The sequence below is a fragment of the Lipophrys pholis genome, assembly GCF_963383615.2.
Source record: "Lipophrys pholis genome assembly, chromosome: 13".
Taxonomy (NCBI): domain Eukaryota; kingdom Metazoa; phylum Chordata; class Actinopteri; order Blenniiformes; family Blenniidae; genus Lipophrys; species Lipophrys pholis.
The window spans coordinates 23,107,145-23,251,323 of record NC_137632.1 but is presented as its reverse complement, the minus strand read 5'-3'; the positions used below and the strand labels follow the sequence as shown (position 1 = coordinate 23,251,323).

The window sequence follows — 144,179 nt, the reverse complement described above, 5'->3', positions numbered from 1 at the left end:
TTTACTTCCTTGGGAGTGCGTGAGTGAAAGAAGCCAAAGATGGGCAAGGTTAGAGTTTGTGAGGCACTTTGAATGTTGTCTTGATGCAAATGTGGACGACCTGCAAGCGAAGCGGAGTTTGACTTGCAAAACCAGAAAACCCTTCCGGATGGAGAGGGAAATGTGAGGCGCGACGCGGCTAGATCAGCTCGAGAAGGTTGTTTACAGCTCCAGCTCGTCTCATTGTCAAACACCGCGGCGATGGAGAGGTAGTTTGAGAACACAAGGCATTTCAATCCCCTTTTCAACAGTTCGATTCGAAATCGGCTCTTTTCGCAGCATGCAGCCGGGCCTGTAAATAGGTGGAATTAGCTTTACGCTTGCGGGCTGGGAAATATTAGTTGCTGCTTCCTGTTTCTCCAGCTGTGTGTTGTTCCAGCTGGATCTGGCGTCTGAAAGGAAGCGGCCGGCTGTAGATGTTCTGTGGCCTCGGGCAGAGGCTGCTCTTTGAAACACCATGTGTATCGTGAACGTCGGGAACAAAGCGCTGCGTTCCCCCCTGTCTGAAGGTGGTTTTGATTTTTGTGTTCCGAGAGAGTTAAAGTTCATTCCACTCAGACTTGGGGTGGCACTGAATCTCACACTGCATCACAGCCATGCAGACAGTCTTAATTATGATCCCACAGCTCTCCTTACTTCAGAATAATGAGAACTGCTTGAAAAGCAGAAAGTTTATAAAATGGATTATTCTAGATCGGTTCATTCATCCTCTAAACTCCCAAGTCCCATGAAACCTACTGTGATTAAACTCTGTTTTCATATTGAATCTTTCTATACTTCTATTACGGCCTCACAAAGTTAAATAAATGACATGTCTAGGGGTCGGCCCAGGACTCGCTGGAGAGATTATATATCTCTGGCTTGATCTGGGAGCAGCTCAGGTTCCCCTCAGAAGAGCTGGAGGAAGTTGCGGGGGACAGGGATGCCTGGGCTTCTCTGCTCTATTTACTGCCACCGTGACCCCAAACGATGGATGGATGGATGGATGGACATGGCTAGGCTAAGTGAGAAGGACGCCACTCAAGAGTTTCAGGTTTTGAAAAGAAAACGCTCTTTCAGCAGGTTGGTTTTTCACCACGATGTGGCCGTCGCACTCTGCATTTCCCTCAAACTGAACAAAGAAGAAAAGCTTTAGCCGGTGGCCTCCAACTCAAATCAAAATAACAAACTAAAACAAAGGAATTCTGCAATTTGGGCCAGAGAAAAACAAAGGATTGTTCCTTTAAATTTCAAAGAAAAAGAAGGAAAAAACCCAAACTCAAACAATTGTCTGTCCTTGTCTTATCAGTTCCCCCTCGCCGCTGCCTTCCCTTTATATTCCCCCCCAATTGCCAATTGCCTGCCGGCCTGTGGAGGAGGGTACAAAGTTTGAGGAGGAGGAGGAGCCGGGAGAAGAAAACCCAGGGCAGCAGGCACCGGGCCACACTGAACCACTTCCTGTACACAGCCGGCACTTGCATGTCACTGCTTCTGCTGAACTTCGCGACAAAAACAGTCAATAACCTCACAAATAGTGATTGAAGGTTTAACGTGCTGCTCACATCCTAACTTTACTTAATGCTGACTTCCAAATGTTTTCCACTTTCTTTCTTTCCTTCGTTATTTCAATTTAAACTTTGAACTTGATACAAGGATAAGTGAAATATAAAATAACGTTTCAGTGATATTGAATTTTTGGAAAACTTTATTTTACTGTCGAAAATGTTTACGAACTATTTATTCGAGTAAGTTTTCATTCAACTTTATAAGATATTCTGCTGAGCCTGGGAGCTCCCCGCACCCTTTGTTAGAATTTTAAAAGAAAGATGTCTTTTGTCTAAGAATAAAAAAAAACAAAAACAGTTAAGCATGTTGCAAATCTGATAAGCTGTTTAACAAACATATGCTTAAAGGCATCCAAAGAAAGTTGATTCACTATTTCAATTAAATTGTAGAAAAAGTGCATGCAGGCTGCATCAGATTGATTTTGTGTGGAAATGATATATTTTGAATCACAGGGTTAAAAATGACTTTGAAGCAGCCGAACCAAATGCAAAATACTGAGTAATACTCAAACTCTCCATGAGTCAGTGACTCATCTGAAAGCACTGGGCTGTAAGGCAGTCTGGATAACCAGCCTGACCTACTTCCTCAGGTTCAGAACAATCATGAAGTCGAGCTGATAAAAGAGGCTGATTGGCCAGTTTGAATCAATCTGGTTATTATTTTACAATTTTGTAAAAATGAGGATTTTAATGAAGCAAAAACAAAATTGTATGTGGATTCTGCAAACATCCCTGCACGGTCAGTACTAAATGAATGAAGTCGTCAAAGAGCAGATCACATATGGATTTATTCAGTAAGATATTGCCGTTTCAAACATTTACTGGAATTGTTTTGTTGGTACCATCCAAATGGGCTGTGCACACAGATGAGTCACACCCGGTTCTGTCCCACCTATCAGGACGCTCTCCAGATCTTCTTCAGCTGATACGGATCAGCCAGTGTTGTCAGGCAGAAACGGCTCTGCAGGCTCAGTGGATGATGTGTCATCGTGCACAGTGGGAACTGTGTCATCCACCCGCGGTGCGGCCGGCATATTGTGAGTCTCGTTCGATTAAAAATAACGGGCTCAATCTTTGCCTGCATAGGCGGAACCTTTCGGTCGTCCACTCTTCAATCATCACTTCCTTTCGCTGATTCATAACTCCATGTGAGCTTACTGAGAGCTGCGAGATGTGGCGTCATGGTGAGTCCAAGAGCGAAAAGCGCGGCCGTCGCTGCAAAGGCTCACTGATGCATGTGGACGGACCCTCTCCAAACATCTGGGTACCAGGAACCAATACACACCTGATGAGAAACGTCTGTTTTGGCACATAAAAGACAACTTAATCTTCGAGGACCTGACGTCCATATATGGGGGACATTGTTTTTGGTTTTCTAGACTCTAGACCACAACACTACATTAGTTCAAGAGGTTAAACATTAGACAGGTGATCACACACGAGTGGCTGATCAGTCAATGCTTTCTTTTTTTTTTTCTTTTTTGCTTTCTAGTTTCCTCAAAAGTGTTTTACCTTGTAGCTTTTTTTAGCCATAAACTCAGAATGCAGAAGTGTTTGCCATTAATTTCAATCTGTTAGCCACGACTGAAAAGGACAATGTTCACATGACTTTTTTTTTTTTTTTTTTTTTTCTTAAACTGCACCGTAACATTCTTAAGTGATTCCTTGTAAACATCAACTGACAAGAGAAACAGAACACTGAAGCCGATATTTATGTTGGCTGACATTTGCCTGGGAAGGCTGCCAGCCGGACGCATCAATCAGAGAATCAGGCTGCGCATGAAGGGAGTGGGAAGCAGTTTGAAACCTCGCAGGATGGAACAAAAGAGCAGGAAGTGACATGAAGCCGAGCAATCCGCCGAGGGGAAAGCGTACTTTCGATTAGGCCAGCTCAATATACCGCAATATTATCGTTACTGCGATATCGATATTGGCGATATATATGCATATCAAGAAAGATTGATGATTTCATTATTGGTGCACACAATGCCTGCATTCATTGTTGTGATGCATGTGGGCTTACATTTACTCACCTTCCACTGTGCTTGAAGTGGTAAGAAATGTGGAGAGACTACGCACCGAGAGTCACGACGCACTGGATGCCGCCATTGTTGTTATTGTCCATCCGCTTGCACATGTGCAGAACATAACTGTTTACCGCTGTGGCTGTGGGGCACATGCGCAGGTGCCGCATTTCAGAAAAGTTGCAATTTCCACCGTTTTCCAAAAGTTGTCATTTCAGTGGCTCTGTATACCGTTGTAAATGTTGAACTTAATCCTAATCCAAAGAGCAGACGCTGCTGTAATCCAAACCTGAAGTGAAGGTATGCAACCCAAACGACCTTCACTTCGGAAGTCCTCACTAGTGTGAGAACACTTGATCTTGACAAAAGAGACAAGCCCCCCCTGAATCCTCGTCAGCACTTCATGCATAATTGAACGCATCTCCGCGCCGCTCGCCATTCTCCCACGTATGAAATATTAATGTTGTATTAGGGAGCGGGGCAGGTGATCAGAAAAGGTTAAACTGCACATTTTGAGTCGAGGCGCGTCTCGGCTGAGTTGATCGGGCTGCTTTAATCCACGAGAGCCCCGTAAAGTTCAAGTTCAGACCTAAGTGTCAATCTTTTTTTTTTTTTTTTTACTTACATTGAAAACACGAAGTGCATCATTCAACTATGTGGACACACAAACCCCACCATTGTTTTGATAGACTGTGGATGTAGTGATATATTTAAGTTATGCAATATTGAAAAAATCCTATTATTTTTAGATGGGTTATTTTCAATTTACATTTTTTTGTCACTTTTCTTGTTCCATAGTCACTCATTTGACTTGTTTTTTTTTTCTCACTTAATTTTCTTATTTATGAGCTCTAAAGTGTACTGGCAAGACTACAAGAGCCATTCATTTATTAAAAAAAGTCAATATCAACTGAATTAGTAATGATTTTGTTGGATGTCAGTACTGTCTTTTAATACTCTAATGGTTCTCTTTTGCAAGGTGAAGGTTTAATTAATTCAATTCAACTTTATTTATACAGCACCAAATACAACACAGTCATTTCTAGGTACTTCTTATAGAGAGAAACCCAACAAATCCCCATGAGCAAGCATAAGCGAGGTTGGAAAGGAAAAACTCCCTCTAACATGAAGCAGAACCAGAATCAGAGGTGGCGGCTTTCTGCCCCTCTATCCCCAGAACAGGATAGGACAGGCAGACACAATGGGGTAGGGACAGAGACCCTGGTCCAGGTAGGGGGTAGGGACACAGACCCTGTTGTTTTGCTTGCGTTTCTACACAGTTATATGAAATATATATAATGCATTGTTATATCTGGAATCATTTACTTTATGTAACACGGCAATCGTCCCCCGGTATTTTACTACACTAAATAATGTACTACGTATTGTACTGTACGTATGGGATTTGAATTCGAGTTCAAATCCTCTGGCTGTGCGTGAAACGCCACAGCTGCACAGCCTGAGGTCCAAAAACCCCTGGAGGGCGTTCAGGTTTTTCCTGCTCCGCAAAATGAAAAATGTACCCTGGAGACCATCAGCGGACACTTTCTACAACGTGGAGCAGACCTGCGAGATGCAGTAATGCGTTTCTGTTTCTTCCAGTGTTTGTCTTCATTGAAATGTTTTGACAGATCTGGTGTAGCAGAGAAGCTTCAGTGCTATAAAATAAGCAGAGTACGTTTCCTGTCTGGACTTTGGTTTTGTTCACTGTTTACTTATGAGAGGAAATATGATCAATGGATTTTACTTTTCCACTGATTCAGCAAAGTGCCTTATAAAGTTAGTGACACACACACACACACACACACACACACACACACACACACACACACACACACACACACACACACACACACACACACACACACACACACACACACACACACACACACACACGAGGTGGTCAATCAGTTCACCAGGACCAGGAAAGACAGGATCACCTTAGCCACAATCACCTACCAGTAGCAACAGTAGCAGTAGTAGTAGTAATAGTAATAGTTACAGCAGTAGTAATACTGTAGTAGAAGTAGTTATAGTAGTAATAGCAGTAATAGTCGCAGTAGTAGCAGTAGTAGTAGTAATAGTAACAGAAGCAGTAGTAGTAGTAGTAGTAGTAGTAATAGTAGTACCAGTTGTTATATTAGCAGTAATGTTACCAGTATCAGTAGTGGTAGTAGTAATAGTTGCAGTAGTTGTAATAGTAGTAGCAGCAGTAGTACCAGTAGTAGTAGTAGTAATAGTAACAGCAGTAGTGGTAGCAATAGTAGTACCATTAGTAGAAGTGGTAGTAGTATTAGCAGTGATGTTAGTAGTAGTGGTAGTAGAAGTAATAATAGTCGTGGTTAAATGTATTCAGTTTTTATATTCTATTTGTTGTATTCTCCACTCCTACATTTCAGCAGGTTAATCAAATCACCATTAGATCTAATTTATCTCCCGTCTTGTAGCTCGGGCCCGGTTCTCCTCCTCTTCCTCCTCTTCCTCTTCTTTGAGTCGCAGTCAGTTCCAGCAGGTCACCGTCACTTTAAGCTGCTTTTCCCCACCGTTGTACCTGTAGTATCAGGAGTCTGACATATCCAGACGATTCCTCTCATGCTCAGCTGAAGTGTACCAGCAGTGCCCGGATGGCTTGAAGTCACTGTCCTCCATTGTCTGCCACCCCGCTCCCTATTCAGAGAGTGCCTCCACCACCTGGGCCGGGGTGGCCCACCTCCCGTGTCCTCCCACCCTGACTGGCTTCAAAGCCGACATAAAAGAGTCATTTGTAGCAGGAGAGCTCGAGCAAAACCCAACCAGCTCTGGAAGGAGTCCCTTTCACGGGATAAACTGAGTATTGCTCCCCGTCGCATTACATCTGGACCATAAAATCCTGATGATCTGAATAATACGTTTTGGGGGAAATTGGGTTTTGTTTTCAGAGCGCTTTAGCAGGTGAAACAATTTATTTATTTTTGACTCCCATTTGCTTTTAAAATTCACCGTCCACCTCGGACTGGAGTAGATAGGTAGCGCCGACCATTAAAAGCATCCTGTCCCCTCGTCCCACTGGTAATTAGGGAGTAATGGAGCCCTGGCACAAGGAAATCTGAGACCGCTGAGCAGCAGCCAGAGCCCTCGCCGCGCCAGCGCCAATCTGAGGCGGCTCGTCCCTGCGGTTCGGCCAATCAGAAGCAGCCGTCGGCCGAGGCAGGGCACTCCCATCAGGGCCGGCTGTCTCCGGGGAATGTCTGGCGCATTCGTTCTTGGCTGCTTAGCACTTTGTTGTATTGATTCCGTGTCCACACTACATGTAACGGAGGCTGTACACACACCGTGCAGCTACTCTAGTCGTACACGGCCATTTAAAACGCTCAGCTGTGGGAGCAATGTGTGTGGGGCAACACATTGAATAAACAAAAATCTCTTGTCCGTTCTATGTTCTTACACTTTGAACATCATTCACAGTGAATATGCTGCAACGGGGGACGTCATCGCTGCTCTCCGAGTCACGCTGCGCCATTGTAAAGGAAGGCCTGATTGCGCAATCAGGGGAGCACTATGCGTATGATCATTTAGTTGCAAATGCACGGCTGTCTGTTTTGAGTTTTGTAATCGGGACCAAAACTGTTCGTCTTCAGATGGACTCTTTATAACCTCTCGCAGTCCTCTCCGTGCGTTGCCCTCGACTTTTTGACACTCTTTCTCTCGTCTTTGGCGATAACGAGTTCCATCCACCTTTTTCCTCCAGGTAAAGGTGGAGGAGGAAGATGAGGAGGGATCAGCGGAGGAGCAGGAGGAAGATGAGGAGGAGGCGAAGTGGGAGAAGGCCCTGTCTGTGGAGCGCTTCGGAGACATCATCAGCGAATCTGCCTCGAGCGGGAACGGAGAACGGATGGGCCGACACTACACCGAGAGGGACTTTGAGTGTAAGCGGATGGAGACGCAAGGCAGCTGCGAATTGCCTGTTGTTGTAATGTTAAGTCGTTATACTTAACTAAAATATGAAGATTTGTTCCATAAATAGAATAAGTCATTATATAAACTGATGCACAAGCAAATAACTTAGACGCCTTTCAGCAAAATCTTTATATCGTTATTACCATTCAACACAGCGTGTCAGTATTCTAGAGGCTAAAGTTTGTTTCCCACACGGAGGCAACATGTAGTTTAAAATCACCTTTAGCACCTTGAGTGTACTTAAGGAGACAAAATTTGAAATGTAAAACAAAGGTTTTCTTGCTATAGAGAAAGGGTGTCAAATATAAGGCCCGTGGGTTAAAACAGGTCCACAAGAGGCTCCAATCTGGCCGACAAACCACCAAGCAATTGTTGACAAATGTTTTTAAGAAATATTATATATTTTATTACGTTTTAGTTTTTTTTGACATTTCACGGTATCTTTCACCAGAAGGTTTAATCTAAATTGGTTTATATTGAGATTGTAGTAATTTTCGGTAGTAAATGTCTAGTTTTGTGAAAATAACAACATTTTCATCACATATATACTCTGACCTGCTTTAGAGACCTCATACGTTCATATCTACTCAAGAAAGGCTGGCTTAGGCAAAAAGTCAAAGGTTAAGGCCTTTGGGACCTAAAAAAAAAATATTTTAAATCCACAACTTTTGATGGAAGTTCTTCTGATTTGATCCCACATGAAGTAACATTCACTTATATAAACAGTAACCTTGATCAATATCAGCCTCTCATTTAAACTCATTTAAATTCAGTTAAACTTAACAAGGGTCATTTTAACAAATAACTACTTATTTGTCTATTTACATTTTCTTGCAGTATAAACTGAAAAAGTCCTTTAAAAGATTTTTTTACTGGTACGAAACTGTTGTCTATTTTTAGCAGTTTGACCAACACTGGACGACTCTCATATTCATGTATTTTGCTGTTATATTTGGCCCACCACTTTTCCTGGCAGGATTATTGTCACAATATGGTTTTATTTATGTAATGTGGTCCAGCATTCTGAACTGAGGTCAATACCAATACTAATAGGTAAATGTCAACGTGCCAGCATTAGCATTTAGCTCTGTGACACGCTCAAAATGTGTGTTTGCATCTGGATTATTTTTTCCTATTGACACTGTAATGAAAAAGTAATCCACGAATGTGTTGAAGATGCCGACCTTGTTGATTGAGTTTCCATTAAGAGATCAGATTTCCGGCGGGCCGCCATATTCCGAGGGTGCCTTTGGGCGGATTAGTGTTGCAGAGATTAGCACGCGGATGCTCCGACAGGAGATAATGGAGGCTGAGATTAGATTGAGCTGCTTTCTTTTGATGTTTAATACACGGAGTGTTTCTTCATTATTGCAGGCTAATTAGACTCTAAACCTTTGTTTATGTCGTGTCGTTCAAACGCTTAAAAGGGGAGGAGACGGCGTGTCACATGCGCTATGTACGACTCTTTCTACCATCTATTTGTGCACAGGTTCAATCCCACTTTGTCTTGTGGGAGAAATCAATAATTCCAATAGTAATCCTGACAGGCTCAAGTGGATGAAGTGGCTCAAAATAACAAGCTGCGCCGACGCCGCTGTCATCCTGAAGAAAGGCCGGGACGGTGTATTACAAACTGTTGGAATGGCACAGGCTCACCCGTCAGACCTGAGAGTTTTTCACTCTTCAATCTCACAGATCACCGGCACACATTCCACCACACGCACCACCCTCTGTCCACCCACCTGCCCGTGCCCCAGCGCCTACGCAAGAGGGTGCACAGCGCCGACCGGCGGCGCAAGAAGAAGCGGAAGAAAAAAAAGACCTCGCTGCCCCCGTCCGACGTCACGCCCACCATCCACGAGGTAGACGAGGAGGAGGCGGAGGCGGAGACGGAGGCGGAGGCGCTGGGGGCGGCCGCCACGCCCACCGAGCCCGCCGATGTCCAACTACAGGTAAAATAAGGCTGAAGAGCTTTAGAGTCAACTTAGACCTCTTTCAAAAGACTATTCTTATCATGAAAACGCATCGTTCGTCATAGTTTCTTTTCAGCTTTGCGTTTACGTGGCGATGTTTTGAAAATGATGTGCGTCTTTTTCTCAGAAAATCGTACCATTGAATTGAACCATGGAATTGTTGACTTCCATGATGTCAAACTCAAAACTTACATCTCACAGGGAAAATACCTCTCAATCCACCGTGGCATCTTAAACTGACAGCATGAGCACATAAAAATGGTTTGTTTTGTACTTATTGATGGATTTTCCACCATTGAAATGTCACTTTTCCAAACAGCCCGTCTTTCAGCGGGACTCTGACGACACAGTGAGCGGCTGCAACTCTTCAAGCTGGCTATTCCACTTGAAAACAAACACTGTGAGGATGAGTGAGTCCCAACACGTGGGCGTCTTCCTCCCTTCTCACTGATCTTCCTCTTCCTCTCAGTTTAGTTTGGGGAGCCAAGAGGACTTGGAGGACCCCCGTCCGATCGCCACCGTCCACCTGGAAGACGAAGAGCGCCCGCCGTCGAAGAAGGCGGCGCCCTCGCAGGCGAAAGGAGCTCATAATGGAGAAATCACTGTCATTGGACACAGCGAGGAGGCGGGGGGAGAAGAAGCAGCATGCAACAGGTGGGCCAATCCAGAGCCAGTTAAATGATAAGAGCATGAATATTTCTATAAACCTGGTATTTGCATTGTATAAAGTGTCTTTATGGCTTTACGGATGACACTTATAGTTTTACTGAAAAGAGTATCTATGATTGATAAAACATATCTGATTTCAGTGTGTTTTACATAATATAACAGATTTTATAACTACAAATAAATTCAACTACTTAATATACTTTTCTTTCTTTATTGAAGTTTTGATTCTCTAGTCCATCAATATTCTGTTCTGTGAAGAGCAACGCTGTAGAGAATTGAAGTATTTCTATTGTACTCTTTGAGTTCTTTGAGCATTGAGTTTCCTTTAAGGCCGGCGACACACTGTGCCATTCTAATAATCTGAGAAGTGCACAGCGAGTTACACTGTGCGACGTGAATCTAATAACAAGTTGAATTGCAGTGTACGTTGTTGGTGAGTTGACATGAATGGGCAACAATAAGATGTCATGAACGTGCGCCGTCCATTCGCGGAAAAGAAACTAGTCAAACATAAACAGAGCCGTCGCTCTTGTAGCATTTGTCTGATTAATTGTCTATAAACATGAATATTGAGGCAACACCAAAGTGATATTTTCATATTTCAGTGTATCTTCATCCTGAAGTGTTTCTTGAGGAATTTAAATGTCACATCAGCACGGCTTTCTTCAAGTTTACTATCTTGTAGCCAAATCTGGCATTTAATCAGACCCATCTGGTCTGCTGACACGTAGAACCATCAGAATATGAATTATTTGGTGCCGCTTTGAATTATATATGGAGTGAGACAGTGGGAGGCCGGGGGATCCATGGTGATCCAGGTATTTGTTCAAACCATAGTAACGGCCATCATGCCTGTGCCATGTAATGATGTGCTGCTGTTCCAGTGAACACATGAGGATGAGTCAGAGGCCTGCTGGTGGGCTCTGGAGACCCCTGCTGGCCACATCATGACACTGCAGCCACAATTTATTTTGTGAGGACTAAATTGGAATGTTTACTGAACTGATAATTTCATACAATTAAAAGGTAAGGTGATTAAAAAAAAAAAAAAAAAAGTATTATTCAATAAAATTATTTTGATCATAATCTGAACTAACCTATGATATTTGAGTTCTAGCTACATGTGGCCAAGTGTTTTAAGTCTTTGGAGATGTAAGTTGTGTAATAGAATTCCACTGTGATCTGTAAGTTGCAAAGAACATGGTGAATTGAGGCACAATGTTAAACTTGCAGTTTTTTTCATGTGTTAGAAAAGGATAGTTCATTAAATAATATATTAAAATATTTGCTGCAATAAATCAAAGAGATTTAGAGTTCTGGTTATTCATAGATTATAATGTTATTATTTAAAAAAAAATTTTAGTGTTCCTCCAGGATCAGAAGCTTCGGGCTCCGCCTCGGCCCGGGGGTGGTTCCGCAGGAAGCCCCTCCACCACCGCCTGCAGGGCGCCCAGCGGAGCAACTACGACCTGCGGGAGCGTATCTGCATCGGCAGCATGACGGCGCTGGAGACCGCCGTGTACCAGCAGGTGCCCACCGACGAGGCCGAGGCCCAAATGTTGGCCAGCGCCGACCTGGACGACATGAAAAGTGAGAATGGAGGTTTCTTTTTTTCTTTTCTTCTTATATCACACAATGTATTTAGATGCACAGCATATTCTGGCATAAATAAAAATATTAAAAAAGTAGGAAAATAAAAAAAAAGGTAGTACTATAAACAAAAGATATCAGGGAATTTTAATGCAAAAATGCAAAACATACGATTTTATTCAATATTAAAACAAAAAAGGTTTGAAATTGTTCCGTTCATGTAAAGAAAACAACTAAATATTAGGAAGTTTCATGGTTTTAAATGAGTTGCCTTCAAATAAATTGACAAAAGAGATTGGATGGTATTTTACTGTCACATTGTGGCAGCAGCAAATGGACAGTAAGAAACATTGATAATATATGATTTTTTAAAAACAGCAACAGTAACGATATATATATATATATCGTTACTGTTGTTGTATATATATATATATATAAACAAGTGGAAATATTTTATGTTCTTGCATGATAATGTTGGTACTGATTATGTATATAGCACACAGTACTGGGATTTCTCTCACCTTTTCCTACATTCAAATAAAGATGTTTTAATAACCAGTTTTCCACTGAGAGATCACAAAGCTGATTCACTTTGCCGTCGTACTATCAAACTATATTTATATCAGTTCAGCTGGTTTTGGGAGAAAAATCTGTGAAAACACAAGCGACTTCATTCTACTTCTCCGTTCCTCACCAACGACACAGCAGAGCTGTGTGTGTGTGTGTGTGTGTGTGTGTGTGTGTGTGTGCGTGTGTGTGTGTGGGTGTGTGTGTGTGTGTGTGTGTGTGTATGTGTGTGTGTGGACCAGATCTCCGTCAGACCTCCACCACAGCACCAGACAATGTGGTTGCCAGGATATTAACAATGCGGCTGCCAAGTCGTTGCAGCCGTCATTGTAGTTGCATCAGCGCTGCAATCTGGACACACACGTGAATATGAGCTCAGACTCCTGGCTCTGTGTGTGTGTGTGTGTGTGTGTGTGTGTGTGTACGTACGTGCGCGCGGGGGTGCACTAGAGGAAAACCTACTAATCATTACTGGACACACTTCACTTGATGTCATCATTTATGATATATGGACATACTTAAAGCCTGGTTTGCTTTCATGATCTTAACATGCAGCTTCTATTTGAAATTTCCAGCTGCTGTGCACCCTGAAATAACTTGTTTTGATCAGTTTTCATATGCGTGTCTCATTTCTAGACTCCCTCTACTGGGCATTTAAAAGATGACTACTTGGATGTGTTAATGGCTAACTTGATAAAAAGGACCCTTTTATCCTTTTTGTTTATGGCTTTATAAAGACTTCGTCCAACCACTTAATTCCCATTTAAGATCGAAGAAAAGCCTGGACACAACAGCAGAAACATCACACAGTGATTATATCATAAAGATAAATAAGAAAAAACAATCACACATTTGAAGAAAGCATAAAACACCTTTACAAAAAACATGTGCTCGGTCTACCAGAGGTCGACATAATCTAATTGTTCACTTTTTGAGATGAAACATCACAAAAACTGGATGTAATGTCATGAATTTAAACTGATAAATAAATATATATACAGTATATATTTTTCAATATTAACGTGTTCCACACGTGTCAATGCAAACGCAAAATACAAGCACAAAAAGAAAAAAAAAACATTTACAGTATATATGCGTATATAGCACATATATGTCGTTTAACATGTCTCAAAAATATAAAATAAGCCGTAGTTCAAAATAAAAAGTGTAAAAAAAAAAAAAAATGTGTCACATTTCAGCAAATAATTCAACTTGTCCATGGATAAAAATTTTTTTATCTAAAGCTTATCGCTGGATTTGGTGGCGCGACAGTAAATCTGGGAATAGCTGCCTACAGACCAGAGACTGTTCTTCCTTCCAGCTCCTCAGTGAACGGGTGGGAAGTGTCACACTGACTTTTGTGTCACACAATCTACTTTTTCCACCGCTTGCCATCTGGTGACCGATTTTGACACTTTTAAATGTCAAGATCAGACATTTACAAGTGCAGCGGTGCGTCTCCTGTGAAATATGGTCATTCTGATGAAATCAGCCAGGATCTTGGGGCAAGACATCATGTGTTGCAGTGACGACCACAGCAGATCATCTTCATGCTGCTCCTTCTTCTTTTGGGGCGCTGTTTGGACGAAAATGTTTAATACGAAAACCGACAGTTTTTGCCTTCGACAACATAAAGCACGAGAAGGAAGCTTCCACTCACAGTTTCCTGGACATGATTAGAACTTGAAGGTTGCACCTAAAGTAACGCAGCAGTGTATGAACCTATGTAGCTCGATATTGTTTTGACCTTTGAGACGCTTCTTCAAAACATTCATTTTGAATCTGAGGCCAACTGCAGTTGTTGGTTAGCGTCATTTAAAAAACAAACAAACAAACAAAAAGCTTTCCACCGCCAGTTCAGGACAAAGCTTAACTTGACGCCGGAGTTGTTGATTGGTCGGAGGTGACATATCGAAATCTTTTTGAAAGTTCGGAAAGTCATGAAAACGACCAGATTGAGAGGCGAAAGAAAGCTTGCGAGGCTCCACCTCCTGTGTGTCCAGAGAAAAACAGCATCAAGGGGGCATTAATTAACAGAGAGCGGATTCGATTCCCGTTCAGGAGCGACCCTGCCCCCGGGGGTTTCCTGCTTCACCAGAGCAGAGTGATCATTGACTGTTTACGACCCAAGTGCAAACCGAAAGCAGGACATCCAGAGTCGCTCGCAATGAGCCATCGGGTTTGTTGCATCTAATGCTTCACATCGACAGGCGCCACATACATCACCGGCGAACGCGTCTGTGTTTTCCCCGCAGTAGATGTGCACGTCGACCGCACTTCGTGGTCAAAGGGGAAGTCTTGTTGCTATGGTTGACTGTGACAATGGGGAAGAGGCTCGTTCAGATTTCTTTTGGCTGGATGACGGCTCGTGAAAGATCCATTGTCTGTTCATTTTGTGCAATTATCAGATGAAAGGGTAAAGTTTTCATAGTACGGATGAACGCATTGGTTTTCGTCATTTACTGTTGTTAGGAAACGAGCAGGACGATATCACTAAAAGAACACGTGGTCACTTTGGTTCACCTTTTTTCTCTCCTCGCCCGTCTCGGATTGTCTTCAGCTTAGGTCTCGTTAACACAAGTGAAAAAGGATCATTCTTGAAAGTTTTTACTCTGTAACATAGTTTTGCGTTTACGTGCCGACGTTTTGAAAACGGCGTCGTTTTCATGTCGGGCGCTGTTGTTTGTTTTTGCGATGAAACCACACACGCATGCGCACAGAGAGCAATACGCTGTAAACATTAACAACGGCGAGTGGACGTACCACAGCCATTATTTTCAAAAAGTTGAGTTCAGTACACAGAAACGCAACGGAATTTTTCCATTTGCACTTGGAAATGTTGCGTAAACGAGGCCTCATAGTCGTGATCAACACATGAACATATTCCCAGCTTATCAGTGGCGTCACAGTTTGTCACAGTAAAAGCAATTTCACAGTTAAACACCGAAGTATTTTTGCTTTCTTCTTTCCAGGCACGTTTTTACAACATACCTCTGACATGTTTTGACGGCGTGTCTCCATCGCGATGGTGATTGCAGTATTCTAACCCATCAAGTACCCTTAAACCCTATAACCAGAGTTGTGACTAGTAAGTTAGCGGGTGGCCTTTCCTTGTCTAATGGTGTGACACGAGGTATTGCCAAGGAGATGTCGAATGGACGTCGTCTCAAAACCTTCTTGCCATCGTGTTAACTCATCACTCCCCACAAGACTAAAGTAGAACTGGAACATCGAGTAGAAAAACACAAGCTGTGTTCCTTCTGCATCTTGCTTATTGTGCTTTGCGATGTAATTCAGGGTAAATCATTGGATGGTTCCAAAAAAAAAAAAAAAAAAGTGTGCCGTACTGTCGATATCAACAGGACATTTTGCGAGCCGTCTGGAAATAGTAAAAGAGGCTCGGAGCTTCTCATTTACTCGCTCGGCTCCACGTTGTATGCAAACGCAGACGGTGAGTCACGGACACAATGCTCTCTGCATGTCGAGCACGTTTCACGGAGGGCCTCGTTTGACTCACATCGCCGTCGTACCTGTTGTATCACGAGTCATGCCACAACTCCTCAGGGGACGCGTGGTTTCCATGGAAACGCAGGGACAAGAGCCACACGGCTCCCTCCAAGAATTATCACCACAATATCGCCACTGAGCGCTGCGGCCGGAGCTGATGGGCGCTCCTCTGTCCTTATCGTCGCTCTAATCTGGCCGTGGCGTTTTGTAAATCTCTGGACTTTTTCCACTTCACTTTGCTCCGGATGAAGACGACACCCTTGCGGCGTCAACCTTCACCTTCCCTCGCGTCACACGCTTGGAAAGTTATGACGGCACTGTGGAAACTGAAGCCATCAACTCTTCTGCTCTGATACACTCTTTCTTGCTTTTCCGGCAGCTCCAGAAATCAATCGGCTTCGGACATCATTAAAAAAACAAAAAAAATCCAGGGCGGTGCTAACAGTCAGCTGCTCACACAGTGGACCATGCCTTATTGATGAATTCCTGTAGGGGTTGCAGCTCCAGCAAGTGTTGTTATCGCTGTTGTGTTGCTGGATCCATCGACAATACCATTTGCATTTCGTTTGGGATTAAGCTCTAGAAAACAGGTTTTTGTTCTTCAGAGGATGCTCTGTTTTTCTATGTGTTTTACATTTGTTTGGAAATATTTTTCTCTCTTTGGCGCTTTATGATTGCAGACCGTCATTTTTGTTGCTTGAGTGCCACCTAGTTTTTCTGCTTGGACTTAGGCACTACACCAAAAACAAACAAACAAACAAACAAAACAAAAAAAACTGGTCGACGTACACTCTCCACATCAGTGACCCAGGTAAAGCAACGGCGTTCAAGAGTTGGATGAGCAGTGTGCTCACTTGGAGAGCGGTGGATCGGAGGAGGTACCGACCGTGGAGATGACAGACGTTGAGGGACAGGACAACAATGGACATGGGACCTCTGACGGGATGGCGTGCACCGACCACCATGGACCAGAACGCCGTTGCAGCGTCCAAAAGGACCTCGGCACGCCGCCGCCGCAGCAGCAGCAGCAGCATCAACCCCAGCACCAGCACCACGGTTCACTGTCGAACGCAGAAGGCAGTGAGGACTTTGAAGAGTTTGTTTTGGATTTTGACGATTACGACTTGCTTGAGTCGATCCACACCCAGCTGGGGTCACCAGAGGAGCCCACTCGTAAGTTGCGTATATAATAACATATTTTTTCTTTGGAAACTCACCGTTTCCTCGGTTCACTTTTCATGCGCATTTGACACGTATATCTGTTACATCATATTTCCGTGGCTCTGATGCAACCACAACACATTGGGAGATTCACATGACGAGCACTTTATTCTATTTTTACACGAATAATCAATGAAAGGGAGCTGCGCTTGCCATTGATCAGCTGGCTGCTTGCTGGCTTAATTAATGGCAGTATGGTTCTCATTCATGGCCACACACAGAACAAAGTTGTTCACGCTATTGAGCGAATTGACACAGTGCTCGACTACTGCTCTTTCCTACTGGTCTATTGATCCACTTTCACCCATTTGGCTCTGAGCTAACCGGCCGACGGAGCGGAAAGATATTTCATTGACAAACCGTGTGTGGCTGTGTTTCCTCTTCCTACGCTCCTGTTTGGGCTTAAAAGCATGACGCTTGTGCAAAAGTTCCAGTTCTTAGAAATGAAACTGAGCTGGTCAGCTGGAGGCTCGGCAACATTGCGTTGCTTTTGGTACACCACTGCATGGAATTTAGATTAGATGGGGACAACTATGGCTCCAAGAGGATGAAACTTAACGATGACGATAATCCAATACTTTTGTTCCCACCTTACTGTCTATACATTTTGCTGTATATAGAATGACAGGGTTTATGCATAATCCATCCTCGTGTGTGTTTGACCATCAAATAATGAATCCTAATGGGCATCCACCAACTCTTCTTTTAACAACAATCCAAACCACACCCACCAACATGGTTCCTGGCAACTTTCAAATGACAAATTCATAATCCTGGTGACAATCCTTTAAGTTTAATTTGAATAGCTTTTCTGAAACTTAACAACATCAGAATAAAACCCATTACATGATTTCGTATTAATTTCATATGTAAATCTTGCTTGCCGTTTGTTTGTTTGTTTGTTTGTTTTGGTCGATTCGGCGCTCCATCCAATCAGTCCATTGCAAATCCATCTCATACATGCCTTGATGTGCCAACATGTGGGAACCGAAGTGACGAAGTGAAGTGTAGAACACGGTCCTCAGTGTTAATGTGTTTGAATGAGAGAATAAAAGTGGAAAAGAAGTAGAAAAATGGGCCAAGGTAAGGAGCTATAATGTGATGGCGAGATGAAACTTGCGCATCCTCAAAACTAAACTACAGCTTCCATGGGGGGGGGGGTCCTGAATCAACATATGTTTAAGAAATGAAAAGTAATCAATCAGCATCGGTGTCATTGGCACCAAAGACTTTTCATTCACATGTGGTCTCACCCAACAGACTGATGTAGACCAAAAACCTGCAGAAATTGTTGCTGATTCGGATAGAAAGGTGTCACAATACATCAGTTCGTTGCATATGGGACCGAGAAGCCAGACTCCAGTCAGTGTTCCCATCTTGATCCATGCCCATGCTCTAAAATGTGAACAAATGACACATAAATATTCAAATAAGATCATAAAGCAATAAAAGAAGGTGGGCTGGTGTGAACAATCACATTTTCTTTTATATTGCAGTACCTGTAAATATATGGCACCTTGATGCATTACGGGGAGAGAGCAAACCAGTAAAGGCAGTGTGAAGCTTTTGGGAAGCTGCCCTCCATGATAATGTAACTTTGAAACATACCACCTATCTAAGCACAGTTGCAGATCTGATATTAATGTAAATAGTATTCACATGGTTCAAAAGTGGCTTTTAGGACAAACAAAGCTAGTTTGAGTGAATGACTGGGCCTTTAAATTCCATTGATATCGATCCAATCAAGCATCTGTGGGATGTGCTGGACAAACAAAAGTCAGTTTCATAGAGGATATCGCATTTTCCTGTGATATAAGGTCTTCAGAGGTCCAGTGGATGTTTCGATGATTCAGGGCTTTTTTGGGCGGCAGGAAAGGGCATCAGCACTCTGTTGGGCTTGTTGTTGTTATGGTTGTTGAGTGTATCTGCAATAGTGTGTTTCTACATTTTAAATACCCTTTAGCAGAGAACTTTATCATTTGGTCACCCAATCATCCTTAAACAATCATCCGCACTACAGCACGATAGGGTTCAAATATGTTTTTGTTTTTTCCTTTTATTCCCCCCTATGCCGGTAGTGTCAAACATAAGGCCCATGAGCCAAACCCATCCCAGAGGCTCCAATCCGGCCTGCCAGGCCATCAAGCAAATGGGAAAAATATCAAAGATTGATTCCTTGATCTTTTAACAAATTTCTTAAAATAGCCGACACAACAGAACACTGAGACCCGAGCTGAGATATCGGTGATGCTGCCATGTCTTTCTCTGGAATATATACCTTATAGCCTAATCAGTCATCATCCACACCAAATTACATTTGCAGACCTACAGAGAGAGTCCCAGTATTGTCATTTCCAAAGCACATTGTTATTGACCTTATTATGAGTTTCTTTTTCTTACGAAATGTTTCATCGGGAGTTTAGATGAATTAGTTTAGCTGCTGTCCTCACAATAAATGCAATCCAGGTTGTCTTACCTACACAGTGGAAAAGGGTTTTCATTCCAATTGGTCCCAAAGGAAACTACAAGACACGTTCTTTTTGCAACCGCACAGCCAAAGTGTCACATTTTAGACAGGAAAATTTGTGGATACTCCCAGATTCATGCACTGAATTAGCAGACCTAAATAGTGAAAAAATTTATTATTACTTTTAAAGCAAAACTTAACACTGAAAAAGGCTCATCGTCTTTAACAAAGTCTAAAAGCTAAGAATTGACACACTTGCCCCGCGTTTGCCCCGGCCGGCGGTGAGAACGATCTGCTCATCCACACCGGCCAGGGCAGTTTGGGTGAGGCCAAACCTTCAGCACAGTTCCCCCAGGAGACTGTACAAAATGAAAGCCTATAACTTCATTTCGATTTCCATTCCGCGCTGTTTCCTAGAGGAAGGCATGACATAGCAGACCGGAACGCTTGCGGCGCTTTAAGCACATTTAGTCGTAAACATACAGCCGGCAGCTGTTCATGTAAAAAATTGAAAATGACAGTGTTTATTTTGTGAGAAATTATATTCTGCCATTGGCCTGTTTGGCTGGTCTGCTGCATTGCCACAATCGATCCAAACTGCCCCTTCAAACCTTTACCGCGACCTCGACCAACCCCTGTCTATAATCTAATCATGTGTACCCTTGGCTTTGCTCGTAATAGCGTGTTAATTTAAAATCATGCTCTGCTGAAACAAACATAAATAAACATAAAATGTTTGAAATGGGGAAAATAAAAAGCATTTTAACCCTTTGAAAAAGACCTGGTCTGATTTGCATTGAACTCCTGTTGTCGACAACCGCAATGTTCCCAATTGTTGGCCATACAAGCACTCCACGCAACGGACTTTCAGGCCATTGCCTCCAAGAAAACCTTGTTAGAGTCAGGAGTTGGCAAAACTGAAAACCAATGCAAGAAATGTGATTTGATTCAGGTGTAGAACTGCAAATAAACTATGTGCGATCCACAAGAAGCATAGACGGGAACCATGCAAGAAACAAACAGGCCTTTAAGACTCTGCTGCCGCGGCTTTACGGAGTCATCACAGAGATGCTCTGCACCACATCAGTTTGAAGACGGTCTCTAAATTGAGACTATTGAGGGTCTGTTTACACGTAGCAATAACAATGATGTTTCAGTATGATTGGGTTTTCGGTTTACATGTAAACGAAGCCTTTGATGAAATCTCCACTTTGCAAGTGTAGCAAGTTGCCCCGTTGACTCCCTTTTGTAACAGCTGACGATGTAATAATGACTGATTTAATCATTATAATTTAATAACTTTCCATGAGGCTATTCCAGCCATTTTTGTGCCGATTTTGTCAATAATCTAATAAATTATTACATTAGGAAGTAGCATTAAAATAAATCAATTCAAAGTGTAATTACTGCAGCCAAAATGGTCATAATACATAAATAGAACTGCATTTTTTTTAAATAAAATCTTTTTTTGCAGTTTTTTTGCAGTTTGCTTTCAAAAATACGTATGGCACAGTCGTCATATTCTTTCAACGAGGCTATATTCAATGCAGCACTCTCAATTATGACTGTAAGAATGTTACATTATTGGCTTTATTACATTCAAAGTGGCAAATATATATTACATTATCAGCAGTTAATGCATTATTGGCCCTTATTGTAATATTTTTGGCTGCACACATCAGCATTCCACAACATTTTTTGGAGCTCAGTAGGGAGAACGGCTTTGTCATCCAATCCCAACGCTGGAGATTTGATCCCATATCTTTCCCATCCATGTGTCAAAGACCTCATTTACTCAACGTTGCAAGTGAAAATGCATCGTTTTTGTTTTGGGTTGTTTTGAAATCCATCACCGATCACCATTGCCATGTGGACAGACACTGAAAATGCAAACAAACGTTTTCTGTTCGCACTTAAAAACATGAACCCTAAAGTTTAGAAATTGTGTACCAGGGATGATGGAAGGAATAGCTCTCTGTAAGCTGCAGCTGAGGAGTTGTCATTCCAGTCCTGCTCCCCGACACTGGAAGGACAATTATCTTAAACATGGAGAAGAATCCTCTACAGAATAGATTATTAAGAAGGGCCGCATGAATCCAATAGGAATCCCATGAAATGAACTCCAGGAGCCACGGTTGAAACTACCTCCTGAATATTGTGCAGCTTTGTTTAGAAGCGACGAGCGGAGCTCGACAAAAACTTTAAATTCAGTTTTTACTTCCTTTTACCAGCAACACTATGACTGTATAACCAAGTCATCATGGGAACTTAGACACTTCAAAGGAGTTTGGTGGTAAAATGCATTTTACATTTGCTACTATTTAAGAAAATGAGTAGTCACAGACTCAGATCACCACACTCTAAACACATTAGTCATTAGCCTTGTACTTCTCATTTCCCAGCGTCTTTATTCAAATTCAGTGACCACCCATGGTTCCTCCTTTTTTAGATGGCGAATGGCTGCCAGGTCCCATGAAAAGCCCGACTCATTATCCCAAAAGAATAACATATGATTTGCAGGTCAAGGAAATTGAAAATGAATTCACTTCTTTTTTTTTTTCTTCTTTTTTTTTTTTTTGATGAGGGTAAAAGCAGGTTCTCTGTAAATGTTTCCCATGGCACAACAGCTGTACAATCCCCCCCTTACCCGTGTAACTTTTGCCTCTCTGTCACTAGATGCTCTCAGCTGGAAAACCTGAACAGACACATAAATTTGATTTATTTCTTTCCAACGCAGAGCGCACTTTTATAACTTAGAGAGGATGTTGGATTCACACACGGGCCAAAAAACAAAAACAAAAAGAGCATTTCAGGCCGCTTCTAACAGCACGCATCCCGTCCTTCTTGGCTGGATCTGTCTGTTTGACCTTTGGCTTCTTTTTTCGCCCTGCGGCTCTGCAGGTCACAGGTTCGAGGACAACCCCGGGGTGCGGCGCCACCTGGTGAAGAAGTCGTCGCGATGTCAGATGACCCGGACCAGCAATAGTTCCACGCCACTGTCGAGCCTGAAGAAGAAGAAGAGGGCGGCTGATAAGAAAACTCATGAGGTTTGTTGGCAGATACATTATCACCGATGCACGTTTTTTTTTTCAGGCTATGGAACAGAAAAGATGTAGTTTATTAATTCCAGACGGAAATTATTTGAACCAGTGGATGTGGCTGCCAAATGTAAAGCTCGCTGTCCATCCATTGGGTGAAAAAAGTACTTGTTGAACCTGAAACCTTCTGATTGAAAGACGACCAATCTACCAACTGAGCAACAACCTGTGTTTATATGTTTCAAAAATATTTTTGATAAATATTGAAAATCGTCAAACAAAAATTACATCGATTTACATTTCCACCTAAAATAACTGAGCTTTGGTAACAGCTAGGAACAACTATTTTTTTCAGTATTAACATATTACAGTTGAATATTTCAAGTACTCTCATATACCAAAAACTTCCATACTTCATTAACCATTAAGTTTTTTCCTGAACACCAACGAATAGAATCTAGATTCTGTAGGTCGTGACCACCATTGATTTTTCTATAATTTATTTTCAATACAATAACATGACCTGTGACACAACAAAGATAATAAATGGTAAAATAAATCCAGTAAATTACATTAAAAAAATTGTGTTTCTAATGTATAAGTGTGATATAATAGGATATCAATGATAAAAGGTGCAGCAAACAAAACAAACAAAAAAACTTGAGTCATGCTTGTCTGGACAACTTTAACTACAAGAAATTAAAAGTAGTATTATAAATGGATTAAGCAGTCAGAAATTGTACTTTCTCCTCGTCGTATTAGTGTACTATTAGGTCACTTTCTTTCCAATTTTGAAAGTGAATTTAAAAAAAAAAACTCCAGCTGCCTGAGAAAAGGTGTAGCCACTGGTACTGCCCTTTATCCCAGTGGTTTGAAAAGATCTTTACATTTGTCAACACGCTCTTTGTTTAGTGTTGGCTCCGATGTCAAATCTACAGAAATTAGATGTACACACTTTTTGAAATGGAAGTGTTGAAGTAGATGAAGATGACCTGAAGGGGAGACTCGTCACAAAGTTTCAAAGGGTGTCAAACATAAGGCCTGTGGGCCAAAACCAGCCCACAAGAGGCTCCAGTCTGGTCAAACCACCAAGCAAGTTGTAATTGTTTGGGTGCGTGCTTGGAGCCACTGAATACACACCTTTTTGAAAACACTCCGTCTCCTGCGGAAACGGAGGAAAACGAAACTTTACTGAAACACTGCTGCTGCACACGTGCGCCGCAGCTGTAGTGAACAGTTCTTCTGCACATGCTCAGTAGACTGACAATAAGAACCTTTGTTTCTGTCATGCCCAGAGTGTCATGACTCCCAGTCCAGATTCTCCTGGGACTTGGTAGTTTTAGAGTTAACAGTCACCGTGACAACAATCCAACTTGGTCACACGAATGTCCCTGTACTCACCATTGGTAATGTTTCTAACATTATTATCTGCCCTCATGTGATTTCATTACATAAACAACCAACAGTGCCAACTCGTGGCCTGGCATGCCAACTACAGTTTTCAGTGCTTCTATCGTTTCTGTTTAAACAGACATCCTTTTCAAATTTCTTTTTGAAATGAAAACATAGACATTTTTACCACATATACTCAATAACAAAGAAAATCTATCGTTTAAATTCAAAGGTTAGTGTGGCACTATTTTACCGGTAGAGCCCACTCAGGTTGAAGTTGGGCTGAATGTGGCCCCTCAACTAAATCATGTTTGACACCGTTGGTTTAATGGTTAGTGTGCAGCAAAGGTCTGACTATTTTCTAAGAATATGTATAAAAGTAACACTATATTGAAATGGAAGCCATTGCAAGGTTCTGCAACTACGTAGTACAGGAAATCAAAGCATAATTGACCTTATGAAGTTCACTAAAAAAGACTGGAAAGGTTTGTTTCATGGAGGAAAAAAGAAGAAAGAAAAACAAACATTGAACATGGGATTTGAAGAAGTTGTTTCTCAGACTATGAACAATATGATTGATGTATTATTTTTTGTTGTTGTCGTCATTTCTGAGTAACGGCCCCCCAAACAACCCTCACCTGTTAAAAATATCACAGTCTTGGACGGCGGCGTCCATAATGTGGCGAAAAGCTTGTGTTTTAGTGCTTTAAGCCGGTGTCCTGCCTCGACTGCAGTTGTTTGTGGAGCTGAACGAGCTGATTGTGGAGAAGGACCATGAAATGCGTTGGAAGGAGCAGGCTCGCTGGATCAAGTTCGAAGAGGATGTGGAGGAGGAAACGGACCGCTGGGGGAAACCTCATGTGGCCTCGCTCACCTTCCGCAGCCTGCTGGAGCTTCGACGAACCATCACACAAGGTGAAACGCTGCTGCATGTGCAGATCCTCGCACGGTCGGGGTTTAGATTATTTCAGCTCAAATAACAACTGAATGGAGTTGACCTAAATCTTCCGCTTTTTGTCTTCCACCTGCCCCCTCTAGGGGCCATCCTGTTGGACCTGGAGCAGAATTCTCTGCCGGGCATCGCCCACCTGGTGGTGGAGACCTTGATCATCTCAGATCAGATCAGAGCGGAGGACAGACCCAGCGTTCTTCGGGCTCTGCTTCTCAAACACAGGTGAACGACTACAGAGTTTGAAAGAAGTCTTATCCAATGCACCTTCGATCCCTTCAGGACTTTTTATCAAACATATTTTAGTTAGACCGTTTGCTCAATCAACTTAGATTCTTTTGTATTTTACCGAACACAAATGACTTGATCACACTTTTTTATGTTTAGTCTTAAACAAACATTTGTGTGTACTGTATACGAGTATACTTTTATTCACCATAAGGCATAGCCGTTGTGAATCATTTGCCTATGGAGTGATGATCAAATGATGAATTAGGCTTCATGAAATTGGATAAGTACAAACAAGCCGGTCTGAATACTAGCGAGATCCATAAGCCCCACGCAAGGGAAACCCAAGTCAGTGACCTCTACCCAACAGAGGGTCCCACCCCATAGAGACTGTGTTCGGTTGCCCGACTGGCCTGGCACCGCTCAGGCTTGACAACTTAAGTTGTAGTCCAACTTTGGCCCACTAACTCTTTGGTTGAGCTTTTTTCCTTTTTTAATTTAACGGTCAACCTGTCAGTTACAGACAATGAGGATGTAGCAGTGTTTACATCCTGACCATGGTTTTCTTTTAGCATTTAGTAGCATGAAAAATTAAATCTTAGCCTTCCAACTCATTAATCCTCATAGTGCAGGTAAAAAAAAAAAAAAAAAAAAGGCCAACTTGAAGGGAACTGAGCAGGGAATTTCCAAAAAGTGACATTTAACAAGTCTTGGCTCATCAACTGCTGTACTTCCCTGGGGTTGACTAAATTGTAAATGTCAAGGCTGTTCTGTGGCTACGCTGAGTCTCAAAGCTTTCTCTGTTACGTTAAAGGTTTTTGATGGTTCATTGTGCGAGCCGTCCTTGATCTTTGATCTCGGCCTTTGTCCGGGCCCTTAACATTTAAACTTGGTCTCGTGCCAGGCCCACTTCTGTTTCAGTCTTGTTACACACCGAGAATGAAAAGAACTGCGTAAAAAATGTGACCTGCCTCGCTATAGGCCAGACATAAATCGAGCCCGTAAATCCAGATTATTTAATGCCCACCCGCCCAAAAAAAATGTTTGATGTGGGATGAGATGGACTTTAACGGGTCGCTGATGAAAGGAGACAGAGTAAATGTCAAGCCGTCTGGGTGTCTTCCCTGGAAAGGTCGAGAGTTTCTTACCAACGGGGTCAGCTCTCTCTCTCTTGCCAAGCAGCTTTTTGAGCTTCTGCGTTAACAGCTTGTTCGCAGACGTACACGGTAGCCATGAAGGTCGATGATGCTGCTGGAAATTATCGGGTGTGATGTCAAACCAGAGGAAGTGGACACGAGGAGAGTCCAGGAGGGGGGGGGATGACCGTCGAGACGCAGCAGTTTCCTTTCAGGCGAGCCCTAACCCCCGTTTCGAAACACAGCCGCTCTCATTTCTCCAAATCGGACTTCTCTAAAAGAGTTCACCAACCACCCGAGGCGGTCGTGTCCTTTACTTACTTTGCATGTTCATGTGACTGAAACTCGAGCTCTCGCCGATGTTTCCCGGCTATTGATTGGCACTTGCTTTGACACGCCAGCTAAACTGACCTGACACACATGGCCGATGGAGCAGCGCGCCACAGCCGGGCGCGTTATCGATTTATCAGTTACGTAAGAGAAAGAGGAAAAAAGAAAAGTGACCTGAATGTCAGCTGTCACAACAAATTACCGGAGGACTGACAAACCATTTATGTTACAACTCAAGCAAGTGTTGCCTTTATGCTAACTACATTTCGAGTGTCAGTTTTTTTTTTATCTTTCACAAATCCCAGCAGAGAAATGGAAAAAAAAAAAAAAAAAAAGCCAATGTCAATAAGAAAAAACCCACCAGTTCCCTTCTTTTTGATTATGCTTGAATTAGCTAGTTAACCGTTTATGGGTAACAATGTACGGTGGCTTTTTCTAGTTTCTTTTAGCACTGTTATTAGTGAATAATAAATATTGAAGATATCACTTTAATGATAAAAAAATCAAGTGTTTGCAGGACACTGGTCCCGTGTTTTTTGGGGGGACTGACTTCTACAAATCAACCCTTTACATCCATGTGTTAAAATGTTCTAGTTCTAACTCCCTGTGGACACGTTTTCATGTCTTCAACGGTTTCGGATTTCATAGCAATGTTTTCGAAAACTTTTACGCGGAAATGGAAGAAACATGGAAACTGTAGTTAGCATGTCGGGCCACGAGTTGGCGCTTTAGCTTGTTCTTGTAATGAAACCACACACGTTGCGTTTTCAGTGGCTCCGACCACCCCCGTCATGGAAACGGGGCCTAAATGCTTCAGAGTATTTCCTACAAAGGGTTGAACAAACAACCAACAGACAAAAAGAAACCAATGCTTTATTCTTTCATGTCTCGATTTATCTTTACCGCAATGAAGAACTCCAAAATCAACAAGGTAATCGCCACAAACTTAAAGTTATATCCTTGACACGTTCTGAGGAATTGTTTGATGGAAAGATAAAACTGCAGAGAAGAGCTTACTAAAGTAATCCATAGTGGATAATGAATAAAGAAGGTTTGCTGCCTCTGGTACTTCAGGCAGTGTTTAAAAACAATGATGAAATTGAGAGATTACCAAAACAATCTCGATCGACTATTGTCAGTCCAAGTGAGAAATTTTGGTTTCCGGTGAAGGTCTCGTGGCCAAAGCTCACATCACATTTGGCGGTTCAAAGCAAAAGATGGACTGTTAACAGTATAAAGTGTTCGGGGATGAGTCCTAACCAGTCTGAAAACCTTCTGTCTGAGTCAAGAATATGCCACTGCAGCAGGATTTCATGCAAAATGAAAAGAGATTGAACGGCTCTCTGTGGAATAGCATCAGAACTTAACGGCAGACAGATGCATGAAACCGCCTGATTCCAAACGTTTCCTGGAAGTCGTCGCTTCCAAAGCTTCTGCAACCAAATGTTTATGGGTAAAATAAAACATATCGGGTTGTAACGTTTCAGCCAGTGTCCAAGTACACTCATCGTTTGGAAAACAATGAGCTGGTAACGATACGAGCTGGCACGTACACCCTGTAAACACTTGTCAGTTTGGTAGTTTATACGCTCCGGTAATACAAACAGTTGTGTTTTCCCATTTTGTCTTAACAACACACTTTGTCACCAAAACTTCAAAGTTAGGCCTCGTTTACACGACATGGCTTTCAAGTGAAATCGGAAAACTTTCGCAGATTTTTAAAATCCAGTCTGCATGTTAACGATGAGAAAACACAACTGACTCCATATTCTCCTGGGACTTGGGAGTTATATAGATGAGAGTCACCGGATTAGCAATCCAACTTAGTCGCCTGTCCATACGAACGTCCGTGTAATCGTCATAGCGTAAGGTTGTCTGTGCCCATGTTCGTGTGATTTCATTTGAAAAACAAACAACAGCACCTGCTCGTGGCCAGACATGCTAACTCGATCGATTTTCAGGGTTTCTGCCATTTTTCGTGTAAACGCGAAACTTTTCTGAAATGAAATTGAAAAAAGGGGTTAACATGAAATGTTGTGTGAAGAGGGACCTTAGAAAAATGTGTTCATTTTAGAAATAAGGGAATGTTGCTAACATACATCCAGTCCAATAACTGGAGGGTTGGTTCGAAACCCACTCTATCAAAAAGTCATTGTCCTTGGGCAAGGCACTTTACCCACATTGCCTCGTATCAATGGTGCATGAATGTTGGTGGTGGTCGGAGCAAAATGGCAGCCACGCCTCTGTCAGCATGCCCAAGGCTACAGTGTAGCTGACCGTCACTGATGGGACTGGTGGGAATGAATAATGGTCTCTGTACGCGCTTTGAGTCAGCTTGAACAAAGCGCTATATGAATCCAAGACATATGTATTATTATTGAACATCAGCATTTCCTTAGCTCATACAGCGATATTACAGGTTTACTTTCAACCACTTCAGTAACATATTACATTTATTTAATATTAGCCTTTTCACGGTTTTCGAGCTGGTCACACCCTTGCCCTTGACCTATGAGTTTTTCCAGCTTGTTTAAAAAAAACTTTTACAGCAAAGTTTTAAGAGATTTTTTGTCAACGTGAGCCGAAAAGTTCATATCTTTTATGACGTGATTCGATAAAAAGTTCCAGAACGCCGGCTAAACTTTGGAACGGGATCGTTTCATCGACTACTGTTGCCAAGGTCAAGAATAATTATTTTTTTTCTTATTGACACCTGTTTTAGTTATATTTGACAAGCAACGCGGCGTATCCTTGTTTTACTGCGCGGCGCTCTGCCTCATGCAGCGATCCAGCGTTCCCATCCGTGAAGACAGAATAGTACAACTCGAACTTGGCCAGGAATAGTCGTGTGGTGACATTTCAGAATAAAATGGATTAGATCTGTCGATCAATGCAAGTGATGAGTTACATTTAGTGTCCTTTTTTTTTTTTCTTTTTTTTTTTTTAAACTCTGATTTACATGTTTTTCTTTCCTTGTTCACATACTGACAAAGTGACACAACAGATTCAGAAAGAAGGAGCAGGCGGGGGGGGGGCACTCTCAGCAGCAGGCCATCGAACATTTGTTCCAGCTTTCCACATAAATTCCCAGCATGTCACTGGCTGCTTTGACAGCTGGAAAAAAAAAGGAAAAAAAGAAAAAGCTCAGTCATTACAGTCATCACCTGCATGAGATATCAGATTTATGACGTGGAAATAAACACACCAAAATCCCGCAAAGCTTATTCTCATAGCTTTGTCGCAGCGCTGCACGGTTCCTTTGGAAGCGTCTCCAGTGCGTCTCGCTTCGGAGTCACACCTCGTTCTTTTGTCTTGCTTTCCAGTCGCATCCAGTTTGAGCCTCATTGGGCTGTGTGGGCTTCATGCATGAGCTGATGTCGGTGAACGGTGATGTAATGAGGGCGCGCTGAAACACTTGGCCAGTGTGGGACATTAGATTCTTGCCTTCAAGTGAAGGGGAAATGTGCTTACGGTCACAAAAAAACTCAGAAAATGAGGCTTAACGGATAAGTCTCTGGCTGTTTGAATGCCTTTTCAATACAAATGTCACACTTTGAAAAGTGTCAACACAGACTTTCTCGTCGCTTCACCTTGGACTCGGATGGATTTTCGCTGATGACTTTTCTCAATTAGCGAGTGACATTGCAGCTGCATGAAGCAGTAACGCTCCACACATTGAGAGAATAAAAGGTGGATTTAGGGAATTATAACCACAGCTGTGCAAGTCATTTATACTATCCAAATTGTTCTTACAAAAACACTCAATTAGCCATATTTTGTCAATAAAAAGCTCGATGCTGTCATATTATAATGAGCATTTTCACCATTTATACTCTGGAGGTCTAAAAGAAGCACTGTCCTCGTTCCATTTGCCAATCGGAGTGAGAAAGGTGTAACATGTGGACCTGAATGGTGAAATGTTATGTCTTCTCCATGTAGGGAGTGAGAACCTATTTCACAAATGATGTCAGTATGGATCATGCGACTGGCTGAAGCTTCATTCAAACAGTCAAAGGAATACAATCTCTGTATTACTGTCACAGTAATACAGTCAGACTGTTGTAATGCTGAGGGAGCTGAGCTGTTAGGCTAAGTTCTGTTCACCGGTCGCTCTCCATCCCCATCCTCGGCTGTAGTTATGAATTCTGACCAAAAGAAGACAAGCTGCTCCGTTGCATTGAACCATTACGGGGAGACTCAGATCAGAACTGCTGTTCCAGAGGAGTCAGTTGGAGTTTGTTGGGTCAGCAGGTCTCCACCCGATGGAAGCACTGCTAACTGGGAAGAAGCTTTGAGGACCTTATGGAGAGTCATGTCTCTCGGTTTGTCTGGGAGTGGTGTGGGGTCCCATCAGAAGTGGGCCAGGATATTGTGTGGCCGATGTGCACAAGGATCGGTGCTCATAACTGAGTTTAGAAACAGGAGTATGATCAAAGGAGAGTTGGAAATGGACCGGGTGTGTAGCACCACTTAAGCAAACATCACCTGATCAGTCACAAGGCACCCACACACAATTTTGAGAAGCCTTGGGTTCTGTTTGGATTCCAAACAACAATCGAATTGCAAGACAACTCGGTTTACCAACTGAGCCGAAGTCAACACAATCACAGAAAAAACAACCAACCAGCTGTGGTTTCTTTATTCATCACGTGCCACTGTGAGAACAGGGAAATTCAATCTGCGAAAATATGAAAATTCGGTAACTGCAAAATCTGTGTGAAGTAAAAAAGAATCACAGTTTTCTTTCATATTTAAATATTGTAACTTTGAGTGAGTGCAGAGTGCGTGGAAACATTTATCACTGTACAGTCATAGCGCATCTTTATATCACAACTAAGTTAACAATTTAACTCAAACACTTTTTTTTTTTTTGTCTAAAGTCAAAACCAAAAGTTTAACATACAGTGAAGAAAGGTGCACCGTAAACAAATTACAACACACTGCATTGTACACATAAAATTCATTTGTGCTCTCAGTCTCATGTCTGCACCAAGTTGGCCTCCCCCTGGATTAAAGCTTTCAGAGCAAAACTACTTTTATTTTTTTAATTTCTGTTTAATTTTTTTCCCGTAGCCACCCAAGTGATCTGAAGCATCGTTTTCACCGCCACCATTCAACCAGCAGTCTTCACAGCAGCTTCAATCACAACCACGTCATGGACACCAACCAGCCGCTGGTGTCCGAGGAGCAGGAGGAGCACCTGGAGGGGAAGCAGGGCGTGTACGACCCCAAGCAAGACGTGTTTGTCAGCCTGTTTGTACGTATCCTCTCTTCAACCACGCTTTTTGAAAACTGCTTCAAAGGTATGCTTCAACTCTGTCTCCATGGAAACCAGGGAAAATGCAACTTTTTGAAAAAGCTCCAACTCTGTTGCCTTGGAAACGGAGAAAACCCCACCACAGTAGCAAATAGTTCCTTTATACACGCAAGCAAATGAAAAATAACAACAATGTCAGCCTCCAGAGTGTCACGACTCCCAGTCCTTACTCTCCTGAGACTTGGCAGTTTTATCGTTGACAGTCACCATAATAACAATCCAACTTCATCATCTGTCCATTCGAATGTCTGTTTACTCTCCATTTGTTAATGTTCATAGTTTTGTTATCTGCACACGTAATGCTAAACTCCCGACGTGAAGCCAATTGTTCTCACATTGTCCTTTGAAACACCCGTCATGTAGGTAGCTCTAAAAAGTGGGAGGAAGCCAGTCCCTCATATGTGTCAAATTATACTCTCAGTCAGCCCACAGGTGCTTCCAGTTAAGGCCTCTTGATATGTTAACTGTGAAAACCTAATGTTCCCCCTTGGCTTAAACTGTTGGCAAATTTAAACCAGCCTATTAAAAAAATAGTCCCCGAACATAAAGAACTGGCTGTGTGGCTTGAAATAAATTGCTCAGGGGACATTCAGAATACAGCTGTCCACGTGTCCACTCCAACAAAAGGGTTCCCACAATAATTCCGCACAGTTGCGGTGTCACATCAGGCAGAAACGAGGGTAATCTTTGCTCTGTTCTTTCTCCAAGAAATCTCTCCACCCTCTGCCTGCTGAGAACCTTCCAGCTACAGCCAGATCTCTCAAACTCCTCGCCAAGATCCCCAAAGAGGCTGAAGCCGTCATTGTTTTAGTCGGTAAGCTCGGGCGGGAGGGCACAGAGACCTGTGCGAGGAGTTATGTCCGTTTTCACTCCACGTTTGGAAACCAACTGTTAGATTAAGATAATCACAAACTCCCCGTCAAGCATTATTGAATCAAACCAGAATCACGCCACCGTGATGTTTACTTCTGTGTATTCCCACCAGCTTCTTGACGTGCTGTCTTTCTTTTTCGCTTGAGGCTGCGTTGAATTCCTGGAGCAGCCGGCGATGGCCTTCGTCAGGCTGAGCGAGGCCGTCCTCCTGGAGTCGGTGCTCGAGGTCCCCGTTCCGGTTCGCTTCATTTTCGTCCTGCTCGGCCCGAGTCAGGCCAATGTGGACTATCACGAGATCGGACGCTCCTTCTCGACTCTCATGTCCGACAAGGTAAACACTGCACGAGTTCGGGCAACTGCTGGTTAAAGCTGGCCATCTTCCAATCCCACATTTGGTTTGTTCCATCGTAATTACTTCGTGTTGAAATGTCTTTGGGGGAGAAACTAACACCAAGTGGCTCCAAATGTTGGGCAGCACCTTTTTAATGGCAGCTGCCTGTATTGATATGTGAGCGTGTGTAAATGGGCGAATGAGTAGATTAGAGTGCTATAAACGCCTTAAAGCTAACAGGCAGCCAGTGCAGTGAAGCTGAAACTGTTTGTTTTATGTGTGGGTCCAATCTACAGTATGTCTGCTTCATACTGAAAACATGAATGAATGAAAACATTCAAGCTTTTACCATTTATAGAGAAACCACAATATACTGATTTGGCAAACTTCTAAGGCTGTGACACATCTTATTATTATTTATTTTTATACCACAATTCACTGAGTGAAAAAGACATCCTCTAGGGATTTATACTGTAGAGGTTAAACATGTAGAAGTCGCAGGGTTTGGTTTTTCAAAATCATCCTGATGCTGACTGTCTCGGTTTCATTGCAGAACTTCCATGAGGTGGCCTACTTCGCCGATGACAGACAGGACCTCCTGAACGGTATCAATGAGTTCTTGGACTGCAGCATCGTCATTCCACCCTCCGACGTGGAGGGCAAAGACCTCCTGAAGACAGTGGCCGACTTCCAGAAACAGATGCTGCGCAAGAGGAAGGAGAGAGAGTTCAAGAGACACCAATCGGTGTGCGGGATGGAGCTGGACAACAAAGGTAGTGCCTAGTCTAACCCCGAAGAGACGACTTTCACCGCTAGCACAAAAGATAATGGGAAAAAAAAAAAAAAACGTATTTATGCTGCAGAGGTCAGCCCTGAAGAGGAGGAGGAGGGAGACCAGGAGGTGGACCCATTGAAGCGCTCAGGGATCCCATTCGGAGGCCTGATCCATGACATCCGCCGGCGTTACCCACACTACATCAGCGACCTGAAGGATGCCGTGGACATGCAGTGCATTGCTGCAGTCATCTTCATTTACTTTGCCGCACTCTCACCCACGATCACCTTCGGAGGCCTGCTGGGTAAAGTACCAGTTACAGACTGGAGTCCCGTGCGCTTGCTTTGATTCTTGGAGTCTGACTAAATGTGTTTCTGATACTCAGGAGAGAAGACAGAGGGCATGATGGGAGTGACAGAGCTCATTGTTTCAACCGCAACTCTTGGAATTATATTCTCGCTGCTGGGTGGTCAACCTCTCCTCATCATCGGCTTCTCGGGACCTTTACTAGTGTTTGAAGAAGCTTTCTATAAGGTGCTACAGGGATTCCAGCATACAGCAACTGCTATAGCAGAGTTTAGACTTTTAAAGATGACTAACATGTCTCCCTCACCCAGTTTTGTCAGGCCCACAACTTCGAGTACCTGACGGCTCGAGTGTGGATCGGTTTCTGGCTCATCTTCATCGTGCTGGTGATCGTGGCTGCAGAGGGAAGCTTCCTTGTCCGCTACATCTCGCCCTTCACCCAGGAGATTTTTGCTTTCCTCATCTCGCTCATCTTCATCTATGAGACCTTTTCCAAGCTCATCAAGGTGAATACTCTCTATATCTGATGAGTCAATCCATCCATCCATCCATCCACGACTCAGACCCAGCTCTATCCAAAATAGCCTGTCACTGTGAAGCCAAAGCAAAACAAAGCAGCAAATTAAGTGGTATTTTTTTGCTTCAAGGTCTTTAGGGAACACCCACTGATGGCGATCTACCCCACTGACGCCACCCCGTCGGCCGGGATTCGAGATTTTGACGGTCCTGTATTCAACCAGCCCAACACTGCTCTCCTGTCGCTGGTGCTCATGATGGGCACTTTCTTCGTGGCGTTCTTTCTCAGGAAGTTCAGAAACAGTCGCTTTTTAGGTGGCAAGGTAATTCCTCATTAGGAAGACGCTGCTAATGAGAATTTCCAAGTATTCTGAGAAACGTTGTAAAAGGAGTTATTCAAATCTAGCCTTTCACAGTGTGTACCATTTGTAACCTTGCGAATGTGTTCTATCGATTTCCATTGTTTTAAAGGTTTAAAGGTTTTAAAAACGACATTGTTTAATGTTCCTTCTCGACCTGTCTGGAAATTTTCATGCCTCATTGCACACGGCTGCAGTCAGCCTCTGGGAAGTGTAAAACCATCTGCAGCGATGCAAGTTATGACTTTCTCAGGCATAGGAGATAGAAACAGAGCAAAGACTTTCCAATTCCTCTGAGAAACATTGCCTATGAGCACAGCTAGTGGTCAACAACCCCACAGGGTGCTTTACAATCTGCCGTCAGTCTTGATGATGATGTCGTATTTTATTCATATTGACCATTGAGTTTCTCAATATCTCCAGGCCAGAAGGATTATTGGGGACTTTGGTATCCCCATCTCGATCTTGGTGTCTGTACTGTTGGACTACTCCATCACTGACACTTACACACAGGTACACTCACTGGTAATCATTACAGGAGGTTCATTTTATAAAGGTAGAAATAAGTAAGACTTTCCTAACCAGATATTTTGGTGTTTATTTGTCTTTAGAAATTAAATGTGCCATCTGGTTTTTCCGTCACTTCGCCTGAGAAGAGAGGCTGGTTCATCAGTCCCTTTGGTGACAAGCAGCCTTTTCCTACCTGGATGATGGGAGCGTCTGTTGTCCCCGCACTACTTGTCTTCATCCTCATTTTCATGGAAACCCAAATCACTTCGTATGTGAATCACAATGAATTGTGTGTTGGGATGCACCGATACCACTTTTTTAAAGTACAAGTACTAACCTTTAGCTACTTGTCGATATTGAGTACCGATAGGAGTACTCACTAAATATCATTGGGTCCAATTAGGGTCTACGCAAACCATATGCAAAGGCTATGCGTTCCCGCGAATCTCCTTTGCACAAGCGTTAGTGTCAAGCTCGCTGTGAGCCGCTATAATCATGTTTAGCATGTAGCATCAATCTCCAAACCGGGGACGTCAGTCATCCTCCCTTGTCTACGTAGCTGACCCAGGACATCACATAATACTTGCCGGGTTGTATCAGGGATCTTTTTCCAAGTACGAGTATTTTGTGCCGCATTAGACCCGATGACCGATACTCATATTGGTATCGGTGCATCCTCATTGTTTGTACTTTTTAAAGTGAATGAATTCAATATTTAACCGATTTTTCATGCATTTCTTAGACTGATAGTCAGTAAGAAGGAGCGCCGCCTGGTTAAAGGTTCGGGTTTCCACCTCGACCTCCTCCTCATCGTCATCCTGGGTGCCATCTGCCCGCTGTTCGGCCTGCCGTGGCTGACCGCCGCCACCGTGCGCTCCGTCACCCACGTCAACGCCCTCACCGTCATGAGCAAGGCCACGGCTCCAGGCGAGAAGCCCATGATCCAGGAGGTGAAGGAGCAGAGGCTGACGGGGCTTCTCGTGGCCGTGCTCGTTGGTAAGACGAACGCGGTGGGAGGGATGCCAACTGACAGCTGGTCAAACCCCTTCCCTCAACAGCTATTGTCAGATGATTGCTTAGCAACTGTAGCCAGGCACACGAGCCCGTAAAGCTTTATTTTTGTGCACGTCACAGACTTGTGCAGTTTAACAGTGACAGAAAGGGCCAGCTGGCTCCAGCAAAACCAGAAAACAAGCATCTATTTGTCAGGAAAGAGATCGGTGGTGTTGCGAAGTTAAGCATTTTAAAACAATCTACTCTAGTGACAGCTTATATTGAAAAAAACATATTTGATCAAGCTGCTATTCAGTTTCCATATGCTTTCCGTAGTGTTGATGAATCTTATTTGTGACTGCTCTAAATCACGTTACAAGTTACTGCATGCGATTCATTTGTTTGGAGACTCGTTTTTACAGCACTTTGTGCCATGAGTACTTGCATTGTAAACTTAGAAGGTTTACAAAGGTGTTACACTCAAAACCACATCCTTAGGGCACCGTTTACTTGACAGTGGAAAACTTCTGCTGCGTTTTGGATGTTGTTTACAAACAGCAGTACTCATATACAGATAAAGAAATATACCTTGGAAATGTCAAACCCTAAAGCAAACTGTCTCTATAAAGATTAATGTGTGATGAAGCATAAAAAGGAACTACGGGCCACAGTTGGCCCCTCGACCATAGTTTTGACAACCCTGCTCTCAACAGCTGCCCTCATGACTCTTGTTTTATTTTTACAGTCTTCACTTAATCTCGCTTAATCCTCAGTAAATGTAACTGCATTGTTACTTTCATTATAGGGATTAAATCAAAACACACTTTTATGTAACAATGTTTGTTTTTTGTGAAAATAGACATTTTCATATACATTTTTTTTTCCATTTCATTTATTTTTTTAAAAGGGACAATATACAATTTAAACATAAATTTTGCCATTTGATGCATCGTATCAGATTTAGCAGTCTATACATCAATCATACAATCCATACATAAAGACATTCACAGAACAATGTTTAGCATACAGAGACGCATACCAAGACATGAAACAACACTAAAAAATAAAATGACCCCGACTTATCCCTGCCCACCCCCCACGTCAACCAGACAAGACAACATTAAAAATACCAAAATAAGGCCAGTACTGAATCAAAGAGAAACATGGCATTGATCAGTGAGTGCAGTGCTGGCTACTTTTCAGATGTTCCTTAATCACATGTACTCTGCGCCACAACAAAGAAAAACTTCAAAAGTTGAAAATTAAAGGTTACTATGCCACTATTTTACCATTCAAGATGAAATTGGGCCGTATGTAGCCTCTGAACTAAAATGTGTTTGACACCTCTGATCTGAAGTTAAACACTGCATCATATGAGCGGCCATCTCTTGCATAAATGCGTCTCTCTCTCTCTCTCTCTTTTAAAAAAACTTTTTTATTTTACAAGATTCTCACGTCCCAAAAAAATCATCTAGAACCTTTAAAAAGTGGGCCGGGGGTTTCATGAGGTTTCATCCAACTCACAGATTTAAGAGTTGGCATCGACTTCCCCTGGCTAGACATTCGAGGCGTGCCTCACCTTGTTTACATCTGTGTATGAAACTGAAGCCTCATTGTTTCAGCAGCGGTGGAATGTTAAAAGGTAACTGTGTACGACAGGGGAGGCGACTGTAAATACAGCAGGGAGATGAGACTGAGATAAACGTTTATTGGTGTGATGGAGGTCTTCTTTTTCAACAACTTCGCAGTTTTGTAGCACTTCACACACACACACACACACACACACACACACACACACACACACACACACACACACACACACACACACACACACACACACAGAGTCAGAACCAGGGATTGAACCACCAACCTGGAGACTAAACAGCAGCCCACTCCACCACAGCCACCGCAGTTTGTGTGACTCCAATGTCAAACAAGGTGAAACAATAGATGCAAAACTTGTGCGAAACATTTGAATCCAATGTTTTGAAGCAGTGATTGTCAGCTGCCTGAATGCAAAATACCAAACAGTCGGTGGTGATAATGTCTTTTAATGTGAGCCGGAGATGCGTCACACCAGAAGAAAAGACCAGTTTGCTTAAATGAGTGTGGTGAAATGTAGAGACGATGCAGTATATTAGATATAATTTGTATTATTTAGAGGGCAGAAAACCTTGGTGTTTAGAAATTACATCTGGTTACTTCTTCTAATTTCATGTCTGTTCAAAGAAAACTGAAGAAACTGATGAAAATACAGGTGATTAATCTTAATTAAAATAGCCTTATTATGTTCCCACTTTGATTATTTTTTATTTTATTCCTCTTTCTTTGATTATTTTTTTTAAGTATCTGAGGTTCAGAGTGCATCATATTGGAAAATGTGGTCTGTGTTCTTGTCCTTGAGGGATGATGGTCATGAAGGCAGAGCCACTACTTTGAAAAACAACTTTTCATATATTGAAAGTTTGTAGTTATCGAAAGTTCTCACCATTCATAAAAAACACACCCAAAGATATGGAATAAGAGGAGCTGTACAAACAACAAATACATGAAAATACATAATTTCATCAAATATCCACAAATACATTAAATATTGAAGCCAATCTCACTGGATAAGACTTGATCTTAGACTTGAAAAATGTCAGAAATATCTGTGTGATTAATTACAAGAAAGATGCTGTCTGACCTCCTAAACAATCATATTAAAATCTTTTAGGCTTCCAAGGTGGAGGACTTTTTTTTATTTCACAAGGAAAGTTGAAATTTGGAAACTGTTCTCCCAGTTACTATTACGACTTATTTTCTAATAAAAACCAACAAGAAACTGCATGCTGATGAAGAAATCCTATTTCCAATGATATTTAACAGTTTGATACACAGAAGACAATAATATACAGACAATATTTGACTTTATTTGGTGATATTTGAAAGCCATTTGTTAATCGTTAATAGAGAAAATGTGTGTTCAGACCAACTGGGTCAGAGGCTTTCATGGTTTCCAAAGACTGACATTACAACAGGAGTGTCCACATGCTGCTTACGTTCATCTCAAATGGATCAGAGCAGCACTTGCAGATCTGCAAGTGCTTGTTAGATAAAATGTCTGTAAAGCAATCCTGAACAATGGAAAGTCAGCGCAACGCTCCTAAAATGCATGTGCCACGTCCCGACTTTTCTAGAAGTGGGTCTGGTGGATTAGACGTGGCCTCGGCTGCACACAGCACTTCAGATACGTCAGATACCGACACGAGTATCTGGCACGAGATGGTGGGGAAGAATTTTAACTGCAGTGCAGTTATTAGCTTGTGTTTCGAGGCTGCAGGGTTTGTTTACATATAAATTCATACATATTCTTTTTCCTCACACGGCATTAATCACAGTGTTGGCATTCGGAGGCAAAGTGGAGGTTATTAGAGTCAACCCGGAGCTGCGAGAGTGTCAGGCGTGCAACTCCTGCATGTCTAGACATTGGTGAGGCATGACTCAGCCACAGTTTAAAATTATTTCACATAATGTTTACAAATTGCCTCCAAAACAATCTGGAACAGGCCTTTTTTTTCTTCTTCTTCTTCTTCTTCTTCTTCTTTCTCCCCTCACAAATAAAGAAAAATTCAAAACGTGGCGTCTTATACATGGCGGCGTATTTGACTTGAGATCTCTGGCCAGCCGTACGTCTTGTTTTGATTAAGGTAGTGCTCCCAGAGCGGGTCTGATCCCACCTTGGTTACTCAGTTGTGATGAGTCATCGTAATTGTCAAGCTTTTGTTTGATTGAGAAGGAGTTTGGATTAAGAAGGAGACTCTTTGGATTCGTCCGGGACGGCGTGTCGGCCAGGTCATCTGCACGTTTGGAGTAAACGCTGCTGTTCTCCAGAGCTGCTCCCCTGTCCAATGAATGATTTTCTCCACAGTTGCAAATTATAGTGCGTATGTACAGTGTTTTTTAAAAAAAAAATGTTTTAAATAACATGATGTGAAATCTCTCTCCCATCAGGCATGTCCATGGTGATGACCGATGTGCTCCGCCTCATCCCGCTCGCCGTCCTCTTCGGGATCTTCCTGTACATGGGGGTCACCTCGCTGACTGGCATCCAGCTCTATGAGCGCATCACGCTCATGGTGACGCCCGCCAAGCACCACCCCGACCACATCTACGTCACCAAGGTAAGACGCGGCCTCGCGTCTATTATCAGTGGTGGAGGGCGGCAGCCAAACCCAGCGGAGCGGCAGCTGCAGCCAGAAACCAAACTGCGTCCGTCCGTCCTGAGATTCAACCAGTCGGGACAGAAATAACAAGACGCAGTGACAGAGGAGGAACATAAATAATGACAACTTCTTGTAAAAGTCGTGTGCACAGGCATTCCGGTTTGGCATCGAAACGTCGGTCTGCCTGCTGCCTTCGACAATTTCCATCCCATCATCAAACTGAAGCAGAGTTAATGCATCCTAAACATTACCGAGATCGTTGAAACACTGAATTCGGTTTACTATGTTCACGTAGGTCTTTAATTCTGAGCTCTGAGTTTATCAGGGCAAAACTATGTTTTCTCAACATTCTGGGCTATTTGAGTGACCAGCAGGGTCACTTTTTATTTCATATTGATTTGTTCCAGACATATCGAGATATACGTGTGTGTGTGTGTGTGTGTGTGTGTGTGTGTGTGTGTGTGTGTGTGTGTGTGTGTGTGTGTGTGTGTGTGTGTGTGTGTGTGTGTGTGTGTGTGTGTGTGTGTGTGTGTGTGTGTGTGTTTGTAGTTCATAGTTTAGTATTGTGTTGTAGTATTATTGACTGATAAGCTTGATGATAATGACATAATAATTTGTGACTCTAAAAGTGCTAAAATCAGCAGAAAGAACAATATAAAACACTTAAAACTGCAGTAAAAATCAATAAGAAAAGATGCTTTTTGTCACCTTTTAAAAGTCTCAGCAGTCTGTGGAGTCCTCAGATGATCTGGAAGTGAATTCCATAGCGGGGAGCTATAACCAAAACAACATGACCCAACCTACAGTGTGCTCTCTTTCACTCGGAGCTGTTTTCACTCTGAGTGTTCACCCTGATTGACCCACATGCTGTCGTGTCACAGAAACCTCCTCAAAAGTACGAGGAGAGAGACTTCGTACCGTCAGAATCCGCAGTGTTAAGCACAAGATTCATGGTTGTTATCCTCTAATCCAGGGATCAGGAGGCACACGTGGCTCTTCAGCCCCTCTGTAGCGGCAACATGAAACTTTCCAAACATTCTGACGACATAATTTGTTTGCAGAAATGTTCTAATCTCCTGGTTAAAAACAGATAAAATTGCCCAAATCAATAAAAAACGGTCAAATAAAAGGTTAAATATGCTCAAACTATTCTAACTACCATAAAATGCATTGTGGCTATACAGTAAAGCTAAACTGGTTAAAATAGCCAAGATGCATAAAATGACTCGGATAATTAAAATGGCTAAAGTGGGAAAAATACATGAAAAAGAGAGGGAAAAATTGCCAATATGGGCTTCAAAAAAGGTTGAGGCTGTTTTGACAATGTATGCGTTCACGCAGATTAATCCATAATTATAATCAATTTCATTTAAAAATGTAAATAATCTGCTGCGCAAAATTACTCAAAATCCAAATACACCAATCGCTTGGAGTGGTGGTCAGCTCATTCACAAGCTCATGACAAACTGCGCTGCTGGTTTGAAAATATCTCGCCACTCCAGCAACCATCGTTCCATGTGAGAGACTGTTCTCAGTTGCAGGCAACTTATTGTAAATACGAAGCGGTCAGCTCTCCTCTCGGGCAATGTCAACAATTAATATTAATTTTAGTAGCTCCATGTTTGTTTTGAAAAAGAATAACTTTTTTTGTTAAAGGTGTTTGTTAAACGCGTTAAGTGCATATGTATTCACTTTTTTCTTTAGTCTTGTGCAAAATTAAACATGATTAATAATGATTAAAAATTAATATTTAATCGTGATTAATCCAAATTAATCCACAGCAACCCTGTGATTAATCTGAATTATCAATTTGACTGCTCTAAAATATATCAATATTGTAACTATCATGAATGAAACGTCAGTTTTTAGTATGAAAAGACACTTTTTAGATGTTTACTTTAGAAAGTTCATTTGGTGGAAAATCACGAAAACGGCTCTTTTGGCGAAAAAGGTTGCAGATCTAATCTAATCAGTTTGTTTAGATAGTGTACACCTGAAAACATTGTCTTTCTCTTAAGTTCCCCACTAATGATCAGATGTGGGAGTTTCCACTAGATGGAGCCAGAAACGTGTTATTTTGCTGCACGCCGTCCTCACTGTGAGTTGAAGGTCCTCTGCCTGTTGCTGATTGTCTCTCTGCTGTGGGTCCGACAGGTGAAGACATGGCGCATGAACATGTTCACCATCATCCAGCTGCTGTGCATCGTGGCGCTGTGGGTGGTGAAGTCCACCGTGGCCTCGCTGGCGTTCCCCTTCGTCCTCATCATGACGGTGCCGCTGCGCCGCGTCATCCTCTCCCGGATGTTCACCGACCGCGAGCTGCAAGCGGTAGGTGTAAGAGGCCCGGGGCGTCCCGGGAATGTTTGAAACTTTGCCACCGTCGTCTGGTGCCCGCGTCGCCCCGGGGACGCTTATTTCACGGCAAAACTTAACGTCAGATAGGTGTAGGTTTTGGTTTTATATCTGTCTACTGCCAACACGTCTCAAAGCAGGTCGTAAAATCAACCCCAATCGCCAACGAGCTTCTCCTCTTTCCCAGACAAATCTTTCTCAAATAGCGTCTTTTTTCTTTCTCTCTCTCTCTCTTCCCTCCATTCTGACCAGATAAACGTCCTCACGTTGTCCTGCTCTTTGGTTTCATGTTTTCCTTTTTAAGATCCTCTGAAAACCTTACATGTCATCGCCGTTAGTTAGGAGAAAAAACAACCTAACCACTATACGCACTGTGTTCATCCAAAGGTCTCCAAAAAAACCCACAGCCCTGCAGAATTACCTCAAACAACCTTAAAATGAGGTCAATATTGAAAATTACCACACGACGCTCGTGGGGTTAGCCTCCTCACCCCTCCTGGCCTGCCCTTATATGAACTGTGTGATAAATCTGTCCGTTGACGTTCTTCAAGCCGTCACTTTCTGACCCAAAATTAACATTCATCATCGTAAACGACCGTTCTGGTTCTGGTTTGTCTCAAGTCCACCCGGCCATGAAGTAATACCATTGAACAGGAAACTCAATTATTCAGCATTTTCTTCTTTTTCGATAATAATCTGCGTTCAAGTTCACATGGGAGAAGCAGACTGATGAATTACTGCAAATCACGCATCGCTTCTCTACAGCGGGAGTTCATCTTTTGCTTCTGACTTTGTCCTAAAAATAACCTGAACGGGGAAGAGTCAGACCATAATTGGGTCGGAGAAGAAAACATGGTGTGTTTTTCGACGGCACAGTATAGAAACACTAAGCGACTCAGTTTCGTCATTAGTGTCAAAAGAAATGCTTCCTAAAAGGGGCTCCGGGACGGAACGTTTGTGAAATGTGGAGGTTTTTTTTTCTTGTCATGTTAAGGTTTTAGACGATTGTGGATCTCGACTGGAGTGGTACATATTATGCAGTTAGGTTTTACAGAAACAGTCTCTCTGAGGATCAGGGGCGTCCAGCACATTTTTTGGTTCGGCCCAATTTCATCTCGAGTGGGCCAGCCCGGTAACCCAGCGCCGTAATAGCCTTTGAATTTCAAGTTTTTAGTTTTTCTTTGTTGTGGTGCAGAGACTCCGTGATGAAAATGTCTATATTTTGGTGAAAACCCGAGCAATTACTAGTAAAAGTGAGTAAAATCTCGGCATGAAGCCAATTTTAATGAAACCTACGTTTCCTATAGCTGTTGCATTATGGGTGTTTTTACAAACTCACGCTGACAACATTGCTTTGAGGCTAACGTGAGTTTGCTATCTTTTATGGCAGCATCCCCCAAAATCTCAGGTCTTTGTTTTTTCTCTGCTGAGTGGTCTGGTCGGACAGACGGAATGTCTGACAGCCCTGCTGTAGAGGTTAGCGCTTTCACTGTGAGAAGACCTCAGTTTGCTTTCAGGTTTGAGGTCCAAAAACATATATTTCATCACTCTGATGTTTGCGTAACAGTGTCACGAGCTGCTACCCACTCTTAATCCAAGCACATTCGCATGTGTTTTTATTCTTCACTTGTCCATCACAAGGCTGTGATGTCAGGATCTGACAGAAAGAGATATCTTTCTTCATTTCAAACTAATGAGCGGTCACATACACAGACAGTGGCCATTATATCTGTACTAAATATCCTCACAGTTGTCGCACACAGAGCTGGCACCATATTTGTTTTAGATTTTTTAGATTTGAAACTATTAGAACAATCAACCAACATTAAATTGACATAACCAAGTGTATCATGGATGATTACACATTATAAAGGGTCTAAAATCTGTTTTGAATGAAGTCTGGCTTTCTTTTGTTGTATTTTAATCCGCCAAACGACAGCAAACGTGCCAAAGAGTGAGGACACCTGCTTTGTAAAGGGAATGTAAGATACCGAGCTAATTGGTTTATTTGATGTTACTCCCAAAACACTATTAAGTTTCATTAAGAGATTAGGGCGCACGCCTTTGAACCGTGTGCCTGTTTTTGCATGCAGATTATCTGCAGTTAAAATAACAAAAGAGACACACCCAAATACATCAGAAGCAGCAAAAAAGAAGAAGAGTCTAATGTTGTTCTATTTCTTTTTATATATATAACACATAGATTATTCTTCGTGTGCGCATTTTAACATGCTTCACAAACTTAACTGCTCGCTCAGTTCAAGTAAAAACAGAAAGAAAAAAAAAATCTTTGCTGCATTTTGGAAAACACTCCGGGCTCTGTCTCAACGGAAATGGGAGAAACAAAACTTTTTTTAAAAATGCTCCGAATCCATCTCCATGGAAACGAGAAAAATGCTACTTTTTAAAACGCTGCTACTGCACATGCGCACAACTACTATAGTAAAGAGTGTCCATACGAATGGACCTCACCGTTTTCAAAATGTTGCCATGTGAATGTGAAAGTTTTCCCGAAACTAAAACACTAAAACAATTCATTTTAACGGGTCCTGAATTGCTCCCAGTTGTGTGCAAGCAGCTTACATGGTAGCAGTCGGTGTTGGGGTGTATGCAAAGTCCACTTCAATAATGGAAACATTAGTAGCACTCCACCTAGTGGGGACTAAAAGTACCGCATGCAAAACGTTTCTCAAAGGGTTAAGCATGGTGGAGGGAGCATCATGATTTGTGGCTACCGTAATGGGAGGAATCTGATCGATAACTAGTATTTTTTAAAGTGTCCAGTTGTATTCTCGGGATAATGTGAGGTGAATCTTTACTGTGTGAACGGGGCCTAAATAACCGAGGGAAATCTGTCTCTTTGCAGCTGGATTGCGACGAGGATTCGCCGAACTTCGACGAAGACGGGCGAGACGAGTACAACGAGATCCACATGCTAGTGTAACTCTGACGCGATCGGATCGCCGACATCCTCCTCGAGCTGCGATTGGAATCGGAGCGGGCGAAAGCTTTGTGTCTGCGGGTAACGGGGACAAAATTTGACAGGAGCTACTTTGAAAGTGTTTGTATATTGAACAAAAGCATAGAAGCATATATACCTTTTATTTATTCCCAAAGAAAAAGGAAAAAAAAAAAAACACAGCACACCTCATGGTATATCTTTTTGGTGTTGTGTTTAACCTCCCTGATAGTGTGAGGCCAAACTGAAGTGGACAGATAGAGACTTTTTTTTAACCCCGTGCGTCCCTTTAATTACCCTGCAGGTTCTGGGTTTAAGTGCAATGATGACGGTGACCTCCGGGAGCCACAGCCGGCGTTGGTGCTTAACCACAAGAAAACTCTTATTTTTTTTCCTTGGAAGGCGACAATTCAAATCCCTGAACGTGTAAGCACTGGAGGAACTCCACAGCCGCGGTAGTTCACCATTAAGATTTGTCCTCTCCGGGTGTGTCGGTGTCCACTGACTCCATTATTACCAGTAAATAGCTCACACGCTCCCTATTTTTATACTTGAGTTGTACTGTACTTTCCGGACGAGTGCACCTGAATATAAGCCGTACCACCCACCAAATTTAAAAAGAAAGAAAGAAAGCCCGGAGTTACGTGATGCGCCTGAACGCATCACCCATGTTTTGGCAGCATTAGCCTCGTTGACCCGTAAAAATCCATAAAATTAGCTGCATCATTGTTTAATGAAGCTGCAGAGTTCAAAGTGTGTGAAACAAGAAGTGGCTTATAGTCCGGAAATTATGGTATTTATTAGTTTTGTGAGCTTTTGGACTCTGCGCCAGATTCACGCCGAGCTTCGACTCCAATAAGAGCGTTCAATGAAAAGACTGTCGTGTAGGTTCATCATTCACCCGTCTTTTCATGTGCAGGATTTCCACGGCACTGTTGCATTTATTTTTTATTTATTTTTTTTTCTCACGCGTGTCGTGAATAACATAATTACACACTAGACTGGGCGAAAGCGTAGATGCAAAGCGCACACACACACACAAGCGGCGAGAAACGCACCGGCCGAGCGTCAGCAGGGAGGCATGAATGATGCATTGTACAGAAAAGACTGTGAATTATAATGTACCATCTGTGTGCGGAGTTGTTTGGGAATACGGAGAGCATTAGTTTTCACCTCCCTCCCATAATGCAGTTTTAATCGCGACGCCTCTCGGAAAGCCTCTCGCCGCTGCCACACTGGAACGCGTCTCGTAAGACCTCCTGTACGCCGAGGTGTCAGGAGTGACTTCACCGCTGAGTTTATTTATTTAGTAACAAGGGCGAGGAAATAATGTGATTTCTCTGAGGTCTCTGTGTTGGACTGCGTTCAAGCAGCTCCAACACCCAGAAACTTGGAAGGTCGCTCCGCGAATATTGACCCTTTCAAGCCTGAGGCGAAGCAGAAAAAAAAGCCTTAAATTAAACATTTGGATGTTTCTTTGATGTCATGTCTGCTCTCCGTAACGCGAGGATTAGAATGAGGAGGAGTATTTTGTGTTTGCAAAAACAAGCGAGCGGATGCTTTTTTAATTACGAAAACAAATCTCACTTGTGGGTTTTTACACCTGGTGGCAAAGGTCAGAGCTCTCACACACACACACACACACACACACACACACACACACACACACACACACACACACACACACACACACACACACACACACACACACACACACACACACACACACACACACACGTCCACGCTCTTTGATCAGCGATCAGAATCCAGGTCAGCTGAGATGACGCTCGTCCTCGTTTGTTATTACTTTCCTCTTCGGAGATGTCAAACAGAAGGAGCCCACGCTGTTCCCAAATAACTCTTGAGTTCAGCGTTCAAAGAAGAGACGCTGTAACGAGGCTGTGGAGGTTCGTCCAACACCAGGAAGCCCCCTGAAAGGTCACAGTGCGATTGTTTGAAGGGCAGCTTGTGCAGCAACGATTTGCATTGCCCATAACTGGAGGCTGTGGTCTGATCCAGGCGTCACTGCAGCAGGCCAGTGAGCATTCACTGAGCATTCACTGAGCATTCACTGAGCATTCACTGCACAGCTGCTTCACCGGCTCCTGTCGTCTCTGTGGGTTTGAGTCCTACTTTTGTAATACCGATTATATGCAGAGGCCGTGTGTGCAGTAATGCTTCTCCAGGACCAGTGTGATGGAAGGTGGATTATAAACGACTCAACTCTGCTGATGGGTTACAGAAACACCCCCACATGGTATCCTGGACAGAATTTACTGCGAGGTTTCTTAAAATTGCCATGCGCTGAAGTAACATAATCGAGTGTAACGTAACCAAAGCTTGACTTTTGTTGGATAACACATACTAACCCTGAACATGTACTGTGGATTAAAACCAGTTACATGTTTTCCAAAAGTTTATCAAGAATTACAACACTGAGGCAATACGAAATTGTGGTAACTTATTTCAAGGTAATACAGAACTGATTGATATTGAGCACTTATTATGAGATAAAGCAAAGGGTTAAGTGACGACCACACTTGCTAATCTTTGCGTTTCTTCCATTTTCTTTTTTTTCTAAACCAAGGGTGTCAAACACATTTCAGGGGCGACATGCAGTCCAATTCCATCTCGAGTGGGCCAGACCAGCGAAATAGTGCTGTAATAACCTCCGAATTTAAATTTGAAAGTTATTCTTTGCTGTGGCGCAGAGTATACGTGAGGAAAACACCAAACGATTACTACCAAACAAAACAAAGTGTAACGTAAAGCCAATATCAATAAGACAAAATACAGTGAATTATGCACTATGGATGTTTTTACAAACTCACCCTGACTTCGAGGCTCATGCTAGTTTTTTAATCTTTCATGCCGATATCTCAGCTTGGGTCTCAGTGTTGTGTCGTGTCCATCACTGTGAAGATATTTGTTAAAAATTGAATCTTTTCTAACCGATTTTCACACTTTCCATGGTGGTTTGGCTTGCCGATGGTGGATGTTTGACACAGTTTGAGTCTGTTTTGCAAGACGAGCGACTGCTTTTCTTTTCTCGTTCCTTCAACTGATGAAAGCATTGAGGAAACATCAACTAAACTGAGAGAAATCGTGCCAGTGCATAGCCTTGGACACATGAAACTATTGCAAAACTTCAATAAGTCCTATTTAGGACACTTTTGTCCAAATAATACACAACAAGACAGTCGTATCTAACAACATGTAGCCGACATTTCATGGAAAAACAGTTTGATTTTTATTTGATTTGGACACTTTTTGAGCTAGAAATGACAAAACATGAGATTCTGAACATATTTATTACATCTAAATTACATATGAAGATGTATTACACATTGAAGTATCATTACGTAAGACGGTTCAGCAATGAAACACAAAATAACCAGAAAGTAACCACAATCAAAGTTACTGTTTGATACAATTTTGCCAAATGAATCAGAATTTAATACATTAACATTGCCAGATGAACCAAATCGAAGTAACACATAAAAAAGTGAGCAATATTGCAAATAAAAATAATATTTCTGGAGATACAACAGTTTCCTATAATTATTAAGGAAGGTATGAGGAATAAATAGCATCTGAATCGTATTATGTGCTAACAACAGACGTATTGCCAAGAAGCGCAGAGTTTGTGCAAAGTAAGCCAAAATATACTCCAACGTAACGGAATAATACAAGATCAACTAGGCAGCAAACATGAGAAATGATCCCGTTAACGTTAGTGTGACAAATTAAAAGAAGGGAAATCTACTAAAACGATGACGGTCAGGTGCACCGTGTTGATCGTGAGCTAAGAAAGTAGTTCATGTCTTTTAACCGTGTCCTACATTATGAGCCATGCAAAGATTCTGTCTCAGGAGGGGGAAAAAAAAAGAAAAAAAAAACCCCGACCTTCGATCTGTAAATATTGCTCTGAGTTTGTTACCTCTGCAGTGTGTACATAAAGCGGTCCGGGCAATCCAGCACTCGCGCTCACTTTGAGCTTTCAATGTCTCACAAAAGGAGAGGCCGAGGTCACGGGGAGAAAAGAGGAGCGCTGAAGTGTCGTGGAAGTTTCACTTTAATCCGTTTAAAGCCCGCTGATCGTTCCGCGCGGGCCGCACTTTGATGTGAGGCGTACACCTGCTGGAGTCTGGATTTAATTCTGCCAGAGTTAATGAGTGACACATTGGGCTTCACATCAGCCCCTTCGTAGCAGTTTCATTTGAAATGCCTTTATCAATGGACCTTTTCAACCACGTGTTTGTGTATCAAGAGAGAGATTAGACATTTATTTATCATTTAACCTCTATTTTACACTTTAAAAAGTCGTGTTTATATTAAGATACAATTGAAGTGTGGAGGAAGAACGAGAGAAGGAAAAACCTAAAGTAATTTTTAGATTTGGTGTCTCTGTAATGCATCAACATAACTATATTTTCACTGATTGTGATTAAAGGGCCATAATTTAGAGTTCAGTAATGGCAGTAATGAGGTTTATATAGGAAAACATTAATATTAAATTATTTTTTGGGGTCATTTTCAATAGTTTTATGGTTGCCCTGATACTTTCCAAGAACCATAAATCTTTAAAACTAATAATATATATTGGTAACTAACTTATTAATTTAGCACCTTCATGTTATATCAAGCATGAAAAAAGTCACCCTTTGTTTGATTAAGCACTGTTGAAAGCAAGAGAAGGAAAAAAAGCATGCATCATCACCATATTAAATTCACCTAAATTATGCTAAATTATTCAAATTTTATTATTTGCTGGATTTGCCCATTTATGCTTACAACCTATTAGCTTGGTTTGAAGGTGCAATATGAAATATTCAAAAATAAACTGAAGTATTGAGGATGATGTGAGGAAACCATAATAGAGGCCCAATTTATACGACAATGTTTAAAGAAAATGAAATTTTTCTTTTTTTAAGAACTGTCGTCTGAAATATGCAACTAAAGTGTTCCATTTTCATTTCACCAAGACAATTGCAGAAACGACGTATTGAAATTGCCACCTATGTAACCAGTTTCAAACAGTTCTGCCCCGTAATTCCATTTTGTGCCACAAGATGGTGCATTGAGTGCCAGTCGTTAAGTGTCACATGTATGTTATATTTTTCTGTCCACGTTTTGCTTGGATGGAGCAGAAAAGACATTCTAGATTAAACATTGTCTTACCTCTTTGGTGCCTCTGAGAAATAAAGTCATGACAAGTCGACTACACGCACAAATACTTATAAAGTTACACATTACAAAGCAGGCAGCGCTTTAACATTCCAGTGAGCTGCGAAACTGATGTAACTGTCAACTCTGGCAGTGGCTCTTGTCAGCTACAAGTTAATCTAGAACTATACTCGGTAGAGCGCACCCCTTCGCCGACGCCACATTTGTTTGCGGACCCAAGTTAGCAACACTAGCATGATAGCCGTGACTCATCTCAATGGAAAGTTACCAAGTTGCGGAGCGGCTGCAAGGCTTTCTGGGAGATGTATTAGTGCTATTAATACTAAAAACATTAAAAGGAAATTTAGTCTGCTGAGATGAAAGGAGATAAATGGGACATTTCTTGCCCTTTTTTGAGGATTTATTCAGAAACGGTTAGCCGGTAACGTCACAAAAATCTAATTATTTAGTCCTTGGATGACGACAAATCATCCCTGAAAATTTCATGCAATTCCGGTGAGGAGTTTTTGTGAAAAAGTAGTCAAATACATACAAACATATATATATATATACAGTATATATATATATATATATATATATATATATATAAGTAAATAAATACATGCAGACAAACACATAACCTTCTCAGCCAACTTCTTTGGTCGCCCACTTTTATTGGCGAAGGTAAAAAAAAAACTCTTCATAGTCGGTCTGGGAACAAATTTCTACACTAATCAGAGTCACCATAAAAGTGGCAAAATTGACATATTGTACCTTGAAGCTTCAAATAATTTGGTTTTGATCAGCAATTCAGTTGTAATTGAACTTCCATGCATAACAAAGACACACTAATAGATTGTCCCAAGCTGAACGGAGTCATCGATGGGCATTTGCCACCTCAATTCAGTATAGTCTTGTACTTGCCCCGCTAGATGAGCCACAAGGGGTAAAATATCCACCGAGGTTTAGCCTTTTAGTCTGATAGCGCGCCCCACACATCCACGCGCTGGTGTTTTGATAAGGGCTGGTGTGTCTGAACGGGCCGGAGCCAAGACCGTGCCGGCCAACGTACCCTTAGCAAAACATCCTCTCGGCATTTACTCAAGAGTAAATGTGGAATTGCGGCTATTATTTGAGATAATAAAAGGTGTGTCGTTGCCACTAGCTGCTGTCTGGGCGTTAATAGTTAAAGCCGCGCGAGATGAAAAGAAAAATAGTCAGTTTGACCATAGAAACGCTCTGCACTGTCAATGTACGGAGTTCCCAGCGTTCTGTCGCCCTGTACCTCCGTGGTAGCCGTGCAGACCACCCACCCAAGTCCAAGACGTCGGCTCTGTTGTTTTTGAACCCAGTCTAATTCAACATCGTTGCTTTGAGTCAAGAAGTCTGGACGTCCCGGAGTGTTAGCATATGGGATAGCGTGTTGGGTTCGGCCATTATATAACTGTAAATCAGACGTATGAAACAAGATCAACGACAACAGGGGAGGGGAAGGTCAGCCTGCTGTTTTCTTAACAGCAGCAGAATTATAGTGCATGGAATCTTTTGGCTCGCACAGAATGCCATTCATTTTTCTTTAATTGCTCCACATACCAAAGGATCGGATTCCTAATTTTGGTCATCGGTGTTGCATACTGATCTGTGTTGTACATTGATTCCTTTCCCTTTGAATTTACCTCGTTTCTGTGCATATTTATTTTCTATTCAATGAAATGCTGTATTTAACACATTAATGTTAAATTCTGTATTGAGACAAATAAGTTCAGCTATGAACATAAAGCCATCTTTAACTAGAATTTCAGTGTTTTCCTCACTGTTAAAGCTACATTGAGCATCTTCTTATTTATTTTTTTCTTAACACCACTGAACCACAGAAAGATAACCTGAGCACAGGTTAACAATGAATTGGTAACACGATTGTTTTACGTTCATTGATTCAGTGTTGAAATTCAATCCACTGCCTAATGGAGCTTTACGTTGTTTTGTTGTTTTCTTCTTGAGGTCTGCACAAATAATCGTTCTCTGTACAGCGATCGCATTATAAACGTTGAGATGCAGCGCGTCTGCATTGGGGACGCAGACTCACACTTAGGCCGTTCAAATACTTGAATAGCAGGTATGTCTTGCTATGGCTGTAAAGAGGTTTTCAAATGACTGTAAAACATTATTTTTTTGTCTGAAATAAATATTTATTATGTGTTTCAAATAAAAATGGAGTCGATTTTTTTTTTTCTTTGTGTTGTCAGCATTATCACACATAACCAATTCCCATTGGGGTTGGGTGAAGCATTACATGGCGACAACGTCCAGCAGGAGTGGTTGAGGTGACTGATAAGCGTTTCACACTGGGGTGGTTGTTTCATGACTTCCCGTGACCCCATAAATCCACACAAGTGATATTTTAAACAGGTTTAATTAGCATTGCTCCCACTCTTTGAGAGCATCTGGGCCCAAACAGTCCCAGCCTTCATGTAAAGGATCATCACTGATGGGAATCAGTGGGTCAACTCTATAAACCAGAATCTGACTCATTCACCACAATCCTGACACCGTCACTGTCACCAGGGTTTCACAATTCCCCACAATTTTCCCACAATCTCTCTCTTTGTCGTGTTCTCTCCTTCTATCTACTGACCACAACAGCAGAACGTCGCTACCTCGGAGTCTGATTCTGCAGGTTTCTTCCTGTTGAAGGGGATTTTTTTCCTTTCCACCTCTATGCCTATACTCAAGTGAAATTGTTGGGTTGTTGTCTGCATCTTGAAATGACCGTTTTGTATTTGGCGCTTTGAATTTAATCGAACTAGTACAGGGGTCTGCAACAAAAAGAGCCATTTTTCTCACTTTCCACCGAATCAAATTTAACTGGAGCCTCAAAGCATGAGGCTAACGCAGCTCTTAATGCTTCCTATATCGTTTGGATATATAATTCTAAACTGCTATGTTACATTTCATTACATTTCCAGCCATTTGTGTAACTGATTGTAGAGGTTTGCACCCTTTTCTTTTTCCAAGCATTTTTTTATTATACAATGTTGACATTCTAGACATATTAGCTGTTTTTACCATTATTTCTTCTTTTTTTTGTGTGTTTTTAAACAGTTTTGTGGTTTTTTGCCTTGTTTTTTTTTTTTTTTATAGCTTTTTTTCTTTTAAAAATCCTAGTCCTTTTAGGTGTTTTGGGGGTGTTTTTTTTAGCTATTTTATTTTTCTCTTTGAAAGCCCCCTTTTTTTTTGCCTTACTTGAAAATGACTGTGTGTAGATTCAGTAAGTATAGGGATTCAGCTAAATGATGCTGCTTCTCGAAACACGGGATTTCTGCAGCCCATTTGGCATGGCGTCGATGTTATTAGCTGGCAATGAGGTATCTAGTGAGGTATTGTGGATCTCTCAGGCATTTGCTCCCATCTGCTGTTCCATTCTAGGTGTCAGTGTTATGTTACCTTCTCTATTCCTAATGAGTCAGTGCGACTCCTGTCCACAAATAGGAAACAGCAGATATTAAGAAATTGAGTTAATGTCTCCTTTGGTGTTCTTGTACTTTGCAACGATCATCCCACGGGCCAGCTTTAACCCTGTTGTGGCCTGTTTCAAGCCCACTGGCCATATGTTTGACGTTATTGCTCTCGAGGCAATCCATCAAAAGTTTTCCAGTTACACCGACATCAAATGAAAACTGCAACTCATTTCTTTTAGGTTCCCTTTCAAGGTTTTATTGTTAATTTCAAAGCAGAATACAGCATCAATCATGAAAGACGTACCATTCGAAAGAATGTCAAATATTTGCACACAACCAAAAATAAATAAAGCTTTCTGAATAACACACAACTCATACATGACACCTGGAGAAAGGACAGTAAGGTAAGCCGGTAATAAAAAGGTGAGAAATAAACACTTTGGTCATTCTTGTGTTTAGTAAATCATGTGTAGTGGATGAACTCTCTTTGAATGTGTTGGGGGGGGGGGGTTAAAGACATTCAAAATCCATCCGTCATATTCAAGGACTTGACAAACAAAACTTTGAAATATTTGCTTTCAAACATCCCGGGAGAGATGAGCATTTTTAGCAACACCGGTAATCAATCATGGGACATTCCTTTGTAAGTGTATATCAGCTGCGTTGTTCATCCCAGCACAGATCGGATGAAATCTGAAATCCTGGTACTGAATAACAATTTCTCTGTTTGCGAGATGAATAAAGGATCATTCATTCATGTATTCAGACACAAGGTTGGAGAATTTTACATTTAAAAGAATGTTTTCAGAGAACTGATCACAGCTCTGTGACAAGAGAAACACACTGAATTGATGCTCTCAATGGTCCATTGCTTTGAAGGTTACCACATGTTGTGATTGTGTCAGTGGTAACACAACATGTACATAATATGCAACAGTGGATTAGACCATGTTGATCTGAATATTTGTGATGAGCCAGAGGTGTACAGTTTTTCGTGCTAGAACAGTCCGCCAAACACTCCAGTAACGTGGTCACAGTGGAATCATATTCTGATTACCTTCATCTGGCCCAATACCCCAGCTTTGTTTTCCTGGCCCACTTTCAGAATGGCGACCACCATTAGGAGAACACTGCGTAAAAATGTCTGTGGTTTTTTGTTCATCGGTTCACCAAGTCAGAGACCCAAAGTGCCGGGCATCTCCGTCTTCCAGGTGGTGAGATGCACACAGAGAAGGGGCAGAAAGAATGTGACTATGATGACTGGAGCAATCAACATGATGAGCGTGAAGAGCGGGGGGTCGTGGACTTGTCCGCACAGAGTGAAGTACATCTGGTGGACCTCCAGGAAGATGTCATCTGCCAGAAAGCCACGCCCCTTACACCATGACGTAGTCGCCCAGTTGTCCACGCAGTATTTGAGTTTGTTGTAGGGCCTGCAGAGAAAGCGAGGAGAGGACGTGAGATGGCTTGAAATGATCCCAGAACTCACAAGGATTTCATCAATTCTGTGAGTGGGTTTTCATCTTGGTAAAACCTTAGTGAGGGTTTTTGATAATGTTCTAATGGTAACAATTGATGGCCATCAACATTTTTATGACTTCATAGGAATTCGGAGCTAGGGGGACAGTGAGGTGCCTAAATTCGATTTAGAACCCCTTGTTGTTAATGCAACTAACCTGAGCTAAGGCACAGTGATTTTAGCATTAAGAGTTAGGGTTAGAAGTTAGAATCCATAAATCACATGGAGGTCCCATTCCAACCAGTCCTTTGAGAAACTAGTGATTGGAAAAGGTTCCTAAGTACGTATTGAACATGCGCACATCAGCATTGGGGGGGATGCATGCGATATCTCTGCTGCAATTTGAATGCAAGCAGTACGTTGCAAATTTGAGACAACAGGCGTCAAAGGGTTAACCCACCAACGCTTTTTCACTGAAAGGTTTGACGTACAAACCAGGCCATGGTCTATGACAACCAAATATTAAGGCCACCTCCCTAATATTAGATAAATCCTATTACATAAACTCATTCCATGGACTCAATGGCATCAAGTCTTCCAATCCATCCATTTTCAAACACTGTGTAATTCAGTAAAAAGCGCTGGAGCTGATCCCCATTACCAATGGCAGGTGCATTAAGACGCGGAAACACAGAGACAAAAGAAACCACATACACTGAAATATACACCTATCAACAGTGTACGGTCAACAAAACCAGCCCATTTGGTTTGTTTTTCCCACCACATACCACAGGTTTGAAGGTAAGAACTGGTAAATGTGGAGACTAAATCAACAACTTATTCTTCTCTCATGTCCTACTAAACACGTCAGCCTGGGTTTACTAAAGCGACAGGTGGAATTCCTTTGCCTTCACCCTGTATAATTGAGATACAGAAGTGTGTTTGGTTTATAATTTGTCAAATTGGTCACACTGACAACTACAATAATGCTAAGACCAAATCTACATTCTTTCAAAGCTGCGACTGTGGGGCCATCTGGGAGTGGACTGATGCTGCCCTGCTTCAACACACCTCACTACCAATCTCCTGTGAAAGCTCAAGAAGGAGCCTCTCGAGAGACACATAAAACACGCAGGACAAGGTTCATCCAGGACCAGGATTAGACTCTCCTGAGCCACAACCGCCCAGTAAAACCCCCAGCTCACAAGACTCTTTTTAGCCCTTGGTACACTTTTTCCTGGTACTAACCACTATATACTAGGAAAAGGCCAAATGTATTGCTGTTTTTTCAGTTGCCGTGACATCCTGAGGTCATCCTGACATTAGAACAGGATATTTTCACCTGAGTTCTCGGCCGAATTTGTCAGTTCTCTAAATTTTCAAGATTTTCAATGACTCACTGGAAACCTGCAGCCAAATATATTCTAACTAGAGTGATGTGCCTGACCAGTGCTGTGCAATTATAAGCTAAAAACAAAACCACAACACAATCCATGAAAGCTAAACCTTTACATTTTCAACGACATATCTCATTTTCGTGACTCTTTTTAATAAAAAAACAGAAATCACTCATTGATGTTTATTAGGCATCTTATGTTTCACAGTTAGAAAATGCCTTTGCATGTCCCGAGGATAAAAAACTCAGCAGCACCTCGCTAAAATATCATAAATCTCACAGCCAGTTGTCACAACAAGCCTTTAGAGTGGAAAACAACCGCCGAAGTCCAATTGAGCACGACAGCTGGAAGCCTGATCAACAGGGCCGGGCTCCTGGTGATGATTGATGCTCCGCCCTAACGCGGCGTTTCAGCTCTACAGGAGCTCAGCCTCAACTCGTGTTAATAGTAAAATATGGATTATTACAGCTATAATTAAAGTCTGCTCTCTGCAGTAGGTGGCATGGCAGAAAACCTAAGTCTCCACAAACAACTTATGTCTGGAAACATGAGCCCAGAAGCAACAGTCTCGCAAGTTTTCATTAAAATGTGACTAATTAGCTGAAACTCTGACCAGCACCCAATGTAGCCAGGAGACAGGAAAGTATCTGACTTTCCCATGACTGAAGGTTATATATCTTTACTGAAAAGGCAATAAAGATGTGTGTAATGTTCCACTTTATCCAGACTTCCTGTGTTTTCACTCGCTGGGCTTGAGCTCATGCAACACATACATACTGAGACGCAAACAGCAACCGCTAAAGCAGACGCATAGATTAGTTCATTTTCGATTATTCACACACAGATCTTGCAAGTGTACTACGTATGTGACTGAATGTCGGAGGAGAACAGTCCTTTACTTCAGGGGAAAGAGAGAAATTACCGTTTCACTGTAGGCCATGGGCATTGGTCCTGATAGCCACTCGACTCCATGCTCTTGTTGAAGTCCGACAGACAGTTTTCGACATTGCGGTCAAACATATTCCGGTCACACTGTGGAACGACAAACTTCACCGCCGATCCTGGAGAAACGAGCACTGCACAGCACAAGAAAGAACAAGGTCATGTCGAGTAAACGCAAACTTATTTCCAAGATTCAGACCTCTTAGCATAGCAGGGCTTCCGCCAACACACATCCCTTCATCAACTGAATGTCAGAGAAAAGGATTTATATTAAGTCACCCAATACGGCCACTAAATGCTATTACGACCAATAAAAAACAGTTCAGCAGCAGGGGAAACAGGGCTTTGTTGATAATTGCACCGCTAAATTAGTTTGCTGTCAAGTGATCCACGTTTGGTTTTGTTCTCAGAAAATGAATGATGGTCATTTATTGATTAATATAGGCATTTTTATGACAATCTGTTGCTTTTTGCATGTCTCACCCAACCCATGGTTTGAATCCGTCCCAGCAGTATGTCTGGCTGCCCCCTCCTTCACTGTGCTTTTATCCCTTAACCCCATCCGGTACAGCAGAAAGTCTCCACTTCTGTGTCTGATTCTGGAGAAAGTCTCCACCTCTGATTTTTTTGAAAGCAAATTTCTTAATAGTAGCAAATGCAGCACACCACTGAGACCAGAGCGGAGATATCAGTGATGCTGCAACCAAAGCTAGTTACCTCGGTGCTATCAAAATAGCTTCAAAGCACTACCGTCGGAGTGCTTTGGTCAGAATACCCATAATGCAACAGTTACAGTGAAATGCCAAAGAAGCTTTTCCTGTATGTTGCACCACAATGTTTCATTAAAATTGGCTTTAGGTTGAGATTGTTGTTATTTCGGTATATATCGATACTAATCACATTGTAGTTCAGAAGCCATACGCAGCTTTATTTCATCCTGAGTGGGCCGGACCAGTAGAATAGTGCCAAAATAACCTTTAAATGTAAACTTTAAAGTTTGTCTTTTCGTGTATATGCGATGAAAATGTCTATAGGAGACATTTCACTGTATTTTGCACATTTAAATGTCATTAAAACTGGCTTTATGTTGAGATTGTAGTCACTTTCTATAGTTTTGCAAAAACATTTTAACTTGTACTCAGTGCCACAACAAAGAAAAATATTTAATGTTCAGTTTATTTATTATTGCACTATTTTACTGGTCCGGCCCCTGAACTAAAATGTGCTTGACAGCCCTGATTTACATTGTTATATTTGACTATAGAGGAACGCTTGGTTATAAATATATAGTAAAATATTCCCACCCTTCCACATCTTCTCAGGACATCCCATCTTTAATTAATCAAACTCTAACCCATGTCAAAATGAGAGATTATGGGAGGGAGGGGGCTGAGATCGAAGGATTTAGGACCACCTCATTCATTGGAAAAATAACAAAAATGCAATCTATTTGTATACAAATGACTTTGCTGTGCAGAACCGATGTCAGAATAGAGTTAAAATAATCTGATAACAGACAGATTAACCCTCCCTCACCTCCAATGGCTAATAAGAGATCTCTTATTGTCACATGTCTTTTTTTTTTTTAAACATCAACAATACCAGTGTTTACTGAGAGTTTACCCTAATACGAAACATTTCACGTTGGATAATGACCAGCCCTGATTTCACTGATTCTCAGTCCTTTTTTTTGTTGCTTTTGTTTTAGTACCTCAATTTTGGCTTACCTGTCCAGATGAATGTGAGTGTCAGCAAGTGAGCAGTCAACATCTAAAAGAAAAGAACGAAAAAAAAAATAAAAAATGAATCATAATGTTAAATCAAAAGAACAAATGATCACAACTTTGTCACAGGACAGATGTTTTCTCTCCCGTTCATTCCAGACCAGCTGCTCCGACAGGAATGCGCATTAACACGAGACCTCTTTTACATGAATACTGTACAGCATGTTCTCACTGATGGGCTGGTGGCTGTGTCACGGCCAGATGAGGTCTCTGCTTCCTCCGCACACATCCACATTCTCCATCGTGTTTGTTGTCTCAGTTTGAGATATCGGTCATGTCCAGGCTAACAAACCTGACACTCAGTCCAGCTGGAAAATCCATCGACTTTCCCCGGCCTCCTCCCCCACACTTAAGCTTTGATGAATGCAACTCACAACAAACATTCATCTCCTCAAATCAAATTCCTCGGTACGAAAAGAGAAGCAGGAATTTATCCTCCACAGAAGGATTTGATTTTTTTTTTATTCGTTTTTAACTCGAAATCAGCTTTGTTCATTAAGAATTAAAAATTAAAAAAGAGCACAGTGATATGTGTAAGAAACAGACGTTGTCCATCTGCTTCCTGGACATTCCCATAAACTAATGAATTTATCTCATGGGAGGCAAACACTGAAAACAGATGTTCCCACAGAATGGAGGAGAGGAATCACTCGCTTTGGTTTGTCATGTTTCTGTTATGCACACATGCCATTTCTGAGCTTATATTAGAATGCAGACGACTTCAATTTGGTATGAAAACGGAACAAAATCAAACCTTAAATCCCGAAAAAACTAACTAGTTCCAGGTCTTGAAGTCAAGAAATGTTTCAGTTCTTCAATCTAAATTCAAGTTAGAAGACTCACATGGATAAATATGGATAAGATATTCTCATTGTACGCACCTTCGATTGGTTTATTCTTCTCGTAGATCCCCAGTCGGTTGAAGATGTTCAGAAGACACCGCGGGATGGTTTACCAACTGCAGCTGGTCGCACACAGTGTGTGTGTGCGCGCGTGTGTGTGTGGTGATCTGGTCGCGTTGCTTATCAGGAGCTCAGAGCTAATTGGATTGCGCAACAGAGATGGACAGGCTGCTTCCTTTCCCAGGCTGAGCAGAACTGTTCCCATACTGCCCAAAAAGCATGTTCCACTCTGAGCCCCCCAGAGACACTTGAACTGGAGCCTCAGAGTCAACAAGCCAGCACGCTGGTATCTCAAATATATATATATATATATATATATATATATATATATATATATATATATATATATATATATATGCCAGTGTTTGTTTGGTGGAGAGAAACTTGTTCTTTTTTTGGGCTGGTACATGGACTTTATAGTTCAAATACGGATGCAAACAGAGGAAAAACAAATCCTCATACATGTAAGGACACATTTAATTTCTCGAGGGAAAAAGCTTTTAAAATAGAATCAGATAAGCAGTCACATTTATTCTGTATTCTAATGGTGGTTCTATTTCACCTACCAAAACAGCTTCTTCTCTATGGAGACATAGCTTTTACTGAAGCTCTGAAGAGGTTTGAAAATGTCGACATTTTCCCAGAACCAAACATAAGCTACGAAAAAATACTTCACTCTCAACACGTTTATGGTGCAACGCTACTCCATGTATCCATGATACTCCATGTATCCATGGTATTTTATGACTTCTTTGTCTTTAGCAGTCTACATTTGTAAAAATAAACCTCATAGGCTCTGAAGAACTCCACCCAAGCAATGGGAGACCATGCAAACTCCATACAGAAAGATAAATTCACAGCACGGCTTTCTGCATTATTTTTTTCTACATTCTGGGTTCCAAAGCCATGTTATGTCCACCCCAGTGAACTTTTCAGTTAATGTCGCCTTCTTTTTTGGCCATGGGCCATATTTGTAACACCTCTGTGTTCATGTAGACAGTACAAGCCAACAGTTTCAACAAGAAGGGAAGTCTCGTGCTATCAGTAACAGACTGTAACAGTAACAAAGCCCGTTATTCACGGAGCCAGCAGCAGTGCCACGCCGCTCATTACATATTGATTAAGATGACCGCCGAGTGCTGGATATAAAGTCAGTGTTGACTCTTCAGGCACAGCCACCGTTTGATGAAATGAAGCTTGGACAGAGTCCTTGTTCTTGCTCCCGGGCTGTTTGGGGGTTCTCTGGAGTAATTACAAGATAATCTGCTCCACAGATCTGCTACTGAGCCTGCTTCCCCCGAGCACACAAAGAGCAGTGCAGATAGACTTTGTAAAAAAAAAAAAAAAAAACTGAAAAATTGTCACACTAGATGTGTGTGGAAACCATTACAGAATGAGTTTTTGTGCTTTTCATTGATGGAAATTTATCTTGAAGTTGTCAGCATAAATATAAACATTGGAATTTTATCAACATCCTGAAAGGTTATGTCAAATTTAGAATCCTGGGATAAAAAAAAAAAAAAAAAAAGAAGTAATATCTGATTAGGCAAGCCAATCAGTCCTATATGTCATGTTTTTTTTATTCTTTAAATCTCCTTCAAACAATAGGCCTGTTTTTTTTTACTCTTTAAAATATACCCATGAGTGATGAAAATGAGTGAATGTGGAAAATATGAGCACCTTTCTGTGGTATTCCATTTGTCTGGACGAAGCGTCTGGTGGAGGGAAGGATCTTTCAGGAGCCGAGTTAAAAGATCTCTCAGCACTGCACTATCAGGTCGTTCCGCCTGAGTGCAAAATTAAACGTTCCAACATTGTTCCGCACGTTGCTCGGCCCTCTGCAGTTGCCCGGCAGCGCGTACACAAAATATAATCAGAGTTGCTTTGGTGAGACGGAGAAAACGCCGTAGGAGTGGTCATAAGAAAACATTTCCATCTGACTGAAAAACCGAGGACATAATCGTGCGCGCCGCAGAGCAAACAGGGAAGATAGACACGGTTTAGTTAAAGTCTGCTGTGCGAGTTCACAAGACAACTCACGTGCTGTTTGGACAGCGTCCGCGCTCTCGGTGACGGAAAAGGTTTTCACAGGTAAAAACACGACTGGAAGGAGAACGAAACGCAGCGTGAATCCTCCTCTTGACTCAGTTTTCACACATTGGCTGTGAGAATGAAGTTTGCAAGTTTTGCTTCATTAAACATGGATATTTTACACACTAAAAATTTACTAGTTCTTAATTTCTCACATGACAAAATATAAAAAGTTTGGTGAACTCTTGGTTAAACGCATCGAAAACCTGATCTGACTATTGTTTTGAAACCACTGCACGAGTGGAAGAACAAACCAGAAAAGAAATTGTGTGTTAACACGATCTGGATTTAAATCCACAAATGGATTCAAGTTAAAGAACGTTATGTAACGAAGAAACCATCTGTAAGCGCAGACTCTTAGTGTCTCAGTTTGTTTTAATAAAGGAGTTTTGCTTCACAAAGACATTCAAACAACCCTGTTCTAGTCTCAGGAAACTTGGGCTCCGTTCACACAGCCACGCTTCAAGTGAAATTGCATCATTTTTTTGTTTTTATTGGAGAAAAGTTTTGTGTTTTCACGGCAACGTTTTGAACTCGATGTGTGTTTTCATGGAAACGGCAGTAAAAGTTGGTTGGTTTTGTAATCAAGTCACACACACATGCAGGCAGAGAACAATTATGCAGTAAACAATGGGAGTACAGGGACATTCGTATGGAAAGAAGACCAAGTTGGATTGTTATAAGCATTTCCGTTGTCATGGAAACAGACAACCAACACGCAACAGACGTTTACCATTTGAAAACATTGTTTTGTAAACGGGGGCCTTAGTGGACTAAAGAAGAACCCGTTCAAAAGCCTGTAGTGTCTCTGCCTATAGAAGACTAATGTATATCAAACACTGAAACAAGTAACAACAAACACTGTTGAACTTAAGTCAACACTGGAGCAACTCTTCCTTACTTGCCTGGAACTCATCTCCAACCTCAGCTGCCCTGCTGGCGAGGGGCTAGAGGTTATCCATACATCACACACAAAGTTTGTATAAGGTGGCAGTATGTGGAGCAAAGAAGCCTTGAGCAATCTGCTCCATTTCTTCAAGATGGGCTTTTAACCATTACCAGGCCGACTGGGAGATAATATCACTCCAGTCGGGCATGGGTCGACCTGAGGGTCCCATCCTGGTACATCTCTAAAGGGAGGAATATAGGATGTCTCCTTATCAGATGTCTTGAATGTACTTTGATCTACTTTTTTCCTGATTGTTTAGTCACGGACGGTGAGTCCACCCAGCCTGCAGAGAATTTTGATCATTCATGGCCTGAAGTCTATGATCATTGGTGACTGTATGATTGTTTAAGATCCATATTATTCCTAACCAACAAACCAAACGCTTCAACTCCTCCACCTGGGGTAAGGTTATATCCCTTACAGAGATCAGTGATGCCCAAACAAGGGGGGGCCTGACCCGCCGTAGGGGGGGGAGCCAAAAATACATGGGGGGGGTCATGAACCTCTCTTGATTTTAAGGGGTTTAACACTTTTTTTTAATGTTTAAATAAAACAGCTGAGTCAGCATTTAATTAATTTGTCACAAAACTACTAAGTTAACGGTATACATTAAGGGTTTATTTAAAAAGATTAAAAAAAAAAAGACAAGCTAAGGAGAAAGATGAATTGGTCAAAAAGAAGAAAGTGGACCAAGACGATTGGATAGAATATGGCTTCATGGACAAATGGACAGAATTAGAGCTGAATGTGAAAAACTGGTGAACCAAAGTTAGAAACATCAAGCTGAAGTGACACCCGGCCACGAAACACCCTGAGACGGAGTGTACACCCAAACAGAAAAGGATGTCATTGTTCCAGAATACAATGTGTATGAGTGTGAGAAAGAATGGAGTTGTGGAGGTAAAGAGATGTCCCCACCAGAACAGCACCAGCAGCTCTGAGTCATGCCCTTCTAAAGCACTCTGATGTTGGCCACACAGCAAAGCCGCAATCCCAGCCAATCAAAAGTGAACTGACTAATTCAAACAGAGAACCTCTATGCAGGTCTGTCTTCCCAGGCTTTAAGTGGGAAATGTCCTGTGATGTGCCAGTTGTTGGAACAAGTGTCTTCCATCGCTGTGCAGCTGCATACGTGGGTGGGGAGGAAACTGCAGGAAAGTGCTTTAAAATGCCAGTGGGGTGGAGCGCTGTGAGCAGAAAGTTGGAAATTTCATTACCGCACACAGTAATGGTTTATAATCGCACGCATTATGTTTGCCATACCGCCGCAAGTGCACTATAGCTAAGAGGTGTCAAAGGAAATGAAAAGCACATCGTGACACACAGAAATACAAAGACAATCAGGGACTCAAGTATTCTACAAGTGTTTAAAAATGTCAATTTGAATTTCTATATTTTCCTTTACTCTCACACCAGATTGTAGAGACATTACACGCCCTCGCATTGGGCAACGGAACACACGATTCAAAGTCAAACAATTAATCTCCTTTTAATAAAGGCCCTCTCTTCGCTGAAGGGTTTTTAGCAAACCCCAGATTTATATCCAACCTCCTCTCTTTCTCTAAAATCATTGAAGCAAGGCATTTACGTGACCAATCGCACTGACCGTTCAGTCTGTGTTTTTCATTTTCTTTGGTGAAGATACTGTTTGGATGGGTTATTCAATTATTCATCCGTCCATCTTCTATACTGCTTTATCATGTTCGGGGTCACGGGGTCGACCGCCGTGCCAGTCCCAGCTTCCATCACAGGACAAACACTCAAACAGAAAACCACACACAACTCGGAGGAATTTCGGGTCACCGATTAACCTCACATGCCTGTTTATGGACCGTTGGAGGAAACCCACTCGCACACTGGGAGAACGTGCAAACTCCACACAGAAAGGCCTTGGCCGGTAGTTCAACACACGACGTTCTCGCCCTGAAGCAACGAGCGAAGCAGTGCAACAATGTGCAGTTTTAGATTTGAAGAGTTCTTCGGAAATCAAAAGGACACTTCCGGGTTAAATGGTATTCGTCACACTGATGTGTCTTTGTGGAGCTCCACAGGGTTCTCTGATGGGACCCATAATGATCTGTCCTCCATGCAATTCAATTTGGAAGTATGGCAGTACATTTTCATCATTACATTTTCATTATTTAGCAGCATCAAATTACACTCCCCTATGTTTACCTTAGCTAGTATCAATTACTATTTAGTGACTTTAATTCAAAAGACCACAAACATAGAAATACATGACATGTGATTTTATATTTTACATATCAAACAAAACAGATGGTTTTTTTTCCCCCTCCAGTCCCGAGACTTTAATGCCCGTGGCTCATTGCAGTCGAGTGAGGATAGATTGTCCTGACAGACATTACTTCATACACTCAGACCAGCAGGGTTGAAGCGAGTCACACAGTGTGCCGCCCTCACTTCACATTAGATCTGCACTCCACGGCTGGAAACCCCAGCACGCATCTGAGGGTCAATCGCCGAGGAGGAAATATCTCGCTCATGTAATGGGTGAGAAGTTTCCTGTTAGTGCAAGAGTCTCCAAGAGGTGCAAACACACGCTTCAACTGTGTGTTAATCCGTCATTACATCATGCGCCACTACGTAACATCGTCCACACACTCGTGCACCTCGTTATTACTGACAGTACAATCCTATAATCCCGGCTTTTCTGAATCAATGAATGGATGAAACATGAAGCATTAAATATTAATCCTTCTTTAAGTTACGATGTATTTCCTTAATAAAACCAGAAGACATCCACCCCGTGTGTATGTGGAAGACCACACCTGTCCAGTTTCTTCAGCCAGTACTGAAAGCCAGAAGTTATTAAATCACATAAAACCTAAATTTACTGTGGTTACTACTAACAGGTCATGCTCATGTAAGAAATGTACATGAAGGTAGTTTTCCCAAACTGGAAAATCTGAAAATAAGTTGTAACCCAGGTTTGGATGATTTCTTTATAGTGAACCTGATGTCACATTTAAACATAATAAGATATGCTGAGATGGAAAAATATTCCATACAACTATTTTGCCTTCTCAACATTTCAAGCTTTTAAAATCACTGTATTTCTGTAAAAGTTCCATAAATGTAATACCACTGTTCTATTAAATAATCTATTCTCTGAAAAGAACCTTAGAGAACCTCATGCCCACCACGACCTTGATGGACGTGCACAGCAGGAGCTCCAGCGTTTTCAAAAAAGTTGCATCTTTTTTTTCCCCCCGTTTATACAGAGACGGAGTCAAACTGTTTTCAAAAAACTCAATGAAACTTTTCCATTTTCACTTGAAACGAGGGCAGATTTTATGACTTTGGTCCTGATGCTACATAGTCACCAACAATGTCTCTGGCTTTCACTGCTGCGTTGATGACAAATTTGTGTTTTCTTTGTAGATTCTCCTGTAAAGTGTTGAAATGACGCGGCGGTGTCAACGGTTTTTGTCTGCATCATTACACCCTCTTTATTTTCTCTTTCTCCAGACCAGAGTCGAGACAGCTGGAGCCTTTGCTTCTCACCAAAACAATACTACTTTGTGACCAAAGCGTCGTCGGAGAACTGAGAAAACCGCTTTGTTGTTGCAAGATCAACAACGTTTAGTGGTTGCTTCACTCGAACAATGCTTCGAACAGCCAATTAGATTCACCTCAATGCTGCAGCGGGGAAACTGTGTAAGTTACAGAAACCCGATCCTTTAATGGAAGACCAACCTCATAAGTTTGCACAAATTTGCTATTGTTGAATATTTGACGTCAGAATTTCTTCAACATTTTAAAACCAGTTTAGCTCCTTGTTGGCTGATTCTCCGTTCCTTCTCTGAACTTTGAGAATCAGTGTTTATAATCACGGATTGTGCATGATATACGGAGATACATCAAAGTGAAGGAAAGAAAGTCACTTGAGCTTTATTTTGTCACACAGTATGATGTTGGCGATGAGATTAGATTCTTCGATTGCAAATTTGCTAGAACGTAAAAATGTAGGCCCTGACCTACTGAAGGTTTGTGGGTAAATAAACCAGCATATTCATGATATAATGTGAACACACACACACACACACACACACACACACACACACACACACACACACACACACACACACACACACACACACACACACACACACACACACACACACACACACACACACACACACACACACACACACACACACACACACACACACACACGTGGAAGCTGGTCTTCTAATGGGACGCACTGAAGGTTGCACGCAACAGATGTTCCAAACACAATATTGAATTAGCACGTTCGCCTCCATGAATATGTAAAAGTCGTGCAAACTAATGCGAAGAGCTTATGATAATAGATTAATGCACCATGTGACTCACTACAATCGGAAAACCGTTTATGACTGGACATATGAATAGAAGGGGGCAGATCAGCTCAGCCTTTAGTAGGGACCCAGCTGTTATGGACTGAGTTATTACCTCAGCTGGTTCTCCACCACTTTTGTTTGCAGACCTTATTCCAAGATTTTTTGTGTCTTGTACTTGCAATATTTGGGCTTCTGACCAATTATCTTGCTATTTTATCAATTATTAATGGGAACTCTTTCCAAAATTTGACTTGTTTCACTCCACCAACACATCCAACTCTGTGTTATCACATTTCATTTTGTGCTTGAAGTGAAAATCTCTGTCCAATCACTCCATGGTGATGGGAAGCAAAAACTTTAAAAGGTACATTTAAAGTAGGGCTGCCAAAATTAACGCATCAGGCCCTTAGGGCCAACTGGAATTTTACATAAATTGCTTTGAGGTTCCTGCGTGACAGTTGGCTGGAATGGATTGAATGATTTCAGTTTTTTTTTTCTTATATTACAGGGAATGGAATCATCCGCATGAATAATCCATATATTTGTGCCCAAAAAAGGAGCCACTGGAGCTGTTTTGAGATTCTATTGAAACAAAATACCTCGCAATCCACTTTCAAAAATCCTATCAACAAACCAAAATCAATAATTCCAGGATGTGTCCACTGGTTCAGAGTCAGCCAGTAATATGAGAGCAAACAGGACCATGTCATCTGAATGTTTGCCCAAACGCCGTCCACCCTCAGTAGATCATTAGGTTCGTGTTGTTGCCTCCCATGGATCATTGCTGTCTTCAGTAGTCGCTACTAAGCTTCGCCTAAGGTATAATGATCATATATTTCACCTATGGGTTGCTGTTTGCATACTTTGCTCTGCCCGGGATCTTACTCGGGGATTTAGCTTTCTGGTGCCCGAGCTGCACCGCCGAGCAACTGGATACGTGTCCCAAAGTCACGGCGCTATGTCCCGAGATAGTGAGGGAGCCGGGCTGCGGCTGCTGTCCGGTGTGCGCCCGGATGGAGGGTGAGCTGTGCGGGGTGTACACGCCGCGCTGCTCCAGCGGCCTCAGGTGCTACCCCAGCATCGACGCAGAGTTTCCCCTGCAGCAGCTCATCCAGGGCTTTGGCCGCTGTGGACAGAAAGTGGACGTAGACGAACCCAATACAGATCATCAAGCAACAAATGGTAAGTTTTTCTTGTTTGTTTTCGAACAAAAAAGATCTGGTGAATTGAAAATAATAGGAGACTTTGTACAGCGTGAAAAATGTCAGGCGGAGAGATGTATTACCCTTTTTTAAAAACATTTTCCCCTCTTCCAGTTCATGTTCTTCCTCTTGCATGGCTTTCCTTTGGTGACCTGAAGCCCCGTTTACGTGACGTTAGCATATTGCGTGTCAGTTTCCATGACAACGGTGCTCAGGGGCACTGAAAAGGCAGCTTTTTGAAAGCGTGGAACATTTTGAAAACACCCCGACTCCCATCTCCATGGAATTGGCAGAAAAGTTTTTGAAAATGCGCCGACTGTTTCCGTGGAAACGAAGGAAAACACAACTTTTCAAAATTGCTCTGAATCTGTCTCCTTGGAAACCGCAGCTTCTTTTAAACACAGTCGGGCTTCACTGTGCATGTGCATCACGGCGGGAGTAAATAGTTCTAGATTAGCTGCAGCACTCTGAACAGGAAAAATCCACCATCGAAGATGGATGGAAATTTTGGGGTTTATTTTTTTTGTCACTCACAATGTCACCAATATAATTGAGGAAACATTATTTCCAGCTACAACAGCCTCATATTTTTAGCTCACAACAACACTCATGTAATAAAGGTACCTATTAGGTGTAGCAGCTAAGTTAGCAGAGCGTATTATAAATAATAAGCCACTCAAATGAATGGAAGGAGAAGTGTCTACTTAATTTAATTCTGCTGTAATAAAATCTTTTTTGACCATAATCAAATTAGACTCTGTGCAAACCAGTCATGCCATCATTTCTCACGCCAAAAATGCTTCCTATTGCAGTTTCCACATTTGAAATGTCTTTTTGAACTCTAAACAAGGGATAACATTTTTGTGGATCGGTCTTTTCAAAAGATCAGTCAATAATAAGCAATGAAAATTGTTGTGGAAACAAAGAAAGGCAGTGCACATACTGGTAGGAATATATCATGCTCACAGGGTTCAATCTGTATTTGTACCAAAGACCACATAAGCCAACAGCAGGCTATGTATTTGTATTGTTTGGTGACAATTGTGCACAGTAATACCTAGATCAGGAATGTGGAACCAGGATGAGCACTTAGTCGTGGCCTCATCTCTGTTTACACGAACTCTTGAACACTAATACTAACCCTAATCTTGTTCAGACCTGGATTTTTCTAAATCGAGATCAAGTTGAAGGTTTTTTTATTGTTGTGGCGCACATACAAATATGGGTGATGAAAGTGTATCTAATGTTGTATAACAAAACAATTGTTAGGGCCGTGCGGTGGTTAGTGCTCCGGCAAAAATGTCATGGGTTTAAATACAGACCGGGTCCTTCCTGTGTGGAGTTTGCATGGTTTCCTCCAGGTACTCTGGTTTCCTCCCACAGTCCAAAAACATGTGAGGTTAATTAGTGACGCTAAAATTCCCCCTTGATGTGAATGTGAGTGTGTGTGTGTGTGTGTGGTCGTTTGTTTTTCCTGTGATGGATCTGGTCACCTTTCCAATGTGTATTCTGGTCAAGTAACTAAAAAAATTTCATTTAAATGGAAAATAACGGGATGATTTTGTCAGTAAATTGCACCACGTGATAAATAAATATTCAATCTTTGTTCATCGTCAACAAACATTTGTGATATCGGAAATAATTCACCTTTTGTGTTTTTTATATTTTATTTAAAACAAGCTGCATTGTGTAATCAAACTAGCATTTAAAGAGGAAAATCCAGATCATATTGTTTTGGGAATTTCCCCCCCAAAAATTAAAAATACATTAAGATGCTGCAAAGAGATAATAAATATCAGGTGTATCTTATGCGATATTCTTACAGTTTTCTGCTGCCTTATACTTTTACGTTAAATGAACCAATGAGTCACTTCAAAACATCACAACTTTTTTTTTTGTTTCTGTTTGAAATCACCTGATACCTGCATCCTTTACTCCAGGGGTGTGTTAGTTCTATACAGGAATTTATTGATTCTGATCAAATCTTATCTCTGTCAGTGTTACTCAAACAGAATATTGACAGAACAGCATGTGTCGGGCCTGTATGAACCCGTTCTGTAGATCGATCCGCTCTGCCAAGTACCTTCCTTACTGTAATTTAACACAAACCTTCCCAGTATTCATCAGGGGGTATATTAATAATTTCTGTTCGTGTGCCAGCATCAGCCTGCCGGCTAGTCGTGACCTGCCGTCATACCGAGGCATGGTGTGTAACACCAGGGTGAGAACATTTCACCAAGAAGCTGAACCAGAGTTCTGCATTTTTTACTGTAGGACTCGTTTCAATGTCAGAAAAAATAGACCAAAAAAAACAAAACAACTTTGACATCAAACACATTTGGTCACAGTAACTACCCAAAACACACACAAGGCAGAAATCCTGCTGGGACACAGAAATGTTAAGCTCTGCTCTCCCACATTACAGTTATTAGGGACAAAGGGTCACTATTGATTCCTGAAAATGAATGTTGACATATGCAATGTGTTTGGCAGGCAGTGGCAGGCCCACATCTGTGAGCGCAAACAGGCACTATCCCTTCGATGAACCCGTAACATGTCTGTAACCTTCCTTATTCTGATGTGAGCTATTGTTAATGGTGCTGGAGCAGGGAGGCGTAACTCATTGCCCTTTATTGGACAGTATTTTACTGCTTATTTTTGGTAACTTGATCATTATCTCCCACATAAACACAAAGTAAAATAAGGTGCTGCTTATGTAGTATTTCTAGAAACAGTGATATTTTTTCCTGATCCTGTCTGATTGATGCTCGAGGCTTTGCACACTTGTTTGGGATGTGTCTATGAAGAACTGGGTTATTTTTATTCAGAGTCTCTGCTGCATCATTTTACGTATGTTGCCGCATAAGCACGGAACATTGCTAATGCAAACACGATGCATCTTTACTTGAGACTTTGTTGTGTGAACAGGGCCTTCAGGGTGCTCCCTACAGTGGCCCAGAAGGGTCAATGCAACTACAAAAGCCACAGCACAACTGCAAAAGTTATTGCAAATCCAGACCGCTGCACTCTTCCGTTATGGCTCTTGCTGTTGCATTGACGCTTCTGGGCCACTGGAGCTCCCCAGTGGAGGTGAAGCCTCATGTCCACGAAAGTGAATAAAAGTTCAACAGCACTTTAGAGTTAAAGATTTCAACTTTAATTTCCATGAGACTATAGTTTAACATGCAGCAGAATAAAGGATGCTCCCGCCGACTCTCAGTTTGCAGCTGCATGGGAATAATTCTTATTGCAACAGGTGAAACCTAATTACTCAAACCGATCCTTTGTGTAATTGCTCGCACATGCCTCATGCAGAAACATTCTCACATAATAAAACACAGAGCAGAAGTGTTTTCTTCATTTCTTGTGCAGGAATCTTTCTTAGATCTTTTATGGACTCCCAAGGTTTTAATAGAAGAGAGTAATAAAAACAAAGCCAACTGAAGCTGCTGAGACTTTATTAAAGCGCTTTTGACTTGTCTGGACTCTCGTGCTGTGATTTGGAATTCAAAGCAGTTAGAACATTTAAAGGATGTTGAAAATGACCATCCTTCGAGCTTGTGGTTTGCACTAAGTTTGCACAACTTTCACATGTCTATCACATGTCTGCTTGTTGGAGTTTTTTTGGTGTGTGACCCTCAGTGCAATTATATTTCATTACAGCTGAGTGGATAGCCCTGTATGCCCCGCAAACGTCTGACCTGATGACCGCTATTGGCCCCTGATCCTTTACACGTGTCACAAATTTGCAAATGTTCACATTATAAATGTTACAGAAAACAAGGACATGTGTATTTAATATCGGCTTGAGCTCTTTTATTAAAGAAAATGTAGTTGACCAATGGCACATTATAGTACAAAGATTTCAGTAAATAGGAGCTATATTATCTGAATAAAACCCAAACATTCCTATCCATCCATGCATTGGTGCATCCAACCAACCAACTCCTCCTTTATTCTCCATCCATCCATCCGCCCAACCCACTCCTCATTTATTCCTTGTCCATCCATCCATTTTTATTCATTCATCCACTTGCCAGCCCGTTTGTTAATCCATCCGCCCATCTCTTCATTTGTACTTTCTACCTGCTTCTCTTTTAGACTTGGTCCACTGGGGGCTGGTAAGCCATTTATATTTTGGAAGCATTCTGAACTTTTGTCCCATTCGAACCTTTGACACTGAAGCCAGTGTGAGTGTGTTATTACGAGGCTCTGCTCAAGGTGAAGGTGTGGCTCTCTAAGTATTTGATGGGTGCACAGGGAGTCAGATCTTTGTGCAGGAGACAGGAGTTCGCATCTCCTCCCAGCCCTGCAATTAACGTTGACCTCCTTGTGAACTGCAACTGCCACTTTTCCCCAGCCTTAAATTTACCATTGTTTCTCCGTTTAACCCGAACCACATGTCGGCAGCCACGTATGGATACCGTAAGAAAACTGAGGATCATCCAAGCGAATACAAATCCTCAACGTCGGCTCTGCACCGTGCACTCTTTTTTGGTGTTTTTCAGTCAATTTTTTTTCTCACCTTCTCTTCATCCCTGTATTGTCGGTGGTCTGTGGAGCCCTGCAGTGCCCCGGAGGTGAGCCTCTGTTGAGACATGCCTTCTCTTGCTCCCTCATGCTCTCAGCTCTTTAATTATATTAAATGTAGATTTGTTCTGCTCCCAGTACGTGTGAAAAGGTGAAACTATGAGGGACCATGATGGGTGGGCGTTGGCATGTGGGCGCCTGCATTTCTGCGAGGACTCATTCCGAGATGTAAATAGCCCTCCTTCCTTCTCCCGAATCTTAAAAGAGTTGAGGAGTTACATCTTGCATAATACTGCAGCCTCAGGAGTGAATATTGTTTTATGGTTTGTTACCGTCGAGCCAACAGTGTTGGCAGTAACACATCAGGAACTGACTACTTTTATGATTTTAGTAGCGCTGCTAAAATCCCTGAAGTTTTAGGCATTTGGAGGCACAGCCGAGCTGCTCTCTGTCTTTGGTATCAATATGATCTGAAGCTTCATTCATATCTTCGAAAACTCTTTATGGGTGGATGACTATTATTTTTTCAGTGATTGCACATAGTGTGTCTCTGAGCATGCACTCTCTTATTTTGGGCAATATGATTAGATAAGGAATCTGTTTTTACATACTGCTGATAGAGCATCTTCCGGGGCCTGAGTCACACAGACAGCTTTTTTGTATTTGTCAAGGAGGCAAAAGTACAAAAGTTACTCTCCTATTTAATTATTTTCATGTGTCCTTCCAGTAACACTACTAACTCAACCAACTTACAGAACATTCATCACATCAATAATAGTGACTCGTAATTTATTCCTTATTTGAAGTGTGTGTCGTTTTAACGAGCAAATCACATCGTGCTTAAAATTAAAAACTTCATAGTTCTCTCTTGCAGCTCAGTTCTGAAAAGATTCAGGATGTAATCAGTTAGACTGATCATGTCCTATTATTTCATTCACAACTGGACGAAGAAAAACACATCAAACGTTTGAAATGACACACTTGAATATGAGCTCATGTGTAATCTCATCCAGTCTCTCTGGACATTTTGAAGGATTAAAGCTGAATCGTGGTTACGACATGACAAATCTGCAGCAAGTTAACAGTACATGCTAATTCGCTCCACAGATTGACTCATCTATCCTGTTTTGGTCTCCACCAATGAAGTCATGGGACCTTATTAGCACATCTATGTATTCAGCGCTATATATTGATATATTTCAAAAGACCATGTCCATATATACATTCTTCAGTATCAAAAAAAAACGTTACTCCACCCAAAGAACAGCCTCTTTGTTATTCGAATTATGTTTCTAAGAGTCAGCCAAGGGAAGGACCACTGGCTCATGTGTCCTTACAAGCAGCTCTTCTCCGCAGACTGGTGCCGTCTTACCCGCCCACCAGGCAGAGAGCGCTGCCCCGAAAGGTCACGATCAGGGACAAAAAAGAGCCTGTTCACATGTGACAAGAGAGACTGCAGTGTGATTGACTGCAGCCTCGCAGTCGAAGGTGCACAGTGATACATATTTGTGGCTATTTCTGTGAAATCTACGGTAGACCACCCTGCCCAGAGGTGGGTGTAGGTTGTAAACCTATCACCACCGCTGCGTGATGCTGCCGGAGAATGGTCGGCCTGCACTCGTATATCATTCTGCTATGAAGAAGAAGAAGAAGAAAAAAACGGTCATAGCTTGTTTTCATTTCTTTAAACCATCGTCTTGTGTGGTGCTAAGCACACCCTGCTGCGATTGCAATTTAAGTGTCTGGGAGAATTAGTTTTGATAGAGCATTTACATGTGGGAGTTTAATGCCTTCCTTTGAGAAAAGCTAAATGTCTGCCCCTCCAAAAGAATTTGCCATGTTTGTTCTGGAATGACTTTTACTGGTTGAGACAAATGTGTAGGTTGCTGGATTGTGCTCTTTCGAAAAGTGGTATTATAAAAAAAAAAAAAAAAAATGCAATTCAGTTCAATTCAGTCACTATATTTGAGTAGTTGTTCCGCAGGGGAAACTCAAGACGCATAGAAACAAACAAGCATGAAAAACTTATATATGTAAATGTAAAAGTATGTATGAAGAAAAAGGAAGTCCTTCAAATATATATTTCCTCTAGGGATCAACTACTCAAATATAGTGATTGAATTGAACTGGATTGTGTATTTAAGACCCGTTTTCGAAAAGAAAAAAAACAAAAAAACAATCCAGCATCTGCCATCGGAGGGAGGACGCTCTAAAACAGGGAACAGGATGTGTACTGCTGCTCACAGAACGTGGATAAAAATCTGACAGACACGTCATACGATTCCCGTCCAACATGGCGGCCCACTGAAACCAGCAGGTCAAAGGAAAGGTTATCGCATTCTCAATCAGAGTAAGTGAACTAAACCGCAGAAGAATGGGTTCATTTACATTGGATCGGTGAGCTTTCAATTTCTTTAGACTGTTTCGACAGGTATAAAGACTGCTTAGTATGTGATATGCTGTTTATGTAAAGTTTGTGTTTCTGGGATTTGATGGAGATCTCAGCTGACAATGGGCGAAAAGCAGAGAACAACTTGGAAAGGTTGGCTACAGTCGACCACGGGGCGAACGCAGTGAAAACGATGAAACAAACCGGAAGAAAATCAAACGTGGGGCTCTGTTGAGTTTACTGTTACAAGAAGGAGCAGAAGGCTTGGGTTCAACATTTCACTGTTCATTCTTGTGCTTCAGACATACGCAGAAGTGACAACCGCATCTCCCCACCTATGGTAATGATTGTTCCAGCCAGAACTTTTCCTTTTCAATCATGATGAGGAAGATGTTTGAACTTCCAAAGAGCTGGGTCGCAGACAGAACGAGAGTCAACCTGAGGGCAACCAAAAAATATTAGAAAAAATACTGTACGGGTAAGAGCAAAGGACTGGAAGTTTAAATGAGATGTTAGACAAACACAAAATCTCTCTCTCACACACACAGATAGAACATGCAAACTAAACATGGAAGAAGCTGCACAGCCAATCTAAAAGTGTCTTTTTGCTGTAAGGTTACAGTTATCAGAGGATCATCATGGAGTTCAGGTTGTACTTCTGTTAATGTCAGGGATGGCAAACTTAAGAATTAAGGTTGTTGTTTTTTTAAATTTTGCACAAGGTTTCATCAAAATTTATGTCGAGATTGTAGTCATTTTTTGTAGTAAATGTTTGGTTTAGTGTAAATATAGACCGTTTCATCCGTTTATACTCTGAAGCACAACAAAGAAAAACTTTAAAGTGTGGCACTATTTTACCAGTGTGGCCCACTCAAGATGAAATTGGGCTGCATGTGGCCCCTGAACTGAAATATGTTTGACACCCCTGGTCTATGGGCATTTGCATGCATTTTGTAAAAAAAAGAAAAAGTCCATTTGACTACAAAGGCAGCTTGACTGGCTGAGATGAGACACACACACAGACACACACACACACACACACACACAGACGCAGAGCAAGATCAGGAGTTGAAAGAGCGAGCTAACCGTAAAAGGTCTGAAGGGGATCTTCATTATTCTGTCGCTTTTTGTGCATTCGCCAGCCGTACAACCTTTGAAGTGGTCGAAGCCTTAAGAGGAACCATCTCCCCAGACAATGGCTGAAAGCACTGCAAGGTCACTCTCTGGGCCACCAAAGACCAGTTGAGTCTGAGAGACACAGCTCCACTGTATACGATAACAAGGCAAATACATTAATGCTAAGCAACTCTGGAAAGACATTACTCACTCTGTGCAATGAGAGAACTGTGAAAGCATTGCTTAAAGGCAATACCCAAAGCCAACACTCCCAACAGCTCGAGACAGGTAGTTTCTATGGCACTGAGACAGAATCAACAACACAGTTTTTAGATGACAGCTGTTGGCTAAAGTCTTGTGTTTTCCTTTTTTTTTTTCCCCCTCGTTGGAAAATGCTGTCATGAGTTCCTATAAGTGTCTATAGAAAGCAGGGACTTAAACACAACCATTGAAGACCTTTACAGCATGTCTATACTGTAGTTCGCTTGACCACGATGTGGCATTCCTGCTTCATTTTATATTGCAAAACGATTCAACACTTCGGATGGGGGGGGAGTGAAAACCCCTATCAGTTTCCACTGTGCCGTGTGTATTTCTGACAGCAGCTATGTGAATAAAAGTTCAAACAAAAATAAATCTGGCTCTTTCTTGGTGTGTTCCCCCAAAAAGCGTCCCACGTGAGGGATTCTTGCACTCATAGCGTACATCGTAACACAACTTGGAAACAAAAGTCGGACCTTGGGTGTTCAGCTGGAGGTTGGATTTTGTGACTTCTAGCCATCGCTGACATTCTGCGGTGAACATAACTTGACTTCATGAAACTTAGGGTTTTATTCGTGGCCACACTGTCTGCAAGTGCAAAGATGCACGCTGCCAATCGGATAAACGAGGAACGGACTCTATCTGATTGGAAGGATTCTGCTGCGCGTCGCAAAATGCCAAGAACGTCTTCGCCTGAATTTGAACCAAAAAGGATGTGAAGATCGGGCCAATCGGGCTGTAAACCACCTCTCCAACATGTCGCATCTTACTGGTTATTGGACACAAACACACATGTACTTGATTAATTGACGCAGCATTTCAAACCAATCACAGGCGTGTGGCCAAATTCATCGCTAACCATCAAGCCAACAAACAAAAATCCAGAATTCATGGGATTCTCTTGAATTCATGGAAACTGACAAAAGTATTTGGCGTCAACCATTTTTTCCCCCCTCTTCTTTGAAAGAACGGACAGTTAGCTTTTGAAACGGGCACACACATCAATCGTGCAACCTTGTCTTTTGCAGTACACAATTTTGAGGCTATTCATCCCAATCAAGCTCTATTTGTAGCTCTTCAGGAAACTTCTACATTTTCTAACTGGTAGTTTGGCTTTCAATTTGTGGCTCCAAATTCTCTTTAATTTGATGGCTGCAACTGAGGGAATGCTTTCCGATCCTGAACAGAGATGGATTATGGGACAATTGGCCCCGAGGCCTCCCAAACTCCCCTGACCCTCCAGTGTCTGGGTTGGTTTACTTGTAAGATGGCAGCTCACAGATAATACGTACCACTACATTAAGATTCATGGTTGAACTAATACTAACTTCAAGGTGTCTGACCACTCAATGGCGTCACTCCTTTGAGAAAAAACAAATGGGTTGGAGCTTTCCAAGTGACTAGAACATGGCAAGACTGCAGGACATATTGTCAGAGATTACTGAAGAAACAAAAGGTCAAGGGAGTAAAAATCCAAAACAAAGCAAGAGTCCAGAAAAACAGAACACGCACACACAGACAACACTGAGGAGCAGGGAACGGGGAAAACACAAAATAAACTGACAAAGACAAGCGAGGGAGAGGGGTTTAAATACACAGGGGAGGAAGAGGAACAACAGGTGGAGCGCATGAACTGACAAGGTGAAGACAATTGGATAATTGGAAATGTGAGGTGAGACACACAGGGGCAGACAGCGATCTGACAGTACCTGGCTTTAACATGCGTTTCAGCTGTGCGGAAACAAGCCCTTGGTCCTCAGTCAAACAAAAAGAATGCATAAAGGAAATTCTATCAACATTGACTGCAGTGACACCAAATTTTGCTTGTAAAAACTTCATTTACTAAGTTCATACAGCTGGCTGGCACACGCACACACACACACACACACACACACACACACACACACACACACACACACACACACACACACACACACACACACTCACACACACTCAGACGGTGCCATTGCTTGTGTAAGGAGCTCTGAAGATCGTTGAGGAGGGGGCGGGCTTTCCCCCAGGTGTGATTTACAGCCTCAGAATTCTGCCTCAGCACTAATTACAGACACGCACACACACACACACACACACCCACACATTCACACACACACACAGCCTCTGGCGCGTTGGTTAGGTACCCGAAAGAACCCTGACTCAGCACGAAGAACTCTTCATCAGCTGTTCGTCCTCACGAGTCCAGACTCACCTGCGGTGACAGGCAGTCGTGCTCGACTCCCATAAATCACTGCTTCCCTCTCAGATATCCTGGTTAAGTGTGTCACGGCCGGTGACTACCAGGTTGATAAATGTCGACGCAGATTTTAACCCCTGCAATGTGTTTTCGATACACTTTCGTTATCGGGCTGTTTATGATCCTGCTGTGTGCCTGTTCTACATTACCTCACTCGCTCGCCGTTGTGTTTTGCCTACCTCCAAATGACAAACACACTTTGGTACGACAAATGGAAACACACTTGCTCGATGACCCCGGCGCTCAGAAGAGAGCTGGTTTGATGTCACGCAACAGCAAAAAAAAAAAAAAAGATCCTCGCGTGGACAAGTCGCGCTGTCGCCATAGTAATTACAGCCATTGCAACGCCTGACCGTCCAGCATAGAATTAGTTACATGAGGTATGAAAGACACAGGATGCCCCGAGGACACGAAACAACTTTGTCTTCGAATTCCAGGATTAAGACGACTTGTAAACGGGCCTGTTATTAGAAAACTGCTAGCTGTCTGCTAATGTCTGCCCTATAATGGCAGCTTGTGATTAAAGAATAGATAAATGGAGCGAATGTGAGAGTGAGTGTAAAAAGCAGACAGCGTGAGGGAGCTTTTGTGTGCCTGTCTATTAAGTACATACCTAAAAGCAGGGCAAGAGATTGTTTTCATGCTCCAACAACTCTCTCTTGGTAAAAAGAAAGGATTTCTAGGAACATGTCGAGCGTTGAACGTTCCACTCAGATCAGAACCAGAAAGCTTGAATGAGCTTTGGATGTCTTTCTTTGGAACCTGAAGTCTGTTTTCAAGCTGGAATATGTTTAGGACACATGCTGTGGATTAGTTGCGTGTCTAAATTGGTTTGCATGCTTCATAATAAAAAAAAAATATATATATATATATATGTGTGTGTGTGTGTGTGTGTGTGTGTGTGTGTGTGTGTGTGTGTGTGTGTTGCAGAGGTGCATGGAACCGAGAGTCCATTCACCAGGAGACCTGCCATGGACACATGGATTTGGCAGGAGTCCGCCAAAAAACAATACCACAACGACCGCAAAACCAAGATGAAGCTGAACCAGCCGGAGGAACCACGAACCCAGAAAGTCCTTCAGGTGAGGTCTAGTATTTGAATTTTTTTTTAAGCTATTATGAAATGATGTCTTCAACGTTGGTGCAATCTTGCCAAACCCTGTTGACTTAAGAGTAAGCCTTCCTCAACAGTTTTCTGTGAAAATGATTCCCAACCTTTTTCTTGAGGGACCGAGGCGACCCCCCCACCGCACCCTGTACAATTACATGAAAAATGAAGGAAGCTCACTACACACTATAGGGTATTGCTACTTTTAAAGCGCCAAATTAGTAATGAAAGATTTTTTCCAGTGTCTTCCTCACGTCATATGACGTGTCGTTTTATCAGTTGACCACGCCCCCGCCTCTTCCTCAGGTGAGGAAGAGGGCGTAGGCCCCCCTCGTCCTGGTCCGTGGAGTCTCTTCCTGATCTCTATGGCTTCCTTGCTCCGATGTTCTGATTCGCCCCATGATATAGTGATTCCTCTTGCAGTGGTCTGTGATGGCTGATTTTTGAGTTTTCATTTTGAGCTTTGTCGTTTTGTGTTCATGTGGGGGCGTCTTGCTCGAAATGAAACGATATCCTTAAGTTACGAAACGACCAAATGAACATATTTCCGTCAGAACACACTGTATGTGAAATACACTTATATTATCGGTAACGATGAATTCCTCTCCTCTGAGGATAAACTCTTTGGGTTTATACATCTTCTCGGGGTGTTTCGTGGTCTGGTGTCGCTTCAGCTTGCAAAGTTTCGGACATGAGCCAGATTTTCACCTCAAAAAGGTGAAATTGTCCATTTGCTTCAATGGAGCCACAGTTGATGTACCTCTCTCAGTATTCCCTGTTATTTTTTCTTTTTGACGGATTCACCTTTCTTTTTTGCCCGACACTTTGTCATTTCTTTTCCCTGTATACTGCGGACAGGAGTTTTATGTTCAAAACGACCATATCCTTGCGACATTGTAAACTTTTAAATTGGTCTTTTTTAAGATAAATAATCGACTTGTAGTCTACTCTTAAACTTAATAGTTTTAGTATTTAGTATTTTCACATGAATGAATTAAATTCCGAGTGTTACGGCTGCCGCACTGAGAGAAATGTTATGCATTTGAATGAAGTGGAGCTCTTCGCCGTGCATTTCTTCCACATCAATCAAAGGCCAACATACAGTGTTGTGACAGGGTCATTTATCTGTTGCAGGAGATAATGAACTCTGGTAAAGTGGTGCCCTCCTCTGGGCACTGTTTCACACAAACAAACACACACTGGTGCAGAAATACACAGAATCCTTGGAAAATTCTCTGTTCCCATCAAAATAATCGTTTTTGTGACTTTCCAGCCAATCAATTTGTTCTGCAGCCACAAAACCTGTTTAATCTGAAAAGATCACAGTGTATAAAGTTATTTATGTGGTTACATGTCTTCAGTTTAGAATTTTTTTAATTGTTTTGTAGCCATTTTTAGCGATTTTAACCTTTTTAACTGATTCAGTGTGGTAATTTGAGACATTTTGACTTTTGACCAATTTTGTCGAGTCATGTTTGCCATTTTAGCCATTTGATGTGTTTTTGCTCCATTCTTGGCAGTTTAAAACTTTTTGTTCTGGTTTTTAGCAATTTTAGCAGTTTGTTGACTTAGTTTGATCCTTTTTAACCATTTTAGCATGGGGAGTCTTTTTGAAAAGAAGGTATGCAAATATATATTTTAAAATAGAAACTAATAAGATGAAAATTGCTTATTAATTTGATATAACTTTCAGAAAGAGTCTGAGCCACTGCAGAGGAACTAAAGAGCCACATATGGCTCTGGACCTGCAGGTTGCAGACCCCTGGTCTAGACTCTCTGCAGTCGCTCCTTGAAGGCTTCCACAAAAGAAAACTGTGCTTTTCACTTTCAGTTTTGTTGTTTCAAAAGGATTTCTGTTTTGACAGTTTGCGGTGACAAATGTGACACTTAAGTAAAATAATATTTCATCACTGTGTCGTTTAAAATATGCATTACGTACAACCTGTCACCAGCTGATTTATGATTGTGACGCCAACCCTCCATACGCTCACCACAGTTACAACCAAAAAAGGAAAGGAGGTTTTCTTCAATGGAAAGACTCATTTGTCATCAACGCTAACTCTGATTGCCCACCTGTATGTTAGATGTATGGAGAGGATTTAGTAAGTGCAGCAGCTATATACAGTAATGCAATGTCAAAGCGATTAACAATATTAATTCATATTTGTAAAATAACATGCATATTTAGTTTCTATAGCAAATCTGGATCCTGTATAAAGGCTCACAAGCTGTGTCATGAACGAATAAATACGGTTTATGGCTCCAGATTAACTTTGGTAGGTGGAAGATGGGACAATAAACTTTTATGACTCACAGCACCCTTTTAAGTGCTGTCATGCACAACTGTTAGGTCAGGTACGTAAAACGCAAAAAAGATGATATGAGACAATATAATGCGACTAGAGTCACGATCTGCAACACAATAAAAATAGCTGGCTTTGTACACTGACTGTCTGCCTGATGTACAGATCCCACATTTGCTGCTGAAATAAACCTGATCCGTGAAGTTAAGGACTAACTCAGGGGTTTCAAACTTAAGGCCCATGGGACAAAGCAAGAGGATCAAGCAAATGGTAAAAGATTTCAAAGAAAACATGCAGAATTGCTAACATTAAAAACTTCAAACTCTGACAACTAAGACTCTGGCGTACATGCATTGACTTGATTTGATTTTCACTAAGTGACTCTGCCTCTTAGTCTCATCACTGTGAGAAAATTGATGTTTAAATTGGCTTTCATGCCACAATTCGCACCACAACATGATGGATGCAGTGTTGACCCGGAATTAGATCTGTTTCTGATCCATGTTCAGAGGGTTTATCATGCCTAATTTGTCTTAGAATTTAAGTCATTTAATCGGAATCATTTAAACGGGAGGTTTTGCAGGAGTTGACGTTATACGTAAGCTCAAGATCAGAGGTGTCAAACATAAGGCCCATGGGCCAGAACTGACTCCAATCTGGCCAAACCACCAAGAAAATTGTAAAAATTTCAAAGATAACATGTACTTTTTTTTTTTTAAACAAATGTCACAAACATTGATTCTCAGGACAAATTGCTGCTCACTTGCTGGTTGATAAATCCCCCACAGTGACAGATGACATGATGAGGAGATGTTGTTTACTTTTGCCATGGTTTGTGTCCTCACTTGTGCTTTTGTCTTGATGCAGAGTAAGCGTGGATGAAAAAAAACGTCAGTTGCGCAGGCCTCATAATGTGCTTCTTTATTATGTACAGCAATATTGTTTGTATTTCCCCATGTGGAATGCGTTTTGGTGATTTGATGCAATCTATAGCTTACAAATGCCTCTGCCCCTTGTCTTCTTCTCTTTACGACTCGCTCAATACATAACAGTCCCAAACACAGTCCTGCCAAAAAAACAATTCCTGGAAAACCCTCAATGTAGCAGCAGCACACAAGCTCAGATAATCTGTTTTATGCAAATGAGGTAGGGCCCCGGGGGGCTGTGCATGTGGAGGCCCTTATATATGTTTCCATTAACGCAAACAATGATTCGCTTTGCTCATTTTCTCCCTCACTTAACTCTCGCCGGCAGGAAAACTAAAACAAAATCAAGCAAACAAGAAGAAGGAATGCGGGGCGGGGGTGATACAATTGTCAACATCATTAGAAACAACAAAAGAGGGAATGCAGTAAAAGGAGTCGTGCAGCTGGTCAGGGGGAGGGCCTTCACGGCTGCTGTCCAGCTTGGGCGCGCTGCGTTGTGGGTGGTCATGTGAGGTCAGATATATGTGGGACCAAATACAGCATTTATAGCGATCATGCTACCGACCAATCATCCAGCAGAAGTCCAATGCAACCGAAGAGAAGATCATTTCGGTTCCTATTGGTTTCACAGACACCACACCTGATCCAGAATTGCGCCTTTGGGAAGCATTTGAGTTTTGGATTTGCTGCATGAATGTGCAGCTGACAAGAAGGCTACAGTAATGATGTAATGTAATACTTTCAACGTGGAACGTAATCTCCAAGGAGTTCTAAAATCTTGTTGGGAAAGCCTATTGCAAACAAAATATTTTGTTTTCAAATCAAAGCGTGGTCGTATCTTTGGCTGCCGTGACTCGGTTTGCCAGAGTGGGTGTTCAAATAGTCACAGATTGGTGGATCACCGTCCAAATACATTGTCCCAAGGCATAGGAGTAGGCTCTGATGACAGGGTAGTCATGTGCAGGGAAACTAGGTTTTAATTGTTGTGTGAAACAAATTGGAAGGATGTTAAAAACTAACAAACATGTTTGAAAGTTTTGACAAACCCTGGTGGTTTGTTCAATTTAGAGCAAGCAATGAAGGTAGCGGATGCTCAAGACCGGAAGTAATTGTGTATTTCTATCACAGACCAACTATGTAAGATAAACTTGCTCCCATCAGCATATGTATGGGTCTTATTATGAAGTCTGGTGCAGAGTGCATCTTGCTATCTCACGGCAACATCAAGGAACCAAGTTTTAGTTGTTATTGTAAGGAAACTCAATAGGAGTGTGAAACATAAGGCTCTAATCTAGTCCCCCCGAATAGAATAGAATAGAATAGAATAGAATAGAATAGAATAGAATAGAATAGGATAGGATAGGATAGGATAGAATAGATATATTATATTCTTAATACTTCTTGAACCAATGGACGTGGCTCCCACATGCAATCATTCCGATCAAAGGAGACCGCTCTGCCAACCGAGGCTTGTTCTTCGCACTGAAGCTCTCCGAAACAGTAGGAGTGTTGAGCGGCCATTACGGCGCTCACAGTGCAATGAGATGACCCGATGGGGGATGACCCTGTGGGAATCGAACCAGATCCCAAGTTCACTCCTCTGACCTCTAAGCCACCGCTGGGTCATATATGCATTTCCATCAAATATGCTTGCACCTACCACAAAGAAAAACTTTAAAGTTCAAATTTATCGGTCTGGTCCATCAAGATGGAAATGGCCCGAATGTGGCCCCTGAACTAAAATGTGTTTGATTCCCCTGATTTACGGTGTTTTGACATGTTTAAGTAGAAAGAATATGAAAACCTCTGAATTTGCTTTGAAGAAACTTTAATGTGGGAGTAAAGAGGCAGCATTCAAACCACGAGTTCAATACACTGAACTGTGTGTCTTTATTATACAACGGTCTGGAGCAGTAAAGTGATATAAGAGAGGGTTTGAAAGAAAGAAGTAAGAGAAAGCGTACTGTTCATCCATATGTTCAGATGTCTGATAAGGTTCATGGCACGACTGTGCCTCCTCCTGCACCTCTCTCTCATCCCCAGCCAACTAATCATAAGACCGGACCCCTTTGATCCCACAGGCACACTGATACCCTCTGTGTGTGTGTGTGTGTGTGTGTGTGTGTGTGTGTGTGTGTGTGTGTGTGTGTGTGTGTGTGTGTGTGTGTGTGTGTGTGTGTGTGTGTGTGTGTGTGTGTGTGTGTGTGTGTGTGTGTGTGTGTGTGTTCGTTACTGTGCACACATGACGACAGCGTCGGTGTGTGTTCCCAGTGCAACAGCACATACAGGATTACAATATTTGGTATTTTACATGCGCCTGCACAGATACACGTGTGTGGCCACGGCCACCATGCGGGTTCAGACGTCCAGCCACTCATGTTCCACTCAGCAGGACTCACATCAATAACACTGGCAGGACATGCTGCTCGCCTAACATCGCCTCGTAAAAATCTTGGCTATAAATGTGTATATTTGTGACACTTTTACAAGATATGCACCAGTATTTCATTTCGCCATTCTTTTTCTTGGACAGAACACGTTCCTCGGCCTCCAGCTTCCAGTCAAACTTAACCCGACTCTCCTTCTGCTCTCCTCACGAGCCAGTCGAAAGTGGTTTATTCTGATAAATAAACTCTGACAACAACTAATTCAACTGTTTTTTTATCTGTCTGCTTCAATGAGGGCTGAGGAGCCGGTGCCGATATTAATACTTTTCCCCCGTCATCATTTCAGACCGCCTGTCAGCAGGAACTGGACAAGGTCTTAGAGGAGATCTCCAAAATGACTTCTGAGGATAACAGAGGCCCGCTGGAGAACCTGTACGGGCTCAAATTTCCAAACTGTGACAGACATAGACTGTACAACCTCAAACAGGTGAGCCACTGAATGACACATGAGCGAGAACATTGCCGAAAGGTGAATTTACCCAGGATTTTGTTCTCTGATTCACCCTTTACTGCTGAAAACACAGGAAATGGAAGTAATCTTTATTGTGCTGCGTTTGAAATTGCTTTTTGACGCCAAAGTTGTTCATACGACCTACAACGTCTCTCCTAGTTTTATGTATTCTTTATCCACCAGCATAAACACAATCAATGAATGAAACCTCATTCATTCAAAACTCATTCAACGCCACTATGTTGCATGTGGGAATGATGCACTGCAAAGACTTTGGAAACCCAGTCACAAGTCAAGACTGCTGCTGCTGCTGCTTTGGTTTATAAATTGGTTGTAAAGAGAATCTACAACACAAAATATGGTAGCAAACTATCAGATGGACAAAAAGGTAAGGCTGCACCGAGATGGCTTCGCCACACAGCGGTGGTTGTTTACTCAGCGACGGGAGTTAAATGAAAATGTTATCACAGCCAGCTATGAATTGGCTGACCTGACAATGTCTCTTGGAGCCACTGAAAACGTAACTTTTTGAAAATACATTTTCCATCTATGTTTATGGTAACGCTCAGTAATGCCACTTTTGATTTAGCCGATGAAAGCGCTTGGATTTGCACTACAAGGTGAGGTCGCAAAGTTCTCGGACAGTATCTGCTGTCCATCAATGTGGCTCAGCCGAGCACATGTTTCACCAGCGCGCTTCATGACAAAATGCGGTCAGCATTGAGGCATGCATTTCAAGCCCAACATGGACAGTTGTAGCCTAATGCAGGGATTATGCAGGACGGTGTCTTGAGTCTGCAAACCGACGTACCCTTCCCTCTGAGGGACATCACCGGTGGGGAGAGGTCAGTCGCTCCAGAGCGGGGCTGTTTAAACGCAAAACTTTTCCAAAACAAAAAAAACGCGAAAATGGTGACCCGACACATTGTTGTCCAAATGTGGCCTCAGATGATAAGACTACAGGAACGCTGCTGCAATGATCGACCTTATCATTACATAATCCATATCAGGGATGTTTGATTGAAAAGGCGTCATTAGGTCATTTGACAGTTCTCTTGTACAATACTACCCCATCAGGTCTTATTTGGAAGCAGCAGAAGACCTGCTTTTCAAATGGCGTCCATCGGCTTGTTTGGTACTTTCCAAGGTTTGGTTGGCAACATTCACAGGGTCGGTGTCTAACACAGGAAGTGAAACCACCAACCTGGAGACGAGAGGAAAACAGACGCACCGACCTGACTCACATGTGCCTCAAGCACTTTTTAGTTCATCAATGGTTTGTACTACAGTGAGTCATATCGCCAGGTTAGTACAGTACTTTGCCGGCAGTAAGACTTGTGAGGAACAGACACAATAAAAGCACCTTATTTCCAGGCAAAACACTTCCTCCGATTGAGCTCAGGAACACGGCAACTTGGTTGAAATGAACAATATTTGAAACCCCATTGAAATCAGTTATAACAATCATTGTTCAAATCCACAGAACTGGACTTCCCCAAAGTTTCTTGAGATACCTAAATACAGTATGTCATGCGCAATTCTAGGAGTGTTTATGAAATGACGCACATCAAAAAAAAAAAAAAAATTCCATAAACAGTTCCTGGGATAATAGAGTGTTGTTTGACTGAGTTTGGCATCACTTTGTGTAGCTTATGTCCCTGGAAAAATACCTCTATTCATTACACGCATTGATTCAAATTCCGTTGTTGAGATGATGGATCATTTGTATCACATCTCACTATAAACTGGTTTTGTCTGAGTCACGGGGCAGCGAGAATCTGTGGGTGGAAACTTTCTGAAATGTCACAATGAGGGCCTCGTCCCCATCAGTTGCGTCACAGCAGGTGCTTTCCAGTCGCTGTCAAATGGGCAAAACACCTGCTGTGAGATCACTCATTAGGTCCTGACCATGATTGGGATATGTTTGAAAGATTTTGGGCGTGTGGAGAACGGCGGTGGCTGCAGTTTTCTGCCCTGTGGGATTCGCCGGGTGACTCGCTGCATCATGCTGGTCACGGAGGGACTCAAGTGGTTGCAGATGTCATCGGGGTTTTGAAGCTGCGCCGGTAGCTATAGCGAGTAGTGACCACTGACTTTGATGATGTAAAACAGCCCCCACTGTGATCGGTATCAATGGAGATCGCTGCGCCGGCATGTGCAACGCATTTCGGTTCAGGCAACTTGATCTTTGATGTTTCCTGTTTTGGGTGTTCACCTTTTGCCTGTCAGATTTTTAAACCCCTCTTTTTTTTTTTTTTCCTACTCTTGACAGGAACATGACATGTCATTTTGAGAAGTTGGAGTTCCCCTGTTTTCTTTCATACTCACATGACTCACACACAACTCTTCTATCAGCCTGGCAAAATCAGCCTGGCGAGCACATATAACCTCCCACTCACTTCTGCCACCTGCCACCCTTCTCCACAACCCTCCCCCCCCCCCCCCCCCCCCATTCTCCTCGTCTGTTTTTTCTTACCAACACTTCCACAACCTCCTGCTCTTACTCTGTGCTTGAACACACATATGCGCCCACACACACACATACACACACACACACACATACATACACGTACACGCCAATGCGCGGGGAGATGTTGTCATCATGAACGAGGCAACAAGCTCCTGAGCTTGAGGTTACAAGGCACTTAAAGTGTTTGGCGGACTTCATGGGAAGAGCTCTTTTTGTTAAGCCGAGGAACGAGCTGTGCTTCCGACCGGGGGCTTGAACTCTGCTCATCCATAGAAATCAGACGGGGGAGGACAAACAAGGTCACATATCCAGTGTTTTCTTGCGAGGATAGTGGAGCAGAAAAGAAGGATTTGAATAGGCGCCACAGTTTCCTAAAGCAGGGCTCTCAACCACTCAGCCAATTTTCATCACTGGTCACAAACAACAGCATTGTTTTGGACTGGAGTCCTCGGTTCCCAGGGAGGAACACTGTACCTCCTCAACACTCGGCTCCTTTTTGGAGTTGTCCCTCCTTGTCGCGCGGTAATTACTGTAACTGTCACTCTTTTTGTTCTTTCTCATCGAAGGAAGAAAATGGAAAGTCCTTTCTTCCCCCCCCCCCAGCCCTGCTTTCTTTTAGTCCGTCCCCTCCTCGGCTGCCCCGCGTGCGCGGCGTAAACTGTGTCCACTTCAATTACGACCTCATTTCTGAGTAGGGCTCTGCGGGGGGGCTGGTCTACTGGCATGTGTGTGTGTGTGTGTGTGTGTGTGTGTGTGTGTGTGTGTGTGTGTGTGTGTGTGTGTGTGTGTGTGTGTGTGTGTGTGTGTTTGTGTGTGTGTGTGTGTGTGCGTGTGTGCGTGCGTGTGTGTGTGCGTGTGTGTGTGTGTGATGACATGTGAGGCTGTGCAGGGCCTGCGGGGTTGTGTGTAGGGGGCATGACCCGGGAACGGGCTGTTATTGGGTGAGGGTTGTCCCACCCGAACCAAAGCCCACGCTCTCGTCCAATCGCCCCCCGGCATTAGAAGATACACACTCACACAAACGCACACACACACATATACACACACACACACACACACACACACACACACACACACACACACACACACACGCATCTCAAGCCACCGTACGCCATGCTTCATTAACGCATCCGCTGCTTCCCACTGTGCATCCTTGCCGCCCCCTCCTCTTTTCATCCAGTGTTTTCCAACTTGTCTAGTTTGTGTTTTTCTTCTCTCTTCCCAGTGCAACATGTCCACCCATGGCCAGCGAGGCGAGTGTTGGTGTGTTAACCCCTTAACGGGGGTCCAGATTCCGTCCACGCCGAGAGTCAGAGGGGATCCCAACTGTAACCAGTTTCAGGAGCTGTTGAGAGCGATGCCCACTGCAGCACCATCTCGCTAGGACACCTCGACTCTCATCACGGAGGGGCTGAGGGTCCTTTGGAATCCAGACTAATGGGGGTGGGGGGGGTTATTTTATTTTGTCCCCATCTTTAAAGACTCTTTTTAATTGACACTTTGCTCCAGTTCACTGTTCAAAGTTCAATGACCATAACAAAGTAAGTAATAAAGGCAGCATGGTGAAAGAAACCTAATTCAAGACCAAAACAATGCAATGGGATGTCTCCTTCGCCATTCATGAAACTAAGATCGTCTACTTTATACAAGATAAAAGTAGTTTCATTCACTCAACAGCTGGAGGCACTTTTTTCATGCCAACTTTAGTTAAATTGAATAATAAAACGGGTTTGTCAGACGTTCCGGTTAAAAACAACATGGCATTAGTTCTTAAATAATGGAAACCATTTTCTGCTGAAGGATGATTGTTGGAAGCCTCTACTCATTGTCGCTGAGTTATATTAAAGCTGTATTACCTAAATATTTGCCACTAGAGGGCAGCATCACAAACAGTGGACACAACCTCACTTGTTGATTTACTCTAAATATAGAATTCATGAGCACAGGGCAAACTTGCTCTCTTAGTTTCATGTTGGACATCTTTACAAATCTTTCAAGTTCAAACAATAGAAGGCAGTAGACGTTTTAGGTGAGAAATACAATTTTTGTCACTGAAGTATGTTAGCATACTGATACTTGCTTTGCTGTAGATCTGCCAAAAGCATTCAGATTTTTACATAGAAGTAAAGACACTAGAGATTCAATTTGTATCGTAGTCAATGAGTCATAAACAACATTTCAAGTGAAAATGCATCATTTGTCATTTTCATTTCAGAAAAGTTTCACATTTACAAAGCAACGTTTTGAAAACAAAGTCAGTTTCCACGGAAACAGCAGAGACATTGCAAAGAATGTAGTTTGCACGGGTACAACTAAAACTGACTTGACTTTATTTAAAAAACTATGATTTCCATTGAAAAGTTCTATTATGGGGGATGTCTTGGTATTCAGCAAGTATCATTGTAACCTGATTGTGCTTTCATTTTTGTAACTTCTGCAGCTTCATTGCTGACACCTTTCATTTTAACTGCCATCTGTTACGTGGCATAATGTAGAGGTTAAAACAATTACAAGCCTTTTGAAGAATACAAAGTACAGGCGTGTAGCGAGTACGAGTAAAAAGTCCTAGGAAAAATGAATACTCTAGCATAGTAACAAAATACAAATACTTTGTTACTCGCTATTTCTGATTGAGGTAATAGTAAGGTAAGTTCTAACCTGTCCAGGGTGTACTCTGCCTTTCAACCAACTCCTGCTTTAAAAGTCTTCAATCAATCTAAGAATTTTTTTTACAGTTGTTTTTTCATTGAAATCAAAAAATGTTTACCACAAAACCTAAAGAAATGATTCTGAAGCCTTATGGGGGTCAAGAATAGTAGGTCATCTGTCATCTGTCCTCCACATGTAAAGACATTTGCCCGCACATCATTCTGAATTTCATCCAACCAGCGAGACCAGGTTCTCTTTCAAAACTGGCAACGACGGCAGGGGGTGGGGGGGTGGTCTATGTCAGGGGTCGGCAATCTTTTGCGCTGGTGCCACAGTTGGCACGCCCCGGCATAATCATTGGCACACTCAGGAAGGCCCTCTCAGTATGCATATTGTTTAAAATCAGTCATTATTGTGGAAAAAATCCCTGCCAAAATGTGCAAACAAATGAAATCCACGTGTACGGACGTAAAGGAGCCATAAAGGAGCCGCACGCAACACAGCCCGCCACGCGTCTTTTACATCTGCGTGCATGGATCTCATTTGTACCCATTTTGGCAGGGATTTGCCACCACGGCCGTTTGTCACAAACCAAACCATGTGAAAGTTGTAAATGCCGTGAGTTCTGATTATTTTAATGGTTTAAGGACCTCCTTCACCAGTAGAAGTGCCAGGTCTGGAGACAGTCAACTAAGTTTTCTACTGATAGACTATGTCTATGTTTGTCTGCTACATCAGTATGTCAAAGACTTTACAGGTGCAATCAGATTTGTGATGGATTAAAATGCAATATTTTTTCCAGCGATTTAGTATTTTTAATCAACGTGTTAAAGTCCAAGCTATAGGTTTTTTCATATAGTTTCATTTTGTTTAAATTGGACGGCGATTATTGCTCACTCATTGACAAGACAATATCAAACGAGCTCGGGAATCACGACGGCAGAAACCGCTGGTGGAGCAGAAACCCATTTTATTCTAACATGAAAAAAAAACTAAAAACCAAACAACCAAAATCCTCAGGAGATAACAAAGAGGCAGTGGAAAGTCCAAACGTGTAGAACACAGACTGAGAGACTGGCGAGTTACCAACATGGAAACGCAGACAAACCAACAGCCAGAGCACACAGATGACGCCCGGCATCCACCTCAGCCACAAGGTGAAGGCAATCACACACTCGGGTATGGGTGAAACACATCAGCCAGCAATCAGACACAGGAGGCGAAGAGACAGAGTGAAGCATGCATGACACATTCAGATATCTCTGTTCAACAATCTCCAATTCCTCTTTGACAGGTTCAGGGGTTCTGGGAAGTGGAACTGATCCAAGCTAACGGTGGATGAAGGCAGGGAACATCGGACAAACACAGGGAGACACAAACACACTGACACTTTTTCAAAGACAATGAACAAAAAGGGCAGGAAATCTTGGGTTTCATCATAATAAAACAGATGTTGTGTGCATGCTCTAATACCACTTTTTTAAGCTTTAGCTACTTGCCAATTCAGAGTACCGGTCCCCGTACTTATTACATAGCTGCCTTCTGCTGATGTTACTGATGGATGACATCATGTAATAGTTGTCTGGTTGTATCTAGCTTTCACATGTACGACTGCCAGCACTTCGTGAAGGATCAGACCCGATACCCGATAGTGTTATTGGTGCATCTCTCATATTAAGTTGTATGTTTAATTTTTGTTTCCATGTATATGAAACACCCCCAAAATAAGCTTTTTTTTTTATGTTTGTGAATCAGACCTTTCGTCTGAAGTAGACAAACATACATCACTCGAAGGTGACAATGAAACATTTGGTGCTATAGCTTACAGCTTCTTGGTTCTCTCTACTTTTATGTTCAATAATCTGTGTTGCTACTGTTATTTTAGCCCGAATAAAACATGATACGCATCCGTTTTCTGCTCCTGCTTCATCCAGCATGGGGTCACGGGGAGGCTTGAGCCGGTCCCAGGTGCTATCTGGCCAAAGACAGGGTACACACTGGACAGGTCACCAGTCTAACATCTGACCTGCTTTTTGATACGACATTAATACATGAATAAGTTGGCAGGATCCGCACAACATTCAGTCACACCATGTGCCTGGACGGCCTCCAGCCATGGTCAGATCTGCGCCTGCCAGGCACCATGCCAAGCCAGTGAAGGATCTGAGAGACTTGATCACAGTTTGGACTTGAAGCACTAAAGCCTGTTTCTCTTCAAGTTGAGGTGACAATCCTAAACTATATCTGCGCCAGTTTGATCAGAAACACTTGTTTTCATTGTATTCTGTAAACAGATCGTAATACGTTTGGTCCAAGTATTTCTTCCAGACTTCAAAAAATAAATAAATAAAAGTTTCCCTGCAAAGTTTTCACGAACTTTTGCTTCTTTCCAGTGATTGCAGTAAATGAATTAAATGCTGCAACGTAAACTGAAGTTTTTGTTTATTGTATTTTTTGTAGCATTCTGCAGAAAAAAAGAAATCATATTAATTTAGCTCTGAATGTCCACCTTCATCCAAGTGAACCCACACCCATCATCCTGATACGCTGCAGAAAGCTGTTGTGGTTCTTCGTCAAGCACTTTCAACAAATCCAAAGAAGTGTCACTCGAGAAAAAAAACATACTCATAGTAATCATGCTGGAAACTGCTGTGTGGCATCACTGCTCTATCACTGCCGCGGGTGCTGACATTAACGTAAGTGCATACTGTGTGTGTGTGTGTGTGTGTGTGTGTGTGTGTGTGTGTGTGTGTGTGTGTGTGTGTGTGTGTGTGTGTGTGTGTGTGTGTGTGTGTGTGTGTGTGTGTGTGTGTGTGTGTGTGTGTGTGTGTACCCATGTGTTGCTGGGGTTACTAATGAAGTGTTGACACAAGGAGGGATTAGGATGGGGGGCTGACATTGACAAATGTGATACTAAGTGGGTAAAGGTGTCTATGAATAAACCAACCCCCGGCACACAAATACACACAGCGGCAGACACACACTCGCACGCATATACATATTTGTGCAGCAGATCAAGGCCTACAGACAGCAGAGCAGCGGCTGGTCTTAGCGGGAGGTTATAAGGGGATGTTCCTAATGATCGTGACATAAGGTGGGCTTTAGGGATCCCCTTGCTTCTGCAGGCTGTGCAGTAAGTAACACTTCAGCCAGGGAGTTTCTCATCACGCAGAAGGATGGAAGACATTATAAACATCAGTCTGTGGCATATCATTAAAAGTCTTATTAAATCAAGTGTATGTAGCCTGATTATAACTTTCCATTGTGCACTGTATATTATTTCTGTGTTTTGTGTTTATTTCTACTGATTCTTGGAACAACGTTTTAAGTGAAAACCCATCATTTTTGTTTTGTCATCAGTTTTGGTTTGAGAAAAGATTGACTTTGTATATGATATCCATTTACACAGAAAGGGCAGAAACCCTGAAAACAATGTAGATTTCATGCAGAGCCACTAGTGGGTGCTGTTGATTGTCTTTGCAATGAAACCACAGGCAAATTAGTGCAGAGAACAGTGGGAGTACACAGATATTCCCAAGGACAGACAAAAATACAACCCGTAAACTACCCCAGTCGCAGGAGAATATGGACTGGCAGTCATGACACTGGAGACAAACGTTTGCTTTTCTGAAAAGAAAAACCCAAAATGATGCATCTTTACTTGAAACGTTGTCAAGTAAAAGGGGCCTAAGACATGCATCGCATTCACAAATGTCCCCAAACAACTAAAGGTAATGATAAAAGGCCAAAACTGCTTAAACTGCAAAAATGGCTTGTTAATTACCATGATAAAAGTTAATTTCATAATTTTAACAAAAGGTATTTTTATACTTTAGATCAAATAATATATAAAATAATAAATACGTATTAATAAATACATAATTAGAAGCTTCTCTGGGCCCCTGGAAATATCCCACGTTCCCACTGGTATGGTCCCAGTTTGACAAACTTCAGATTTTTTATTTTTTTTTATGTCTTTTTTTTCCAGTGGGAATGGGAACTTTTCCCACATCCTAGTCACAGAAAAATGCACCATATTATCAGAGGCCATTGTCATCTGTTGCATGGGCTACAGTGCAGTATGTGCCCGTGTTTACTGTGATAACATACAGATTTGCATCTGTAATATTTCTGCCTAATGGCCTGTTGGTTTTATCTCAGTGTTTGATGTCGACACTTTCTGTTGTCCATCATTACTTGGTAACTCTGGTGGACTGATGTGAATTTTAGAGACAGATCAGGATGTGAGCACGCCATCATATGGAAGGGTCACCCTCATATAAAAACATAGAAACTGATTGAAAAGCCAGGAACACTGAAAATTCATACTTACTCGACATACAGTGCATAATGCAAACGGTCACTGGGTTTATCTATACTTTGTGTTGCTGCTTTTGTGTTTGTGTGTGATTCGAGTTAACAGAAACAGGAGTTAAGGAGTCAATTCAATTTCATTTCATTTTTATCTCTATCGTGCCAAACACAACACAGTTATTTTGAGGCACTTTTGCAGTGCAACAAAAATCAACAATCGCACATGAGCAAGAATAAGTGACTGTGGGAAGGAAAAACTCCCTTTTCACAGGAAGAAACCTGCAGTACCAGACTCAGAGGTGGAGACTTTGAGCAGAAGCAGAGTGAGCGGGGGAGACCTTCTGCTGATTGGGAAGTTTGATTGGTCTACACCAGTGAAAAAACATGGTTGACATGGTTTCATGTGTGTAGGAGGGAAGATTGCTATGTAGGAAAAGGATGCTGAGGATGGAGCTGCCACCGCGTTATAAAATGATACCTGACGTCATCCAGTCGGAGCTCAATGTCCACACTCTGAGCAGCTTGGATCACTGAATCCACAGTGCTTGATGTTCGCCTGCGGCAGATTCTCTTAGCAGAAGGAGCGGCACAAACACAGAACCGACTTAGAACCCAGTATAACAACAACTGTCAAAAGTCATTTTAAAATCGATGCCCACCAGAGTCCAGAACCACTTTGAAAACTTGCCCTGTTCAAAATCTTCCTGAACCCCTACCTCAGTATCACTAAATCTATAACATGGCATCAGAAATGTAGCTTCAACATTCTTCACCAATAACCGTACAGGTTCCACCTTGAACAGCCAATAGCAAATCCAAAACCGTCCTTTTCTCCAAGGCTCTTACTCTGAGTTGGAATTTCTCGAAGCTGTAAGCTCCAGGGAATCTATTTCATTTGGGCTAACTTTGGGCCCGAGAGTTTACAGAAACAAGGTTCACAGATTGGAGTCCCACTGCTGACAAGCTACCACCGTTACCCCCCCAACCCCCCCGCAGCTTCCCATGCACTGCCCTGTGGGAGCTCACTGCCATTAGTATGTGCAGTTAAAATTAACTATGAACAGGATGGGTTAAATGCAGAGAAGCCATTTTCCCAAGGGAATCAATAAAGTATGCTTTCTTTTCAAGTACGTGGAGGCGTGTGCGTGTGGATTTTGTCTCACCAAACATGAAACATTGATGTAATCTTATTTGTCGAGCAGCTTCAAAAAGGGTTTAAATGGCAGAAACGGACATATGTCCCACATAAAAGTCACCGGGAACTCAAAATGATTCAAGACTTGGGTGTAAAGAGAGACTTCTTTGTACTCCTGGCCAGGTCATATGTATCACATGAAAGAGCTCCTGACTGGCTTTGGCCTTGTAACCTTATACATGTGCCAGTGTGCCAGCTCGCTGAGTGCCAGTCCGGTGCTGCATTGCGAATGCTGCTCTGTAAAATATGGATGCTGCTTTGCTCAGTGTTGGTTACAGGTTAGGATGTTTTCAGCCCATTTGTTTTTATTAACCCAACAAAAAAAAAAAAAAATCTATTATTTGCTTTCTTTTCTAGAGGATCTGCAGTATGTCTGACAGCTTGGCTTGGTGTCACACCTGGATCTCGGCCATCCTGGGGTTGTTCAGCACATTTGAGTTCGAGGCTGGCCTTTTCCTGAAAACAAATCAAAACAAGTCTCTTTTGTTTTGGGTTTAATAGATCAGGCACAATGGGCCGAGGAGGGTAGTTAAGCAGTGGGGGTGAGAGTGGGGGCGAGTATCTGTGTGTGTGTGTGTGTGTGAGTGTGTGTGTGCGTGTGTTTTTGCATGCGTGTGTGTGTGTGTGCGTGCGTGTGTGTGCATGCGTGTGAACTCTGATCTGAAAATTTGGAGACGACCAGATTTGTGGGGTCAAAATTACTTAGTTTTACTCATATTAGAGGTTGTGACTGTCTCAGTGAATCTACAGTGCCAGGCGCTAGGATGCGCTACACTGTGCGTGAAACGTGTAAGTGATGTACAAACTTCAGTGTGTGCGTGTGTGTGCGTGTGTGTGTGTGTGTGTGTGTGTGTGTGTGTGTGTGTGTGTGTGTGTGTGTGTGTGTGTGTGTGTGGTTTTCCCAGTTTCGTCCACTGTGTGGATTTCAAAACCTAACATGATGCCACGTGTGTGGGTCCAAATTGCTCATTTGCACAGAAATAATAAGCTGAACTCTTTTATATATTTAGATTTTAGGTAATCAGATCAGGGTTATTGTTCTATTGTAAAGGTTAAGCATACAAAGGGAGTGTAATATACAAACTTTGTGCGTGTGTGTGTGTGTGTGTGTGTGGGTGTGTGTGTTAGGACAGAGAGTCCAAGATCCGCCCTACTTTCGGGCTACTTTTCCTTTTGTTAGCATTCAACAACTCCCCTTGATATGTTGATGGTGGGTCTGTTTCTAAGACTCGTGGAAGCTGGTACTTGTTGAATGTTAACAAAATAATTGTTGTTTTTATCTTAGTTGAAATGACAAGGTGCTCCGATGCTAACAGGAAGTACAGATAGTTATCTGTGTAAGAAAAAAAAAAAAAAGGCCTAAAAGGACAATTATCATGTTTTATCACATGAGAGTAGAGGAGGCGGTGGTGGTAATCCGTGTGTTAATGCAGTGGACAAGGTATGGCCTGAATAAAGAAGTATATATATATGTTCATAAAGTCTCATTAAAGGATATCCACTCATTTGTTGCAAAAAGACATGATCATTGGAGAGGCTGTACATTTGTTATCATTGTGGTCACATAACATGATGAAGTGTCAATTACACTCAACGGTCAAAGAACACAGGCACTGGGTCAAATGTGTCTTTCCACAAATAACTCCCTCAAGTACTGAACACTTCTTAATCTATACAACAAACTGTCTATCTATCTAGCAAAGGGGTTGGCAACGGAAGCCCCATTTACGTGATCACATTCCAAGTGAAAACGCATCGTCTTTGCGCTATCGTTTCAGAAAAGTTTCACGTTTACACAGCAACGGTTTTAAAATGATGTCCATTTCCACAGAAATGGTAGAAACAGTGAAAACTATGCAGTTTTCATGTTGGGCCATTAGTGGGTGCTGTTGTATGTTTTGTAATGAATCCGCGCACGTGCGCAGAAAACAATGCGCTATAAACATCAACAGTGGGAGAACACCGATGTATGGACAGACGACTAAATTGGATTGTTGCATGCACAATAGCAGTGTTTTCAAAAAGTCAAATTTTCCTCGGGGAAAAAAAAAAAAGTTGTGTTTTCTGTGGCTCCGAGCACCATTGTCATGTAAATGTAACAAAAGTTTCACATTGCCACTGTAACTTATGGGAAATATGGTTACCTTTTAAAGAAAAGAACTGACGTTGTGTTTTTAACTTTAATGAACGGGGTCCAATTTGTCCTACAAATCATTAGTTGACCATGTCGACTAGATCCATCCATCATCAATCCATCTCCTGTGCTGCTTCGTCGTGATTCGCTGGAGCCGATCTTCGCTTTCTATGGGCGAGCCAGACACAGGACTAACACAGAGACAACCACACACTCACATTCACCCCTAGGAGCAATTTAAGGTCACCAATTAACCTCACGTACGTGTTTGTTTACTGTGAGAGCAAACAAGTTCCTGGAGGAAATCTATGCACACCCTGGGAGAACGCCGTGAGGCGAGAGTGCGAAACCACTGCTCCACCATGCAACCCCCTTTACCAGATTTAGGTTCGCCAGATTTGTTAGGGATTAAAGTTGTCGTCCGATTGATAAATATTAATGTTTATGACAGATTACAAAAACATTTTTATGCTTGTTTTGGAGTGGGGAGCAGGTCTGCGTTTACATGTTCTCCCTGTGGTTTTTCTCACTTTGCTCTGCTTTCACAACTGTGTCACTCACAACTGAGCTCTGGCAATCACAGCAGCAGCAATATAAAATTGAAGACAAAAAAAAGAAAAAAAGAAGCTGATTTAATGGCTTGTAGGACGTTGAATCTTAATCTCAGCATTAGTCTATGTAACTCGCAGTTGTGGTTCTCACAGTCACATCCGATCCACTCCAAAGAACCCTCCATTACGGATTCCAGCTCTAAGTCCATCAGTGATGAAAGGGCTCGGATGAAAACTAGCAGACACTTGTCTACTCTCCTCTACCGCCGGCATCGGAGGATTCCACCGCTAAGTCATGTGATTTACTCTCGACCGACGTACATTCTTTCAAATCTCCTTTCATCTCCGTCTCAGTGATGACAAGAGCCACCATTACCTCTGAGGAGACGGCATTAAATGAGAGCGCACAAGCGGTGATTTGCACAGATCTCAATTATGCAGCGTAAACATCTGCATGCCATTTGTACGTTTATGTCTGTAAGTGTCCTAACTTTTTTTTTTTTTTTTTTTTACTTGTTCTTGAAGTTTAATGATCTGAGCAACGGGCGGATTGATGCTCGACACAGCTCCAAGCAACGACCGCGTCAGATTGAAACGTAGAATGATGGTGGAACGAACCGGCAGGACTTGAAGCACCGTGCAGATCGACTTGGTTTGAGGGCGCGCGTCGATGCCCTGCGCGGACGTCCAACGCCATTGGCCTAATCATGTAAGAAAAAGGAACATAAATGCTTTGAAGTCCTAAGTGCAGTTGTCAGTTTCTTTGAAGGCAAATAGTAATTGTCATGTTCAGTGCCTCACAAATCAAATCTTCTACACATGTTTCCTCCTCCCTGAAGACAAAGTCTGCACCACGTGCAAACACACACACACACACACACACACACACACACACACACACACACACACACACACACACACACACACACACACACACACACACACACACACACACACACACACACACACACACACACACACACACGGAAACATACCACAACAACCTTTACGGCAGCCTTGATCTGCGAGCTGTACAGGACCTGCTGGGCCCTGCGCCCTTTCATGCCCTGCCTCAGCCACCCACATCTGGAGCTGGTCAAAGTCCCAACGATCCCCGGGGAATGATTTTTGGTGGCCCCCCAAAAAGAAAACGTCCCCTTCTGTCACTTCCTGAAAACCCGCCGAGGGATAAAGATGACCAGACACCCATCTGCAGAGCTCATATACTCGGATCCTTTCAGCATTTTATCATTCACATTTTCTGTACACACTGTAAAAAAAAACTGAGTGTAATTCACTGTAAAATACTGGCAGATGTGGATGCCAGAACTCCATTGTGAAATCAAGTGAAGAAAAAAAAAAAAAGAAGAAGTAGCATGCTGTTTTAGTGTGAATTCCACAGTGGACCGCTTTTTGTTTGTGATTAACAACAAGCAAAAGGAAAATAAAGAGAACAGAATGTCGACCACATTCACCAGTTAACCCATCTATAAAAACAGCTATGCAAAAAATTTGTTGGACCATTCAAAATAATAGATATACTTGAAACCAAATTATGGTTCAGTGGCGAAGAAAATAGGACAAAAAGAAGCTTAAGTGACTCGAAGTTCACTGCAATGAATTACAGTACAAAGAGTCCGGTTGGTTGGTGTGTTTTCAGAGGAAAACAGATTGAAATAGACCACACTGCAGCAACGGTCAGCTGGGAACGACACAACTCTTTAGCAGGGGTGTCAAACATATTTTAGTTCAGGGACCACATACAGTTCCGCTTCAGCATGAGTGGGACAAACTGGTAAAATAGTGTCATGATAACCTTTAAATTTATACTTTACAGTTTTCTGTATTGTGGCAAATTTTCAAAATTTTAAAGAAACCGTTGATTTTCAAGCACATTTCCTAAGAGTGGAGGACACAACAGAACACCGAGACCCCAGCTGAGATACGGATGAAGCTGACTACGTCAAGCATTAGCCTCAAAGACATGCTGTCAGGGTGAGTTTCTAAAAAACATGCAACAGCAATAAGAGACCTTTTTTTTTGACATTTCACTGTGTTTTGCTTTAAGTTGAGATTGTAGTCATTTTAAATTTAAACATTAAAGTTTGTCTTTGTTGTGGCGCGGAGTATACGCGATGACAACGTCAAAATTTTCGCAACATTAAACTAATGCTATGGGAAATTTCCGACAATCTCAACATAAAGACAATTTTAATGAAACCTTCTGTTGCAACATACAGGGAAATGTGCAAAAAAACTTTTCCTATAGATGTTGCGTTATGCATGAAGTGGATTGGAGTCTTTTGCAGGCCAGGTTGGCCCACAGGCCTTATGTTCGGCACCCGTCCTTTCTGGAGTACTTGGTTATTCAGGACAATTTAATATACGACGGGAGATTGATCAGGGATATTTGACACTTTCCCAAATTTCTTAAGAGTAGATGACACAACACAGATATCAGTGATGCTGCCATTAACGCTAGGTACCTCGTTGCTATCAAACTATCCTCAGAGTCACGCTGCCAGGGTGAGTTTGTAAAAATCGACATAACGCAACAACTATAGGAGACGTTTTCTTGTCATTTCACCGTCTTTTTGCACCAGAGGGTTTAATAAAAAATGGCTTTACATTGTGTTTATTGTCATATTTTGCAGTAATTGTCTGTTTTTTGTCAAAATATAGACATTTTCATCACGTATACTTTGCACCACCACAACAAAGGTTATTATGGAACTATTTTACAAATCCTGCCCACTCAAGATAAAATTGCGCTACATGTGGCCCCTGAACTAGAATTAGTCTTATACTCTGCTCTATGTCAACAGACCTTTTCTTCCTCTTGTTTTCTATTATATCTTGCGTCTGCTTGTGCTTAGCTGCTTAAGTCTTTGTGTTTATGTCTTACTGGAGCCCATTCTGCCTTCAGTGCTAATAATGACAGCTTTTTCCACAACCTGACAAAGTCTTCCCTTCAGGCTATAAATCCTCTTCATCCCAGTCAGCTCAATACCGACCTGGTCCCAGTAGATGTAATTCCCCCCCCCCCCCCTGAAGTTCAAAACTCAGGTTAAATGACTTCCTTGTTCCTGTGCAATCTCTCAGACTACAGTGTTGAAAACCAGGTGACTTGCCCTGAGGCGAGGCTTTATACAGTCACATCCTGCATGCTGCATTAGATCCTTGTGGGCTCGCCTGGGTGTCTCAGACTTATGTCTAAGAGGTTTATCAGCTCGTGCCTCGGAGATTACTCAGTGCTTACTATCAGGGTGATTCCGCTTCAAATCCACAATGTTTCCAGCCAGCCAATTCGGCAGCCGCTCGTTCCTCCGAGATAACCCCAGCGCGAGAAAAGAAAACTTGGGCAGAGTGCTTAAATGAATACATAACTTTATTTAAATAAATGCTTTGTCATAACAAAAAAAAAAAAAAGACAAAGGTTAAAAGAGTACATAAATTACAAGTTGAATAAATATTACACAGTGATATTCACTTTAATAGTTTGAGATTTTTTTTCTTTTTTTTTTTCTTATTTGTCTTATGTAGCTCCAAATACTGACCTTTTTTTTTTTTTTTTCTTTTTTTAAAATTCCCGCTATCCTCCAGCCACCGATGGGTGTATTTCACAAGCCAGTGAACACCAATTTATGAAAACCAATTGAGTTTGTCTCGTTACATCCCAAAAAAAAGTGTTATGTATTCAGAAAAAAGCTGCAACTGTAGTTACTGTGCTACTGAAGTAGGAAATGTGAATATGAGATCAGACCAAGTGGGAGATGAGAAACCTGAGGACGCTGCTGCAAGCCAACGGAACGGTGCGACGCTCGTCTCGCGATCCCAAATCCAGAACGGAATAATCGTGGATTTCGGTTAGATTTCACTCATTTCTTCCAGGTATCAGAAACGTCTTTATTTCAGCTCAAGTCGAGCCTGAACTCGGAGTGTTCCTGTTTGCCGGGTTGCGTTCCCCAGATCTCCATGGCTCCCGGTAACTGTCTTGCTAACTGTATCTAAAGTCATGCAATTGGTGACCCCACATCGGGGGAGTGGCTAGGCCCTGATAATGACCACTGCCCATGGCGCTCTTTCTCTTTCCTCTCCGTCTTCCACCTCTCTCTATCATCTCTGTGCAATAGGCCATGAGAACACCTCTAGCTGAGTGTCTTTTTTTTTCATTTATTTTTATTTTTTTTTTCATGTTTTCCCACCTATCGTAGTCCCTAAAGGATGCTGCTGCCACATTGGAGGTCCCGGGCGTGGGCTTCGACAGCCCCTGTCGACAAATTTTTGCTACCTCAAAACAAGAAGCACCACCTTGAAAAGGTAAGCACAAGACGACGCGACATTTAGCTTTGCTTTTGTTGTTCCACTAACTTCATGATACCACATCTCAGGATGTCGTTGCGTCAATATCAATAGTGAGTAACTGAAAAGAAGAAGTGCAAGCTGCTTTTTTTTTTTTTTTTTTTTTTTTTGTTTTTTACTTTTTTTCTTTTCGAAAGTGGTCGTGGGGATTTTGGTGTTGGAAGTTGGGGCAAAGGAGCCTTGATAAGATATTCACAATCGGAAGCCATTAAGGATGCACTTATCATTACTGTCGGGAAAACTAAACAAAACAAAACAAAACAAAAACAAAAAACAGAAAAAAAAAACTGCTTGATTTACCTCGCTAACATCCTTTGGCTTCCCCTCTCTGGCAATCATATACATTGGCATTCACATGGAAAAAAAAAAGCGAGAATCTTAGCTTATTGGTTGTCAAAGAAAGAGAAGAAGGAGGTTTAACTGAGTACGGTAACACAGCGGTTCCTCACACGTCATTCTCGTCCAGAATTACCCCGAGGTAAAGGCAGAGGTGTACGAAAGTGACGGTCCGGACACCATTGACAGAAACCTGCCACATTCAGAACTGATCCTAGACCTCTTGTATCAAATGACCAGCCCCGGCGGGGGCCAACTGCCCCGTTGTGATATCCGTGTCACTTTCACGTCAGCATTTTAAATGTATTTGCATGTAGGAAGGCACTGTGACTTGCACACAGAGAGAGAACAACTCGTATTTTAAGACCCTGTCATAACCTGTAACCTTTTCGATTCCGTCACGTCTCGCTTGGATGCAGATAGGTAACCTCCGCATGGACGCGTGTTGCCGAGGGTTAGCTTCTTTGACCACCCTGCAGTCAAATGACGCCGGGGTCATCCTCCCAACAGGCTTCAAGGAATTATTCAAATTCTTTACAGGTGAAAAAATCCTATTTTCCCCCCAAGCACAATTACATTATTGACATATTTTGTTTCTACAGGAAAAACAACATTCAGTAACTATATTTAAAAGTAATGTAATACACCATGGTTACACTGTAGTAGCAGTACTGAGGGGAAAACCACTTGATAAAGGAACATGGCTCAAAAGTGGGCGGTCTGTACTTCACTGAAGGCAAAGAAAACAGCACAAACAAAACCATACAAAACTACACTTCACACAAACAAATCAGAGAAGCGACCCAACTGGCAAGTTCGATTTGCAACTCGGAAAAGTCGAACTTGAGTCCCGTCGCTGGAGTTGTAAAAAAAAAAAAAAAAGAAAACAAAAGAAAAAAAAAAAAAGCCTTTGTTCGACCAGTGGAGTCGGCGCTTTCTAAGCTCTGTGTCGCCCTGCATGGCAGTGTCTGTTCAAATAGGCACAGTTGGCATATCAGGCTAGCTACATTGTCGAAGAGCCACTTACAATAGGTTCATCCGTGACGACCCGCTCGCTCTTTCGCTTCTGAACGCTCTGTGTCCCAAGACGTACTTTACACTTTACATTAAAAAGAGAAGGCCAGCCCCAAGACCACCTCAAGCGCTAGCAAATACTTGTGACAAAGTCAAAACAAAAGAGAAAGACAACAACAAAAAAAAAAGGACATTCTTGTTTTAGTTTTTTTTCTGTAATAGGCTCACTCCGTCACACGCCGACATAGGCTCATACGTACCACGCATTCGAACTGTACACACACGCACGCACGCATCCACGCATGCATCGATTTGTGAAGTCACACATATCTACGCAGGTTCCCCTATTCATAAGTGCTCTGACAGAACCGCGAACCCGGATAGAGTCAACTGTTACAGCATACCCCTGTCTCATGTTTCATTTTTTTTTTCTTTTGGAAAAACAGATAAACACAAATGACTCTGCCAATCATCAGTTCCACAGCGACCTCACTTCCCCACGGCCTACAACTGATTTGTTTTCGATCAATGCGCCTGATGGGTTGTTTTAAGTTTTTTTTTTTTAATTTCTTCACAATGGTTTTGTGTTAATTTTGCATCATACAAAGTGTTGTATCGAAACCCCCATAGCTTCTATAAAAATATATCCATTGTTGTGCATATATTTTCATGGACCTGCAGCCAGGATCACCTGTGGATGACCCAGCTCGGGCAGGAAGGGGTGGGGGTGGGGTGAAGGGGTCAACAGTCGGGGGATCTGGTACATCTTCTGAGACTTTTCCCCTCACTCGGAGAAAAGTTCTTGGTCAACAAACGAAAAAAGAAAGAAAAAAAAAAAAATACAAGTGTCTTTATTCAGCCTTTTGTTTGGGGTTTTTTTTTGTCGCTGTTGAAGTGAACGGAGGGCGGAGGAGCACACAGGTGTGATTCGGAGTGGAGGCGTGGGCCCTGGGTCACGTGGTGGTTAGGGGGAGTGTCGGGGGTTGGGGGGTGGGGTGTGTGGGGGGGTTAGGGGAAAGTCCAGGCTGGTTTTTCTGCCCCCGGCTTCACTCGTTGTTGTTGTTGCTGCTCTCCAGGTCCTTACATTGAATGTCCCCACCGCTGTAGTCCGTGCCCGGGAGCTGCACGCCGTACTTGTCCACGCACCAGCAGATGCCTCGCTTACGGCCGCGGGACGGTTTGCACTGCGGACGAGAGACGGGTACGTGGCATTGATTGAAATGTCTTCAGAAGACGTGTGTACAACTTACAGCTGAAAGGGCTATAATGCTAAAACGTGACGTCTGCAACCTTGATGAACCAAACAGCTAAAAGTTTATTTGGAGCTCGAAAAAAATCTTTCAAAACTAAGACAACACAACTTGTAAACCGAAATATTGTTTTTCTATATTTACCAAAACTGTAGTTTAAGTTGCATTTATAAGATTCTGAATCAAAAATGGCCGATGTTTTTGTCAATTCAGCAGTTGTTACAGCTTTTTGTTAAGCGCGAATGTAGCTAATTTTGGCTTTTTAAGCAGTTTATTTAATTCTAGTCAACAGTTTCAGCTATATTAACTGTTTGTGTCATGTTTGCTAATTTAGACATTTAGCTTGTACTCATTGGCTGTTTTAGCTGTTTAGCGCTTTCACCATTAGCATTTGTTGCTACTGAACCATCAAATTTGTCACCTTAACTTAACCGCGATATACTAAAAGAGAGCGACATTAAGAATTGAATAAATATTTTTATTTACACGTAGTTTTGTGAAAGCTACAGGGAGCCACAACGGAGGGATTGAAGAGTTTCATGGAAGATCTGCAGACCCCTGCTAACAGCCGAATGAACAATCTCGGCACCCACTAGTGGCCCAACATGAAAACGACATCATTTTCTGCGTGTCGTGTCAATGTTAAAACGTTCCTGAAACGTAAATACAAAAACGAGGCGTTTTCACTTGAAACGTTGACGCGTAAACGAGGCCTCAGCGACAGCTTCAAGCGTTACGAGGCAAAGCTAACAGCTAGCTGAATGGGCTCGGTGCCTCAGCCACAGATTGGTGTAACGAACCTAAAATTGCATCAGAAGCTAAACCCACCTGTTTGCGCTTGAAGAATCCTTTTCTGTCACAGTTGGGAAGGTACAAAGAGAGAGCCATCACACGAGACGTGTCCTTCATCCCTTGAATGATGCCGTCCAGTTTTCTCCTGCACGGACCCTGGAGACAGAACAAAGCACAGCAGCCACCACTACGATCAGCAGGTTATTCCATCGAGGAAATATGTCGGTTACTCTACTGCTGTAATCTAAAGTGAAACTTTACAACAGAAATTGCATCTAAATATTGATTTTTCTGACATAAAGTCACTTTTTGAATTGAAAATGGGGCATTTTACTGACGGTAAGAGGTGCAAAAGCCACAGAGGTTCCTAAGACAGTACTTACAAATTCGGGCTCGTGCTTGTCGATGGGTAGCGGGGAGTAATCCATGGGGGATCCCACGGAGCGCTGCTTGCCCTGCTTCCTCTTCTGCTCCTTGCGCACTGCATGGACTTTTTTACTGTTCACAATGTCTTTGGGGAGGAGTGGCACCTTAGCTGGCTGCAGCTCCTCTGTAATCTCTGTGGTCATGGTGTCCTCATGTTCTCGAGACTCTCGATCTGTACCAGAACAACAACAGAAAAGACTGGTCAGTTAACATCTTTTTACATTTTTTTTCTTACCAAGTTAAGTATAGCAGGTTTGCATAATACTGCATAAGTTAAGTTTTTTACACAAGCGTCAATTTCAGGTTTTTGTCTGTGCTTCTCACATGTACGAGCAACACCAGGTGAGTCCTTCTCCCAAGAAGGAGGAGCTATTGTGTGGAGTGAGACGCAAGTGAAAGAGCCCGCCTTGTTATCTACTCATCACAACAAAAATGACCTCAAAACAGACATGCAACCACAAGAATGAGCAAGACCCCAAATGCCGAGATATTTGTTCAGAAGCCTCCAAACAATGCTGTTGTAACTAGTAACTGTAGCTACTTGAACAAAAGTGATGCATCTGTAAGCTCGCACACCTCCACGTCTTCAGAAAACTGCATCTCATGCAGCGTGATCTCTCTCAAGTCTTGCCTGGAAAATGTGCTAAAACATTATCTGGGCTGCTGAACTGCAAGCAGGCAGTGAGGCTCCGGAGTGTCGTAACTTTATAGCGACGTGTCCCACATTAAACTGATTCAAATGTCAGGCTGAGGAAAATCCGGTTGGCTCTGTGGACTCATATAAATGCTTGTACATTTGTGTCACATTTTATGCACTTCTGAGGTGTAATTTCAGCTCCCCCCAGGGGGCACTGCAGACTCAGAGAACTGGAAGTCCGTCTTGATTGGATATTTACAGGTTCAGGTCCATTATCCTTAACCTAGCCCCCCCCCCCCCATTTCCCTATCTCTGGGGCTCAGCCTCTTAAGCCTGGACCCCCAGCCAGAGGTTCTTTGAGGCCACAGAAAGAAGCCTCCGTGCCCCCACCTCACCCACCCACCCGTCCACACACCTTTGGCTTAGTAGGACAGAGTTATTGTAGGGACTTTGCCAGGCCCCGACTTGCTACAGCAATGGTGCCAGTGGATGACCCGGGTTATATTTATCTGACAAGGAAACCCGCCGTGGCGCACAGGGGCCAGACGCACTGAACCGGAGAGGAATGTTGTCTGCGGCCTCTGAGCCAACTGCTTCCGAAAGACCGAACCAACTTCCACCGAAACCCGTCGGAGGACACCGTCCGACAGGCAACCTCTGCGGCGACTTGGCCTGATGACGCGGCGGCCCGGCCGAGACACGGCGAGGACACGAGCTCCGAGAAAACTGATGTTCAAAGAGCCTGACACAGCATGAGCGTCTGGGAGGCTTCAGGAGGGGAGGGAGGGAGAGGAAGGGAGATGGGGTCGGCGGCATAAAGTAGGAGGGAGGGAGGTGGGGGTGTTTGGGGAAGGGAAGAAGGGGAGGGGTGAGGGTGATTACCAGAATTGGGTCTTTGGCTTCTGCGCTGCATTGCCGTCTCTTTGAAATTAATCTCACAACTCATGACTTGGCAGGCCTTGGTTTGTGTTTAGATATGTCCTTGTGTCTCCCCGCTCAGACTGCGAGCCTATTCCTCGCTATAAATAAATACGTCAAACAAGCATTCCTGTGCACACCACGCATGTGACCACGGTGGAAAGAAATCTCCTTATTTCTGCTCTGCAGTCCAATAATTTTCTCTCAGGACACTTGATTAAAATGCCACATATTTGGCAATGAAATATGCTGCTCAACGTGTGTTTTTAACATGCATTCTTGCTTCGTGTGTAATTTCATTTGAGCGTATAAAAGGCCAGACTAAAACAACGCGACCAGTGGCACATCCATTATATCCATCTCAGTAGTCACTCAGCTATAGGAAAAAATAAATAAAAAAAGCTAGCAGCACTAGTGGGGGGAGGGGGGGACAATGGTGTCTGACTTCTTTTCTCCTCCAGTCACAGAATCACCAATTGCATCTTTTCTGATGTGGGCCCTTCAGTTAGGCCGCAAAAACTCAGTTTTTCCATGCTAAGGGTACCAGCTTGTAAAAGGAGGCTTAGAGGGTCTGTGTTTAACTTCTGAAACTCAGCCAAGGTGCTGGACGCCAGCCAACTGAGCCAAGTCATGTGCAGCTCGTCCATTCAGCCAAGCCCAAAGCCGTGCTGCTATCTCTCTCTCTCTCTCTCGCTCTCGCTCTCTCTCTCTCTCGGCTGAGCCTAAAGATTTCATTAGGACGAGAGGAGCGGAGTAGCCAAAGGAGGTGCACCTGATACTTCACTGTTTAAAAATTAACATCTGCACACAATTATGCTTCATGAATATCCCAAGTTTCTTGCAGGCAGCAGTCCAAGCATGAAAGATAAGCTACCTCTTCTTTGGATTTGTCTCTCCACTGGATCTTTAAGACTTTAATAACACAATTTAGATGGTTACAGAAAAAAAAGAGAGAGCGAAAAGAAGTACAAGATAATGGTTTGTGCCACCTTTTATTAGATTCCCCTCCATTAGCGGGAGGTTCGCCTTTGATTGAGTCGGTCCCCGTGCCGCATCTGAAATTACATCTTCACAAGATGTAAGAGAGTGGTGAATGGAGGTGCTGTTTAATCTCATCTGGGGGTAGGACAAGATAATTGGGAGGGGATAAATGAACGCCGTATAAAGTTAGTAAACTATCTTCGCCGCCACACTTCCTCCGCTGCTTAATATTTGAACGGCAGGCCATGGCCTGGTAACCCTGCAGTTTCTCGAGCCGAAAGGAAGGTGTGAACAAACCTGGGAAGGATGTGTGTGTGTGTGTGTGTGTGTGTGTGTGTGTGTGTGTGTGTGTGTGTGTGTGTGTGTTGTTAGAGTTAGCAGAGTTTGAAGTCTATGTGACATAAATGGAAGTAAATTCTTAGACTGTGAGAAAACATAATGTGTGTCCTTGATTTCCCACGCTGGATAAGGAATGTCCAATGCGTTTTAGGCCAAAGTTAAAAGTTTGGCTGAGTTTGAAGTATGTACAAATTGTAAATCAACGTATTGTTCGCCGTATCACATAGAAACATTAAATACTTTGCTTTGTTACAGTGGAGGATCCATGTCAATTACACATCAATGGTTGCACACCTGCTATTCAAGGTACTCAACCTCCATATATAGGGAGCAACTTGGGGATCTCTGTTTTGCCCACAGACTTTTCAAAGAGATTGGGAAATGGACCGCTAGCTTTGGTACCGAAAGATGACCCACTCTCTACCAACTGAGCCAAAGCCTCATCACGTGTGTACATGTGCACGCATTTGTGTGCACGGCAGCACAAAAAGCAAAGTCATGATGACAGAAAGAAACATCAGAGAAGCTTTTCAGAAGTATGCCAAAGGTACCAGAGCTGATACTTTCAGGTGGCAAATGGTTTTTCCAGAAAAATGGGCATGTTAACCTCCAACACCAGCATGAATAGCCATTTAGCCTGCGGTATTTTTCATTAAAGGATTGTGGTTTGGAGCCCAACAGCCAATAAGAAACATCATCTGCACATGACATGACACTGCAGGACTGCAATGGCTACATGAAGGTTTGGACAAAGTATCTGCTTCAAAACAGCTAGAACTGTAAGATATCGCTTTAGTTTCATGTTCTGTTGTTTCAGAGGAATTTCTGCTGTCGGGCCGGCGTGGCTCTTTATCGGCTTCTGAATATGCAGGAAGTAACTCTTCCCATGGTATTGTGCACGCTGAATATGTTCATTGCAATCAAAACGTTTCCTGCTTTTCTGTTTGCTCAGTATAAATAGCATCAAGAACAATTCAAGGATTATAAAGCGCTAAACAGGACTCGTGAGAGGATGCAAATTCTTCTCCAGGAGGAAAGCGCCGCTGCTGCTATAGGTGGGCAAACTTTCTGACCCGTTTGCAGCTCCCCACCAAACGTTCTCAGGTCTGTGCGGCGAAGCCATGCGAAGAGTAAATTATCAGAGCGAGGCGCATGGCTGCGCCGCTGTACATTGCTAATTTTGGTCTGAGGTCTTTCACCACATCTGAGTTTGGGTTTGCAACAAGCCGTGCGGGTGGACGCAACCTCTTTTTGGTTCGCCCATCGCCACCAGACAATTGCTGGGTGTGACGGGTGTTCTGGCTCCCCAGTGGCAGGAGCAGCTATTTTGGCGCAAGTCAAGCGCTCCAGTTTTACTGCACAAAGATCATCTATTATTACATAAGCACAAAGTAAACACAAGGAGCACATCACGAGATGAGGAAGTTGCGACATGACCAACTTGCGGTTCACACTTTTCTGGACTTTACAGTGTTGAGGAGGGATTCATTGCCGGTACCGGTTTTAGCACCTTTGACGCAACATTGGACATAAACCATTGGCTCTATTTGCGTCAAGATGCACCAAGCCCGGGATCCAGGGAGGCGATAGCTCCACTTTTAAGGAAGCAATTACGATCCAGTACAATTGAGTGACGATGACAAGACAGGAAGCAATTAAAGGTTGACCTGTGTCACGATCAGAGCAACAATAACACTTCTAAGAAGTCACTGGGACTTCTATTGTTCCGAGGTTCTTAGAAACTGAAGATTTCAGTATCCCGCTAACGAGTGGGAAGTACTGAAAACCACTCAGTGCAGACAATATGATGATTTGGACTCTTTCTTTTTTTCTTGCACCATGCAAGTGTATAACCAGATGTAGAGGTTGAGATTACAGCACACGAGTCAAACTGAAAGCCATCATGCTACCAAGTCTTGATTTCTTTCGCAGCTGTTGCCACCGTCAGGCTAGGTGTCAGTGACCAGCAAGCTGCACAAATGCCACTTTAAACTTTTATAGGGAGAATCAAGCAAGTGTGCCAGAAGGGCTGCGTGCATGCCGACAACCATGCAATTGCTTGTCGACCACATGCACACCACTTCACTATCATAAAGACACTATTAGCAAAGATCAATCAATTTCCCATCCTAGAAATGCCCCCCCCCCCCCCAACCTTTCGATGATTTTACCTGAGAAATTTCGGGCTCTTTTTTAACGTGGACCTCACGCGATATCTTGCCAAAATGACCTTTCCAACAACTCACCCCAGCACCTGCAAGGGATCAGTTGCAGCACGCTAAGCTTTCACTGCACTCAGTGTCTCAGATGTTCAAGGTGAGACGGACGGAAAGCTGCGGTACAGTCTTTCCTTTCGCACGGGCCCCGTCATGAAGCCGTCGGGGCAGCTGGGACCACATGTGACTGGGGCTATATCTAACTTGGCATGTCCGTATGAGCACGCAACGTACGCTAAGGTCCGGAGTGCGGCTGGCTGGTTGTCATTAGTCCAAGCGGCATACGGTCAGAGAAAATCTCACTTTGGTCTCTCAGCTGCGACCCCGTGGCCAGCTGTGCCGGTGATGAGGCGAGCATGAAAAAAGCAGATGGTAATACTCAGGGCCGATTAGCCCCCTAAAAGTATGTGATGACAAGTCATTCTATATGGTGCTTAGAAGTGAGGAGGCAACAAGCGGTAATATGCTAGGCTCTCTGGCAAATATTAAACATCAGAAGCCTGCGAGTCGCTGCGCTGACCGATGACTGTAAGTATCAATGACAAAGACATGCGACATGTGAAAATGCTTTCAGAGCATCACTGCGGCTGAAACTGCATCGGCACACACGCAAAGAGCAGAAACAAATGTGAAGTATTAAAGCTGTCAGTAAAGGGCAAGAAGTTTCCTGTTGCTATGCTAATAAGGACCATCGTATTTCTGTCCATGTGCGAGCGGAGTATGCTGAACTTGGAACCACTCCCTCGTCATCTTTTGTTTCTTGGCAGAGAGCAATCTGTTAAAACATAAGGCCCTTTCAGAAGCCCAGAGAACCAGAGGCCTGCTGCCATGAAGTCATATCTGTTGGCAAGCTTTCCTGGGTCTGTAAGGGGGAGGTGAGGGCGGGGGGGGGGCTGCCAAAGTCTGAGTGCCCACGGTGCACATACCACCTCCTGCGCCGTACAATCCAGGCAACTCCTGGGATCACAGCGCAAGGAGCAAAACATAAATTAATGCACTGCTGAGACGTGAACCCAGACGCAGAGGGATGGCCAGGATTCCTTTTCTTACAAAGGGAGGGAGGGGAGGGGAGACTGTCGGACAGCAAAGATTATTCTCTGCTATTGTTTGGCTGTCCCAGTCAATATTGAGTAGGCTGCGGCTCTCATAGCCTCACGAGTATCACAGACATTCGAGCTCCTCCTCCTCCTCCTCCCCCTTGTGTTCAGCCTTTCTCAGCTGGTACGGCACACAAGACAGCTGCAATCCCACACGACAGGAAACCAGAGGCTCACCTCACCAGCTCCCCCATCAACGGAGCTGTTTGACAGAAGGCCCTTCAGAAGACAGAGAGAAAAAGAGAGAGAGAGAGAGAGAGAGAAAGAGAGAGAGCCTGAGGCATTCTGCTGAATCACTGCGTTGTGACTGAGCGCCCATGCAATGAAAGCACCGCCAGAGGCAGGAAAAGATGCTCCGATTACTTCTGTGGGCCAACAAAGAAGCCAGGTCTTGTGCGTGTGTGGCTACAAGTGTGTGTGTGTGTGCGTGTGTGTGTGTGTGTGTGTGTGTGTGTGTGTGTGTGTACGCAAACCTAGAGTGAGACGAAAACTGCCTGAGGTGTCATCACTAACAGCAATCACCCACACAATGCACACCCAGACACCCACACAGCCCCGCCCAGGTATACCTGCGAACAAACACACACACACACACACACACACACACACACACACACACACACACACACACACACACACACACACACACACACACACACACACACACACACACACACACACACACACACACACACACACACACACACACACACACACACAGAGGCAACACTGACACTGAAACCTGTCTCCACATTATCTCTGAGAGTGAACAATGCCTTGCAAAACATGGGGCTTGCAGGGTATTTTTAGAACAATTAGGTGCAGATACAAACTGTGGATCAGTGCCAAGAGGAGGAATGAGGTGGTGATAGTGAGCGCAGCCTGATGTCTCCCTCAAAAGTCAAAATAAGCCCATTTTATAGAAGCAGGGTTCTTAGTGAGAACCTTTTTGGTCGTTACCACCTATTTATCTAGTTGTTGACAAGCTGCTAGAGCTCTGAGTGACAGTGAACCTGCCTGACGCACCAAGAAATGCTTTAAATCATGCAATACTCTTGGCTTGGGTCTCCCTCTCCCTCTGTCTCCCTCCCTGTCTTCCTCTCTTTTCTCTCACGCATACAGATTTAGTGGTAATCCGACTCTAAACACCACCCTTGGGGTAGCCTGCAGACCTAAATCTGTCTAAATTCTGCTTTAACAAGAGCCAAAGTTTGCGGAGCGGCACCTCATTTCTTTCCATAGAGTAGCCAGATGCGTTCTCCTTCTGAGCGGATTGATTTCACATCTCATTTAGCTCGGAGTGATATTGAAAAGGCTGAAAGCGGCACAGCGCGCTCCTGCGTGAGGATGGAAAATCTTTGACTTTGACAATCACTTGTTACATTACTGGATGTTCAACGTTAGTAAGCTATTATCAGTAAAAGCTCCACTTCAGGTGGGATTTATTTCATAGACATTTATTCAGCCAGGAGTTTTCGGCAAAGTTCTTCGAAAGCCGAAAATGAAAAAAAGAAAAAAAAAGAAAAAGAAAAAGCGACGATAGCACAGCAAACTCTTGAAAAAGAATAAGTTCAAAATGAAAATACTTGAAAGCGAAGACTCCTTAGATCCTACACAACCGCCCTAATGTCTGGTTAAACCGCAGTTTGACAGCCTCTGCCCCGCACCGAGGGCGCAACCCAGCCGGGGACACGCCAAGTGCGCGAAACGGGGAGGGGGGGGCGCAAAGGCGCCCCGCAACACACACACACACACACACACACACACACACACACACACACACACACACACACACACACACACACACACACACACACACACACACACACACGCACACATACACACACACACTTTTATCATTTTAAGTATTAAAGATGAACCCATATCAACTTTTTTCTCCCCCTAACAACAGCTGGGTGCTGCCACTGCCAAGGTGCATATCTGCCCGTGCAGAGACGCGACAGAGCCGGAATAAGCTCCTGTGGCCAGTTTATTCAAGGCAGTGGATAAAAGTTCAAACCATCTGTCAAACAAACGGTCCGTCAGAGAGCAGTGGTACCGGCTGCTCACGTTTCAACACTGAGTCTCCGAGTTAACTGAAGGGAACCACATACTCACAAAAAGAGGGGGGGGGGACAGAACATAGTCGTAATTCCTCAGTGAAATAAACACATTAAGGCTGTAAAGTATTATACTCTATCTGTGTATCTACTCCTTTAAGACTGGAGAGTAGCTCTGCACGCAGCAGCGCACAGGGAATCCAAACAAGTCACAAGATGCCATCAAACTGATCCAAAGAGAAGAAGAAAAAGGGAGACTTTTCATGCAAGTCTAACTCGTTGTTGTTTTGTTGTTGTTGTTGTTTTTTTTTTTTTTTATGTGCACAGCACCATGCATGCACGCAGTGAGTCCGCCAGCCGGGAAGCCAGTGCGCGTCTTACCTACGGGCGGGTGGGCAGGTTTGTATCCTTTCTCGTTGGTGCACACTCCCCTGCCGTGGAGGAGAGCGTGCAGGGGCTTCTCCTCCCCGCTCCTCGGCAGGCAGCGGAGGCCCTGGGTGCACGTCCCGGTGTAAACGCCGCACGCCTGCCCCTCGGACAGGGCGCACGTTAGGCAGCAGCCGCAGCCGGGCTCCTTGACCAGCTGGCAGCCGACCGGCACCGGAGGACACATGGACATCGCCTTCTGGTCGCAGGGCTCGCACGGCACGTACGAGCCCAGGCACCCGGACAGCCCCAAGATAAATGTCACCAGGAGGCACACGCTCAGAAACATTGTTGGCGTTCTCTCTTCGGTTAGAGCATACACCTCAAATGCGAAGAGGAGGGGAGGGAAAAAAAAGTAGCCTGGTCTAATGAACACAATGCCTCAGTCAGATAATCCGATTTTTACAGTTAAAGCCAAGAGTCTTTATCCAAGAGTGTTGCTATCTATAAAGGCATCAATGACAGGTTTTTGTTTTAGCCGTGCAACGTGCAAAATGAGTTTAAAATGGCCAATTTAAAAATAAGCTACATGTGCTGTTTTCTTTTTCTTTTTTCTCTTCCCCCGAAATATTGTCCTCTGCTGGCGCAAAGCAACTCTTTGCACAAAATCTCAACTCCTCTCCCCTCTTTCAGTTTGGACTCCAGTACTTTCTCCAGCAGAAGTTTCCTGTGCAGACTGATCAACTTGAGAGCTGCCTTGCCTTTTTAAAAAGGAGCCGAGCCCAAACCCCTAACTATGAATACGCTAAACAGCAGGGAGGGGAGGCGCACTTGTTCCACTGCCTGGCAAGCGGCCAAACATTTTTTTTTTTTTTTCAGCAGCAGGCGGATCGCTCTTTCACCCTGAAGGCTGCACTGATGCCGAGGTGCAAGAGGCAAGAGCAGAAAGCAACACAAACCCTTCATCAAAACATTTCAACCGAGCACCCGTCAAAACCTGCAGACCTTTCCCGTTTCAGGATCTGCGGCATTAAAATGCTTCCCGGAGATATTTAAACGAGTCAACGCTCGGGAAAACAGTAATTTACAACCACGTTAACAAATAAAATGTATGTATTCTAAACAAAGTTAAAAAAAAAGGAAAAAAAAAAGATTTTTTTTTATCATTTCTAATTTTGCCGCCGAAGTGAAAAATGGTGCATAAAATGCGCGTAAATGGCACAGATCAGGACTGTTTCGAAGCACTACGTTAGAACTGGTAGTCAGGGTGGGAACTTTTTTTTATTATTCTTCCTGACACACATACACACGCGCGCGCGCGCACACACTAGCACATACACGCACACACGGACTAAACACATTTCTTACATGACATCATGATTCTTCTGTGGCCATAAAACACGAAATCATCGGTAACCTCCTATTTGAGTCATCATCATCACGAGATAAGTGGAATATGTTAAGTGTGTAAAACACACACACACACACACACACACACACACACACACACACACACACACACACACACACACACACACACACACACACACACACACACACACGCACACAAAAGTAGATTCAACCCTCAAGTGCGGCTTTACAGCTTTACCTTCACAGTCGGAAATGGAAAAGTTGCGCGGGGGATAATTACACTCACACTTATGTAAGGATTAGAGCAGGAAAGGTGGAATTTTCCTTTTTTTTAAAAAAAAGTGTATTTGCAGCTTTTCCGCGTTCTCTGCTTCTTGTTTAGATAACACTAACATGAATACCTGCTGCGTTCAATAAGTCAGCCCTTAATGCTGCACCTGTTGCTTCCACTGGACACCATTTGTGTTACAAATGTAGCCAGGAGGGAAATCCACCAATGTGCGCTCTCTCTCTCTCTCTCTCTCTTTCTCTGTGCAGAGAGAACCGGGGGGGGGGGGGGGGGGGGGGGGGGGGGGGGGGGGGGTTGGTGTCACTAACTGAAGATTTGAGGCAACAAGACTGTCAACTTAAGTGCAACCGGGCTCTATTATTTTATAGCCCGTGCGCAGAATAAGGTCTGATTGCGTCAGCGTGTGTGTGTGTGTGCGCGCGCACGCACATGCACATGTGCGCTCTGGATCAGCCTCCTGTTGGAGATGGTCGAGGTGTCGGGGTGCTGTTATTTCCATCACTGTATATTTTCTCCTCCTTTGGTTTACCAGCACAGTGTCAGGAGGAGGCTGCAGCGGCTCCCTTCACTTCGCTTGACAAAGTGCCACAGTCAATCTTTTCTTTTTTTTCCCTCTTTTCTTTTTTTTTTTTTTCAGACGTGGGAGAATCATAGAGAAATGATTTATCACGCCCGTTCATCAGCTGGCCACTAGAAGGCGCTGTTAACAATGATAAAGAGAACATCTCATGCACTCCATGTCGGCTGCACCTATAAAGTCACAGAAATGAGCATTTTCTTTGCTCTTAACTCTAATACCTTTGTGATTGTATACGGCCCTGCGTCAAGTGCCATAGAGTATACATAGTTAAGGGATTAGTGTGCGTCTAAAAATAGAGGGCAACAGAAGTATTTCTTCATCGACTCAGTAATTCCATGAAGAATTAGTGCCTGGATAATTACATAATCTGGCTCCTATGAAACTGAATTCACATGGGGTATTTCCAATTTTTCTTCGGAATAGCTCGGAGAGATTCGATGGTTTTTCACCACAAGCATTTGTGTGGTACATGTTTAGTGTTTTCTCCGCTTCACTTCAGCCATGATTGTTTAAAACTGGGTTTACAGAAGACGCTGAAAGCATCCATAACCACTGTTTACATATCCAGGCTGATTTTTTTTTTTTTTTTGTCGTTCCTTCCCCCCATGTCTTTTCCTCTGGTTTTCCCTTACACGCCTCCATCAGTGCTATCACATCCCATCTTCTGCCTGAAGCTGCTGAGTCTAAAGACTCAAAGTTCAACACGAAGGGACACTTTCTGACATTTAAATGAAAGAAAGAAAAAAAAAAAAAGTGGTTACGAATCAATCCGGCCAGAGCGAGCTGTGATTGGCTGAAACTGAAGAGCTGCGGTGAGTCAGAGTTCCCTCCAAAACTAACAGGAGGGGCAAAAAAAAAAAAACCCCTCCGGGCATAAATCTGGGCTACTTTGGCCCAACCAGTGTAGCGATAATGAATGGGATTAAGACAGTAAAGCAGTGTGGATTATTGATGCAGCCACCATATCTCAGCTGGGCATGAGACGATGGACAGAGTGAGGATGACGAATTAAAAAGAAAACACGCTCCCATCAGATGCTGCCGTGAAAGGACGTACACTCCGCATGTTAGAGCCACTAACCTAGACAAAATGTTCTTCTCACCCGCTTCGTCTTCCCCTTCCTTCCTCTACTCTCTGCCACAATGTAAATCCTAAATCCCCGCAGATCTGTTCATGCATCAATCCATCTGTTCATCCCGCTGTCCCACCCGCCTCCCATCCGCCTCCCATCCATGCATTATACAGACTTAAAGGAACAATAACAACATCATTTTCTTTTCTTTCTTTCTTTCTCTCCACTGCATTAAAGCAGAAACCCGGGACTGGATATTTTCTTTGGGTGGTGTTATGAATTGAAGCCAAAGAGGGCTCATCACCAAACGCTGCAATTTCCCAGGCTGCATCTACCAGACTCAACTGCTGCCATTTTCTAAAGTTCAGTGGATCAAAGAGAGAATTATTTAGCACAGAGGTTCCCAACCTTTTTTTTTTTTTTTTCCCCCTGTGGAGCCCTCCCAGATTGTCTCTAATGAAGGCTGTTATTGGATCCCTGTTTAATCTCAACATTGTTGTGAAGCCAAACCTAGCAAACACACACAAACATGCAAAAGCAGCATGCTTGAATATTAAAGCATTGGGAAGAGTTACAGGTCCATTTTAGTCTAGTCAAGGAGTTCTTCAATTGTCTTATATCATGCCCTCACAACTGAGTTAGACCCCATTTACGTCATGTTTTCCGGTGAAAGACGAAGCACTTTTGTCACGTTTTGGGTGTTTGTTTATACAACAACGGTGCTCAGATTCACTAAAAATGCAATTTCTAAAAGAAAAAAACAGCTTCAAATGTGGAACTTTTTGAAAACACTATGACTCCGCCTCCATGGAAAACGGAGGGAAACATGCATGCACTCCGCCGTCGTAATGAACAGTTTCCTCTGCACATGTGTGAGTAGATGGACGATTAGAACAATGTTTTCCTCCAGAGTGTCACGACTCCCCGTCCATATTCTCCTGGGCCTTGGTTTTATAGTCACCTGGATAGTTGGGTTTTGAACTGAACATCGGGGCAAAGGTCATTAATTTGATTGGGACAGTGTCTTCCATCCATGTTTTTTTTTTTTTTTTGCATTGTTCACGCCACGATAGTAATCTAGTTTGTGCTCTGGTGAGTTGACTCATCACTGATGGGTGTGGATGTGAGTGCACCAGCACTAATCCTACAGGAGTCTCCCAGACAAAAGCGTGTGGCTTTTATTGGATCAATGCGTTTGACAACATAGTCCGTTAACTTGTGCCTTGCGACTCCGCCAAGAAGCGCCGTCTGAAGAGAGCATCAGATAGTCTGTGTTGACAATGAGCGGGAATTTGAAAGACGCCAACTGACCTCATTTTACCTCCGACTGATGAAGTTTCACAGTTGGATTCTGAGAAGTTGGTGGCAAAGCGTGAAGAGAAAACAGATGAGATGTTTTACAATTCTCACCAACCTGCTCATCATTCTGTGAAGTCCTGTGTCTTTAATAATGGAGATTTCTTCTTACAATGCTTCATATTTGCTCCATAGCCACACAGACATGCTGATATATGTGGTATAACATGATTTATTAATCTATTATGTCCTTCATAGAAAAAGACACTGGCTCGTTGGTAGCAGATGTTATTTGTTTGATGCTGCTGGCTTCTGAACCGTGCACTGAAAACAAACCATAATATCTCTCTGCCTATTATCTATACATCACATAACGCGCCTCAAAACAACCCCATCCTGCCTGCTCTGTGAGCTTTGAGTCTCAAGTCACTAATACTGACCTGTGCATAAGAGACTACCGTTATTATGTAGGTAAATTGTTCAACGCTTTATTTTCTATAATTGACTTTATTCCCATCCTTACCATTGGCTCTCCCTCTCTAAAATGCTCATTTGACACAATTCAACTCACCAGTCGGTCTTTTCTGATCTGTGTATTTGTTTTCTAGCTGTTTCTTGCTGGCTGAAAACCACAATCACCCCAAACATCAAAAAGAGCAAAGCACTCTACACCAACAGTTACATGTGAAGGTCTTTGATCCAGCCGGTGAGTCCTCAGATGAGAGGTGTCACAGTATAGTATCTCATAACATCCAATCAACAGTGGAAAAGGAAGAATAGTCCCAAAAAATCCAGCTCAATGAGTGCAGTTGAATTTGAAATGTTTGTAGTCAAGTTCTCTTGATGAAATGAAACTTAATCAAATAAGTCAAACGCTGCCCTGAATGGCTAACAGTTTGAATGGAGACTCAGGTGTGCCACACTACTGCTGCTTAAGCCCGTTGGAGTTAAAAACTACACACTACTCCTACACATTTTCAGTCCCGGTCCTCAGCACCAAATGAAGCTGACCAAGGTGACGTCATGTGAGATATTTTACCAGGCTTTTAAACGGCTTTGGAGCTACAAACATGTTTTGAGAGGCAAAAAAAAAAGTCATAAACTTAAAGTTTGTCAGCCCTTGGGTGCCTCCTAGTGAAGCCCCAAGCAGCTGCCTTCCTTCCCTTTTTACAAGCTCCGCCTCTAGAAGTTAGATCGATATTATGGGTCAACTGTGCAGTCCAGAAAAGTTGGTATTTCTTCCGTTTCTATGGAGACGGGGCAGAGCTTTTTTGAAACGAGATAGAGTGTAGTGTTTTTTTGTTTTTTAAAAGTTCCACCTTGGGAACCGTTTTCAAAAAGTTGCGTTTTCAGTAGCTCCAAGCAACGTTTTCATGGAAACAGCAGATTCTTCCGTTTTCATCTCTGCCTAAAGCATCTCTTAGCTGTCGTCCTTCATCGTTCCATCTTGGTATCTGCTGTATGTAGGAAACGTGTCTCGGGTCGTTAAGGTGATGGTGCAGTAAATGCGTACATTGTTAAACAGTGAGCAGCACAAACATGACTCGGCAAGACTCGGCAAGCCGCCATTGTTAATGTAACAGTCGACTGAAGTCGTACTGCACATGTTTCAGAAAAGTTTACATGATTGAAATGTGGCAATCTGGAAGCTGTTTTAAAAAAAGTCATTGTCTAAATGCACTACAAGTTTACAATTTTCATTAAAAAATAAGATTGATGGCTGGTGTCAATGTAGCATGCCGACGTCCCACCGTCACCTCTGGCAGCACGTGACCTTAACTTATAGCAGAGAGCAGGATGAACGGATTTATGTGAGATGAGCCAACTTGAGCTGGAAAATGTGGAGGAGAGCTTTAACTGAAGCAAAGTTATTGCACATATAATGTCTTTCACACACCATGTGTCAGCCGACAAGAAGATGTGACTCGGTTCTAAACATAGAAGAAGTAACTTCAGTTGCTGTCATTTCTTTAATGAAGGAGACCAGCGTCAACTCATTTTAGTTCAGGGGCCACATACAGTCCAATTTCATCTTGAGTCGAATGAACCGGTAAAATAGTGCCATAATAACCTTTGGTTTTAAACTTTAAAATTTGTCTTTATTGTGGCGCAGAGTATACGTGATGAAAATGTCTCTATTTTAACAAAAAGTAAGGAAAAGTTGTGAGGACACAGCTGTGGTAGAGTTTCAGTTTCGCGCAAGTGCTGTAAGTGGCGAAGCGCCATAGGTGGAGGAGTTTCTGGCCTTGTTGTGATGGCACTGGATGTCCGGGTCTGCAACCCCCCTCACTGCAGAAGATAGGTGTGGGTGCGCTGGTTTTATATTCTCCATTTTCATTGGCTTCCTCTCACAATCCAAAGTCAGGTAGATAGCTGTCAGTGATCGTAAGTAACTATGTCTTATGATGTGCTGTTGACCTGCCCAGAGCACCGTGCCAGCCTGCCAATGTGCTTTAGTGCATCAGCTCTATGTGACCAAAAATTCCATAACTAAAGTATTGGTTGTTTTTCTGTAAAAAAGTTCCCTAAGATATTGCACTTGGTGCATATATACTGACTTTTATGCATGATTATTTTATCCAGTGATTAAATGCACTCAGTAGTAAAAAAAAAAAAAAAACAGTAAAAGTGAGGGGAAGAGAATTCTTTTTTCTTTGTTTTCTCAGTTGGGTAGATAGTAAACTTAAGAGCATAATGCCCACAGTCTGCATTGTTTGGCAATGCTCTGTTTGTCATTTAACTAAATACCAACCACTTTGTTGACCATAGACATTCGCTGCTGACGTCCTTATATCAGAGTCAGCAAAATCTGCATAATGTGCAGCGCTCTCACTGTGCAGACGTTCGAAGTATGTGTGGGGTGTACGTTTACTTGCTCAGTGCATATAGATGTGTTTAAGTTCAAACTTGTGTGTGTGTGTGTGTGTGTGTTATGTGTGTGGGCAGGTGTATTTGTGTTGTATGTCCTTGCATTCCTCCCCCTTAGATGGAAAACAAGACGCACCAGCGAAAGCCGTCTCGTAATTTTTCCTGCTCCACTTCATCAAGTCGTCACTTTACATATACAAAAGAGCGGCGCGTGATACACAAACACTCCCAGGCTTACAAACAGTCCCATTTCCAAGGACATACAGAAAAAGGTGTTGTTGTGTATATCTGTTGAGGCCAGACAGCGCGGCTCCAGCTACGAACCTGTTAGCATTGTTGGCATTTCACGAGCCGCATCTGCGCTGTGTCATCGAAAGTGCAGAGTCAAAACTGCAGAGTCAAAAATGTGACAAAGTGTGCCAGAAATCAGATGTGACACGACGTGAGTAGGTATAGATGTCAGAGAGAGAGAGAGAGAGAGAGTGTACAAAAAAATAAGAGATGCAGTTCCACATGTTAATGGTCTCATAAGGAGATTTGATTTACAGAAATAATGGACCGGGTTGGCTTTCATATTTGTGAAGCAGAAGCCACTAAATCTGAAATTATTTTATATGGGCTTCAGGTCGGGGGAGCTTCAATATCATATTACAGTAGAAATTGAGCTTCTGGGTATTCTCTTTGCTGTTGAGAGTAAAAATATTGATGTTCTGGCCCGTGACCATGGTCAAATTGTAATGAATCGTTTTGAATGCCTGTGCAAAATATGAGCTATCGACAGCTCCAATACAAAAACAAGCGATATTGGTATCGGCCTTGAAACATTTGAAATTCACATTAATCTATGAAAACTCATTTAGAAAATGACTATGAAGAAAAGTCGGTGGTTTCAGCTGTATATGTGCGTTGGCTCAACCAAAGAACACACAGGTCACTTCTGAAAAGAAAGAAATAAATCTTACAAATGTCTTAACTGGACGTGTCCAAAAAAAAAAAAAATAATAAAATAAAAAATCACCAAATAGTGAGAAAAATTCAGGTCGTTCCCACTTGGACCGTGGCTCCTCGGAGCTGACCGTGTTGCCATGGCGACACAGTCAACAGCGCAGTGAGGAGCTCTCTGGTGACGAGCGAGCGCCGTGCGGGTTTCCATTAGCGTGGAAGCGCCTCGATGTGACCGCGAGGAGACCTGCATGGTCTTGTAACGTGAGTCGGTGCGAAGGCTTATCTGGGCGCTGCGGTGGAAACTTTGCAGATCGAGATAAGCTGGCAGCGTAAAAAACCTTCCACGAGTGGCAGTCTTCTTATAGTCTATTAATGTATGGTTGGCCTAAAGCATTTCTACAACAAAGCTCATTCAAACGCATGCGAGGGATGTCAAAGAGGGTCCGGGGGCGAGGTTGCGTACCAGTGCCTGCGGGAATGGTTCTGCTTTGTGGCCTGGTCCCCGGCCAAGCATTTAGCTTCAAATAGCTAACGCTGGGTTTTGTTAAAAGGTAATGTATTTGTGGTTTCTCCTCCCTGCTGCTATTCTACTTCACCCCCGAGGTGGATTTGCCTCAGGCTATATTTCTATTTACCACCTGTGTGGCTCCCCGTCCCCCTGTCCCCAATCTGATGAACTCAACGTGACAAAAGACACGAGTGTTTTTTGTTAAATGTGTGTGTACGTGAAAAGCAGCAAAAAGGGTGAAAAGGGACTTATACTTGCAAATGTTTGGATTCTTGCATCAAGTGCTCCTCAGGCATTCTTTAAACACTTCCAAACAATGTCTTCAGTATTTAGCTAATGCTCTAATCCTGAATGTCTTGCACTAAGATCAACATCAAGATTCCTTGGCTATAAATGAAATTCTTTCCCTGGCAACATTTCAAGATAGAGTTAAAAAAAAAAGAAGAAAAAAAAAGAAGAAAACTCACATTAGCTTGAAGCTTGAATTCAGTAAAAAACTGACTGACGTTATAATTGCTGCCATGTATATTTAACAGGAACGATTGAAATTAAACATTAGAATACAGAAAGAGTACTAACAATTGCATTCACATTAAATTCCCGCCTTACTAATGTAAAATCAGCAGTTGAGAGGAAAAAGAAAACTTTCCCAGGCGAGGTGTTTGTGGTGCTTTCATCTAAGGCTATGCTAACATGTTCTTCTCATGGTACATAAACAGCTCTGAGTGGAGGACTTGATACCGGACAGCTGAGGGACACATCAATATATAGTATGCCACGCATCCCCAGGAACAGGTTGGGGTGGGAGTTTGTGCATGTTGACGGAGGCTGACTGGCGCAACATAGGTCCTAGAAGAAACATTAGCATGCTTAGCCGGGCTACAACTGTGATTCGTGATAAGCTAAAGCAATTGCAATAACATTTTTATCAATCAAACCGTGCTCGTGGCTCTGTGGGGTTGCAGGTCGCTGTGCGTTCAGCTAAATACTGTGGTAGGTTGCTCATCAGGACAGCTTGATGATGTCAATATGCTGATGATTAGCAGGTATGCCCTTTTTTTTTTAAACATTTACTACCTTTCCCATGGCAACGCTAGCTAATTTGCACATAACACAAAACATAGCTTTGGTCTGAAAGTCAGTGTTTGGTCATGACCTTAGCGTTTGGAAAGTTTTCTGGATATCATCAAAGCAGTAAATACCTTCATAACATGTGGCTACCCAAGTTGAGATATTTCAGCCTGGACATGAAACGTGTGGACTGAGCAACACTTCTTTATGTCTCTGATTTATAGCGATGAACGATTCCTCGGTTGGAGATTGTGGTCCAAAAAGATTTACTCAAATTCAAGGACACATTTTATGACTTGCTATTTTCAATTTGTCAATTTTGGCTGGATCTTGCCACTTTGAAGCTCTGTGCTCACTATTCTCATTTGCGACCTTGGTTTTAACACTATGGCAACTGTCACTAATGCTTGCGGGCACTGTGGTATTTAGAGCCTTCTTGCTGAAATGACCCAAGAACTGCCACTTCTCAGAAAACAACGTTGAAATAACTAAAACAGGTGGTTAAACTGTAAGCCTGTAGGAATGTCAGATTATCCAGAGTAACCCTGTGTTCCTGTGACAAGCAAACCGCAAGCACTGTTAAAAGACTCAGGTTAAAATAGGAACACAGGCTGTTTTCAGAACCGTACCGACGGCCTTTAGCATGATGGTGTCGTGTCACTGACTCTATGAACTGTTGACCTTAACAATTGTGTTGATAACAGTCGATTGAAGTCGAATTATGTTACGTTTCAGGGATTAGCTGCTAAATGCCATGTATACCATTGGCTATAGCGTGTTTTTATATTCCAAAGTACTGTACATTAAGTCATTGCACGCAGCGCAATAATGTCAAATATAAAACAGTTGACAGTGAAACAGTACTGTAAAATACACCACTGCTGATTTTGTCACTGTCAAAAATACTCCTGTATATACCATGATACTGTCAAAAACAATACAGTACAGTACCAGCAAATACTTTACAGTACTTTCAAAAATACCCTAGTATGTGGGAAGATTAAATACCACTTCTGGATCAAATATATCATTGAAAACAACATAACACTGACAAATATGCCATAATAATATCAGTTATATTATAATATAAATCATAATACTGTGAAAAATACCACAGTGCTGTCAAATATACCATTATAGACTGCCACATCTATCAAAAATATCATGTTGCACACAAATATACCATGGTCCACGGTATAGAACCAGCAAACACTCCACAGTACTGCCAAGAATATCACTTCTCTGTCAAATAGACCATGGTACAGTCAAACAGATGATGGCATAGAGAACAAGAGTGGCATGTATGCAATCCTTTTGTCCAATGCATAATTCTGTATAATATGGCATATTTCATCCGGATATATCATTGTCAAAGTGCAATATTTGCATTATAGTTTGTACCAGGATAATATCTGGGGCGGCATATAACCATTGTGGTATATTATGAATGTATTTTTTAATGTGAAGCTTGTTAAAGTTTCTTAAGGTAAGGTGAGTGTGAAATTATTCAATATGGTTCCAACTGAATACAAATTATAGAAGATTCTTTGATATTATCCCCAAGGCAAGGTTATTACATTCTTTGTAGAACATGAATGTACTTCTAAAGATATATTCCTCAAAAGAAAGAGCCTTTCATGCCCTCAAAAGTTTCAGAACAAACATTGGTAGTCTTTATTCTTGAGGTACATCATCTAGTACGTGCAGGTTTATGCACATAGTATGGATGTGATTTACAATACACCTGCATCTTTAATAAGTAGTGCACACAGAGGAGGTAGAATAGGTGACGTTTTAGAGAGACCTTAGTACACATTTTTATCCACTATTGGTGGGTGGACCATGCTTATTGAGCTTTGGATCCAGTTTGTATGAATGTAAAGATATCCTGATCCAGTGAGAGTTTCTTGAAAATCATGTATTTTTCTCTTCCACAGAGCGAGCTGTTGTTCTCCCCCAGTCAGCATCTATAAATAAAAAGCTACGCACTATTCCAAAGTTGTTCAAAATCGTCTAAAAGAAAACAGATACTGGACCACATAAAAACTAAAACATGAGAACATCAGTGCAGCCATGTGGAAAATAGCTGGATCTTTAACAAACACCCCCGCAGTGAAAACAAATTCAAGAAAGGCTGCATATGTGAGTGTGTTTGGCCCTTGGAAGAGGAGGCGGGACCCTCAGGGAGCTCATGACAACAGTCATCCCTGATTTAGAGTGTCAATCAAATAAAACATAAAATGCCAAAAGTTAGTCAACAAGAAAAAGCAACAATCATACTTTCATATTTAGACATGGCAAAAAACAAAATAAACACACATATCACTTTTACCAGTCTTTTAGTATTGATTGAGCTCCTCCACGATAAAAAAAGACATGACCTTTAATGTCCATGAGGGATTAAGAAAAATAAAAACTCAAATTTCACAGGCTGCAAGATAATCCCCAAATCTCCATTCTCATAATGTTGTGGTGTTGTTGAGAAGTTCTCTGGTCTTAAAAGTTTTCGAATGCTTCTTGGATAAGACAAAAACTCACTGAGCAAAGGGTGTCAAAGTTAACACACCGAAAGTGCTGAGCTGGAACAATGTGGAGTTTGAAGGTGTCATCGTTCTTTGAGGCTGTTTTGCTGCCTTTGTTTCAGGAACAAATCCACAAAGTGTTTTTTGCAGGTGACGTTGTCTTCCGGGCACCATCACTGTCCAAATAACAGTCATTACCTCCATGGTTCTCTCACGGAAAGGGATGGTGTGTGCTCAAGATTGTGAGGAGCTATTCAAGGTGGTTTTGGCATCTGGTAAGAATGTCCCACTGTGGCCTCTCAATTGAGGTTTATAGGCAATGTCCCACTGTGAGGAGGCTACAAGGTCGGCCTCTTACCAGCTGGAGAGATTTTGACACTCATTTGGTTTGGGAACAGCTTGGGGTCCAACCAGAAGTGCTAGAGAAAGTTGCATGGAACAAGGATTTCTGGGCTTCATGGCTCTTCATACTGCCACAGTGACCCCATGCAAACCGAGCCAGAAAGAGGATCACAAAGACATTCATGAGTCAAATGTGCAAGTCAGTATGAGGTGACGCTTGTGGTTCTTTGAGAAGGACAAGTCCCATTAACCACAGTTTCCATAAATGTAATGTACAAGTTAAGTGCTATGCAGATGACACTCAGCTCTTCCTTTCCACCAAGATCTGGGTCAATGAGCTGCACCACCTCCTGGATGTGGCAGACTTATGCAGAAAAAAAAAAACTGTCATGGTTCAATGGAAGGGGAAGGCAGTTTCAGCAGTGCATTCAGGATATCTTGGTAATCCACTGCTGTCTTTTTCACCCTCAAGCTATCTCGACCAAGCCTGGCCACTGGAGATAGATGTTTCCAGCAGAGAGAGGGAAGTTGAAGCAGCAAAACTAACACCTCACTAGTCAATCTCGCAAGGCCTAGGTAAAATCACAACACATTTTTGTCACTTTGTTATTCAGTGAGCTGATGTGAATTAAAGTGATGATGAGGAAAACAAATAGAAGGATACTTTTCTGTTCATATGAATGACAGATGAGAGACAGAAAGGTTTCATACAGAGTGGGGAAAAAAAAGCAATAGGTTTAAATGAGCTCAATATTGGTCCACTGAAATATGACCGGGCCATATTTTAACACACGGAAACTCTCTCGGAGTTCGTTGCTGTCACCTGACCTATAATCTGCCATGCTTTACAGTCTCCAGCCTCCCAAACCCGTGTGACAGTGAAAGTCTTTTGAAAAGTATTTGCTTGGGTTTTCCAAATCACTGGGGATTTCCCTCAGTAACAGCAGTGCCTCTGCTGCAGAGTATTGTCATCTTTCTCTTGCCAACTGTAATGACGGGACATGATTTTTGCACCCGTACAGCAAAAACTGAGTGCTGTTTTGCTGTGGCTTAAATACTTTTTTTTTTTTTTAAGTATTTTGGCGTAGCTGCAAATCAGAAATTACACCCCAAATTGTTGCCTCAATGGTATTTAGCAAACTGCAGACATAAAACGTTGCCTCTGGATGTGAGCTCCTCTGTTTTTTGATTAGAGAGTGGGTTTGAATTTTGATTTGGTCAAGGCTCTGCTTGTGACTGGAGTGCTGCAGGAGAATCTCTCAAACGGGCCTGAATGGACACAGAGGCTTTTGCAGGATATGTAATTACATAGTAAATTATTCAGTGGGTCTAAACCAAAACATACAGGCGTTCATTTTCAAAACCAGCTTACAAGGAAGCTTCTGGCAGCAACAGAGCCACTCTCTTAAAAAGAAAAAAAAAAAATGAAATAAATGTATACGAATACTGGGACCATGGAAGTGGTTTGTTGTTATGGAGACGATGAAACTTTTTACCTGTTGTATACCGGCTTCCAGTATCCAGACATGATACTCAAGTTGTGTTTCTCACATGGAAGTGACAGCTGAGACAGAGAATGTTCACACTGCAAAGAAATGCGAGCCAATTTGGATTTTTTTGCTCACAAGTGGCCCATATCCGACCTGTTTTGTGGCTGTGTAAAAGCTCCAATTCCATTTTTCTTTCTCACACTGGACACGGGTCTCGATCATATGTGGCAACAATTCAGATATGTTTCTCCATGCGACTGTCTCGTCATTGACATGTGACTAATGTCAGGGATAAGCGCCAGAGGAAGCGTCTCCGCCAAAATGTTAGAAGCTGCGCTCTCTTTTTTTCCCCATTCTCCTTCTTCTCATCCTCAACATTTTGTCTCGGTTTTGTCGGCTTGTGTTTCACAACCAATTGAAAAAGGATACAGACTTGTTTTGCAAAGATATGGCGGTTATTCCCCAATTGCGGCGCCAAATTCTTGTACCTTTTAACTGTTTATTTCGTGATTTTTTTGTGCTTATGGCACGTTCTTTATTACACATACAGTATAATGGTTTTATGGTTTTAACATGATTTCTACACAGGCTGAGATTTGGGCTGGTTTTTATTGAGGTGTGTGTGTTTTGCTTTGTTTGGGCTGGAAACAGTGAGTCACATCTGGCAACTCTGGTGCTGACCGGCGTGCCATCCATATTTACTTCCGTAAACAGCGTGCGCAGCGTGACTTCACGCCGTCTTCTGCGCATGCGCATCACATTCACATGGCTGTCTGATAGAAGGTCAGGTTTAACATGTAATGTGATTGATCACTCAAAATTGAATTGAGCCTCAGGACCTGCAGCGTGAACGTAGCCTCAGTGATGATAGGGGAAGAGTGAGAAAACGGAAGATGTATTACATACATGTGATGGACTTGCTTGTTGATGGAATCGTTATGTTAGTTTGGGCAGAAACACTCTGATGGATCTTATTCCCGAAAAAGGTCAACTTTGCTCTTTGACCAGAACATTCACTTCCCAACACTATAATTAAAGCATCATTAAGTTGCAGGTTTTTTAAGAAAACATTGTCAAAACGTACCTCTCGAGTTAGAATTTTGCTTGAAAAATCCTTTTGTTTGAGACTTCTGCTTCTGTGGTCGACTGACTTAATTGACCTCTATAGGTCAGTTCAATCTATCTTGGCTTGTTGGACATCCTTGAAGGCTACGGAAGCTGGCGGTGAGGTCAAGTGGCCATTATTCAAGGTTTGTTGTGGGAGGTGTTGTGTTTCTTTGGTCTGGCTTTACCAGTGCATTGCTGTCCAGGAAGGAGGTTTGAGGAGTAATCCTACTGGGTCAGTGCTGTTCCAGGCTGGTTACTTTGCATTAGCTGCTGATGGAGCTGAGAGCTAGTGGTCTCCGAGCCCTCACACAAGACCACAGGCATACTTTGTTAATGGCAACATTAGAGTCACAGTAAATAAGGAACAGTTGTGCAGATGGAAAAAGACAAGAAACAAACCTTCCACGCTGATTGTAAATAGAACTGCTGGTCCGACAGGCTTTTGTAATGCATTCTGGACGTTTCTGGAAGTGCTGTGTCAAAATTAGGGCTGAAAGAGGGCATACCGTGGTGTCATTTGTTACAGGCAACCTTTGACAATAATAATCATTCACCAGTCTTTTGCAAACCTTGGCTCTGACATTGATGCCTGCCTGAAAAGCAAGTCAATTGGCCAATTATGGGTGAGTTTTATAAGTTTGTAAAGCCAGTTAAAAAAAAAAAAAAAAACCAAAAAACAGTGAACAGCTTTTTTAGAGCAGTGAAATGTTTATGTTTTAGTTCACCATCACTGCTTTAAACTTTTGGCAACAACAGGCAGCCATTTCTGGCAAAAATAAAACCTCCAAACCTTCCCCGCGGAAAACCAAAGGATAAATCAACACAATTGCTGGTGAAGAAAGAGGGTGATTTAGCTACTCAGTGGTTGGCAGAGACACAGAAGAGAGTTAAAAGTCAGCAACATCAATCACCACACAAAACACTAATGTAAGATGGGACAGGACATTGATGTTCTGTGTCTAATAGTACAACAAAGCTGACTTTCCATCCACCCATCCATCTTGTATGCCGTTTTATCTAACCAAGTGTGCTGGAGCCGCTGCCATCTGACATTGGTGAAGGTAGGGGAACACCCTGGACGGGTCTCCAGTCCATCACAGAGCAAACGCAGAGAACGAGTCACATTCACGCTGAAAGCTGATTTCAGTCAATCAACATCAAATGCAATCCACGGGAAGAACATAGAGACAAGAGGATTAATCAGGTTTTTTTTTTTGTTTTTTTTAAGGATTTGAAGATACATATGCCACAGTGCAATAACTGAGAGTAAAGTAAAAATTCTTTTTAAAAGAAAATCTATTTCGACATCCAGAAAGATAAGGGATTTACGGAGAGGTGGAGGGTAGAAAACACATGGGGCTGCACTCTGGTGCGGTGGTTAGCACTCTCGCCTCACAGCGAGAAGGTGAGAGTTCAGAAACCGGCTGGGCATTGCTGTGTGGAGTTTGCATGTTTCCTCCAGGGAGTTCGGTTTCCTTCCACAGTCCAGAATTACGGATGTGAGGTTAATTGGTGACCCTAAATTGCCTCGATGTGTGAGTGTATCTGTGTGGTTGTGTCTCTATGGGTTTGCCCTGTGATTAACTGGTGACCGGTCCAGAGTCACCTGCCGTCATCCAACATGAGCTGGGATCGGCTCCAGCGCCCTGCGACCTGGTACAGGATTAAATGGTAAAGATGGATCGATGAATGAAAAACACATGTTCACAAGATCACATTTAAACCTCATCCAGATGCAACAGGATGGATCAGTTATTAGTCAGTTATTTCTACACTCAACCAATATAAATAAAACCAAAAAGTTTCAAATGTTATTCAAATTTTAATTGCCATCACTATGGCTTGTGGTTAAGAAAAAATGAATTAAAAAAATGATTTTGAGATGCACCTGTATATGGTTAGGGCCCGTGTTAAACAATATAAGGGTTTTATGTGGCTTCGGCTCACCAAAAGTGTCACTTAATCACCCGGCCTTGTCAGACACAAACACTGGGGTTTCCAGTGTCTCGGGGCCAAAACAGAAGAGAGTGTGTGCTTTATTTTTAGAAGTCACGTGACTTACAGTAACAGCTCGTGTTTTGCGTGGCACCTCTTCTGTTTGCCATGTGTGACCTCAAACTCTCAATAAAAGTAACTCAACTAGAACCTGCACAAAGACTTTTTGGGGGAGATTTTTTTAACAGATACTAAACTTGAGCTATCAAACAGGTGGCAAACACACTGTACACTTTAATAATAGTGATAATTTAAAAGATGAAACAGTCCCACTCACTCAAGCTGTGACGAAACCCTTTCTGATGTTCACGCACCTCACCTATGTCTTCTTTCACATGTTCCCACTTAGAGCAAGAGAGGTGGGGAGACAATCTGCACTCATATGTTTGGATTTATGCTGTGTTTTCTGATGTTGTTATCGTGCATTTATGTGCTTTGTTGCACAGACCTCTGTGGCAACCCCGGCTTTGGAAAGCACTTCATAAATTACAACGTTGACTGGACCAGACAAGGCTTCGCTCTCTGTCCGCCATGCGAACGGCTGGAGATAAACTTGAGTAGGTGCAATCAGTCCAACAAATAAAGTGGCTCCATCTGGTTTTGTGAGGCCTCTGGTGTTGACATTATTAAGTCAGAAAAACCCTCCAGTGTGGCGGGGCTATTTTGGACTCTACGCAGTGCATCTGCTCTGCTTCAGCCCGAAACCGACGGCAGTAGTTTTGTCACAACACATTCATCATACGTCATCTTGGGGTCCCTAATTAGCGGGAAACATTATTCCAACCTTAATCTAAGCATGTACGTCAAAATGGAGGTTTTTCTGAGGAATTACACTGAGGAAAGAGTAGAGAATTCAAATAGTGAAGCAGTTTTAGGAAGGTGAAAGTCAAGGACGTGTCCATGATGAAAAAGTTTGAGGTGTAATAAAAGTAGATCCATTCCATTATGAAATGATGCACAAATCTATGTCTTTGTTAGCAGAACGGCAAAACGACTGCACTGTTTGTCAAATTAGACCAAAGAAAGGAGTTAGAAGTGGCTGGAAAAGTTTTTATACGACCGAATTCTCTCCCTTCATTGTAAATCCAATGAGAAAGGGGATCAAAACACTCCAAGCTTTACTCCATCTGATTACCCCGAGGCTTCAGGCAGCTTGTTATCCCGGCGGAGCCTCAGTCCGCCACACGTCACGTCAGGGGCTGCTTTAAGGTGATGGGGTCAGGGGGGCGTTCGTCAACATGTGGGCCTGCTTTCAACGTTTGACTGCTGACCCATGCATTGTATCACATTGCACTCATTTAAAAGGTCAAGACTTGGTGAACCTCGCGCCTTTTGCCCAACCCGACCCCTGACCCGGCGTGGACACTTGCTACGTTTTAATCCCCAACAATAGGAGCCTTTCAGGGCGGAGAAACCTGTAGAACATCTGTTTTTTTGTGGCCGGCAGCAGGCCATCGATCAGTCATGTGTAGGCGCTGCTCTATCGGGATCAGTCCGCGTTCAGCTGAACAGCTGAGCGGGAAAATGAGCAGAAAGAAATACCATCCGTGTCTTCCACTGAGCATACAGGCTTCTTTTCGACCTAAAATTAAAACCATGCCTTGTTTGTGCAAAAAAAAAAGAAAAAAAGAAAAAGAAAAAGACGATCGAACACGATGCTTTAAACTGTAACAGTGGAAATTCCGACTCATTGTTTCATGAGATCAACAGAATTTTTTAATAAATAATATTTTGTGGGGGGAAATGCTTGAGGTCTCCCAAAAGATGACGATGAAGGCTCCCGCAGAGGTAATACATACAGTGGTGGACTCTTTTTAGATCTGCATCGCAGGCTCGAGCACTTTTCATTGAATTATTGTGACTATGTAGTTCTAGTATGACTTAAGGTAAAATGAAGGAGGCCTATATTTGTATTCGGCTTTTTAACGTGTATATCAAATTTAGTGTTTCAACAACATGATCATACTTATACCATCATTTGTTATCTTTTACAGTGATGAACCCACAGATATCGCCTGCTGCTGCCTTCTCCTTTCCCATAGCTCCGGAGTGGGAGGTCGCCTCCCAACTGACTATGGATGAAGGCTGACTACAGCAAGGGTGTCAAATACATTTCAGTTCCGGGGGCCACATGAAGCCTAATTTCATCTCGAGTGTGCAGGACAGGTAAAATAGTGCCATGATAACCTTTGAATTTACACTTTAAAGTTTTTCTTTGTTGTAGGGAAGAGGATACTTGATGAAAATCTCGGTATTTTTGCTAAAACCAAACAATTACAAACAAATATGATTGCATGTAATGCCATTTTAACGAAACCTTCTGGAGGAGAAAATACAGTGAAATGTCTGTAACAGCCTTTCAAAAAAAAGTAGCTTTTTCATTCGCTCTACCCACTATTGTCGCGTAAACAGACACCCCAAAATGCAACAAGAGTTCCCCGTTTTCACTTGAAAATACTGTTGCGTATACAGGGCCGAAATAGGTTTGTGGTGCGTGCGTGTGTGAGTGTGCGGTTGTCTGTTTCTCTGTCGTTGCCCTTGAGCCGACCATTGTATAACCTGCCTTCACTCTTTTGTAAGTTGGGATCCCCACCAGTGAAACTGGATGAAGTGGGGAAATAGATTTATCGGGCACGGTGGCGCGTCAAATGAGTGTGTGAGCAGCATTAAGCATCCTCATCCGAAAACATGTTGCACCCTGAAGAAAGTTCAGTAAAGATACTCTCGTTTAACAGCCAACAAATTCATCCCACTGACTGACGTACTCACATTTTTAATAATAAGATGAATGAATAATTCTATCTATTGCCAGAGAAATACTCAGTCACTCTTTTAATCTTTCGTCTTGCTACATCCATACTCCATCATGCTCGCGTGAAACGCAAGTGGTCCTTTTTTAATACACTGGAGGTAATATCAGTCACTATATTCAGTAGTAGCCAAAAGCCCTCCGGCCCTCATCACAAGTTTGGAAAACATTATCAAATCATGCAAACAAGTCGTTCTCTCAGTGTCTTCAGTTTGTTTCATTACAGTAACATCTGCATGTTTTTAGTTATGAGGACATGCATATTGCATTATAAAAACAAAACCTTTTGCTTTTACGAGGAATATGTTTGTGATAAAGGAATACTTGGATTGCTCTCATGCATGGATGATGGATTTGCTTTTTTATTCAGACATTTTTTTACCCCCAATAAATACAATATCTTAGTTACTGGTTTCCTTTAATCCATCCATTTTATGTTCCGGCTTAATCTGGATTCAGATCACAATGGTATAGCTTCTCTGGGCAAGAGTTCTTCTCTTTGGATTGTATAGGAGCAAGTTTCTTGTAGCTGGAAAAAGACTGTGCTGGGTCCAATCCCGGCTACAAATGAGCAAAGGGATTCCTGTCAATCACAGGACCGACACAACCACATACAAATTCACACTTGTGGGAAATTAAAAGTCCTTAAATAACATGGAACACATATTTTTGGGAAGCAAGAGGACAGTAAAAGAAAAGCCATGCATGCACAGGGAGCACATGCAAATCCAAACAGAAATGCTCAAAGGTCCTCATTCCTATTTTTCCCAGCTTGGCATCAAACTTGTGCTTTCTTGCCATTTAAATTATAGGTTAATCTCTGTACAATCATGCCTCCCTTTGCTCAGTATTCCACAATAAAAAAAATGTGTTGTTCTTTTAGGAGTTGGAAAAAATGGGTTTCCTGAGGACAAACTTGCTTACAAAATACATTTGGCAAAGAATCATGCTATTATGAGTGCAATTAAGAAGCATTAACCTCCAAGACCTTTCCGTGTTAGCTACTGACTCTTAAGTTTTGACTTTGGACCATATTCAGGTCCTTCTGCAAGATTATTTACATTTTAGAAGCAGAGTCTTGAGGTTAACCTGTGTGTTCTTCTAAACTTTCTAAGCTCTGAATCTTCCAGTTTTCTGGTGGCGTTCCCGTAAACAGCACGGGTAGGGGTTAGCTGCCAGACAAAATGAGAACCGTTGTGAGATATAGATGTACGTTTCAAGGATTCACATTTTCTAATAAGCCCTGCAGCTGTGAGCGTTCTTCCTTTTACCTTCAATCTGAATTAGCATTTAACAGCATTACCAGGGCCGCTGGTGCAGGCCTCTCACTGGCTATTTATCTCTTGCAGTGGCATTTTCATTGGTCCAGTAAATGTGATGTGTTTACCAGTGACCAATGACCACCTAAACACACACCTGCGGAGCATTTTTGCTCCATGTTTTCCCAACTTTATGAGTTGACGAGGGACCGCCCCGGACGCGTCGTTAAAACAATGGTCTGGTTTTGGTATACCGAGGCTCCGGCAGCTGTGCCCTCCGCAAAAACATGGCTGCGTTTCGAAGCCGGCGAAGGCAAGAGTTTTGTGTTTTCCTGCGTTTACTTGAGAGATGACATTTATGAATTTGCGCTCTCGGAATCCTGAAGCCAGTGAGAGGAACAAATGCAGCCTGGCTATGTTACACGATCCAGATGTTTCACGTGCGAGGCTTAAGCAGATGCAGACTTTGAGTCTACAAATCTGAGGTCTTGACAGAGTGTTTTACTAGATATTGGCATGGTTTTGAAAGGTGATGCAGAGTGGTGCCTATGAAAGGAGTCATATGTTGTACCTCAGACATAAAGGCATTATTGGTTACGCTAATACTTAATGCATAAGTACCCAAGTCATGCCGGCGTTTTATAATTTTTGGGTTCGATCTGCTGACCATGCAAAGTTTAAATTCAGTTTCAGACGTACACCATGGTGAGGGAAAAAAAAAAAAAATAGGTGTTTTTATTTTGTTCTTCACCAACTGCAGATGCATGGAGCAGCGGCACCGTGCAGATTGTGTGCCATGCGGATCCGGTTACACATGAGAGCGGCTGTCTGCTCCTCTCGTGACAGGCCTGCAGCACCTCAGGGCGCTGCGATGCCAGCAAGCCACAACAAGAAGTGATGAGCCACTCTAACAAAAAGTGCTGACATGCTCGCTTCTCTCTGCCTTTGTCAGTCAAGACAAAACTGCCTGCACCCCCCCCCAGTCACTCTCTCTTCCTCCTTCCCCCCCTCCCCCACAAAGTTACTTTGTTGTGTTTTCAGTATTCCCCAAACAGTCATATTTCTGTGGGTTTGGGATTTCGTTTAGAGATAATTTCTCTCTCTTTCTTTTTATGTGATCCAGCAATAGGCTCCTTCTCTGATTCAAAATGGAGTGGGAGGGGGAGGGGGCATAAAATATAGCCATAACTTTATTTCTCCCCAGCAATTACAGGAGAAATAACAAGAAAACTCTTCAACCAGCTTGAGTTTGTGTCTTTGCGTGCATTGGGGACCATGGCAAATCAAGCCACATGGAGCCTAATCAACTGTCACGAATGATTTTCAAGCATGGAGCCTCTCATCAAACTTCAAATCCTCGCTGTGTTTGCGTGCTGCCATCATGTCAACAGTCCAGTGAGGAAAACTGCACAAAATCACAACTGACAAAAACAACCCAAACCACTGATAAAGACTTTAAATCCAGTTTGTCTCACAGTAAATCTTTCCAAGACAAACTGCCCACCCGAGCAAACATTATACAAATATTACAAGGAGCCGATTCAAACTGGTGTTTGCGCAGTGTGTGTGTATTTTGTTTGCGTGTGTGAAAGCATGAGGTAATAGCGGCATTGCATGCCTGCTAAGTATAAGCATATTCCGCTGTCTTTGCTATGGGCGCCGGTACGATAAGATATTCCATGTGTTCGGAGTTTAATAGAGAATTTCATCGCCGTGCAATGATGCACAGGTACTCTGAGGTAATGACACGACGATGCTAATCTGATTAGCCGCTCCATGATAGCTCCACGAGGGGAGATGGATTGCAATGACGTGCTATAGACACTCTCAGAGATTGCCTCATGAGCAGGGTGATTGGTTCCACCCCCCCTCGGGCTGAATTGAAGTTTTTGATAAACACGATTTTCAAAATGCACGGGGGGGGGGGGGGGGGGGGGGGGGGGGGTAGAGGGGAGTGTGGTTTCTTTCTCTTTCACTTTTCACAGCAACCAAAACCTTTCTGGATATGCTCAAAATTCCTTTTTTTTCCTCCTCTTTTCAGGATAATGTTATGTGCGCAGTAAAGGTTTTACGAGGTCAATTTGAAATTTAATTTGAAGCGCATTCAGAGAACATGCTGCTCCCTAGCAACATATTGCCTTATTCACACAAGTGCAATTATACGCATACACACCTGGAAGTTTGGCATTGAAACACTGAGTTGATACAACACTGCATCTGGAAATTAGAGTCATATTCATTAGCTCACATATTCCTAACAGAATATAGCAAGAACAGAAAGTAATGGATTTCTCCTATGTGGCTCTAGCTCCTTGCAATGGTGACTGTGTTTGATATAACTGATATACTAAAGATCTGGAGACAGGAGATATATGACCAAAATAACATGCTATTTAGCACATTTGCCTTAATGAATATAGAATACCGGGTGTGTGTTAAAGACTATGGCCATGTTGGAATATACTTTAGATGTTTGGAAGTCATCCCAATGCAGCACCGAGATCAAATTAAAACGGTAGCGGAGCTGTATGGCTGGAGGATGACTGAATGTGACCTAAACAAGTTTTCTACCTTCCACACAAAAAAAAAAACCTCAGAAGGAGCCTGCACATTTTCTGGCCTGAGACGATGTCTAACTTACTTCTCCTCCGATGTAACCAAGAGAGCATGAGGACCATCGTTATTCAAAGGAGATGGATTGGACATGTCATGACGAGTGCGCAGGGCAACATAACCTATATTAGACACCAGAAGGGAAACAAACGGGGACGACACAAGAACACCTGGCGTCGGACTGTGGACGAGGAGCTCAAAACCCCCCCAACACACCTGGGGAACCATTCCAACACGGGCCCGGAACTGACAAGCTTGGCGATCCTTTGTTGCTTCTGTATGCCTGACGGCATTCACATGACTGAGTGACTGACTGTTAATGTATATGATCAGCAATTTGATGACAGATTAATTTACAGATAGACAATGTCACTTTTATCAGAAAACATCTCAATGCATTTGAAAGATGGTGCAATTTCTTTGACTGTGTTCCACATCATCTTCAATATCTCTGTCTTTTTAAAGAAATATAGATTTTACAAGTTTAGACTGGGTTGTACAATGTTTGATCAATTCCTACACTAAATGGTAAATGAATTTCACTTATATAGCACTACAACACTGGTTGAGGACCCCCTAAAAGCGCGTTACAATGTTCATCACTTTCACCCATTCACACACACATTCACATACGCACTCACTTGGACAAACGTTCTCACTCCGTAGAGAAGTATTAAAGCAAGCGACACTTTTGTTGTTTTCTGGACTATTTAAGTCATTTAAGACTCAAAAATGGTCTAACGATGTGCCCAGGGCACATGCAACAGTGAAACGTGGTTTACTTCAGGGTTTACTTCATCCCATTTCTAAAACTCAAACAAAACATGGACAAATGTCTCCTGCGGATTAAGCTGCGAGGCAGACCACACAAACTCAACGCCACAACTATAAACAGGAACGTCTACATTTGTTCCAAAGTAAGGCAATGTCTTGTATATGTAATATCAATCACATCACGCTGGCAGCGATGAGCTTCCTGAAGTTTGCCACCTAGCTTACCTGATGAACACTGACGCTCGCCGCTGATATCAACGTCGCTGGCTAATCAAGTAAGCTAGGTGGCTAAGTGCTAAGCTGTCTAGTGTCTGTTGCGTTGTGGTTTCTACACTGACAAGCTGCCATGTAAACATGCAGTCAGCTGCACTGTCTCGTCTGAGTTAGCGACAGTAACTCGCGGGGGTGGGGGGCTTAGCCAGAGGTCAATAGAGATGGTCACTCTACCAAAAGAGCTGCGGTTTTGTAATTTGCCTACGTCATTCAATCACTCAATCGGCTTGGGAAACGACACTGCGTCCAAGTTCATACAGGATTGGCGTCAATCCCCAAATGTCTTCATTTGCTCAAAATTGGCATCTAGGCAACATCTCGCAGTGAGCCAGAGCTGATTCGTGGTCAGTCGTGGCGATAGGCAGAGGAAACCCTGAACAGGTCACTACACCAACACATACAGACAATCCATTGAGCACAAACTTATACTCAATGCCAATTTAAAGTGACCAATAAAGTTAAAAAGCTTGTGTATGGATTGTGGGATAAAGCTGGAGTAAACCCAAGGAAACATACTTACAAATACACGATAACACTATTAATCTTTTTAATATTATTCGTTTGTTGTTGTGCCATACAATAAACAACACAACCCAGCATTCTGCAGCAGTTCACGTTTCGTTGCCCTGAAACTGAAAGTGCCAACATGTGAGATCTACTGCTCAGCTATGTCAGTTGCCTTAATTCCTTCTGCTCTCATCACACTTCGATGTACAGGCTCAAGCAATAAAGGTGTGACGGACTGTCATCGGTGGGGATTTTTAAATATTCTGGCAGGGTTTACCACAACTTAAGACTCAAGTCAGCCAGCGGCAGTGAAGGAAATCTGAGGCGAGCCATAATAGATGGCTAGCACTCCTTGAAAACGTCAAGAATTATGCTTCTCGTTACACTGCTGCCTATAGGTGTGGCATGCTGATAGTAGCTCTTAACAAGATTTTTATGTGTGTTTCTGAAAAGGACATTTTTTTTGCAAAAGAATCCGGTGTGAACAATGTTACTCTGAAGACATAGAGGGGGTAATATCCAAATTTGCAAATATACGGCTACGTGCAAACGTGGCCTAAATGTGAGCCGCGACACAAAACAACAAAATTTTCCTCTAAACTAACTGACCTAGTGAAGGACAGTAAAAGAATGAAAAAAAAAAAAAAAAAAAAAAAACCTCAGGAGATTAAAAAAAAAAAAAAAAACTTTGGATAAAACAAATGACAGCCCACCCCTACAGCCGTAGACTAAACTCAGGCCAAACTGAAAACTATTTACAAGTTTGTACCAAACTAGTCATTAAATCTCATCCACAAAAA

At 42.6% G+C, this 144,179-nt stretch overlaps 4 protein-coding genes across 6 annotated transcripts in view; 2 read left to right on the top strand and 2 right to left on the bottom strand.

Moving 5' to 3' along the window:
* Nucleotides 1–46,721, top strand: part of slc4a3 (solute carrier family 4 member 3) — a gene marked incomplete at its 5' end in the record, with an annotated part of 49,136 nt that extends 2,415 nt beyond the window's left edge. The window contains 21 exons of one of the 3 annotated variants that reach the window (XM_080477776.1): nucleotides 7,335–7,512; nucleotides 9,239–9,495; nucleotides 9,986–10,170; nucleotides 11,549–11,775; nucleotides 22,439–22,584; nucleotides 24,702–24,882; nucleotides 25,006–25,141; nucleotides 31,684–31,867; nucleotides 32,636–32,741; nucleotides 32,947–33,131; nucleotides 33,685–33,904; nucleotides 33,995–34,210; nucleotides 34,292–34,440; nucleotides 34,524–34,718; nucleotides 34,860–35,051; nucleotides 35,511–35,600; nucleotides 35,699–35,865; nucleotides 36,340–36,593; nucleotides 40,584–40,753; nucleotides 42,950–43,123; nucleotides 46,014–46,721. In XM_080477776.1, the coding sequence (XP_080333902.1) occupies nucleotides 7,335–7,512; nucleotides 9,239–9,495; nucleotides 9,986–10,170; nucleotides 11,549–11,775; nucleotides 22,439–22,584; nucleotides 24,702–24,882; nucleotides 25,006–25,141; nucleotides 31,684–31,867; nucleotides 32,636–32,741; nucleotides 32,947–33,131; nucleotides 33,685–33,904; nucleotides 33,995–34,210; nucleotides 34,292–34,440; nucleotides 34,524–34,718; nucleotides 34,860–35,051; nucleotides 35,511–35,600; nucleotides 35,699–35,865; nucleotides 36,340–36,593; nucleotides 40,584–40,753; nucleotides 42,950–43,123; nucleotides 46,014–46,091 (3,690 nt within the window). In that variant the 3' untranslated portion in view covers nucleotides 46,092–46,721. Of the gene's footprint in view, nucleotides 1–7,334; nucleotides 7,513–9,238; nucleotides 9,496–9,985; nucleotides 10,171–11,548; nucleotides 11,776–16,318; nucleotides 17,023–22,438; nucleotides 22,585–24,701; nucleotides 24,883–25,005; nucleotides 25,142–31,683; nucleotides 31,868–32,635; nucleotides 32,742–32,946; nucleotides 33,132–33,684; nucleotides 33,905–33,994; nucleotides 34,211–34,291; nucleotides 34,441–34,523; nucleotides 34,719–34,859; nucleotides 35,052–35,510; nucleotides 35,601–35,698; nucleotides 35,866–36,339; nucleotides 36,594–40,583; nucleotides 40,754–42,949; nucleotides 43,124–46,013 lie in introns of those variants that run through there. The other 2 variants (XM_080477774.1, XM_080477775.1) reach the window with 2 other exon arrangements.
* An 8,246-nt stretch (nucleotides 46,722–54,967) lies between these two features.
* On the bottom strand, nucleotides 54,968–61,313 carry LOC308119307 (receptor activity-modifying protein 2). The gene is made up of 4 exons (XM_080479239.1): nucleotides 61,194–61,313; nucleotides 60,256–60,298; nucleotides 58,509–58,662; nucleotides 54,968–56,163 (listed from the first exon to the last, which is right to left on the bottom strand). Exons 2-4 carry the CDS (start codon nucleotides 60,296–60,298, stop codon nucleotides 55,905–55,907), a joined length of 456 nt encoding a protein of 151 aa, XP_080335365.1. The 5' UTR covers nucleotides 61,194–61,313; the 3' UTR covers nucleotides 54,968–55,904.
* An 8,026-nt stretch (nucleotides 61,314–69,339) lies between these two features.
* Nucleotides 69,340–94,605, top strand: igfbp2b (insulin-like growth factor binding protein 2b). Its single transcript, XM_080479093.1, has 4 exons — nucleotides 69,340–69,779; nucleotides 81,277–81,428; nucleotides 87,417–87,557; nucleotides 91,277–94,605. Exons 1-4 carry the CDS (start codon nucleotides 69,422–69,424, stop codon nucleotides 91,433–91,435), a joined length of 810 nt encoding a protein of 269 aa, XP_080335219.1. The 5' UTR covers nucleotides 69,340–69,421; the 3' UTR covers nucleotides 91,436–94,605.
* Nucleotides 94,606–105,341: 10,736 nt separating this feature from the next.
* igfbp5b (insulin-like growth factor binding protein 5b) lies at nucleotides 105,342–118,463 on the bottom strand. Its single transcript, XM_080478989.1, has 4 exons — nucleotides 117,704–118,463; nucleotides 109,032–109,246; nucleotides 108,685–108,804; nucleotides 105,342–107,790 (listed from the first exon to the last, which is right to left on the bottom strand). The coding sequence occupies exons 1-4, from the start codon at nucleotides 118,035–118,037 to the stop codon at nucleotides 107,653–107,655; spliced, it is 807 nt and encodes a 268-aa protein (XP_080335115.1). The 5' UTR covers nucleotides 118,038–118,463; the 3' UTR covers nucleotides 105,342–107,652.
* Nucleotides 118,464–144,179: the final 25,716 nt, after the last annotated feature.

Excerpts from the sequence above, each read along its gene's own strand:
- igfbp2b (XM_080479093.1), top strand. The coding sequence starts at position 69,422 with ATGATCATATATTTCACCTATGGGTTGCTGTTTGCATACTTTGCTCTG. Across the intron at positions 69,780-81,276 it reads AGATCATCAAGCAACAAATG|AGGTGCATGGAACCGAGAGT; the intron begins GTAAGTTTTTCT and ends TGTGTGTTGCAG. Across the intron at positions 87,558-91,276 it reads GACTGTACAACCTCAAACAG|TGCAACATGTCCACCCATGG; the intron begins GTGAGCCACTGA and ends CTCTCTTCCCAG.
- LOC308119307 (XM_080479239.1), bottom strand. The coding sequence starts at position 60,298 with ATGTTGACTGCTCACTTGCTGACACTCACATTCATCTGGACAG. Across the intron at positions 58,663-60,255 it reads ACTCACATTCATCTGGACAG|TGCTCGTTTCTCCAGGATCG; the intron begins GTAAGCCAAAAT and ends TGTGCTGTGCAG. Across the intron at positions 56,164-58,508 it reads CCATGGCCTACAGTGAAACG|GCCCTACAACAAACTCAAAT; the intron begins GTAATTTCTCTC and ends CTTTCTCTGCAG.
- igfbp5b (XM_080478989.1), bottom strand. The coding sequence starts at position 118,037 with ATGTTTCTGAGCGTGTGCCTCCTGGTGACATTTATCTTGGGGCTGTCC. Across the intron at positions 109,247-117,703 it reads ACCTGCCCACCCGCCCGTAG|ATCGAGAGTCTCGAGAACAT; the intron begins GTAAGACGCGCA and ends GTTCTGGTACAG. Across the intron at positions 108,805-109,031 it reads ACAAGCACGAGCCCGAATTT|GGTCCGTGCAGGAGAAAACT; the intron begins GTAAGTACTGTC and ends TTCTGTCTCCAG.